The following is a 134890-nucleotide window of genomic DNA, read 5'->3' as shown; positions in this document are numbered from 1 at the left end:
CTAGAATAATACACGTAGGAAGAGGACTGTCCTCAGGAGGAGATCTAGTGCCAGCACAAGGTCTTCCCCCACTTTACAGCTTCATCAGGCTGGTCCCTAGTGGTCCTGTGTAAAATCATCTGAGTAAATACTGTAGGAGTTAAGAAGTAAAGCCCAACAGAGCCTGACTTGTAGATGCCCTATGACAGTCTCTGACTACTTCCTCTTACACAAGGGAGAGGTTTGGTCTTGTATTCTATGAGGATTAGTACCCCTCCCTAGTAGACACACTTAAGAATCTCTGTGTAGTGGAGAGGGGGAACTGTGATTGTTGCCATATTTTCATCCATTTGTATTGAATAGCACTGCTTGTAGAGGCTACCCTGGAGCTAATCAGTTTGCTCCAGCTTTTCCTCTTTACATTTTTACATTTTTATTAGGCTTTAATTCCTTCACGGAAGTCTGTGTTGAGCAGCCTAAACGTAGACAGATGTTTCATTGCCATGGTTCCTCTACATGCTGTGGTCCAGTTAACAACTTGAGCGTTGAAGCAATTACTTTGGAATTGCAACTATGCTTTTCACTCTATCAGAACACCAGGCCTGGCACACCTTCAGGTTAGTGCTGCATAACACTAAATGCCTGGCTGGGGGCAGTCAGCAATGGCTACACAGAACGCTTTGCCTCCTTGCTGCCCTTCAGCTTCCCATGTGCATCTCTTGCAAGCTTCAGCTCAAAGACAGCTGTCTTAGGTACCTAGTTTGGATTGACTTCCTCGGGCATTACTGGGGTACAGCCTCTATTTTTCCAACGGGACTTAGCAATTTCTATTTCTTACAGTGAGATTCTCATCTTTTGCTACAGCTGCTGTTTACTCTCTATCATAAACAGGTATTACATTTGTCTAGTGCTGACCCTGAAAACAGACAGGAATAAGGAGGGGTGCCCTCAAGAGTTTCATTTAGCAAAACTACCAGGCTCTTCATCAACTTGCTTGAGAAAGAAGTGGGCAGCCTCAACCTCTCTGCCATCTCAGAAACTGTCACAAAGATACACAGAAGGAAAAATATTTGAACCAGGAATTTGTGTTGTTTCAAAGCTATTCTGATTTCTTAGACCTGGGGGCCTCTGGAGATTTGTGTCAAGAGATCATGTGATTTGAAAAACAATCCCAATCACAGTACTTGACTCCATATCCTTGTAAAACCATAAGCATTGCTCTGCAGCTTCTTATAGGCTACTTCTAATTCTTTTACCTTACCCCAAATATGCAGTGATCAGCAGTACACTGCAGATCTGTTTGTTTATTAATAAAAACCTCCACTGAACAGCAGTTTGAAATTCAGACTGAAGACAGAAGACTCTGAGTGTCCATGGCTTTCACTTCTGTTCTCTTCAATCTGTCATCTTACTGAACGAGAATTTCAAGAAATAGCTATTGCTTACCATAAAGGAACAGAAAAAACATTCACCCCTTTTTGGGAGGAAAGAGGAGAAAAGAAGAAAGTGTTCTGTGGCTGTGCTGTGTTTTTAAATGATTGTTTATAAATACCTCTAATAAGTCCCTTTCTCAGTTACACTTTCTGGCTTTCTATCCCAGGAATTTAGAAACTGGGGTTCTCTCCTACTAATCAGCTTTCAATCTGCAACAATCTTTTTTTTTTTTTTTTTTTTTTTTAAGTTGCTCTTAGCTGCTGACCTCTGCATTTCTAAAGAATGTACAGTCCTTGGTTGCTAGTCTCCCATTGGCAAAAGCTAATTTGGTTCATACATAAATGAGTTGTTTCATTCTGCTGAAGGTTTGACCAGCTGAAGGAGCTATTTTTACAGTCTGCTATGAGCAAAGTGGTATATTTGCTGCTTTCAGATTACTGTTCCAAAACATCTTCCTAGGTTAAATGTAGTTCAATAGTTCTTTTTAAGGACTGAGTGTTCTGGCATCCAAGTGCTAAAGCAGATCTCTTGCAGACTCAGCAGAGAAGCAAAAGAATACTCTTCTCTAATGAAGCAACCAACTATCAACTCTTTTTAGGGTCAAGCTGAAAATTCTTATCAGAATTGACTGACAGTGTTTGAAATGACATAGTAACACCGAGGTTCACCCAGGCCAAGAACCAATGCTGGGAAAATATACCCTTATTCCCATTCAGTGCTTTGTTCATAGGAGCAGAACTGGACTCTTTAGCATGTAGAGCTTTTCAACCACTGGACCCTTTCTGGACACTAGTAAGGTTGAGTGCACGCTCCCATCCTACTGCCACAGCAAGGACTTGCTTTACTCTGGCCTCTAGAGCAGCCTCCACTTTTGCCTTCTGGCACAACAGGTCTCAAACACAAGCTGTGTAGGCTTAGAACACTTCTCCAGCATTTAACTACACACGTTAGTGTAAACCTGAGAAGCTCATTTTTTTTGCTGGCGCCACCCCAAGAACAGGAAACAAAAGTTAAAGAAAGAGAGAGAGAGCTCCAGCATTAACTCCAGCTGAAGTCACTATGTCTGATCAACACCACCTCCTAAATGCCAACAGGTTCCCTCCCCTTCAGTAGAAGAACACTGCTTTTTGAGTTCCTATTCACCACCTTTTGCTACTGCAGACTGTGCAATTGCATAGTAAAAGATAACCCAGTAATATGTAAAGTATTGAGTAAGTTAAAATTTTAAGGAGCAGCTTGTGCACATGTGTTTTCTGCTCCACATGACAAAGTCACAGATACTGCAGCACTGTGGCAGAGTAAATTTAGATGCTGACTGGTAGAAGATTGCAAGCATCTTCAGCTCTAAAATTAGGAGCCAGAGTCTGGAAACAGCTGGACAGACCACACCAGGGCACCAGAGGGAATGAGTTTGTTTAAGGGTCTTGAAACGTATGAGTCTCACTTGAATGAACAGAGCATGTCAACACAATGTCGGCTTTAGGAAGGTAGCAGTTCAGCAGGGACTGACCCCACAAAATATATTTCCTCTGAAACTCTCCAATAACAATAAAGCAGTTTGGAACAGTGGGGAAGAGCCTGCCTAAGGAAGAGCAATGCATGTGGCATTTGGCTATGGTTATCTGTCAGCCAAGAGGCTGAGAAAAGAACCAAAGAGTTTGTGGATAAAATACTGGGATTAAGGGCTGAAAAACAGCACTGAACATTGATTAAACAGAATTGAACAGAAAAATTATAAGTTTGGTAGGCAAAAGGTGTGGCTGATACAATGAAGACCATGACTCTGAGGAGGTGAATACAGAAGAAGGAAGTGCTAAACAGCTGTTTTAAGGAGCAACAGGCAAATAGGGAGAAGCTGAATCAAATAGAGAGGCTGGTGTTGCTGTGAGAACAGACATGTTATTCAGGGATCATCACACACAGTGTGAGAGACAGACAGTGGCCTGGAAAACACAGTTAAAAAGTAGAGAAGGGACCACTGCAGCTCTCATGGAGATCCCCAATTCAGAGGACTGGGATGGAAACATGAGAAGAGCCAGACCCACGCAAGTCTGTAACAGTAATAATAATGCTGCTAGGAGGGACCTGTTCCCCTCCACCATATGCCCCACTGCAAGAAGAGCTGCATAATATAGGGAGCTAGCCAGAGAAACAAATGACATTTCCAGTTACCAAGACCACTATAAAAACAGACAAAGCTAAGGATGGAGTCCAGCAAAGAACAGAGCAAGTCGCTGTCATAGCAGGCTTCATTCCATAACAGATTAAAGCTACAGCAGATGATGGGTGCCCTAAAAAATGGATACTCAGATTGAGTAGCTGGTTAAACTGGAGGGATGTCCTTGGCTAACAGTGTGGGATTGTACAGATCTAGCTCAAGCGGCAGCCTCAGCGTCAGATTGGGAGTAATATCAGCCACATTAGCTGAAGATTCCCTGGTTAGTTGATGACTCAGATTGATGGATGTGGTGGATCATTAGGGCATTAAGAGGTTTTACTCTGACAGAGGCCAGATGAAAGTCCTGAAGTTTATCTATCCTAAATGACTCCCAGGAGTAGCTCCAGGATCGGTCCTGTCTGGGAATGAGCAAACTGGCTTTAACAAGGATAGGTATCAGTTTCAGGAACAGATAGTTTATTCAGTGTCTTGAAGGTTGTAATAGGAACTGTAGACCCCCTTAGGGCCTGCCATTCAGATAGAATTAGTGGCACAGATTCAGCAAGGAGGGATAACTTTGAGACGAACTCAGACGAACATGGCTGAGAGGATATTGGAACAAGTTCAGGGTGTAACATTTACTAGTGACAACTCCACATCATTACTGGGACCTGAGAAAAAAAAAGAGGTAAGTGCAAAACTCAGTATAAGGAAGGGTATATTTCCCTGAAGTGGTGGAATACAGTGGAAAGCACCTACAATTAGTACCAGATACAGAACCACAGCTGGAGAGGTCTATAAATGTGCACAAACACTGGGGAGGAATGCAGCCAGAAGCAGGGGTTACAGAAAGCCCTTTCCTCAGGCAGAACAGCTTGGGTTTAGATTTGGCTAAGGGGTGCATATGGTATTGGGATCAGGCACAAGAGGAGGTATACATCCATGTATTGCCCTTGAGGTGTACCCCAGGAAATAAAACTTAGGGAACTGACAAATGGGAGTTTTCTGGTAGTATGGGCCAAATTTAAGTTGTCTTGCCAAAAAGTACTGATAGTAGGGCCAGATTTGAAGCCACAATGTCAGCATAAGTTCCTCCAGGGGGCCAAAGAAGAATTAAGCCCCATGATGCAGACCGTGTCTAAGCAAGGGGTAATAGCTTAGTGTGGGTTATCATCCTATGTGGCTGGTGTTAAAGGCAGATGGCAAAAAATACAACAAACCTTACAGACCTGAACCTTACAGACCAATAATTGACTTGCAAGCTCAAAGTCTTGCAATGCCACTTAGCCACAATGCCCAGAGAGGCAGGAGCGAAATAGTTCAATGCCTTCTGGCCAGAGAGAACTGGTACAAATTTAAGTTTAGTTTTAAAAGTCTGTTCCAGCTAATGAGCTAAGGAGTACTTACATGGTTTCACCTGTCCCAGCCAAAGCTGCAGAAACCCATGTACACAAATCTCACTACTCAGTTATGTCAGTGCAGATAGTGGTAACAGCTGCAATGGGTAGATACACTGGTAAAAAAGGACCCACCTCCCAAGCAGGGTGATGAGTATAACCAAAATAGAAATATTAGTAAGACTGGTGCAAAAAGGAGAGCAGGGTAAAAAAGTTACCCAGTGGCAAGGAGAGATTAAAATAAGGAAAGCCAAATCCAGTAGACTTTAAGAGGATTTTTCCTTCTCAGACTGCTAGATGTGAGACTACTGCTACAAGTAGCCTGATACAAGATTTGACAAGGCACTTCCAAAAAACCCCAAATAAACATGAGTATAAGCAATGGGAGATACAATGTGGAGGCTGAACTGCATCCTCATGCTCAGCTACAGGTGGACTAAGTAATGCTATAAGCCAACAGGTCACTGTTCAAATAACACAAGATGTCACAGAAGCAGGCAGCACAGTTGTTAGCAAACTCCACCCAGAGGGCATCATGACAGGTCCTCATATACAATCCTGGCATGCATCTACCTTTGCTACCCTGCAATGGGAAGCACACTGGTTAAAGCACAGACTGCACACCTTATCATTAAAAAGGTGTAAGTAATGGAAAGTTGCGAACTGCAGTAAAAGGGGTCAAACAGGGCATACAGGGGAAAGTGCTCCATATATAACTTCACAGGTATGACAGAAACAAGGAACTGGACCACTGAACACGCCTGGTTTAGAAACAAAGTAAGTGTCCCCCCTGGTTTAGAAACAAAGTAGGTGTCCACCTACAACTACTGACAACACCTCTACTGAAATTTTCAGAAGCCACAGAACAATTTATTTTAAAAATAATTAAGCTGGCTGCTGAAATAGCCCAAACCAAACAAGAAGATACTGAAATACCATCTACAGTTATAAAAAACATACCATACAAACACTTGCTAGCTATTGCACATATGCAGATGCACAAGTGGAGAAACAAAAACACAGCAAGACACATGGGACATGTTGCAGAACAAAAGCTCATAGGACACACAGGGAGGATGCTGGTAAAGCAGCTGGATGACCTCAGAAGTCCAGATAAATGTTAAGAGAAATAGTCCAGGAAACAGAAGTCAAAATACATATCATTTTAATCAGGAATTGGGCTTCAACTTACCCAGTTGTACCTTCATGAAAGTGAGCAAGATGACACTGGTACCCTTTATTAAGGTAACAAGTGTGGAATGTTAACCACTGGGACCTGTCCAACTAGAACACTGTTAACACAAAAGGAAACCATCACAGATAAAAAATTAAACAACACAAACTATTGAGCTATGCATTGATCAATCACTATGCCGTGACTGTCCGTATAGTGTACCCTGAGCTGCATAACCATGCTTTTCAGTAGAGCTAGATCACAATTATTTATGCTTGTGTACACTGTATGATAATGTATTAGTATCAAAACACAGTATGCTCAATGTAGATATACAGTGTCAGCAATATATACACACGTGCAACCAAATATACAGTCACACCTATAATGTATAGAAAATAGATACTGGCAGCTGAAATAGACAACACAGCAAAACTATCAAACTGGTAGACCTTGGGGCAGATCACCTTCAAAAGCTAGTAACACCCACATATCAAACAAACAGCCGTACAGGTTAAAAGACAAGCCAGCAAGATGGTGCTAATTCTTAAGAAAAATAAAGCAGACAAGCAAATTAGGCCAACTCCCCCTTCCTCTTCTCCCTAAACCAGCAGTGTGAACACACATGTGGTGGGACAATTCTCTGTGATGTTCTTCCACTTCAGCATCCCATTGTTGCTTTTTTCGTAAGACAAATTGTAATACTGTTTTCCCGTGTAGTTGCATTCGTGTATGTTAGCACTGTACAAAAAGATTAAACAAATGAAACTTCAGCAACATGACAAGGAGCTCAAGAGGACCCTGCAAGCTTATCCTTGTCCAAACGCCATCATAAGGCAGGTCCACAACCACAGCGAGCCTTGCTGAGGGGAGGAGAACTAGAACCTCTGGGATAACAACCAGCCTTGCACCCACCCAGAGAGCAAAACCTACCAGTTGCCCAGAAAGAGGTGAGAGGGATAGAAACCTGTGGATCCCCTCGTCTCCATAGTAGGGGTCCACCAGAGGACCTGTATAGGACAGGCAAAGCAGGCCCTCTAAGAGATCACAAACCACAAACGGTCAGTGATGGTCACTACCGGAGAGCCACCCTTAGAGCTACGCTAAACTGAGTTTAAGCTGATGTACAAAGAGAACAAAGAACATGTTTCGAGCACATGTAAAACATTCCACAGAGGGTGAAAATGCAAAGAGGGTGCAATGCAAAATAACAAGAAGGTATAAAAGACAGTCACAGCACCTACAGGAGCAAAGGAAGCACAGAAAGAAAAGAATTACACCAGCACTGCCTCCCTCCAAGCAGCTGAGCAGCTCCACTTCTTAACCATCAGCAAGTTCCTCTTCTCCTTCAGGCGGGAAAGAGCAAAGCTTTTTGATTTGTCATTCACCACCTTTTGCTATTCCAGACTTTAGAGATAAAAGAACTCTTGCTACATAATTGTGTGCTAAATTAGAACTGAAGTGCACAGTGTGTGTGCTTTATCTTCCCACTTTCTGCTTCTCATACCCGAGCAATACTTCCAACTGACAACAGATATTGTTATCACAGAATTACCATGTTCCAATACCAGGAAAGCGGGTGGTGTGAGATCCCTCAGTGAGCCAGACAATCAGTTAATCACTGCAATCACTGCATAAGCTACTGGAGTCATTGACTTCATTCTTTGTAAAAGAACCAAATGAGAGAAACACAGTTCACAAATGAACATATGGGACATTAGAGGCCCTAGAACAGATTCTTGTGGGACTCTGCTAGTGACCTCTCTCCAAAGTGAAAATTGTTGACCTGTCTTTGCTCTTTACTTCCTGCCTTCCAGCCAGTTCTTTAACAGCGTGAGGACATTCCCTTTCATGTCATAGCTGCTTAACTTTTTAGGAGCCTGTGGCAAATAAGCTTTCTGAAGGTCCTTTGAAATTCCAGCTATAGATTATCAACCAGATTGTCTTGTCTGCACATTTGTTCTCAAATCTATTAGCAATATTTGATGCAGTGAAGAACACCTTCCCCTTACAAAAATAATCTTGATTCTTCTACTATATGACAGTTATCAATGTTTCCACTAAATCCAGTTTTCATTATGGAGTTAGTCAACTTATGCAGCAGAGTTCTCAAGATGTCCCCAAGAGCTCCTTTAGGATCCTTGGTGTCATGTTACATATTTTTAAGTCCTATGATATTAAAACAGTCTTGCATGGTATAGTTAACTGTTCAGCCACTAAGTTCCCTTAAACTCCCTGGTAAATACCATCTGATCATGGAGACTTACTAATTGTTCATTTTTTTCTTCTCTCTTTATTCAACATCATCATCTGCAGTACTTCAACTTGAGACAGATCACGCTGTGTGCAAAGTTTTGACACACTACCCTCCTCAAGTTCCTTCTGTCATTTCCTCACTATTGCCACTATTGTCCTGGTGTTCCTTCTATACTTTTATATAACACACACCATTTGCATTACAGACCACCTAGCAGGTTTCCCACCTCTGATGTTTGAAAAAGTATATTTATTTTTCTTTTAGCTTCTGAGAGTTATCAAACTGTTCTTACTTTATTAGTTTATTTCTTTTTTTTGATTGAACTTAACTTCAAGTTTCTGAAAGACTCCTTACTAATAGTCTCACTTCTCATGAGAGGTTCCTTTTTGGCCTTTTCAAAAGGAGCTTTGGAAAGAGAGATACATTTACAGTATGCCTGTAAAGCTGTTTTTTTTAATAGCCCTTACTGAGGCTTGACCTAATATAAACCCAGCTGTGTTAAATCAACTAAATGCAGGGACAAGTACATCTTATATGTTTCAAGTAACGTATAACATCTTATTTCCTCTCACTTCACTCTCAGATTGTAAAAATGGCATTTTATTTTTATCACTGCACTATAATCATTTATTCCCAAGGTAACTTCCTTTCACAAATGCTGGTGATAGAGCAGGATGTGAATTAGTGTTCCCTTAAAGGATAAATTTGTTGAGGAGAACTGTGACTTAATTATTCATTCAGGTCTGGACTCCCCAGTACAAGAATGACACAGACATGCTTGAGCAAGTCCAACAAAGGGCCACAAAGATCTTTAAGGGATTGGAGCATCTGACATACGAGGAGATGCTGAGGAAGCTGGGATTGTTCAGCCTCTAGAAGGAAATGCTCAGGGAGATCTTATCAAAATCTATAAATACCTGATGTAAAGAAGACAGACCCAAATTCTTCTCAGTGGTATCCAGTGATAGCACAAGATGCAGTGGGCACAAATTAAAATAAAGGAAATTCCAATTAAACTAAGAAAAAAAAATGTTCACTGTGAGAGTGGTCAAACACAGGAACAAGTCACCCAGAGGGGTTGTGGAGCCTCCATTCTTGGGAATATTCAAAACCCAACTGGACAAGGTCCTGAGCAACTGGCTCTAATTGACCCTGCTTTGAGCAGGGGGCATTGGAGACTTCCAGAGGTCCTTTCCAGCATCAGCTATTCTATGATTCTGTTATTCTATTCTTTTCCGTATTCAGACTCCTAAAAATCAACTTATCCCCCTTTCTATGACACTTCATTTCCCCTCTCCTTCCTGGATTCTCTCCCCAGCTCAGTGGCAGACACACAGAAAAACAGTGGGGTGCCTATGAAAAGAAACAGGAATAAAGAAACCCCCTTAGCCTGGTCACAACAGTCCTCCTCTCTCTTCACATCATTGATGTGGCTGTTGCCACCAAGAAGGCATCAGCAAGAGGCACAGGTAAGGACCTACTTTGGAACTTACCAGCAGTTGGAAGGAAGGGTCCAGGAAAATGAAGACTAAGAGCCCTCCTCAGAAATTTGGCCTACAGCAGCATCTGCAATCCAACCATCTGCCATGAGCATATCACCAGCTTTAAGGACATGGATCTGCCACCCCCAGAGCACAGAGTCAAGTAGTTGCAACCTCACCTGCAACCAGCATGTATATCCTCAGCTGTGGGTTCATCCTTCACTATCACCAAAATCCCATTGCTTCCTTGTGCACTGGTGCTAGGGTTGCACCTCCTAAGAAAGTCCCACTGGCAGAAAGACCTAGACCACTGTCCACCTCTTCAACATGACCTACAGATCAACACCTCACAGATGGCCCTCCTCACCATCCTGTCCTTCGTTTCTCCAGTATCATCCCACTGGCTGCTGGGGAGGAATCTTTTGTTGCAGTCAGGGGTCTGATTGCCATTTTCAAAATTGATGACCCCTTGTCCTTGCCACCAGGCCATGATCTGAGACTAAACTCAACACCCCTTCCTATTCCTCCTCCTCTCTTCCTGAACATGCTCCTCAGAGGAAATGGTTGTTAAAGAATAGTGAACTGAAACTGTCTAGAGGTAGCTGCTTAGCACAACTTATATAGAACTTGCTTAGCATGAGTAGCTAAATTTGCTAAAGCCTTAGGCCGCATTTAGATAAAATAATGAACTTTTACTTAGTCCAGTAAGAAAAGGGCCTCAGAGCTGGTTCCAGCTGGGAAGATAAGGAAGTTACAAGCAGTCTGTGTTCCTGCGTCTCACACTCCGAAAGGGAGGATGTCAAGGCTTTGAAATAAGACCAGTGCATGGCATTAGGACCTTGAGGGACAAAGCCTCAGCTCACTGCTGGGGCAGCGTTAATTGTTATGATTTAGAATCACCTCCTCCTTCTCAGGACCTTGAGGGACAACAGTTAGACCCAACAAGAAACGAAGGTACAACCGTCAGCAGAAACCACAACAGTAAAGATAAGGGAGAAAAAGCCTGCCTAGGAACAACAATGAGAGCCAATAAAGAGCAGGAGACCCCAGACCTAAAAATTACTATTTGTCTGAACTACCGCGTGAGGGGTGGGAAACTTAATTTGAAAAAAGCTATAATTGCCCAGGGATTCCTTTGTTCGGGGTCCCTCTTCAGAGGCACCCAGCTCACGCTATAATTACGGCACGTGCGTAATTAAAATTTAATTATTTAATTTGCTTTGATTTGGCTCTGAACTTTTTCTGTGGGAACCTAGGGTCGGGCCCTGCTATGGTGGCTGACAAGCCTAATTTCCGTAACATGGTAACCCTCTTATCTGCCACATGCCTGGCTTGATTAGACATCATCCTTGGGTTGTACCTTGAGGGTACCATCACGTTTGGAATAACTGGGGTGGGGGAGAGGGGAATACATGCAAAACAGACCCACCAGAGGTCAGATCATGGATATCAGTTGTACTCCCACCTTAGTGCAGCTGCCAGTACAGCTGCTGATACAGCCAACTTCTGTCCTCTTGCCCAAGTCTGCAATGTCTGTGCAATCTCTCCATTGCAGCACTGCTGAGGTCCCTTGAAGCCTTCTCATGTCATCACTCTCCCTCCTTTGGGGGTGCCCATCTGGCGCTTATCTGTGTCTGTGGCATGCAGGCAGTGGTGAATTGGGAGTGACACAGAAATGCCTCAGTCTGAAAGCTATAAAGGAGCCAAGGAGTGGACACCTCAGGCATGATGATGAACAGGGATGAGCTGTTTTGCTCCCTGTAAGAGATAGGTTGCTTTAGAAGGAAGGTACAGCCAGTCCTCGATGAGCAAGAGGATGCTGACCTCACCCTGAGGCCTTTGTGGTCCTCACTTAAGGAAGGGAAGGTACACACTGCTCTGTCTCAGCATGGCCACAGTTTCTATACCTCTATCCCTGCCATTAGAACTATTTGCTGTGTAGCACCACCTGTGGAACAGCACTGTCCCTGGTCACAGGGCCACTAACTTCTCCCTTCACCTAATGAAACACCTAAAAAACAACCTTCACCACACTGGGAGCTGTCAGGTGAGTCCTCCTAAGAGCCAGGTACTCTCCAGGCTTTGGGAAGGGGATAATCCTATCACGTTTCTGCAGGAGATTCACAGCAATCTAGCCAGGAAGCCTAACTAGAAGACAGTCACCTCACCTCTCTAACGTATCTGGTAGACTGCTGATTCTGTCCTGCCTAGACCTTTGCTCAAAGGTGCTGGGTTTGGACTTCCTGAACTTGCACTGCGTGGCCTGCTACCCATCTCTGTCCATGTGGAGGAAGCAGTTGTTGATCTTAGTAACACCTACAGCCCACTGGGCCAGGTGTGCAGCTTTAATAGCAGACATGTGTTGGCAGTCAGAGTCCCAGAGTCTCTTTGCTGTGACTGCCTGGGAGGGATCAGTATGATAGAGTACCTGAAGCAGGAGAGTCGAAAGTGGAGAGAATCTTGGTGATTCATCCCTTTGCAGCATGTTTTGAGAGAAGTGTGATGAACTCTAGGTCTTGGAAGACTGCTGGTCACACATCCAACTGCTTCAGGAGATGGATTGTAGCATGCACCATTTGCCCCTTCCCCACCAAGTAATCCCTTTTCTCTTTTCCAGCCTACCTTGTTATGGCTCATATAGAAGCTGTTCCATACTTTTGGTCTTTTAGCCTTTTCTAACTCTAGTACATCCTTTCTGAGATGCAGAGACCAGAACTGTACAACTGCACTCAAGGTGTGGGCTAACCATGAAATTATGCCATGGCATAACGATCTCCTCTTCGCTGTTCTTTATTCCTTCCCTAATCACTCCTAACACTTGACTTGCTTTCTCGACTGCTGCTGCTGAGCACAAAGCTGATTTTTTCATGGAACTATCATAACCTCAGGGTCTCAATCCTGAGTGGTACTAGTCACCTCAGAGCCCATAATTTTATATATGAAGCTAAGAATGTATTCCACCTCTGTGCCACATTTGACATTTATCAGCATTAAATTTCAACTGCCATGTAATTGCTCAGTCATTCAGTCTTACAATGTTCTGCAATTTTATACTCTGCTTGTGCCCTTGCTACCTTGGATAACTTCACCCATCGGCAAATTTTGCTACTTACTGATGACTTACAGTACTTCTGTGTCACTTATGAAAGTTATACAGTGCAAACTAATGAGGAACTCTAGCGGTGGTTGTCCTCATTGAAAGAACTCACCATTTATTCCTACCTCTGTGTCTTATCTTTCAACCAGTAATATATCCATACCAGCACATTCCTTTCTAATTTTTCCATTTATAACATTTCCTTATAAAGGTTTTTGGAAATTCAAGTAGAATATATCAACTATATCATCATAATCTTCATGTCTTCTCAATGATCTGTAGAACCCAGGAGGTTTTTAAAGCAGAACTTCTTTTTGCAGAAGCCACGTTGACTGAGCAGCTTGTATTTCTCCCAGCATCTACTAATTTTATCTTGTTATTATTTCTACTAATTTGCCTGAAATAAACATCAGCTTTAGAGGCCTGTAGTTCTCCAGAACTCCAATCCACTCCTTTTAACGTCTGGCATCAAGTTTGCCACCATGCAGTCTTCAGGTACCAAAGAAATTTTTGAGTAAGAACAACACTACTCACTACCGTGAGTGATTTGGCTACTTCATTCCTGAATTTGGTGAGAACCTGTCAGTTGGTTATTTGTTAGGGTTTACTCTGCTCATCTGCACCATAACCTCTTCTACGCTTACTTAATTTCAGACAGATCCCCTACTGAGGATGCTCCATCGCGCTGGCTTGCCCCTTCTGCGCACTCGCCCCTCCTTCTGGCTCACTCCCAGCGCCCGGAGGTGCCCCGGCCCCCTCGGGTCACTAGACGGCGCTGGGGGAGATGAGGAGCTGCGGGGCTGGACAGTGGCTTCCCTCCCTCCCTGCCGGCCCGACTCGCCTCGACTCGACTGCCGCTCATCACCTCTGCGCAGCCTCGGAGGCCGCGCGGCACCTGGCCGCAGCAGCTGTGAGGCGGTTTTCTTTCTTCTCTCTCTCTTTTTTTTTTTAGTAATACTTTTTTTTCTTTCTTTCTTTCTTTAAGAAGAGCAGCCTCTCACAGCTTCCTGCGGTGCTTCAGCCGTCGGCTGAGGAGCGTAAAGGCGGCAGGGGAGGAGGTGAGGGGGGGAGGCGCGGGGCCGCCTCAGGTGGCGGCGTGCTCCATCTGCACAACATGGCGGGCGCGGGGCCGTTCGCGGCGGCGCTGACCGCGCTGCAGGGCTGCTACGCCGAGGCCGCCCCGCTGGAGACCTTTATCCAGCGGCTGCGGGAGAGTGGCGCCGGCGAAGCGGAGGTGCTGCAGGCCGACGACGCCCCGTGCTACCGGACCTTCGTGGCGCAGTGCGTGGTGTGCGTCCCCCGCGGAGCCCGCTCCATCCCTCGGCCCTTTACCTTCCAGCAGGTAGGAGGGCGCGGGGGGTGCCCAGCCGCTGCCCGCTTGCACAGCGGCACCTGCGTTGCCGCCCTCCCCGCCGAGGAGCGGCAGCCCACGCGCCCGCGTGGGTGTGTGTGCGCGGCGCGCGCGAGAAGCCTCGCCCGCACTAACGGTCACCGCTGGCCGTTGGTGGCGGTTACCCCCCGCTTGTTTCCCCCCCTCGCTGCCGTGCGGCCTCGGAGAGGGCTGCTGGGGCTGCCGCCCTCCGCGCTGCCGCGGCTCGTAACGCTCTTCCTGTCCTCCATGCGTATGCGGCGGGAGGCTACGCTCGTCTTCTCGTGGCTGTGCCTTCTCGCTTTGTCGTCTCCCATGGCCTCCTTGCTCTTCTTCGTCCCGGAATCAAGTTTGATTTATGGAAGTTAAATTTTTTCTACCCCGCATGGGGGTTCTCCCCCTTTCCCCTCCCTTCTAGGGGGTGAACGAATTCTTGGCGCCTGCTGGCCCGTGGTTGGATAAGCTAAAAGATTTGCATGTCGGGGACTCTCTGACTTTGTGCTTGTTCTGTGGGGTAGAATTTTACCGAAAAAAAACCAACAAACGAAACAAACACCATGGCTGGGGAGCGATTAGAAATGAAAAAATAAGACTTTCCTTCTGTGAGAGGATAAAGAGGAGGAAAAGAATTGCTTTTCGATCAGTGTTTAAGCAGAAAAATTTCTTCAGAGAGGAGTAAGACGGCGCTTTTGTCGGAGCTGTTGTGTGCATGAGCAAAGTTGTGCTACTGCGTGAAACGAATGTTGCAAGCTTATTGAGCAGAGTTTTTTTTTTTTTTTTAATTGTGAGCTGAAATATTTATTAGAGTTTATGTATTTTACATTAGCACCTGGAGGTCCCCAGAAAGGCAGTGTTAGATCCCTGCTGTGGTAGGGCCCGCGCATGTGCATAGCGAGGGGCAGAGTGACCTGAAAACCTTGGAGTCTGCGCTGCTGAGAAAGATGAGGAGTAGCATAGGGTGTTCCCTTGGCATAAAAACCAGGATCAAAGGGGCAGAAGTTAAAAAGATTTCCCTAAAGTCATAATCTCTGGTTCCTGAATGTAAAAAATAAATAATAATAAAAAAATCTAGTGATACATTTGAAAATCTTTTTTTCTAATAGGGCACTCCTGAATCATTTATGTTGGTTTGAAAAGGCTTAATCTAAAGCTCAAAGCTAGGATTGTGTATCTTGCAAGTCTGTCTATTTAAAGGATATGTTGTGGCATTTGGAAGAATCCATAAAAGCTGATTTTCCTATTTTCTTTCTTTTTTTTCAGTTATCTAGTCAGAGTGAAGTCATCACAAGAGTTATTCAGAGACTATGTGAAAAAAGAAAGAAGAATGTCCTTGCATATGGATATTCCTTACTGGATGAAAACAGTTCTCATTTCCGAATCATGCCATCTTCAAATATATGCAGCTACCTACCCAATACTGCAACGGAAACTCTTCGTATCAGCGGCCTCTGGGAAACATTACTGAGCAGGATAGGGGATGATGTGATGATGTATTTATTGGAACACTGTGCAATCTTTATGCTGGTTCCCCCTAGTAGTTGTTATCAAGTTTGTGGGCAACCCATTTATGAACTTATTTCAAATAATGTAGAATCCTCTCCATTGTTTGTTAAACAAAGATATTCAAAGCACAGACGTAATGCCTTGTTTGACTATATGCAAAAAAGGCTTATGTTTCATAAAAAGCATCTTTCAAAATCTCACTGGTGGAAATGCAAACGAAGACCCGAAGCTCAAGTTTCCAGCAGGGGAAATCAGAAAACCAACAAAATGCAATGCTTAGTGTCTGGTTTGGCGTATTCTGCTAAAGATAATTTTAAAGCAAGTGAACAAATTGGAATGGTAACTGAACATCTGGAAAATCAGATTAGCCCAGGTTTATCTTCGTCAGCTACAGCCCTGTCTTTGAAAAGGAAGCTTGGTAGGGAACAACTTAAAATCACAGCTAAGAGAGCAAAAGTAGATGAGAAAGCACTAGAGAAAGAGGCATGGAATCACAGTCCTGGCATAAACCAAAGTAATTCCAAGAGATATGGGTATGTAGCATCGCATTCTGTAAATCTTGCTAAAGAAAAGTACATTTCTAAAGGAAGTGACAGTGATATGTCTGGTCCTTCTTTAGTTCACAAGTCTTATGATGGGAAGGAGAAATTTTCAGTTAAAAAAACATTTCTGCAAGGAGCTCAAAGTAACAAACCTCTTAAGTCTAGCACTGAAATGCAAGCAGAATCCAATAGAAACGGAGTAGAGACGCATACGTATAAATCTCAGGTGGATTCTGTACAGATGAAACCAATGGAAGGTATTTCTTCAAAATACAGAAGGCTGGAAAGTCCCCTGGATCATTTGGGAAAGAAATTGCCAAATACGGTCTTGCATTCTGGAGTGTACATTGAGAGGAAGTCTCTTCTGTATTCTCGCTGGAGTTTCAAAGAATGTTTTCCTAAATGGTTTTTACTGAATCGCTTGAAGGGTTGTCAGGCAAGTGGAAGACGGCTTGTAGAAACTATATTCTTAAGCCAAAATCTGTTGGAGCAAAAACGCAATCAAAGTCTGCCACATCACAACTGGAGAAAGAAACGGTTGCCCAAACGCTACTGGCAGATGAGAAATATATTTCAGAAATTGGTGAAGAACCATGGAAAGTGTCCTTATTCATTTTTACTGAAAAAAAATTGCCCCATTGGGATTTCCGAGGCCAATGTGGGAAAAGCTGACCTGCCTCCTCAGTCAGCGTTACCTGAGGGAGCAGAGGTTCACAAGCAAGTAGAAGAGTTTGGGAAAGAGTCTGCTAAGCGCACGACAAGCAGCAGCCAGAAAGGTGGTCGCGCTGATGTGCCAAATGATTTATGCACTCCTCTTCCAAAATCTCTGTGTGGGAAGTCAAAGATCGAGGAGCAAAATCCTGGAGAGGTGTGCGATTCAGCCATCAGGGAGCTTCTCAAGCAGCACAGCAGCCACTGGCAGGTGTATGTCTTTGTGCGGCAGTGTCTGGAGCGAGTGATCCCTGCAGAGCTGTGGGGTTCAAACCATAACAAATGCCGGTTCTTAAAAAATGTGAGAGCCTTCATTTCCATGGGGAAGTTTGATAAGCTTTCATTGCGAGAGTTGATGTGGAAGATGAGAGTGAATGACTGCGTGTGGCTTCGTCTAGTCAAAGGTACTCTCTACAATAAAATAAGGAACTAAGTAGTGGGGCCAGATGACTGGTATTCAAGTTTAAGCTGGGGAGGGGGAGTTGAAGCTGGGTTCAGGGTTTGTAGGTTTCACTGGTACTAGCGACAGCTTGGAGAGCAAGCCTGGTAGTGTTTGTCATAACTGATGTGGAAGAACACCCTTAAGTCCATCTTCCTCTGTGCTCGAAACTTAAATTTTTCCTCACTTTCATAAATGCTTTTTGTTTAATGGGATGAACTTTTCATAAATGTGAATTCAAACCTGAGGCTCTAAACAAAACTCCTTCCTCTTTCCTTCCAATCCCCCAAATTGCAAGTAACACAAGTACCACCTAAGTGTGTAAGGAACAAATGCAGTCTGCCTTAAGTGGCAGTGGTTACTTGTAGCCTTCAGAAGGAAGGGCAAAGTGAAACACTTGGAGACACCAGTCCCTGTGCTATGAGAGTAAACCTTCATCCCACAGCTTGGGGGGGGGGGGGGTTGTGTTTTTGTTTTTTTTTCTTTTTTTTTTTCTTTTTCCCATCCCTTCCCTCTCTGCCTGCACCCCCAGCTACCTTAGGGAAGAGACCTGTGGGCCCTGGCACCTATGAAGTAGAGGGGGTTGCCCACCATCTCTTTCTCTGAGAATGGGAGACCCTTGCTAATGGGAACTACTTCAGGCCAGATAGTTGTAGATGTGGAGTGGTCTGGAGTACTCAGGGGCTGAAAGCTATCTCTAGGGGGCATAGAAACATCAGCTGGTTGCTCCAAGATCCATATGAATCCCTTCTGTTTAACGATCACTTTAATAAAACTTAATTTTAGGCTGAAGCTGTTCTGTGCTTGATTGCTGTGGGATCTAATGCAAATAGTAATTTTTCTGTGCTTCCATTCACCATTTATAAGACTTAAAATTTACTCGTTTACCTTGTATGTTCGCAGTATTTATTCCCACCTGTTAATATACTTGGTTCCTACAGTAATGTGAGCTGAAACTTGCATTCCTTTTTAAAAGGTGTGGTGGGGTTCTAAAATTACTTTATATTCTGTGTATCATAGGAAGAAAATAAAAAAGCCTGAGATCTGAGAACTGATGTCAAAAATAGGGGAGATGAACCTCCATAAGAAATTGTTAATTCTAGCAAATATAGTGCCTCTTTATTCAGAAACTTTGGCTGAAAAATATGCTTTTCAAAACACTGAGTATTTAAATATTTTTAAATATTGTAAAAAAAATATTTGGTTCACAGTAATTTGAAATTTAAGTGGCATCTTACTCTCTGGACTTATTCTAAGAAAATTGAAACATAGGCTTAATTTTACTTTTCATTAAACTACTCTCTTGTGCTTGAATTCTAAAATGTATTTGATTGCTTTAATGTATTGTAGGATTTGTTGTTTTTTTTTTTTATTCCTCCAAGAGTAGCAGTTGTTTCGTGTGCATCCCCTGAACTCTAGGCAGGATTCCCTTCATTACAATGATGTTTACATCTGTTGTCAATAAAATAGAAAAATAATGACAATGTTCAAGGACAGCTGCTTAATATGCTGTTTTATGTATCTTACTGCCAGTGTATTATGAGTGTTCACTTGCAGAATTTTGTAGTAGTCACTGGATTTTGCATTGGTGGTACTTGGTTTCCGCTGGAATGAAAACTATTTCTTTATGGTAGTTGCTTCCAAGAACAACCCTGCTCCTTTCCCCACATCTTTTTTCTTTCATGCTGTGCATACATGAAATTGTCTGCCTTGAAGAACACGAAAACCAAACAGCAGAGACCTGGAAACTTATTTTCATTTTATAAGTTTCAGTCTTAAGCCTCAATTCTCATGTGTCAAAATTGAGCTGTGTTTAACATGTTTGTGTAATAATTTGTGTAAGACAGCTTATTTAAGATTATCATTTTGTAGAATTTCTTAAATTATCCTATTATATTTTCCTCAATTCTACTTCCAGACTTAATTGGGAGAGTATTTTTGAAAGGTTACAAAAATTCAGTATTGTAGGCAAAGGGGGAACAAACCCTGTCCTATCTGCCATTTTAGACATCGCCAAAAATATATGCAGACTAAAATTTGACAGTAGCTAGAAAAGCTCAGGGTTCATACTTATTTTGAGATCTAAATATTATAAGGGCTGATTGACTTCAACAGAGTGATTTTTTGACTGCAGCAATAAGTTTTATATAGGATGTTTGAAATAAGCTGAGTCTAACCTTGAAATTATTTTTTCTGTGTAAATCAGGAAATCTGAATCATTCTGTTTCTCAAGTCAGTTCAATTCTATTATTATTTTTACAATATACCTAAGAATTTTCATTCTTTGACTTTATTTAAAAGTTTTATATTCTAATAGACTCTTATCTCCCAATTTTGTACAACCCATGGAACATTTTACCTTTACCTTCACAATAATTGTGCCATCACTCATTAAAGATCTTGCACAATAGACTTTGGGAGAAGAAATTAAGTCTTTGGGCCAGTAATTGCATGTATTGGTATTCTGTGTACCAGTTTGTCACTACAACTTTGTTTCCATCTATGTATGTTAAGCTTTGGTAAAATTATTTAATGCCAGTGAAAATTTGAAGTTGCATCTGTGCAATTGTTTGTATTTTCTTTCTTTCTTTTTATAACCTCAAGCTAAGAAAGGAGTATATGTGTGCTTTCTTGTTTGTTCTGTTTTTTTTCCCTAACACAAATAGCTGATATTTACTATAACTACATTTGAATTGTTTATTGAAGGTGATCACTTTGTTCCTGCCTATGAACATTGTTTCCGTGAAGAACTTTTGGCTAAATTCCTATACTGGCTGATGGATACCTATGTTGTTGAGTTGCTCAGATCATTTTTCTATATCACCGAGACCATGTTCCAGAAAAACATGCTTTTCTACTACCGAAAGCTTATTTGGGGCAAGTTACAGAACATTGGAATTAGGTAACAACAGAAAGCTAATCAAACATTAATGAAAATATGGAAATCTCATGTCTTGCAGTGTAAATTTATAATTTTGCTTTCATGTTATTGCCCATTCATCCTCTTTTTTTCATTCACTTAATTTTCCAAAAGAAAAATCAACCTGTGATTGTACTATGCTAGACTTGCAAATTCAGAAATGTTTTGTGTGAGAAAACTGATTCAAATCTTGATTTTTTTTTTTTTTTTTTTTTTGATAATAATCAACCTTTGAGATAACATTCATTATGGAGAGGGTTTTATTTTGATGAGTCAAACTTGCACCTGAAAACATAGTGGCAAAATCCCAAAGTAACCTTGGGAAAGCTAATATTAAAAATTACTCAGCTCTCTTTATCAGTTTTAATTCCAAAAATTTGAACTTTGAGTTCAGACAGTAGTCTTCTATGGCTTTTAGTTACTTTGTGTTTTTTTTTTTTTAAATAAGATTAAGGGATATAAAAGCTGCAGCATTTTTTTTAATGCAGCTGTGAAACTCCATGCTGTTTGTTCAGTCTTAAAAATGCATGTATGAATTTAAGTTAGGGCATTATTTAGGATAAAATTATAAGTGATTTAAGTGAGAAAATGAGAAAAATCTGAAGGGAGTTTTAATGAACAATACTACGCCAACATCTCCTTAGTTTGTCTTTTAGGTTATCAGCATAAATTGTTGGTGTCCAGGAAATTTTTAGAACTGTACAAAATGATCATATTTGTTTTAATTGCCACTTTTATATAGTGAAGTTCTTGCATTTATAGTGGTCTGTTGGTCTACAATGCTGTTGTATATGTGGGTTGTTTTTTTCACTGCCCTGAGCTTAACATTGGTAACGTCTTTAATGCAGCTGTTGTGCGTATGTGTTTGTTAATGGGCCCTTAGTCCAGAATATGCAGTAAAAATAGTAGTGGCATGTTCTGTCTGTCTTGTGTTTAAACTAACAGCCTTAGTGTTGTAATTAGCATTTTATGTAATGTTACTGTATTTCAAGAGCTAACATACTCTTCTTTATTTTGCCTAAAGTATCATGAAGTACTAAATTTTACGTATTAGAGATGGTACTGTTCTTAATGGGGTGTATACTTAAAATAAGTATTTTTGTTCTCAGCCCTTTCCTCCCCTATTCCCAGTTTCTCCCCCCAAAAAACATTTAGGGACAGGGTAGTCTGAGCTTAAAAGGCCCTAATCTGGGCTGATCCCATGTCTTCCTGTTTCCTCCCCACTTATTTTCCCAGTATACAGGAAGCCCCTTCTCACCTTTGGCTCAGGAAGTCCCTGAACAGCAGACAATTGAAAACTGGGGGAGCATCCCAAAGAAGTACTGCTGAGTGCTTTCCCAGGGCACACTAAAAGGATGGGGTGTTAGCTTTTGGCTACAGGATATGTGGCTATATGGATCTTTAGTCTGAGCCGTGTAGCTGCTTTTAAGCTTCATTCATGGGGTTAGAGTTTTCAGCACTTTGTTTTTTACTGTGTGCTGTGTAACATGAGGTCTTCTACTAATCCTGCTCACTACATTCATGCAGGTGGCAAACTGCCTGTTCCACGTGGTAGGAGAGATAGTGGGGCTAGAGGTGGTGACAAACAGCTATTTAGGGTTGCCCGTGCTGCTTTGGCTACTTCTAGACTCTGCAGGCACCATTCCCTCTTCATTTTCAGGCATTGGTGAATCAGTGCCCAGGCAGTTGAACTGCTCCCAGCTTCCCTGTAGGATGAAGTCTCAGGTATTGCCCTAATGGCTGTTCTGTGACTGCCTTGGTTCTCCTCTCTCCCTCCTCAACTGGAGGTGCTCATAGTGATTGCTTTGAACTGGCTCACAGGAAGGCATTTTCAGCCAAGCATAGCCTCTGATGCCTTTCTAGTTTTTTGTTTTTTGTTTTTTTGTTTTTTTTTTTGTTTTTTTTTTTTTTTGCATTTGCCTTTGGGGGTGAGAGAATGTATGAAAGGACTGGACCGAATGGATCTGGACTTTATTTATGCCTTTGCACTACATTGTCCTTAGAAGTAACCATCTATCCTAACGGGCTGTCCATATGAGTAGATCTTCCTGTGCAAAATCCCACTTGTGGACCACAATTCGGAGAGGGGACTTGAATCTGTAGATTTGTCATGCTGTATTTGTGAGAGTGCACTAGTCATTTTGCACACAGACAAAGCTTTCTGACTATTAATTTTTGAAGATATATCAAACTTTATACCCCAAATTAAAAACAGTACTTATTTTCTATTTAGAAAAATTTAGTATTTCATGATCCAGTTGCTTCAAGTTACCTGGCCTGTGGAATGCAAAATTATTTTTTAAAAGCAATGTACCCAACTTCATGGTAACAAGCACCTGGTTTTTTGAGGACCAAACCCTCCCTACCCTTGCTACACACAGTGGCTGCCTAGGGTTGAAAATGCCGTAGGAGTTGTGAGTCTCCTACATTGTAGCTGAATCCCTTACATTGTAGGGCGGCAAGATATCAAAGACAGCCCAACTACGGACTCAAAAAATCTTCCACATTCCAGTATGTAACAGGGCTGTGAGTGTGCAAATGAGAGTAGGGTGGTTCAACAGCTACTAGATCAGTGAGTGTTCAAAGTCATTAGCCCTGCTATAAATGACATGAAAGAAGCAATGATTGTTGCTGCAGGCAAAATGACATCAAATTCCACAACGGGCCTGAGGAAGTAACGATGGTCTGCTGATAGTCAGCCTCTGTCTTCACTTTTAGAGGAAGTCATAGTCTCCCCACCCCATCTCCCCTCTTCTCTCATGTCTTAAATACAAACTCCAGAGGGATGGATGTTGGATCATTTGGTTGTTTCTATTGAACTGGAGTGATTTGTTTAATCTTAAAGATCCAGCTAATACTGTAGTGCATATGGAAGTTTTCTAGGTACTAGAAAGAAGCCAAGTCAGGTAAGTGATCTCTAGCTATGGAAAAAGTCGTCATCTTCTGTCCCTTCTGCTGTACTTTGTGCTACATCTGTAAAGGGAATATAGTGCCTAAGTTTGAATATAAATCTGCAAAATACTTGCTCAGTAATAGCTCAGCTTGCAGAGCCTGGATGCCTAGATGCCTTCCAGTTGGCATGCACTGTGTCACTCAGGTTTTTACAGTTCCAAGATGCTGAATCATTAATTCATACATGAATTGTATGAGCTAAGATAAGTATTTGTGTCTGTTTTGTCTGTAAGCTTGACCTCTTAGATGTGTAAGCATGTTTTAGAACATGCTTATCGGGTTTGTACCATCCATCCTTTTCCTTCTGTGACAGTGGGAACCTCCTTCTGTGAAACCGACCCATTGGTTTGTGTGGGATGTGAAAAATCCAAATGCAGATTTGCATTCAGATCCCCTCTTCTGAGGGGATTTGAATCATCTCATTTCATTTCTCAGAGGAGTATCCCAATCACTAGGCTGTAGGGCTTTTTGGAATAATAGCTTTTGTCATTTTGAACAATACCAGCAGTTCAGAAGATTGGTCCAGTCTGCCATGTTGCAGATGGGGCTCTCTAACAGTAAGATACTAAGTAAAAGCAAAGCCTTTTTGCACCACCTCCTTTCCCCACTTCATTGAATTAATCTGGACTAGGCCAAACTGAACAGTAATCCCAGAGGGGGTGTCTGTGAGGTGGAAACATAGCTCCTGGTAAGATAGACATAGGGAACTTAGAATCTGTGCCTTAGAAGCCATTTGTCTGTTCATTGTTTTCTATTGTTTACTTTAGCTGACTGCTGCTCATCAGGCTGGATCATTTCAGTCACGTTACTGGATACCTAAATGCCCTCCTCATCTCATATACGTACCCTAGTATTTCAGTTCACTGTGATTTCTAATAGGTAGCGGAGCCCCTAAATGTTTGGATGGAGGAGGAACAACCCATTGCTGTATAAATCCTTCCCTGGATCTTTCCTAATGTAGTTTTCAGAAAGTCCTGTCCAACTAAGTCCATATCTTGTAAGCTTCTGAAACCATGAAAAATGTCTTAAGTTCCCACTGGTTTGAATTAAAAATATCTACATTAACACAAATGAAAATTTAACTACAGATTAGCTAAGTACATTTGAAAATTATGAAATGCTTTATCTTAATTTGCACAGCATCAAGCAGAAATATATACTAATTCATTACTGTGTTGCATTGTCATTAAGGTACTGTGGAGTTTTTCTGAAATTCAGATTTCCATTTGGTACTTTGGATTGAACATTGATATGATGTCAGTTTCTGCAGTAGCATTTGTAATTATCTTAGTAAAATATTTGGCTACAGTTATAAAAAAAAAAAAAAATGTAACCTGCTTCATTTTCTATTGTTTACTCTTTATGTATTTGTATTTTAGAAACCATTTTGCCAAAGTACATCTACGTGCTTTATCTTCAGAGGAGTTTGAAGCTATCCATCAAAAAAAAAATGTTCCTATGGCATCAAGGCTCCGGTTCATTCCCAAACCAAATGGGTTAAGACCCATAGTAAAAGTGAGCAGTGTTGTTGAAGCAAGAGCATTCAGCAAGGAAAGCAGAGAAAAGAAGGTCTTTATTTTCTTTATTGTTTTATGGATTTGATGTGGGCAGCTAATATGAGAGTGAGTGGGTTTCTCTTTTTATATGTTACATAATACTGGTTAGAGTGATGAACTGGAATCTTCAAATCAGAATGAATGGGCCATTGTAACTTAGCTTAGTTTCTTCCTTCCCCATGCTTAATTATCATTAGCCTTCAACTACAGAATCACATACTTTTGTTTGCAAGCCTGTCTTAAGAAAATAAATTTAACATGATGACACAGTCATGTTTTCTTCCTCTCCCCTTTCCATCTCCTTCCCTTTGCCTCGCTAATATTTGGCCATCCATGGGGACAGAGGGATGGAAATTTCAAAGGTACTCAGTGTTCAGTACTAATGTGTCATATTTGTTTGGCTCAGCAGAGGGTGAGGGACAGATGAGTCTAGCCCATTGGGATTTACCTGAGTACTTGATTGGCTAGTTGGCTGTTGTGCCAGGTCAGCCCAGGGTGTCCATCTCCGTTAGCAGGCCAAGCAACCGTGAGTTGGGTGTGTTACAGGAGAAGGTCTAGAAAGGACAAGGAAGCTGGGTCAAATACAGTAGAGAGATAGGAAGGAAGCTGGTAATTACTGCAGTGTGGGAACAGACAGAACCACACGGTGCACAGAATAATCAATTTAAAAGGCCAGTTAACCACAAGACATAGTGGGAACCAAATTCCAGTATTTCCCATGACTAAACTAATTGCTTTTCCCTAAGACTGCATCCCATTCAGTAGGCAAGATGAAATGTTCCCCAAATGGGTGATAGTTCAGTGGCTTCATAGTACTCATAGTTCAGTTGATCCCAGGCCCCATTTACCAGACGTCATCCAAAAGCTGCTCTGAAGTGTTAGTTTCTTTGTAGTCTTTCTATGGTGATCATGCTGTTGGATTTGAAAGTATGCACACAGTCATTCTGGAAATAGCTGCAGTGCTTTGAAGGTGTCTTTGCTTCTATAATAGATCTGGCATAAAGTACGAATGCACTGAAAGAGATGGAGGTTCAAAGTCAGCAATGTTAGTGGTTTCAGCTAACCTGCTGCATGGAAGCTGAGAGGGAATATCTGTGCCTGCTTAAAGGTGGGAGCAATGGGCTCCTGTTGGAGAGTGCTGACAAGCAACTAAGGATGCTGAAGTTTTCAGTTATTATGAAAAGACCTCATCTCTCTAAACTAGGAGAGCATCACAAAACATAGCTAATGTTTTTCATAAATTCCACAAAAGACAAGGTAGTAGTGTTACATCTCAGATAGTAGACTGAGACAGAGAAAAGTGTCATGCAAAACAATCACTGTATTCATTATGGAAGTGTTGCTATTTGGCTTGCTTCTGCCATGTCCTTTTATTATCAAGCCTGTTCCAGTTTTTCATCCCGTGCCATATCTAGCTTATCTCTGCTCTTCAATTTCTTCCTAGCATTTAAATCATAGGAGGAAAGCCATCTTACTGTTCTGTGTCTGACAACATTTCAGGTTTTGGAATTTGGAAGCCAATCTGGAATTTTGGGGTAGTTGTGGCTGGCTTCTGTAGCTCTACAGTGGAATGTATCCAGATGAATGGCGAGAGATGAATCTCCCAGAAATCCAGCTAACTGATTTATGATTCATGGACAACTCAAGCTTTGCTCTAAAAAAAAGTGGTGGAATGAATTCAGTTCTGAGTTTATCTTCAAATCAGCATAGATTTTCTTACGTTTTAAAGATCTGTGTATTTGTTTGGCATGCTTCTTATCTTTTCATTTGAACCAGTATTATTTCTGCCTCTCCCTTTTTTTCTCTAGTGCGAAGTCCAAAGCACTGTGAGGGAGGCGGTTCTTAAAAATCTGATTTGTTTGTGCATTTATAGATTTTTGCTACATTCTGCAAAGATTCCAGCAGATTTTAAATTTTGCAAAAATGTTCTTAGTTCTCTGGATTTGATTTGTTCCGAGGAACTAGTAAGAGGCTGGAGGGAATTCCTTCCACCATTAAAACAAGGAGCTATTGTGAATACTGCACATCCAGGTCTCTCTTTTTTTGGCTTAGTTAAAACCAGTCTTTGAGCTCTGAAGCCTCAGTTGCCGTGCTTTTATTGACTCCGCCTGCTAACATCCTTATGGCTATTGGCTTTTGTGAAAAGAAAGAATTTGATATTAAAGGAACCGTCCTGGGATATTTAAGAAGGAAAGAAGGAACTTTTCTGCTGACTGTTACTTTGATCTTACTGCTTCTTTTTATCTTTATGAGCTACATCTTTTCCTTTTGGATTGTGTTTCTTAGGAACTGGGCCTATAACAGCAAGGACCTCACAAGAGTAGTGGTCAGGAAAGTGCCTTAATTTTCATAAATCTTTGTTATATAAACTGGTCAAAAGTGCTCTGCAATATCAACGAATTGATTAACAAAATTTCTTACCTTTTGTAAAATAGTGAGGTTGGATCATGTTTTACAGGTGGTGGTACTCTAAAGTTTTTGATGTACTTGAGTTTTACCAGCTTTTCATGCGAAGCATTCTGGTTCATCTGAGGACATTTGTTTTTGCACTTAAAAATCAATTACAACTTTCAAAGTTAGCAATTTCAGTTCATCGATATGATGATCGCAATACTGCCATTGAGAGTAAGAAATCTTTTATATTCCATGTATACATTTTGGAGGATTTCTTCAAAATTCTAAACTGGTTGATGTATATCTCATGTTTGCCATTTCATCATTCTTTTATAGCCACATCTGGCAATTTTCTCCTTAAGGTATTGACAGAGCAACATCTAGCTAATCAAGCTGCAAGACATCGCTTTTGCTGTACTTTGTTATCCCTGTACCTGAGAGAGTTAAACCTTTACTAAAGTACCTGCATGTGATCTAGAGGCTTAGCTGATGACACATGTGGTTTTAGCCTAAGAAAAGTTACCTTGTAATTGATGATGGTTTTATTTGCTGAAGTCCATCTATTAATGTCCTTAACTATGATTCCTTGACTTCAAAGAGTTAAACACAGAAAAAACATTTTCTCTGGGATTTAAATATACCAAAAAATCTGAGGCTTTCTGTTACTTCCATGCAGTCTTTGGAGCTATACTCAGGCTTTCTGAAAGCTGTAGTTGACCAAAAGATATAGTAAATATAAAAACCACCTCTCAGAGTTCATCCAAATGTAAAATCTTTGTATTGTGCAGAATTTAATGTTCTTCAACATACTTTGGGTGGTTCTCTTTGGTCTCTTCAGGTTCATCACTACAATACTCAACTGAAAAATCTATTTAGTGTCTTAAATTACGAACGGACTATAAACACCAGTTTCCTGGGCTCATCAGTGTTTGGGAAAGATGATATCTTCAAGATATGGAAGAAGTTTGTTACAAAGGTTCTTCAATCAGATGGTGAAATTCCTCATTTCTATTATGTCAAGGTATGCTTGCACCCCTCCATGTTCAAACTAATTCCTCAACTTGTGAGGATATTTTTATAGCATGAGCTAAGTGCCTTTTTTTTAATCAGCTTTTGTACATACCTAATAATAGAATTCTGACTTTTTTTATTTCTGCAATTGTACTTCCCTTCATTATATTTCTCTCCTTTGTTCTCTCATGTGGTAGCTGTTGCTTCTGATCATGCACTGAATTTTTGCAATTACATTCACTTTGGTATAAAGATGGGACAAAAATGTAAATTGAGGTGGAGAAGGGGACAATTTTCCTGAAGAAAAAACATGAAAAACCTGATGTGAATTTGGATAAATACAGCATCTTTTGATAAATAGATGGCTACTATCCTTTTCTGTTGGAAATACATTAAAGTTCAGGTGTTCTATCTTTGTCTGTTGAACAAGTTTCTTCTCCCACTTGAAAAACTTGAGTGCTTGTTACAATCCACAGTTCAAGCAGTTTCTTCTTGAGACTTATTTTTCAGTTAAGTCTAGCAGGCAACCTCTAGTGTTTCAGATCAGTTCATAGGTCTGTGTTGTGGGGCTCCCCTCCTATGCTTTGCATATCAGTTGACATCCTGTCCTGAAGTTGCTTTCAGTGATTGTTTTGTTATCTTTTGAGCCAAAGAATCCTGTGATTGACGCAGTTCTTGTAAAGCTGTTCCTTCTCCAGATGGTTTTGAATTACAGTCAGGAAGAGTAAAAGCAAGGTTAGGATGGTAATGTGAGGATTAGGAAAAGTAAAACATCTTTCTTTTTTTTTCTTTTTTTTTCTTTTTTTTTCTTTTTTTTTCTTTTTTTTTCTTTTTTTTTCTTTTTTTTTCTTTTTTTTTCTTTTTTTTTCTTTTTTTTTCTTTTTTTTCTTTTTCTTTTTTTTTCTTTTTTTTTCTTTTTTTTTTCTTTTTTTTTCTTTTTTTTTTTCTTTTTTTTTTTCTTTCAGCTTTGAAAAAACTTGGGTTTCATCCTCATGATCCTATAGAGAGGAAAGTTTAAAAAAAAAAAAGTCAACATACAAAAACAGTAGCAATAAACTTTAGTTAAATGATTGAAATTTAAATGTTAGATTAAAGGTTGCTTGTTGAGCTTTCAGTATACTACTTTGCATGTTCACTAGTATTCATTAGTATTTAGTCATGAAAATAGGTGCTCTGTAGTACAGATGACAGTAGGGATCACTGTACCCTCATTAATAATAAAAATTATGCTAAAACTGATAGTTTAGAGATCTCTACTTGCAAGGGAACACTGCTGATTGAGTGAGGAAATAGCTTTTGTGCAGATAAAAAATGAGTCTTTCTATTTGGTTATCAAATTGGACCAGATGATGCAGTAATTTATCCTTCAGCTTTGTTTTCATGCTACAGGAGTATTTACAATAATGCTGATGAATACATAATGGCTGTTTCTTCTATTTCAGGCTGATGTGTCCAGGGCTTATGATACCATTCCTCACAATAAACTTGTGGAAGTGATTTCACAGATCTTAAAACCTGAGAAAAGAACAGTCTACTGCATACGTCGCTATGCAGTGATTAAGATTACCGCAAGTGGAAAAGCCAGGAAGTTCTATAAGAGACACGTATGATTTGCTGATTTCTTCTACTTGCTGGTGATATTTTTCTGTCCAGGGAATATATTTGTTTATAGCGCTTTTTTTTTTTTTTTTTTTTTTGGGGGGGGGGGGGTTGGGGTCTCAATTTGAATTCAGTAATTAGTTTAAGACTTTGTCTGTTTTCTGGAGGGGAGAAAGCTTCTTTTTCCTCTGCAGTGTTACTAAGAATAAAAATTAGTCATAAGTATACTGTGGACATAGAAATACATGAAGGAGAATTTTCATTTTAAATATAGCAAAGTTTTTGGATTAAAATAAAAGAGAACCTGACCCTTTGACCTTCACTGAATAAAAGAGTCTGGTACTGAATTTTCTGTTGCTTTTGTCATTTATTTCTTTATACTTATACAGGTTTCTACTTTCAACGACTTTATGCCAGACATGAAACAGTTTGTGTCCCAACTTCAGGAGAGTGACTCGTTGCAAAATGCAATAGTAGTTGAACAGGTAAATATTAGGAGACTTCTTTTCAATTGAAAAAGAAAGATACATAGGAAGTAGAGGAGGATTGGGTTTTTTTAAATGAATGCACATATTATAAGGTGACGTCACTTCTGTCTTAGTTGTCCAACACCTTCCGTAATAAGATTTGTATCATCTCTTCTGTGGTGTTTGTGGCAGCTTTTTAATGTTCAGTGAAAGGAGTGCCCCAGGCAAGACTTCTGACAAAATGTCTTTCTAGACTTTTTACGGATTTTCTCACCGGTGTCTGACTTTCACTTGAACCAGTGTTTCTTTTTGAATATTTACTAATGAATTTTATTATCTGTTGCAACAGTTCTCAAGTGAGAAGTTAACCATATAGTGAGGAAGGGCTTCAGTGCTTGTTATCTCCAAAATGTAAAGTAGTAATGTAAAAAATGTATTCTAAGCTAAGTAACTAAGGAAACAGATAAGGCATCTTGAATAGCAAACTGCACTGAATAGAAAAACTGCTTTTTAAAAATCAGGTTATTTTAATGATTACCTGCCAAGGTTGATAAGAATGAACTCTTCCAAAGAAGAGTTAAAATGCAATGCAAAACTTCACACTCTCTTGTGGTATGCTCTCTCTTGTGGTATGCTCTAAAGAGAGTGCCTACTGTCTAAAATAAAGTATGATTAAAACTGATTATTTTTAAAAAAAATTTCCCAAACAGCACTTTGTTACAAGAAGCAAGCATCCTTTTGTTGTTAGAATTCTTGTGCTTCAGAGAACTATATTAATTCCAAATAATGTTTGTTCTCAAGACTTCCTTCTGTACAAGGAGCATGACAGAGAAAGGTGTGGAAGTAGATGATATACACAGTCAGTTTCTTAATACATCTTATTGCTTGTCATCATGGTCATCCATGCATACCAACCTGTAGGCTTCCTGAGCCACAGATGACCAGAAGCTCTCAGGTATTTTCTCATGGTGTACTTCCTCTTTCAGTTTTTTTTCCTTCCTTCACTTGCAAGTGGAAGATTTTGAAGTAGGATAACTTGTACTTCTAATATACAAGAAAATGATCTTGTACATCTATGGACAAAGGGGTAGAATATAAAGGAGGGATGGTGCACAATTCCAGGGTTCTGCCAAGTGCAGAAAGCCTAATGAGTATGTGGATGAAAGTTAAAACCAGCTGATAATGTGTATGCAGGTTTTTTGTTTTTCTTTTCCAGTGGACATCTGATTTAGATGATTAGGCTAGGTATTCTGTGAACAGCAACATTCTGTTTCACAGTATTTTTAACTTTAATTTTTAGGAATGAATCTGGGTGCCATTTAAAAAATAATAATAATATGTCAGTATGGGCACTTCTGACACAGGGACATCACTTTAGCATTTCAGTGCACATCTCTAACCATGGTATCACATGGCTTTATCAAAAACTAGGTGCATTTTTCTGATGTATAATCGATGTGTATAGGAAGTGATTCTGTTTCAGTGCTGGGTGAGGTCATTGGTAAGGGATTTAAACTACTCTAAATGAAATTTTATCATTCACTTTTAACACAAAAGCCTTGTTAATAAATATTGAGCAGCCAGTCACACAGGCAATCATTGGTAATGTGGGGCAAGGATGTGGAATGTGTTTTGCAGCAGAACTGGCAGGTGAGTATCTCTATACTTGGGAATCATAAAGAACATGACCAGTACAAGAATTGTCCTGTAGGGTAGAAGGTGACCAAAATGAGGAGGTATCATACATTGTAACAATCCAATCTCTCCTTTATAATTTATATATGTTATAATCCAGTCTCTCCAACCTCTCCATCATTCTTCTGTATTTGTTGGGTGTGAGAAACTATTTAGTGTGTGTGTTCAGGTTTTTGGTTTAAGTCTGTTTTGTTTCTTCCCCTAGGGGTTTGAATTATTATACTCCTTTACTTTCCAGAAAGATTTCTATGCATCTTTCAGTTTATTGAAAATGTATTGACACTGAAAATTTACTAAGTACAAACCTTGTTTTGTTTTGTCCTGTTTTTAGAGCTTATCTTTTAATGAGACAAGTTCCAGCCTGTTTACTTTTTTTCTGCAAATGTTACATAACAACATCCTGGAGATTGGACGCAGGTAAAAAAAAAAAAAAAAAAAAAAAATTAGTTTCTCTATATAGAATGGTTTTTTGCTGCATTTAAGCAGAATACTTTGGCTTGGGAAACTTTTGTTAGCTGTCTTTCAAAGATTTTACTTCATGTTAATTTGAAATCTGTTTATTATTTCATTTAGTTTAAGTCTTATAAAAGCATTAGGAATCAAACTTATGATGTGCATAAAATTTCTCTTTCCTACCTGGTTGATACTAATTATATCTGAAAATGAGGATGTAGTTCAAAAGAAAGGTACTTTAAACATGGAGATCCACTGTGGTGATCAAGAGTAAGGTAACATTCAGGCAGTTATGCAAAAGCCTTATTTATGATTTCAGTGTAATACAAAACACTAACCCTTCTTTTTTGCTTGGCCTTTAAAAATATACATACATACATACATACATACATACACACACTGAAAATCAATTAAGTAAATGAATACGCTGTTTAAGTGATGGTTTTCAAAAATCATCATATATAGTTAACCCCAGCTTGATGATTTGAGGGAAAAAATGCTGATTTTCTTGAGCTGGGGACCAAAGGGAATCTTTTAGTACAGTTTGATACCTTTATCAAAAGTCTGGAAGAAGTAATATTACAGCTATAAGAATTTGCAGATGACTCAAAACATTGATAAGACCACTTCTAGAATTTAGTCTGTGGTCTTGGTGTCCACAGTTTTCCGTAACTTCAGTTTCTTTAATTTCACTAAGCCAGTAATAGTAAAATGGACATTGTAATACAATATCTCCTCTTCAAAAGAGTATTGTGAAAATAATTTGCTTGTGTTTTGTGAAGCATTCTCATTCTGTTGCTACTGGCATAGAAAAATCCATGAGATAACTGGGAACTGTCTTCAGCAGCATACGTAGATGTAACGTATTAGTATGTGCAGACTCAGTGGCTTTATACAACTGACAAGATGAAAACGATACTGAGGAATGTCACTCTGGCCATGTCTGTATGAATTCTATGCAGTTATGGGAAACAAATCACGATTTACACTTTTGCAAAGTGACGATTGGCAACTTCAGTGAACTTCTTGGAGGTTTTGAGTGTAAATATTAGTAATAAATAGCAAGTGCCAACAGTTCAGCATTTCAGAGGATGCTAGTGATTTTTCCTAATTAGAAGATGTTTTCATGCCTGAGCTGTTAAATGAGGAAATAAATGTGATTCACAGTAAAGCATACAAAAAATAGCTGAGATGTATAAAACCAGATCACACGCTTTATTAGACTAAGCTGTCAGGGATTTCCTTAAGTGAAGAGTAGTATTTACTGTGGAAAAAAATAAACACAAAAATGTTTCCCCTGGCCAGATAAAGCTATACTAGTGGAAATGAAAAATAAATACTTCAAACAGCCCACTTAAGCTGTTTAACTAATATGAAATGTTACTCCCACTTGTGAACTGAAAGAACCTTTTTAGAAAAATAAGCAGGATATGATAGTAGTAAATATTTATATTTGAATTTAATGTGGAAGTCTGCAGTTTCTGAGAAAAGTTAAAATTATTCCACTTCAAAACCTGCCTGAATTAAATCCCTGATGTAGATATACAGTATGAGCTTCACCCTGTGGATTTTTTAGTGAACACTTTCTTAGAGCATTTTAGATAAACAACATTGTAGTTAGAAAGATTTTTTCCTTTGCATTGTATGTTTCTTCTACAAGATTTTATTTATTTATTTTGAAGCCATGTAAGGTGGGACATAAGGAATTATGGAGCCACATGTCACCTGAGCTTTGGAACTCCTCTATGAAGGAGGAAAGGAATAGTGCTTGAGATCAGTTAAAATTGTTTCTTTTAATGATAGTTGTCTACCGGAGTTTGTTAATGGGAAAATATAGTTTTATTTCATTGATGAACTTAAAACTTTTGGAAACATATCTAGATTCTTAGAGGAAAGCAAAAACATTTAAGTAAAGGTTAATTAGCAAGTTTCTAAGCATATTTCTTATTGAAACATACATGTTATGCTTGAAAAAAAATTAAATGTTTAATGGCTATTGGAATTTTCTTTTTGCCTGTTTTGATTTGTGGTGGGAGTTGTTTGTTTGTTTGTTTTATTCTTTACTAGGTACTACCTACAGTGCTGTGGAATTCCACAAGGCTCCATTTTGTCAACCCTACTTTGCAGCTTATGCTATGGAGACATGGAAAACAAATTGCTCTGTGGCATACAGCAAGATGGGTAGGGCGATTTGGATGTTTTATTTTTCCTGTGCTCTGTTATGTTTTGGATACTGTTTTTCAGATTGCTGATAATTTGTTTAGAAGCAGCAACATAACAAACACTGTGGAGTGCAAGCTATGAACACTTTTTTCATGATGTGGAAGGTTCATCTTTTTCCAGGTTTCTCAAAATACTTTATTCAGAGTCCTCCCTTAATGTTAGCTGCAACTGAAGGTAATAGAGGATTGCTGATTTGGGGCAAAAACTTAAGTTTGCAAGGAGAAGCAGAATGCAACAATCAAAGCATGCTTTTTAATGGACAGAATACAGCATTTCTTTGGCATTTAAATAATTGACTGTTCAGTCCTGTATTTGGTGTTTCAGTCTTGCTATACACCAAGGCTGAAGTTCTACAGAATATTTTCATTCTTCACTTCCTGTGAAAATAAAAATGTGTGTCTAATTGTTGTGTAAGTTGTACAGCACTTAAACAGAACTTCACTTTATTACATACAGACAGAGCTAGATTAATGAAGTAGCACAGCTGGACTGTTAATACTGCAATCATTTTCACTTTTTAGATCACTGGTACAACAGTCATGTGTGGTATTGTCTTGGCTGTCTTCATCATTCTTGCTTTTTGGCAGAATGCAAATAATGTGGGAATCTCAAATTAGTTTCAAAGTCATAGGTTTTATTTATTTTTTCTAACTTTAACTTTGAATTTTAAGAATTTAAAACTCTTCATTAGGAGTGTGGTACACATAGCGACACTGAAGCTTCAGAGGCCTTAATCATTAAGATGGGGGAATTTCCTTAGTTGTCGTAAGATTGGGAAGAAAAGTGCTGAGAGGGAGCTTTCCTACATATGTAGGCGAGAGGCTTCAATAACATATGCCTCCAGGTTTTAGTTGCACTGTTTTGTTTCCTTAGAAAGTTCACAAGCATGGAAGACTTGCCAGGTTCTTATCAAAAGCATAGTATTTAGTGATGTTGTAACATGTCTGACAATATCTTCTTGAACACCTAACGGGTTTCTAGTTCTCCCATGTTCATTCCCACAACACTGTGGTCCTTTGTCCTCAGTCAAGACAGGATGTTCATTGCAGGCTTCCTAAAACTCCAGGCTCCTGCCTGAAGGCCTTCCACTTCACCATCTGCAAATCTTAACACTGTTTTCAAGGTCACATATTTGTTGTGAATTTCTTTACAAGGCACACTGGTTCTTGTTAAAAGCCCTGCATGGTTCTTGATATAGCTTCAAAGTCTTTGGGCCTTGCTTGTGTTTGTTTCTTAGGAGTTCTGCAGAAAGCTAGCCTGGTGGAAGCTCTACTTTTTCATTAGACATAGAAAATTTGGGTCCCCTTTTGCCTCCATGTGAATTGGTCCCCAGTTGAATCCCAGACTGGGATCTTTAGGCATAAGCTGGGCATCGGTGAGCCTCCTAAAGCTTGTCCCTGTTCACATATCTCCCTCCATTACTGTGAATTCTCTCCTAAGAAAGATAAAAGAAACCAAGTGTGTAGGGGCACTCTAGATAAGTGCATCAATCCAGTGTCTCATCTTCGGAGGCTCAGTGGATAATGAGAATCACAATTTTAGATACCATCTTTCTACACAAACAGTATAATTCTCATAGGTCTTAAGATGCTATAAAAGGCATCATTTAATGTTAGGCTAATTTGGAGGGATCTTTTCCTTTTTTCTGGCTCTCTTGGGGCTCTTACTTGTCCCCGTGAGTTACAGTATGAGTTATTGTAAAAGTTATCCTACCAGGTGTTGCCAGGATTGGTGGATCATAGGTTGTCATCTTGCTACATAAATCAACTTCTGGAAAGAGTGAGCCAAGCATATCCTATGGAGCATGTGGGTGTCTGGATTATTTGTTCAATGATACACGTTCTGTTAAAGATATTGGAGATTCCTACCTGGAATTCCCAAGAAAACTTCCATTTTACAGCTCAGTTGCAGGGACTGTGATGATACAGGTCTAAATAGCCATCCGTTTCTTTCAAGGAGTGTTTTTTATACATACTGAAATTGCAAAACTATGATTCAGAAGAGTATTTTTTTGTGTGTGTGTAGCAGCTGGTTTTATAAGAGTTTAGAGCAGATTTTAGGATGTCACTCAGGTGTATATTCCATGATTTTTGTATTTTTGTTTGACCTCTTAAGTCAACCATTCAACTTCCTAAGTGGCTATTGATTTGACTGGACAAAGGTGCAGCTGATTTGGTTGTCGTGAAGGTAATAGTCCTGTTCGGAAGGGGAGGTTGGACTGGATGCCCTATTAGGCAGGACTTTTCAGACAAAGATAGGCAAGCTTGGGGCATGCGTTCTGCGGAAAAAGGAAATTTCAGCCTTTACATTGGTGGACTTCAGTCTGACTGTTTTATATTCAAGTTACAGCTTTACAAACAAGCTACTTCATGATAATCCAAGATACAGAGTTAGAGTATATCAAGTATCTGGTATCTGCCTGTGTACCTGGTATTATACCACCTTTGCTTGCCTTGTGAACAAAAAGATGCTACAAATTCTCCAGGGTAAAATCCTGCCTCCAGAAAGCTACTGTGGAGTAGCTTGTGTTCTGTAAGTTCCTGTATTGCCTCGTGTAGCCAGCCCCTCTGCTTCCTTTTTATTTATTTTTAAGGAAGAAGCAAACCTGGGAATTTCTTCATGAAACCTAAGTTTGAGGTCATGTTGGCCTCTGCCATCTTGCAAATTAAAACAAGTAGTTATGTTATTGGGCACATTGTCACTCTCAGGGGAATAACAAAGATTTGAAAGGATTATGTATCAAGCAATTTAACTTCAATTTCTTCTTGATTCCAGAGTCCTGATACGTCTAATTGATGACTTTTTGCTGGTTACGCCGCACTTAACGCAGGCAAGAACTTTTCTGAGGTATGCTATTAAATGCCCAATCTTTAAAGTAATAAGCATTAACACCTTTTAGGATTTTCTGTTTGATCTCCTGCACGCCTATATGTGTAGGTATGTTTGGTTTATGGATTAATAATCAAGGGCTGGTTTTGGAGTCCTCACTAGTAGCCTGTGACTGGGAAGAATCCTAATAGCTGTGTTCTTGACAACCAACCAACCATCTGTTGTATCTCAGGTGGTGGGGGATTGCTGAGATTTAAAGTAGGGATCTAGCTGCTGAGCTTCTGGCAGCAATTAATAATGCACACTAAGCCAGAGCAGCTGACAGTCGTCTTTTATTATCATTTTCCCTCAAATTTTTAAAATGTTTTACTTAATTCGTAATGTTTTTATCAGGCAGATGTGCTGCTACCTTCCGTTCCTGGCGAAATAATACAGTTTTTCTCTGATCCAGTAATGATCAGAAAATTCTTAGCAGTAATATTCTGAGTTAAATATTTGAAGATGCTGATAACATGGCAGTGTGTAACTCTCAGAACTTTTCAACGAGTAATTTTTCAGAATTGATTTTATTTATTTATTTTTAAATTGGGCACCACAAGAGGTTCCTTGTTACTGTGGAAATGGATGTATGTACAGTCAGCATCCAAGAACAAGAAGGGTTGTGCTGATGCCAAAAGCAGTTTTAAGGATCCAGTGAGAGAGGTCTTGAAGAAAATCTTAGCATCTGCAGTGCAGTCAGTTACATGATGCTTTTCATAGTCAGAAAGATGCAGTTCTGTTGTGACCCTGAAAGGTCATGATAGTCAGTTAAGTACAGTTTCAAGTATAAATTGTACTGAATAGTGGGATAGTGTTTCTTGAAGTTACTTGAACTATTTGCCCTCAGTTTCTTAACAGAACAAGAGGAAATCTCTAAAGATATTTGGAGCTATGGTTCTGGAACTGATGAATCATTTGACTTAAGTCACTGGGGACATCAGTAGACCTGGGATGCCTCACAATATTTATCTCTGTCGCATCTTTTCAATACAATGTCACTTGCAATAGTATTGCAGATATCACCTGCTTGTTGTTCTTTGAAGTTATCAGCATCTTTATGTTCTATATATCAACTTTGTGCCAACTGTGTTCGTTTTCTGTGGACAAGTAGCCTCTTTTGTGCAAGTTATCTAGATCTGCTTAGAGGTCTTACAAACTATCTGCAGTGAATGGAATATAGCAGTTTTTTCTAGTGTGGTGTCAGAATTGAGGGACTCGTAAGATTTATTTCCAGGAAGCACCATTATGACTATCACTCCATTACAACAAAAAAGGTTCCCTTTTCCCCTCCCCCTTTAAAAGCCTGAAACCTGCACAAAAATAAATCACCAAATAAAATCTGCTGTTTGTTCGAGAGATGACACTGCTGATTCAGCATGTGGTAGGTGATTGAAAGGCATACCAGCAATGAAGAGATACTCGGGGTTAACCTTGTGGAGAAAATTCAAGGCTTTTCACCAGATAAATGAGGTTCCTGTTAACTGGAATCTCCCAGCTTTAGTGAATTTTCCAAAACACAAACTTTCATCTGGTTTTGACCTCAGTGGTTTCTGTGAGCATGGTTTATTCAACTTGAGTCTCAAATGTTTCATGGTTTAACTTCTCCTTTTGCCTTAATGTGTAAAAGTTTTTCTTCTCACTTATGATATCCTAAAGCTTTTTATTTATTTATTTTACCTCCAGTATCTTCAGCATTTGGTATTTCTCGCTGTCTACATTTACCTAAAGGGCTAGCCATGTTTTCCTTTATTCTTGGGTTTCTGTCCTTTATTTATGCAAGATCACATGTGTCTTGGGTGGGAGGGGGAGGTTTATTTTTGAGGGAGGGGGTTAGGCTAACTGTTTATATTTGTTTTAGGACTCTAGCAACAGGTATTCCCGAATATGGCTTTTTAATAAACCCTAATAAGACAGTCGTGAATTTTCCTGTTGATGATATCCCAGGATGTTCCAAATTTAAACAGCTACCAGATTGTCGTTTGATCCCGTGGTGTGGTTTATTATTAGATATACAGACACTTGAGGTTTACTGCGATTACTCCAGGTAAATAGAGTTGTATACTCCAGCATAAGCTTTACAGTATGTGATGTACTATGTGAGAAGTATAAGGCTGTCCTGTGAATGGTGTAGTTGAATTCAGTGCAGAACAAACTTTACAATTCTGCCTCTTATGCAGTAATTTAAACACTTTCCTCTGCTGTGCAACCTGCTATTAGCTTCATTCCATCCCAGTGGAACGCACATGCCATTAACCTCATCAAATGTGACATGAGTCACTAGTGACTAGAAGTCACCTACCATATGGTGACTACCTGGTTTCTGAGAAACTCATATGATCACCTCAGTCCAATTTTTTTTTCACTGTTACGCACTGTATCACTGAATCTGGTACCACAATCTCAGAATGATTAATGTGGTTATATACTTTATATACCTTAACAGAGGCAGCAATGATTACATGAACTGCAGATTGGGATTAATTTTGTATAGACTAGGGGAGCTAGTAATCCTGTTAGCCTCAGAGATGGTCCCTTTGGTACATTTTGGATCTGAAATGGAGCAGGGGAATAATCAGCATTGCTAATTTAAAGAGATGTTAAGTACCCAAAGCAATCTAATTGGAGCAGTGTGGATCTCAGGACAGGACAACATACCCTGCTGAGAAGTTCCATAGATCACTTGCATGGAATCCCAGACATGGCCTTAGACATTTCTGAAAAATTAACAAATAAGTGTTTAAACTGAATATTGTTATGATATTGGCCATGCTGAGTATAAACAGTCCATGAATATGCTTAAGTAGGAAATTAGAGGTTTTCTCTCACTGGAGGGGCAAAGTTCTTCAGTAGTTTTCTAAAAGATAAAAGCTTGGTCAGTTTATGAAAAACATTTCCATAACATGATTTTCTGTATTAAAATCAACAGCTAAAGAGATCTAATAAACACTTGCTGTGTTTATAAAACAAACAATTTACATGTATGAGGGAATTGCTGCTACTTGTCTAGGAGACACTCACTGATCCCCAAGGGTGTTTGTTACAAGAGCCTCCTTGCTTTGGATAAGCTAAACTTAAGTAATTGCAATGCGAAGCTTGCTGGACCAAGGTGAACTGAGGTGATTTCCAGTCTAAGCTCCTGTGTTGCATGGATCTCCGAGTATAAGCTGGTCATTGCTGGAATCAGTAATAATGGCCTGGCTAGACCATGTATTTTAGAAATGCATACAGTTTGTTTAAAGTTTTTGACAGGGTGAATACAGTACAGTGAGGTACTGAAGTCCATTCCTGTAGCTAATTGCTTCAATGCTACAATGTCCAGTTGGTTTCTAATTTGTAATTGGTTACAGTCATCTTTTAGCTATTGGCTCATAGGTTTAGCAAGCAATCTCTGTAATATCGGAATTTATATCAGGGTTAATTTACAGATTTTAACTTAGTCTATTAGCCTATGGAGTTTAACTGCTTTTCTTTTCTTTCCAGTTATACTGGTACTTCTATCAGATCAAGTCTTTCCTTCAATTCAAGCAGAACAGCTGGGAAAAACATGAAGTACAAACTGATCACAGTCCTCAAACTGAAATGCCATTGTTTATTTCTTGATTTACAGGTGAGAATAGAGAAAAGGATGTTTGGGAATATCATGATTAGTGATAAAGGGCATTAAAACTGCTTTGAGTTCTAACGTAAAAGTTAATTTTAAAAGATCAAAAATATCTTGGAAATACTGGCATCAACTAAAATATGGGGTACCAGCACCTTCCAGAACCGATCTTTCAAAGTATTGTTTCTTACCTACATAATAGAAGTCTTTGAAGTATAGCATAAAATACAATTTCTCACTTGATCGTCTTACGGTGTTGGACTTGAACAAAGCACAGTTGGTGCTGGTGACAGTAAAATATTTCTATAGCTTTATTTCTGTTCTATTCTAGATCAACAGCCTTAGAACAGTTTTCATTAACATCTATAAGATATTTTTACTTCAGGCTTACAGGTAGGTCACTGTCTTTTGCAATAACTCTGAACGTTTCAGTACTGTTTCTTGACACATGGAGGAGCTATGGATTAGCAAAAAGTATGCCATAAATATGTGCAGTGGTAAATTGTAGTTAGTCACATTACTCTTGTTTCAAGACTATTCTTACATAATATTGTACAATTCAAGATACAGCATTATATTGCTGTTTGTATTTAAGTGACACTTGGCTTAATGGATTTTTAATGTCTTTGGGTATTTACAGCTGACTACAAGAAAAGCAGCGTGTTTTGCTCCAGAAGGATGACTAGAAAGCTAATCACTTATTAACCAATGTATATTTGAAACTTTGTATCTATTAAAATCATGTAGAACTTTGACCTGGATTACTTTGCTTTAAGTGAGGTATCATTCTTCCAAGATAGTTTCTTAACTGCTGATAATTTCTTACTTGCTTCATAGCTGGTGAAGTCTAGATGGTTTTTGTGAGCTTTTTCTTGAAATGAACATTTTGAACAAGAATAAATGGAAAGGAATCAAAACTGATAAGCAGGTTGGGAAGATATTTTAATCTCTGTGCATGAAAAACTTTGCATGAATAAAGATTAGTATAAAGGCTAGGTCTCACAAGTCTAAAACTACTCATTCAAACTTTTTCTGGTGGATGCTTCATGTTATTAGAGCACAATAATCACCAGGTAATAAGCCCTTTTTAGTTCCATCCAATCTGAGTGATGACAACAGGAGATAATAGGCATGCAGTCATACTGTATTCCTAACATTTCCTATTCAGGCTCATGAATCTTGTTATCAGTTATTTCCAAATGCTAGAAAATAGGTCATTTTCTTATTTCCTCTCATTTGTGGCTCAAATCAGAATCCATTAAGAGGGTGTGTTGGTGGGGGGGGGTTATATATACAAAGTTTAAGAGGTGTTTCCCTCTTCACAAAAATCGGGTGCTGTTCTTTTGTAGTCAGGTATTGCTGTTGCTGGAGACCTTCTGTAGTTTTACGCTGCAATTTATTGGCTATGTTGATCCTTTTTATTAGCATTCAAGCTTGCTTTCAAGATTTCTAGAGGCCATGGAGTCTAGTATATCCTTTCTAATGTGTGATTCCATAAAAACTGTGGAGTTGCAGAAAATTCATAAAGGCAGTCAGCTTGGTTCAGATTTGTGTATAGAGTTTGGAGTTGGTTATTGTTGTTTTTTCCTCCACCTCTCCTGTCTATAACACAGTAAGTAATTGTGGAAAATTTCATCTTTCTATATGGTTTAGCTGTTGTGTTTCAGCCGTAGTTGCTATGTTGGTCTTGGTTTCTCTCGTCAATGCTGGTAGGTGATTTAAGGTGAAGCATACTTAAGTTCTGTGATATACTTGTTAGGAAGCAGAGTTTTAGTTCCGTTCTTAAATTCAGCTTGGTCTGCATTTACCCCGTTGGTATCTCTTATGTCTAGTACCTGATGCCTTCAACTCTTTTAAACCTTGTGCTTTGGGTAACTTCTGATTCTCCTTTCCTCCTCACTGTGATATGCATAATTATTTAAAACTATATCTGTTTGCTTTTATGATAACACTTTTCTTACTCTTCCAAAGCTCTTTATTATGTCAAAATAAACATACAAAACTGTTCACTGTGCTAAAAGCAGACAAACCACTAATTCAGTCATTTTTATGATCCAGTGTAGTAATTGTTTATACTTTTAATATTTTAAAGTAACCACTTCAAATTCAGTTTTTGCTGTATTAATTTAACAAACTATGAAAGTATATACATTGAGTAATTACAATAAAAATTAGCTTTCGTGATTATTATGTTCAGCATAAGCAGGGCTGTAATGCCAGAGTCTGAAGCAAACAAAATAGCCAACAGTTTTAAAATATGTCAATAAAGAGATGTAAGGGAGCATACAATATAAATCACTTGCATAGAATAGGTCTCCAGTTAGACAAAAAGAGTGGGGACTCTGGCCTGTGGAACACTAGATCATTTGGAGGTCTGCCCACCCGGTGAACAGAGTTTGTTTCTTTCTTGTAGTCTCTCTTATGTGCGTATTCTCTGGCTTTGCAGTCTGTGACATGGAGCCAGTGAGGGACTGTAACTTTCCCAGAGCATAAGACAATTATTATCTTCAGAAGGGATTTAAAAAGAAAGTTCTTATGCATCTGAGACTCGTTCAGTTTGTATTTAGGAGAGGTGTCATATGCTAACAGTGTTAATACAGCTAAAGGCTGTTTGGTGCTTTTGAATTTCGTGTAGTGCCTACGGTATGAAATTGTACTTTCCCTTTAAATTGCAAATGACTTGTGATTAAATAGGTTCTTTTTATGAACAGGTTCCATGCATGTGTTCTCCAACTTCCATTTAACCAGCAAGTTAGAAACAATCCTTATTTCTTCCTAAGGATTATCTCTGAAACAGCATCATGCTGCTATTCTATCCTGAAAGCCAAAAATGCAGGTATAGTATATTAATGCCAATGAAATAACATAATTTATTTTTCTTTTCTTAAAAAAAACCTTACATGTCTAGTGAGATCATGTTATCCTGAGATAAAGATCCAGAATCAAAAATGTGGAGTGAATAGTAGAGAATCACACTTAGTGGTGTGTGCTTTTTTTTTTTTTTTTTTTTTTCTTTCCTCCTTCTTCTTCCACCCTTAAACTCCATTCCCTGAAAATACTAAAATATTTCAGGGTTTTTTTGTAGTTGCCTGCTGCCCTTACGGACTTCATTGACTGTGTATGTTTTAAGTAAAAATAAATCTTAGAGTGATTTTACAGGAAGTAGGGAGGGGACATGTACACTTCTGAATACACATCTTTTCAGTAACAGCATCTTTCTGCCCTGTCTGTAGGGATTCCTCTAGGTAACAAAGGTGCAACTGGTGTTTTTCCATCTGAGGCAGCAGAATGGCTTTGCTATCATGCCTTCACTGTCAAACTGGCAAACCACAAGGTTGTTTACAAATGCCTACTTAAGCCCCTAAAAATATGTAAGTATTCAATTACTTTTACAGTTTTAAATGTGATCAGTTCCAATAAAACTTATAATTCAAAGAATTTAAGTTTTCTTTTCATAAAGTGTGTTTCTAAAATATGCTGTAATATATTAATCAAATATTAATCAAATCCACATATGCTTAAGTAGACAAACTAAATTAGTGTTTTTCAGCATTACGTGTTCTATAGCTTTGTTCTACGTAAGGGACAGTTATTGTTATTTGGCGCTCAATAAGCTTGTACAGTTCAAAAAGCTTAATATGCTTGGGTTAATCATGTAAACATTCTTAACAGCTTGAATTAAATGAAAAATGAACGTTCAGATTTCTGTTTAATAAATGGAGAGTAATTGGCAATTAAATAATTTCCTCCCACAACATAAACTCTTACCAAAAAAAAAACCAGTGACAGTGAGGACAACTGTCTCTGAGACAGAAGCATTCAGTGTGTGCTGCCTGTTGTATCACAGTCAAATGGAATGTGTTGGCAAATTTCTTTGGCTCTCCACTCAGTGAAGAAAGCTGTCAGTGTACCAGGCTGGCCTCTGGGTTACTCCCTGTCCTGGTCAAGATGTGTAGTCAGATACCAGACCAACAATGGAAATTATAGAAATTTGAATTTCGAGATATTGGAAGTGAACATCAGTAGCTTTTTCTTAAAACAGTACTGCTGTTGAATTTAACTCCAGTGAAGAGCAGATCCAGGAATTGCTCTAAAGTTCCTCTTCGTTGACTGTGTAATTAAGCAGTCTGAATAAGCTATTACTTGGGCTTATTCTGTAACATTGAAAAATTCTTCAGTCTGGTTCCAGAGTAATCCCTGTTGGATCTGTAAAAGTATCACCAGCTTGGTACCAGTGCAAAGCACAGTTCGCCACAGAGAGAGCAGTTCTGTTTCTGAAAATAAGAATTTCCTTCACTTGTGAAAGGCCCACAGAAGTTCAGCCCTTCTTAGAAGCGCAGGGAGAGAAACATGCCAGCCTCCCGGTGGGAAGGAAATGGCTACTTGCTCAATACAGAGAGCTGAAACTGGAGAACTGAGAAGAGACTGCACTAGTTATTCTGTAGGTTAACTGTTTCTGAGAGCAGTGTCGATTCTCTAAGATCCATATGGAGTCTGCACCTGAGCTTCCGTCTCTAGGGCTGAGCATCTTGCTTTGAGGAACTTTGAGGGAGCATGATCCAAATTGAAGCTCCTCCATCCTCTGTGTATGTCCTTCGCTGTTGTGACTGACAGTACATTCAGGGCACAAGTGTAGCCCCAGAAAGCTCTATTGTTCAACAGAATTTTTCATGTATGTGTGTATATACCTTAAAAGCAGGATCTGTGCTGCCCACACCACCGTGGCTACTAGGGGGAATGGACTGGGAAGGGGAGTTGAAATCTTTCCTAATTTGAGTAATGAAATGTCCTCCCTGTGTATGAGGTTCCACTAGGTTCCCTCTATTGTACCAGCCCAGCCATTTGCCTAACTGCAATAGTGACCACAAAACTTGCGTGATCCAGGCCTCATTCTGTACATTCAGTTCCGTACCCAAGAGGGGAAAGTTGGCCTTCTGTCAGCTGGATCCTCCAGCAAGAATGCCCCTTGCAGAAATTGAATAACCCAATGTACTGAATTTTGGGGAAGAACTGTTAGCATCATACTTGTTCTGTATCATGGAGGTGGATCAGGAAAGGTCCAAAGACAAGTTAAAAATGATGAGCTCTTTTCATTGAAAGAAGAATTCCTCTTTGATCATCTGGATTTCAAGAGATGTCTATGCAGCTAAGAAGAGCTGGACACTGTTCTCTTGCACTGTGGCCAAGTGGCACATTATGTGCATCAACTGTGTAGTGCTTGATCTTGAGTTTTCCCTTGGAGTACTTGTGGTGCCCAGTGGCCCTAAGACGTAACTTCATACTATGAAAAGACCACTCTGGGCTGCAGCACAGCCCTTGCAATTTCAGACATGCTATGCTGAGAAAAGGCTCACACCTAAAATGATGTTAAGTGTATGGGTTGTATGCCAAGGATGCAGCATGGAAGGCCTGTGGGTATGTTTGATTGCTACAAAGCTTTCAGGACTAATGCTGAAGAACTATAATATGGAGGCAGCTAAATCTTATGCAGATTTTTTTTTTCTTTATGCTTCCTGTTGAGTGGCCTCTGGCACATTTTAGCTCTTCAACCATACCTGATGATGGTTTTGGAGAGTATTGACTAGCATAATGCAGAGCTCTTGTCATTGTGTGCCCACTGTTAAGCAGTGTGGAGGAGGCAAGCGCTTGCAGGAGCAGCATGGATATAGAGGGAAGGGCGCATTGGAAACCCTCACATCACCCCAGGCCGCAGAGTTCTTTCGAGCAGTTCTCAGCCCCAGTGGGATTTCAGTCCAGTGCTGTACTCTTGTGAGCCTCCCCTTTGAAATAATAGCTGTCTCTTAATTTTTTTCATCTTTCTGTGAAGCTGTTTCTCTTAGTTGATGTTTTCTCCATTAAGAAGGAGGGAAAATTCAAGCCTTTATCTTGTTAAAGACTATTTTTCAGACCCCTGAATGTGCATATTGGTTATATTTGTATTCTCTTCCAAATAAACTTACTAAGATAACATTTAAAATCCATTTTAAAATGCATTTATAGATACTTTTTCTATTCAGTCTGATTGGTTAGTTTTTTAGCCTGCATCACCTTCATTTCCATGTAATGTTAATACTGTAATCGGAACATCGTGCTGTGGAGAAGATAACCACAGAGCTTAAGCGTAATGTAGAGATACCAGAGCTAATTTTAAACACTATTTTAGGCACTATTTTACTTTGGAACTCAGGTTAGCATATATGGATGTCAAAGTAGCTGTGACAGCAGCGTCATTGGTTTTCATGTGTGTTCCTGTAAAGGAAAGCTAGTTCAGTATCTCTATTGCATAGCAATCTGCAGCACAGAGATAACCAAGTCTCGTAAGTCAACGCACGTGCTATTTAAAAACTACACTTTTTGTTGTTTTTTTGGAGATTGTATCAGCTATCATAAAGCCTATTCCTCCTGTAAGATTATGACGTCTGACAGCACTTGATATAAACTTAATTCTTTGTGTCTCTGTATGTGCCTTTCCATTACTCTCCCTTGGAATCAATATCCAGCTCACAGGTTTTGGGGAGGAGGTTCTTTCCAGTATTCCAAAACTTGTTAAATATCAGCATCAGTGGCTCTTTGGTACAAGTTGTTGTCATACTTCAGTGAAGTATTTTAAACATAGTTACTGTTTAACATACTTCCTATTATGACCAGTGGGGAAGGGATCATGAGTCTTTTCTTAAGGTATAAATACATTATCTATCTCTTTTCCAAATATGGAACAAATGTTTATTGAGCACTTCTGTCTTTCTGCATCACTGACAATTTCACCAGCTCTGTTTAGGTAACTGACCTAAACTGTTGCTAGGATTTAAAATGTTCTTCCTAATCTTTAAAAAATCCTTTTTATTGTCTTTAATTCTGTTGACCGTAGACTTGACTGACCTCCTGTATTTCAAAACTGTTACGTCATGTTATAGTTTTCATTCCTGATAAGAGCCTTAAGAGCCTCATTTAGTCTTCAGCATTTTCTACCTTAAGGGTGGCTTTCCAGTTAACTTACAATGAGGAGAATTCCTGTTGCCCATGTTTCAGCAAAATGTGCACGCTTTGTGTGGGGCTTTTTTTTTTTTTTTTTTTTTTTTTTTTTTTTTTTTTTAAATATGCCAGTTCCAAAAATAAGCTACTTTGATGCCATACTGAAAGGAAAGGAGGAAAAAAAAAACAATTTGAGAATAATTTCCTGCTGTAAGTAAGCATTAGCAAATAAGGACCTTTTCCTAAGCACTGTTTAAAATAGGGTCTTTTAAAGTTACTATCCCTTGACAGACAGCCTTTTTGGGGTGCATATAGTTGTTGAGAAAAGCACCTTGGCTTTTACAAAAATCTTTAAAATTTTTAGATACAAACAGAGAAGTGTTAAGAACATAGTAGGAGGAATTTACTTAGTTTGTTAATGTTTTAGCATATGCTTTTAACCCTTTTATTTACTAGCAGTTGTCTGCTTGGTTTAAGGGCAGAATGATAACAGCTTATTTTGCTGTAGTTTTTATTTTTTTAATCCTCATATTCCAGGTGTTGCTAATACCTTTTTTGTTGCGTTGAACTAGTATTAATTTAATGAAAATGTTTCAAACTTTGCTAGTATTTTCCCCATTATGGAGTTGTTACTTGCTCACAATTTATTGTTTGTGATATTTTTGTAGGTAAAATGCAGCTATTCAGGAAGATCCCAAAGGATACTATGGCACTACTGAAGACAGTGACAGAACCATCTCTTTGTCAAGATTTCAAAGCTATCTTGGACTAACTGATTAAGGTTTATGTTGTAATCTTTCCAGGTTTAAAAACAAATGCTACGTATTTAAATGACTGTTCTCTGTAGTTTATTTTGATAGGATGGGCTTAAAGCAACTTTATTCAGAAATTTCCCAGATTTGTTTCTCAGATATCGCACAAGTGATTAAGAACAGTAGATGTTTTTGGTTAATATCATCTTGTCTGTGTTTTTCTGCAATTTCACTGCCTGTTTGTTTGAAGTAATTGACTTTGTTTCTTTCAGCAGTTCCCATATTCTTGATGTCTTCATTAAATTATGTCCTGTGTAACCAGATCAGCTTTCATGTTTCAGTGTATTGTTTCTGCAAAACTGTTCTCTGCTGCTCTGCATTGCATGCCACTTTATAATAAATTGTCTGGATAATTGCAATAATGCATGCTTGACTCAATACCTTTATTTTATAATAATCATCAACATCTCTTCCAGCTGAGCTCTGTCCTCACAGACACTTACCTGCACAGGGCAAATGCATTTCATGGCTCTACCTAACAAGATGTTCAGGTTAGAGATTATATGCCTTGGAGAACACAACAAATATACATCAAAATTGCAACATGAAATCTGGGTATGTTTAAAGTATGTTTAACATATTCTGAGCACTTGCTGATGTTCTTAATAAAAAGTGATACACAGAATGATGGTGCTCCATTTATACCTACAAAACCAAGAGGAATCAGAGTCCTTCATTAGATAGGATGCTGAGTAGATCACTCTTCTTTTGGCATTTGCTGTTCTTTATTTAGGCTTATCTTTGGCCTCATAATGTTACTGAAGTGCTGTCTTAACCCTGGTATTGGCATTGATGTACAGGGCTGAATTTTATCCTATGACTGCTCTGATAAGCCTTCCCATATGTTCTTTTTTCCCCTCCTCCCGACTTGCATGTTGAATTTGCATGGTTCTAATGTAAAACAACTTAATTATGAATTTTGTGTCTCTGTTAGAAGCTAGCAGCTGCTGGGAGGTTTTCTCAAAGCAGATGGAAGACACCTTACTGGCATGAAACACAACATAGGCAGCATTACCCAGCAGATTTTTTTGAAGAGTGACAGAACACCACCACCCAGGCAATTGCCCTGGATAACTGGGATCAGTCATACAGCTCTTAGAAGACAATTTGCAGTATTGTAGTCTGTACGTTAACATCATAGCTCAGTTTAAATTGTCAAATGCATACTGAGTTGTTCATACAGTTTTCCTTGCTGTATAGTGACTCTGTAAAAATGAATTTTAAAAAATGTAAAAAGAATAGCCGTAGAACTGTCACCCCTACAAAAGTAGAGAGCACATGAAAAACAGTCCAATTATACCCCAGCCAGCAGCTCAAACATCTGGCAACCCCCCCCCCCCCCGAATATTTTGCAGTGATACTGGTTTGAGAAAACACTGTAACGGACAGTAGGGCATGAGAGGGGCCTGGGGGGAGAGGAAGGATTCAGGCTTAGTTTACTGGATCATCTTGTGGCAGGAAAAGACAGCCAGGTGTTCCAACAAGGCCTTTGAGCATCTGGAAAACTTGTTACACTTCTGAGGGAGCTGTTCCTACCTCTGGCTGTTCGTTCTTTCCTCGAGCTTCCTTCAGCCGTTCATTCCTTCCAGCCTGCTTCTCTTCCCCTCTCCTGCTGTACTGCATAAGACTTTATGTAGACACAGGTAAAAATTTTGACTGCCACTTACAGTACAGGCCTTGTGCATGTTGTAGGTCATGTTAAAGGTGGTTGTGTTGGTGGGCAGCAGTAAGGAGGGATGAATGTTTATTTTCTTGTGGTCGCTGGATAAGCCTTCTGAAAAGGAGGAGGCTGAGGAGACTAACACTTTCCTGAGAGCAAACAAGCTTGCCAGTTCCGAAGAACCATCTGGAATAGAGGCTGAGCAGCCTGTAAGATACCTCACAAGCCCATAGGCATGTGGAAAGAGTAGAGAGTCTGTCCGCAGTGAAGAGCACTCTCAAGGCAAGCTTCCAGGATATTCAGGACACTCTCTTGATTATCTGGAGTGGAAAACTGGAGCAAGGACTGTGCTGAATTTGTCACTGTTTCGGAAGCCATTGCAAGTAGCTGGACTTGAGAGAATTAGAAGAAAATCTCTGCACTCATCCAGGAACATGTTATGGATAATTTATCTGTAAGCCTTTCAGTTTGATGCAAGTTCAGACTTTCCTGTGTCTGTGCCAAGACGTATCTTGTTCTGTTTAACGTGTTTTAATAAAACATTAGTGTTAGAGACTGGAAGTTTTTAACGTCTTTTAGCATGCTCCCTACTAGAAAAGGGTGGAGCTGTTTCTACCTGAAGGTAAAACAAGGTCCCATTTCCAGCACTTCTCCTTCATCCTGCTTCCACTTACCTATATAGTTTGCAAATCATTTTCTAAATGAAACTAGCACTTTCCTTGACAGCTTTGAAACTGGCATGGTACATAGTTATAGTACACCACTGCTCTTGTGTTCTCGTTGCCTACCTCTAATAAAGAGTCCTGTTCTAGGCAGCGATGTATCTCATCGATAGCTGATGATTTAAATAATCAGTGTTCTGAATTTTGTGTGTGGAAGGGAATCCCCTTTAAAGTAGTAGTGTGCTGAAACACAAGTTTAGGATAGAACTGGTGCTGCAAACTTGGGGTTGTCTGATCAACCATTTCCTCCTAATTTTCAAAATATTTAAATATTTGCATGCCCTGTGAGATGATGTTGAAGTGATTATGTTGTTAGAGGCAAGGAGTGACTACCGGTAGTTTTGGAGTTGAACTCTGAGGTCAGTGGGCACCTTCACACTTCTTACAGCTATTGCCTCCACTGTGTCCTGGTCTACTTTCTCTATTCCTCTGTAAAATTGCAGCAAGTAGTCTTAGGGCATCTTCTACTTAAGGAAGAATCAGTGGGTCTAATTCATGTAGCATTCAGGGCTTTCCTCCTCTTCACTGCAGCTCCAATTGGTAAGTATGTTCTTGATGGTCTACCAGTTTCCTCTTCAGTTCCTCCTCTTGCTTGGCAGATTCTGCTTCTCTGTTAGCACCTTCCTGACTGACAACACTTGCAAACACAGAAATCTTGTTACTGAGAAGCTTTAATGCAAAACTTCAGCTCTGTATCCTTTTTCTTTCTCCTTCCATTTTTCTAGGCTTTAATGTTGGAGATTTTCCTGTTTTCACAATGTTTACTTTTTCTCCCTAATATTTCATCCTGTTCAACTAACATTGGACTCATCTGTCTTTCTAGATACTGCATGTAGATTATTATTGCATTAAGGAATGTAGGGAATGTAAATTTGGATGGTGGGTAGGATAAGCCCTTTTTTACTTTGTACTACAATGGTAGTGGTATATATATATGTATCTCTATACTAGTGGTATAGACTATAAATGCTGTGTCTCAGTTGTAGGTGCAATTTTGTAAAAATGCATTAAGTGTAACCCTTGCAATTGTCTGAGCACATCTTTTTGCCTTTTTTCCCCACAACTACTTGCTAACGCATCAGTTTTAAATAACAACTGGTGTTTCTGAAGGCAACAACTGCAGGAGGTAAACAAGTCCAAATACATGTCTGAAGTCAAGAGATGACTTTCAGTTTAAAATATCTTCCATTTAAGAAGGCAAGTGAAAATAACACCAAAACTGGTATGCGTTTAGCAACTGGAAAAGTTGGAAACTTTTAAGAGAAGCTGATAGTCTCTACAGGCAACTAATGTATAATCTTTCTTGTTGGTATAGCTCAGGACAGTTAGAAAAAAATGCTGTGACCATATGTGTAAGGAATAGAATAAAACACAGCAATAGCAAAGATGTAATGCTCTAAAATGAATAGTATATACTGTAAGGAAGGTAGAAATAATAATTGCTATTTCTGGAGAAAGCTGTTCTTAAATAACAATGCATCATGGTAGTAAAATATTTTCTAGTGCACTGTAACAAGGTGGTATGTTAAACAGCAACTGCTGACATGAAACACTTAGCTGGATTCAATAACTTGAATCTGGAAATAGTAAAAGAATTTGCTGAGGAGCATCTGAACCTTTACTAGGGGTTTTCAGTAATCATTGGGAAGCTGGGAAAGTTGCAAAAGTCTTGGAGGTGTGAAGATTGCCTCAATATTTAAGAAGAGGTAAGTAGAGAGATTGATCAGAGCTAAGCCACTCAGTGTAACTGTGCTGTTTAACCTGTGTTTTGGATCAGCCTGCCATAGGCTTTATTTGGGCCACTTTGGGGGGGGAAAGTGATAGGGCTGATTTTTTTTTTATTATTTTTTTTTAATTTTTTTTGAATCTCTTTGCAGGGCAGGAAGGGAGAAATTTGGCACTAGTCCCTCTAGAGGAAATCATAGCATCCACATGCTTCCAACAAGCCCAACCTTCTCCTCTGCTTCCTTTTGGAAGAGGATTATGGACACTGAATCTCAATTTGAGGTACGTCAAATTCTGCCACGTAGGGAACTACATATGTTCCAGAAAGCATATGCTCTTCTCTCAGTAGCTTTTCTATGTTTTTGTGGTTTGGATAATTTGGATGCTTCCTTATTTAGAGGGTTGTTGCAGTGCTCTTTCTGAGGCTTTTTCCTTTTATCTGTATCTTGGGGCTATGAATTCTGCTTGAGGCTGAACTTCATAATGTCTATACGTATCCCTTATAGATTTACCCCCAAGAATTGACTGTGTGCTTACAGCCTGGAGAATTCTAACACCATGGCAAAGAAAACAGTTTGGAAAAAGATTCGTCTGTCAGAACTATATGAGTTCATGGTAGAGTATTAGGGCAAAGATCATCTGATGTGATCTGCAGATGTAAGACTGGCAGATGTAAGACTGGGAGGATAGTGAGCAGAAATACTGCTTAAAATATAAGACTGTGACAGATTCAGATTTATGCTTGTAGGCACACACTCAAGTAGCAAAGTCTGTTCTGCTGTTCAAGAGAGAAACACCTGTAAGATGCTGTGCTTCATATAAATAGGAAGTAAAGTTTTTGTAGCCTTAATTTTACTGAAATAAGGCTACAGTTCTGGGACAGGAATTTTAGTGGAGGTCACATCAGAAGTGCACTGAGAACAGGGAAGCAATGTTCCTGGAAGAGTTACTTACCACATTTTCTGCATGCCTACTTTGGCTAAACAATAATTTTACCTACTGCATTTCCCTACTGTCTGTTGTAGTTAGTGAAGCTGAAAATGTCTTCCTCCCTCTGACTCCATCCCAGACTGAACTGTGTCTAGTGATCCACGAATTCTCCCGTCTGGTGAATGGAAAGGAGCAGCTCAAAAGTCAAGAAGTTCAAAATTTCCAGTGCCTGTGACTGTTATGACAGTGACTCAAGATAGATTTATGGACTCTGAAAGTCTTGTATATGCAGTTTAATTTCTTTCTCAACAAGCCTATATTAGTTTGGTATGTTTTTCTTTAGAGAGAGATCTCTAACCAAATATTTAAACCTGCTACGTACACTTTGTACATATGACTTTAGTGGACATCTGTCTGTGTTCATAGAGACAAATATATAGTGGGTCTCTATATATCTCTGCAGTTTAAGTTGATTTAAAATTCTTATTTTTGTAGTTATAACTATATATGAATATATGCTCAAAATTGCAATTGTATTGATTCTGTTGTAATTACTTAGTCTTTGTGGAAGCCTTTTTAACTCATCACTGCCACCTTTCAGATTTAATTTACAACAGGTAGTTGTCCACCGTGTGCCTAATTTTCCCATTTGTTACTTGCTTATGCTCCTCAGCTCGCTTGCAGGAATTAACCCTACTAAAACAATCAGCAGGTTTCAGAAGTATTTTAAAAATAGGTCCTCTTGCATTTATGCTTGTATTTTAGTATTATAACAAGAGCTAGGACTTCAGCAGCCAAAGGCAGTAAAACTGTTGTTGATGCAACCAGGAAAAAGAATAATAGAGCAATCTAATTTCTCTTATTAGACTGGACAACACAGTTCAGGGGGCAGGAAAGAGTCAATGCCATGCATACAAAGGTTGTCTGTTCTTTTCTACTGTTTTATTAGAGCAAGTCATTATTTCCTGTTTCTGCACACCTTTCTCACTAAAGAGAGGCTGTGCTTACGGTAGCACTTTGTTCTTTTAGCAGTAACTGAAATGAGTGAGTGGGCTGAAGCAGTTGTCATCAATCTCCTGGCATGTTCAGTGAAAGTTGGTGTGGTTAAGTGAAGGTGTTTTGATTTAAAATGTTGTCTTTCCCAGAGGGTCTGCCTCCACTCACAGTGGTTTAATATTATGTCAGAGAAAAAGCTGTCTCACAAGCCTTCGGTTCCCCACATGGCCTTCTCTATTAGGCTCTGCAGTTTGCCATTGTCTCCCCTCACCAATAATATGAGCAGTCAACACCCATGCCAGCAAACACTGGTGAAGAGTATTTGCAAAAGCTCTCCTTCACTGTTGTTTTCATTTCAGAAATGGCCCTGTCCCCCGTCTTACATCCTCCTGTTCTGTTTGTCTGTGTCATGCCCCCACATGGCCCTCTAACTTGGATCCTCCATTGGTGTAACCCCTCAGGCTGTGGCAAAGGCGGTAGAGCTAAGCCTGTTTCCACAGTACTTGAGGATCAGTAATGAGTTGCTGCTTTTTGTGGAGAGAAGCAGCAGAGCAGATAGCGAGAGGACCTCTTTACGGAACAGGTCCCTGCCATGGGCTGTAGTGAAGAGCAGCTCCCCACAGCTGATGGGACTTTCAGAAAGATGAGAGCAGAGCGCTAGCACTGCAATATCTGACAGACCAGGATAATTAGCAACACACATCAGACTTTCAGATGCAGAGGCTGTGTTTGAAGCTCTGGGGCAGTAGCTTGTACCAACTGCGCAGGATCATCATACCACATCTGGAAACTACTCCTCCAGGTGAAGAGGCATTAAAGAACATTAGACTGGGGCTGTCTAGAGTTAATCGCTTAGCACTTGCTTAGCTTTAGTAGCTAAATTTGCTGAAGTCTTAGGCCACACTCAGATATTATGAACTTTCACCTAGTTCAGTAAAAGAGGGCCCAGAGCCAGTGCAAGCCGGAAAGGTAAGGAAAGAAACAGCCAGCCTAAAGACAACGAAGGGACTTGGCGAAGAACAGGAAGACCCCAGACCTAAGTATTATGATTGGTCCGAACCATCTAATGAGGGGTGGGGAACTTAGATTGTAAAGGTATATATAATTGCCTGGGGTTTTCTTTGTTCGGGGTCCCTCCTTAGAGGCACCCAGCTTAAGCTGTATCTTTATTACGCATAATAAACCTTTTTAGTTTGGAAAAATATTCAAATGTTTAATTAGGAAAATAAGTTCATGATACTCCTCATCTGAGATTGTGCTTCGGGAAACCTAGGGTCAAAGATCTTTTTCTAACAGAGGATGGCTGTCACCACCCCAGTTCCTATCAATTAGTGGCTAGCCATTTGGGGATGCCTCCTGAACAAAGTGGCAGGGGAAGTCTTCAGTGCCATCATCAACAGCTTTTGCAGTGTACATCTGCAGAACATCAGAGAGTTTTCTTGAACTTTTGTAACATCCTAACCTGTGAGGTCACAGGACATTGATTCCTGCAGTTTTTTCCACCACAATAAATTCTGCTAAGGTGAAAATGAAGTAGCTGATCTCTAATTTCACTACATGTGGTTCTGTAATCATGACTGAATGCTATGTTCTAAAATCTGTAACAGCTTGTGGATGGGTTGTCTGTGCTAAGATAATATATTTTTGCAAATCTGATTATTCAGGTTTACTTAATGTACATTCTTTTAATTGCTAATGCTTTATTTTGCTCTTTGCAGTATGTGAGAATATAGAACAATCATAAAATAACTACTGTTTAACTGCATAAAGTGATAGATAGAGTATAGTAAACAAGAGGAGTCCTTACTCTTCAAGAGCTTCCATTCTAAATATCTGAGGTGGTCACTGAATGAAACTGTGGATGTTTGTGTTTTAATCTTTAGTTGATGATCCTTAGGAACAAATTTTTTATTTAGAACAGAAGTGAAGGGAAAGAGAGGGCACTAGTAAGTATTCCAGTATTAAAGTGTGGCTAGAGAGATAAAAATTTGGTAATGTGTGAAAAGGGTTAAAGAAACAGGGCTGATACTTAATATGTAAGATTCAGTACAGGTTGTAGGAGGGACAAGATTAATTCAACTGTTAACTCAGCTGTGTGAAATCAGTTGAAAATGAAGAAAGGAAACAAAGCAGTGCTCTGTATAGAGTACTGGTGACTAAATCTAAGCATAGGAACTGCATAAACCATGTTAGCTAGGTGATACCATACTACAGCTAATCATGTCTAACATAAAGACTGTCTTATTTTAACTTACAGGTAGATATAACATGTATTTATATTTTTGGATGAGAAAAGTTGCTGTTAGCCCTGTGACATGAGAACACTTCTGATGACACAGATCTTGGGTCCTTGCTTCCAAGCATTCGCTTGATCAGATGAAAGAGTGCTACCAGAGGTACAAATATACAAGGGAGGACAGCTAACAGCATACAGATGGCCAGTACCCAAGGTGGATAGACTTTCTCTTCTTTCATAGGGAAATCTTCCTATAGAGATAAAAACCAAGTAAAAAAAATACTTGAGACGAACTTACTTTTTTTGCTACAATTTTCATGTGCGTTTTCTTATGTTGCTGTATTAAAGATAACAGAAGTTTTATTCTTGCTGCATGATAGCATTGAGTGTCAGTGTCCTCTGGATAGCCTTGTCATGAGTCTAAATGTGGCTGTAAATGTTTTACAGTCTCAAAGAATTACACTTGGAAGTGTGAGATATTCCTAGGGACATTGGGACTGTGCAGTTATCAAACTTTCACCCTTCCCTGGTTAAACTGATTGTTTTTGTAAGTACTCAAAGCTTACCTGGTTTCAGCAATTAGGAAGCATGCTCTTTGCCAAGTAAGGAAAGATCTACATGCGTGATTTCAAGGAAATGTTGATAATACCAGAAACTTCAGTTTCTGCAAGTCTATGGCTATGAGTTTTTGGGGGGGGATGACAGATAGATACATAATGGCATTCAGGGCATAAACTGCTACTGTAATTTGTTGGGAGCAGAGTTTTCTCCTGAAGTACTAGTCCACGCATGTATTTGTACTGTGAAGGTTCACCCTCTTCTTTGAGGATGACCCCCAGAAGGTTAGTTTTTGCCCTTGTGCAGTCTATCACCAGAATCAATCTTCATACGCATATACAGGATGTATTTTAACTGTCTTGAGAGGGACCCAAGAAACTGCCACTGACATGAATCAGTACAATCCAGTTCAAATGTTTTCAGCTTTAACATGTCTTCACCACTGAATTAGCCAACACTCTTTTAGGACTGCTGCCCCTCCTGCTGTCTGCCTGTCAAAGTCATGAGTTCATGCATTTATCCAGGTTGCAGTGATATTGATAGTTTTCACTGAGAAACGTCTTCATCCCCAGCATTTGTTGTGCAGCGTTAAAGCTGCACCCGTACATTTGTGCTGCCCCTGAACTCTATGCAAGTGTGTTGTCACTGTGAGACATTTCACTTTAACAGTTCTCTGCATTACACACCATTTTAGTTTGTAAGAAAAGCTGAGTGTGGTATATATATGAAATTTGTCAAGAAGAGGCCCTATTAACAGGAAAGCCATTTTAGCATTTGAAATCCAGTGACCTCTGTGCATGTTGGAACTTCCTCATCCTAAGCGTTTCATCACTTCAGGGTGCATTATGTAGCTAAGCAGTAGATAGCAATAATCTTAAAGGATGTGGTAGTAGAGAAAAATATATAACTCTGGCTTTTACTATACAAGTTGAAAATATTAGGGAACATACGTATTTAGGATTCCAGGCTGCATAGCTTGGCGGCTTCTGTATCTGAATTGCTACAAAGGCCACAAAGACGATTAGCAGGAGCAGAGGGCTAATAAACCTCCATGTGATCTGCCAATAGAGATTTGGTTGTCGTCCAGTCATCCATTTCACATCTTTACTGAACCTTTTAAGAGGAGGCAAGTTTATGATGATGTCAGATCTAAGTGGTAACAATTTCACTTTTCTGATATTTTTAATAAGTTAAACATGATACAGTTCTTTAAATCTTTTCTATTCCATTCCCTTCTTTAATGACTTACCTTAGACTTAATTAAATAATAACATCAATAAAGTAGGACTAAGAGACTAAATCCTTACCAGTGATGAATATAGCTGTCTGGTTTTATCACCTGAGTACCTGGTTTGAGGTTTCTAAGCACAAGTAAGTGAACAAAATAGTTTAGCAGTTCTATGAAACAATTCAAACATTTAAAATCCATGAAATTGCCAAGGGGGCAAACATAGTTTATTAGGAAGAAGTCTAAATTAACTAGCACCAAATGAAAGCAAATCAGTTCAGGTTCTGCAACCTGAGCCAGCTTCCTCTGCAGTCGGTGGCAATTATTTGGAATTTGACATGATCTTTTATTTCTACCTCTTGCAGTTTTGCATATATGAATATACAGTAAATATATCATTCTAGATTTGGTAGTTTGTTACAATATGCATGTATCTTTCAAGTTGGAAAGAGTTTTGTAATCTGGAATAGGAATTACGATTTTTCTGTGTTCAAATGTCAGATTTGTCTTTAATTCTATTAATTTAACTGGAAATATTAGAAATTCTCTTGTGAACTAGGAAAAAGTGATTTGACTATGCTTATATTCCACAGTAGTCAAGAGGAAAAATAGATAGTTATACTAGCACAACAAAGAAAATACAGGTACTGTGGAATCCAGAGTGTGCTGTGGCATGTGAAGTCAGACTTTATTGCTACTCCTGCATCACGTAAGATTGAGCATGGCTGTATGTGCAGCAAGAGAGATGTGTGAAATCATTTATGATGATTTAGCCTGGGAGTTATCACCATCTGAAATGTTCCAAGGATTTTAACAGTATGTTATCTGGAGGATAGTGCAGGAACTTTGACTGTAATTGAGGAATTTTATGTTTGCTTGTTTTTGCTTGTTTGTTTTTTAGTTTATTATTCTTAAAATCACAGCCTCTACTAAGACTTAAGTTGGAGAGATCCTGAAACACCTCAATATGCAACAGCACTGAGCAAACTTAGGTTTGTTCTCTACAGTATACAAACTGATCTGCAAAACATCAGGACCGCCAAGATCCTAGTGCCAGAGTTAAGAGTTGGAAAGGTAAAGGTAAAGTCTCAATATGTTACTGAGAAAATTATGGAGGAAAAAAGATTTGTATTTACTGATAAGTGGGTGAACAACTGGCCTGGAAGAATCCTGAGTAGAGGAGAGAGGTTTAATCTAAATCAAAATGAGATAAGGTGTCTGGAATTTACAACTGAAAAGGATGTAGGAAAGCTTTTAAACTAAAGAGTGAATCAAATTAGTCTCTGTGCCTGAGGCAATTTTCAGCATGCAGCTTGAGTATTTTAATGTTATGGTGAAGCCACTCCATGTTGCTTGCTTTGAAGTTTGAAGGGAAACAAATAATGGTAAACAAAAAAAATACAAGAACATACCACACAAAAGGGCAGTAACAGGAGGATGTTTGAAAGACTGTAACTCCTCTTGGACAGGAAACTACAACGGCTGTTGGGCTTTTGCCATTGGACTTTTGCTTTAAAGTTAGGCTCCCCTTCTGTAAGTGCTAAGCAGAAAGTATCCTTCCTGTCTTACAAATATCAGAGACTTGAAACAGAGAATGGTACCCACATTCACAGAACCGGTAAGTGCTGCAGAAATAAGTTAATGTTATATATCTGTATTTAACATGCATGGGTTGAGAGAAAAAGATATTTACCTCTTCTGAGGAAAAAGCAATCTGTTTCCAACTTACCTCTTAATGTTATAGACATACGCAATCCCAGTCACTTCAAAGAAAGCAAGGACTAGCAGAGGCAAGGAGCCTGCATAGCTGTCAAAAATGTCAATCCAGTAACTCCCGGAACCCAGCGTAAAACAGAGAGCAATAAGGAAGGAAATTAGGCATATTATACCTGAAGAAAAAAAGATATCTTCATTACTAAAGTATCAAACTGAACTTGGTAAGAATATTTTTGTTCTAAATTATTTTTGCTCTTGTTCCAACGATTTTTATTCTGTCTCTGCATATATGGAGCTACAACAAGCTATGTTTCTTTGGGGAGCTAATATCACTTCCCAAACACAGTTCTGCCCTGCGTATTAGCCAAGAGACATCATTTGTTTTAAGAGGCATGCACTTGTGTGACTCAAAGCTTCCTTCATACTTAACAGTTCCAGCAAATAGTTTGAATAGTGCTGTCCTGCCATAGGCTAAACTTTTTTTTGGTCTGTTGCCCATTGACCATGTGGCAAACCTCAAGTGCTCTGATTTCCGCTGAGTCCCTGACCCTAAGTGTAGACAGCCAGGACCAGAGAAGTGCAAGGGGTGTCTGGATTTCTACTCCCCATTTCCTCAAATGGCCCAGAGCTAAGAATGTGAACCCCGTTGTGTCCCTACGTGTAATTGTATGGTTTATTTCACTGTGCTTCCATAGGATCAGTTCTGCCTTAGCCAAGATAGGAGTCTAGAGTAATTCAGATGAAGAGTGCAAAGGAGGGAAAGTATTGCTCAATTCACACATAGGCTGCAAATCCAGTTTGTATGTTCTTGTGCTGCGTTAGCAAGAACTTTCGACTCTGAAAGTCGAAAAGTTGAAAAACAGTTTTGGTTCAGTGCTGCATAAACTGACTCTAGACATGTTTGCATTTTGCTAATAAGCCCTTTGGATCTAGAAATACTGGGGAATTTGGTGCAGAGCCCTTGGTTTGCCCCCGCAGAAAACCAGCTCAGAAAGTTTAGAGCTGAGCTCAAGTCATGTCACACCATGAGCTAACTAGGTCAAGCCAGCCAGATGTCATAGCAATACAGGTCCTCTGCCTAGGAACATGAAAGCCATTTTCAAGTATTGACTAAAGATGTGTTTGACACAAAGGTGTTGTCCCATTTGTGTTCAAAATTCATGCCTTTTTTTTTTTTTTTTTTTTTTTTTTTTGGTACGGAACTCCCTGTGTCTTAGAGATGCATTTAAATGATTCTCCAGTTCTGTACTACTTCAGTGTAGGGTTTTTTTTGTGAGTGAAAATGCACCAGTTGTTAGCCTAAGTTCCAATACTTGTTTTTGAAAAAGCTCGTATTCTATCAAAGATTAATTTCAGAATAGCATGCTTATATAAATATATATATTGTAAATATATTAGTTTCTGTGTAAAAAGTTGCAGAATGAAAAGAACATAATTTTGATGAGACAGGAAGACTGCAAAAGAGGCGCGACAGCAATATACCCCATAATTATTTAAAAGGAGATGTTGCAGAAGTGTTAATCCATTGCTTCAAACTGCCAAAAATTTTTCTAGATGAATTTCGCAGTAGGATTTCTTCTGTTCTTCTCTTCTATATCCAATTGCTAACATAAGCTTTTACATTCAAACAAAGAAAGCCAAAGTGAACATGTTGTGCACCAAGTCTGGTTCCTGAGAAGCAGGCTGGATTCAGTAATTGTTTCTGGTTGAAAAGATTCTAGCTTCAATGCATGAACAGAGTAGCAAATAAACATTTCTCAGTTTCTACATGATAATTTTCTACCTATGTATGTTCCCAATAAATGTGAAGTAATCAGTAGGTGCATAATCCTGAATGAAATAGGAGTGAATGGCCTGTGTTACAATTATGACAATGTGGTGTATGGTAAGCTCACACCTGGATGGTTATGGTAGACCAGCTGAGGTAACTTGTTGCCTTAAAGTGATTTGTTTAGGTGCAAAAGACTTGAGTCCAAGACAAGGCTCTTTGTGATGTTTGCAACAGTTCAGAGTGATCTTCATGCCAGAACTAAAATTTACCAAGCTCTCCCAGACTGACACAGCTCCCGCAAGCTGAGAAAAATAATTGCAAGGACAATATAAAACTGTCATCTGGCAACTTTTGCTGTAACTCTGCTAACTTATCTGTATGTTTATCTTCTGCAAATACAATTCACTGCCCTTACTGATACTCTGAGATAGCTAACTTAATATTACAGATTCCTAATTCCTCTCTGATATTTATTAAGCAGTTATTAAGTTTGTGGATTTATACATAAGCCACCATCTTTGAAAAAAGGAAAGAAAATATCTTACCAGTTATAAGCTCTTTGGGTGTTGATTTAGATATAATTTGAAGCTCCAAAAGAGGAGTGAAGACTCCCTCGATATTTCCAAACATAGAAGAAAGGCCCAAACTGAACAACATTATAAAGAACAGGATGGCCCAGGCCTGCGAGCCTGGCATTAGAATAACTGCTTGAGTGAAAACAATGAAAGCCAAGCCAGTTCCTGATACACTCTGCAAAATTCACAGATTAAAAAGTCACGTTAGGATGACTTAAACAGTAGTTTTTCAGGCATATAGAATTATAGCACACTGCTTTTACGTTCCCATTCTCAACCTCAAGTCCAAAATTTTAGCTTACGTGGTTTTGTGAGAGATTCAGAGTTCAAGCTGGGTGCTGGTGCTGACTGCACCTTCCCCTGAAGCCAAATATGCTTGTCAGTCTGTGGGGCCATATGGAAGCCAACAGTTGGGGATATGGGTAGTGGGGGGGGTGTTTGTTGGGATGGAAATGGAGATCTCCATTTTAACTTTAATTGTTGTGTCAAAGATGAAGTCATAGGCCATAATTTTAGCTTGCACAGAAGGAGCTGGTCTAGAGTAGAGAAGCAGATTGGTGAATTGTTATTGAAATGGCAAGTGTCTGGCTAATGCCATCTCAAACATGTTTTAAAATATTTATAGGGTAATAGCTGTTGGAAAGAGGAAGATGTGAATAAGGGTATGATTGCCACCATAGCACCGTAGCAGTATTTTTCCTCTTCCCCCCAACTCTAGCCATATTCTTTTCTTGTTAGTTGGTAACAACTTGTAACATGGGAATGCAGCTAGATGAAAAGCAAGTGAGTGTTACAGGACTAGACAGGATCACTGGAGCAAGTGGAATGAGGTTAAAAGATGAAACAGAGAAAAAACATTTGTGTTGGTGATAGGGAGAATGTTTCCTGAAGGCTGAGGAGAAGGAAAGGGAGATATTTTTATATTTTGGGGGAAAAAGTGTGGTGAGATCCTGTGCAGAGAGGGAGAGAAATAAAAGGAAGAAGGCAGGAGAACATATGAAGATGGGGAAAGAAAGGCAGAAAAAAGACAGTGATAAGACACTTCCCTGGAGGTTGTGTGTGTTAGCAAAGGCAACCAATACACGTGCATTGTAATAGCTCTTTGATAACTTAACTGCCAAGTATGGATTTAGAAAATTCCTATTAAGCATCACTTTTCTATAATCTTTCAGCTGAATGTTTTTCCTGTTTTGCTTATTCCTCTAAACCAAAGTAGAACTGAATTCAATGTCCATGGCAGGCTCCAAGTAGGAGCAGCTTTGAAAACTAGTTTTATGATTTAAAATTTATAATTTGCATACTGAACCAGATAACTTTGAGTTCAAACTCTTTTACAGCAGTATTGATTCTTGAAATTTAGAAAAAATTGTTTTATTTTGTGGTTAGGTAGCATATATTCATTACAAGTACAGTAAAACTTGTATGAAAAAGGAAGATAACTGGTCCTTCTTCATTTTTTGTTTAAGGGTTGTTTTGTAGGAAGCAATTATGGTACCTGATCAAGAAATTCTTGAAGGTCACAGCTTTTCAGTTTGAGTCCAGCAATTTTTTCTGGATATGACGAATTCAAGAGCCTAATCCAGATTGTGTAGTTCTGTCGCATGATGCTTTGTTCCGGAAGATCAAATTTATTGATAATACTGATAATGTTCCTGCCAGAGAAGCCAATGTATCATTTGTTTAACTGTTTGCAGTCTATATAGCTGGAGATGCTATGCCATGTATTCAGATGTTAATAGACTGTTGTGTTTACTTTCTATGCTGTTATTTGCATTACCAAATATAATATTAAATGAGGATATAAAATAATCTAGGAGAAAGTATCCAGAGACTATTTAATATGTCTTCTTTTTCAGATACAAATGCTGATTACTTTATGCAGATACAATTACCAAAATATGGCCCTATTCTTCTTGTGTCCTCTATCCAGGCCGTTTCCACCATTTGTATTTAGTAAGAAATTTAGTGAATCCTATGGGATAGGAAAAGATTTTTGACTGCTTATTATGCTAGTCTGATTGAGACCTGATCCTTGATTTGTGTGTTATTGTATACACTAATTGTGATGGATTGTTATATAATTTGTTTTCGTTCTTACTAACGCTACTCCTGATCATTGTTGCCTTAGTACCGTATTTGATATTTTTATGTTAGACTTCCTCTCTATATAGATGCTTTTCCTTTGCAGTGAAAATAAATTCTCTAAATAACTGCTTTTCAAGTAACATATTATCTATCTAGGCATTGAAACCACAGTATAGCATTTGATAGGCAAGTGTCTCACCTGTCCAAGCAGTCCCAATAGCCAGTGGTTGCTTTAAACCCCAAAACAGAAAAGACTGGGATGGAAGCATAGAGGGATGTCATGCAGTTCACAATCGCTACCGTCACAGCATCCTTTTCACAGTCATTTCTACAAATAGAATGTAAACAAGCAAAGTGACTTTTTTTTTTAAAAAAAAGGCAGTATTTACTCACCCTTTAACATAGAAAGTAGTTTCCCTTTTGTTATTAGCATACAACACCAGCTGTTAGTCTACACTTGAACATACCTGCTGAAAATGAGAAGCAAATTTCATAATCTTGTAATTGGTAAAATAAAAGATCTTTAAAACGTATGTAACAGTCATTCTCTGCTGGTCGATGGAACGTATATGTTCTAATGGTATTAAGATTCTGATATAATCATTCTTTGTTCTTGTATTGGGGAAGTCCCTGGTTTTGGAAATGTGGGAATGAATTTGTCTTTGTGCAGAATTTCCCCTTGAACTTCAGACTGACCTGTTGCCTGAAATTTCTGCTGTCTTAGTGAAGAGGAATATTTAAGCAGTAATAGGAAGTTGATTGATGTATGATATACAAGTATGTGGCCAATACAATAATTATATCTGCAAGATAGTAGCACCATGCCAGTAAACGCCTAAAAATGTTAAGAGGAAAAAAAATGCCTTTCATATGGTCATGGTCATTAGGGCAGGGTGGGCTTTGTTTCTGAAGTCTCTGGAGTTCTTCATATGGGACATATATATAGCTACTGTATTCCATAGTTTGATTTAATATCGTACTATGGTGTGGTGCAGGTTAGTTGCAACAATTTTGCAAAAACTAAAATAAAACTGAAATGTTAGTTGCTTTCTGTAAGAGATTGTCTTAATTGCATTTCTGAAAAAACATTTTCTCTTTAAAAATTGACCCTTCTAGATTTTTTTTTCCTCTTAGCAAATCTATTTGGCCTTCAGAAAGACAGCAGCTCTTAAGATCCTTTAGAAATATTCCAAGGAAGAAGAGTTTTGAGAATTTTAGAAAATTACATAAAAAGCAGTAGGAATTTAACTGACTTGTAAAGGTTGTAGTTCTACTTACTTTGGTGGATTGTAGCTTGAGAAAGCAATAAGCCCTCCAAAAGCCAAAGAGAGAGAGAAGAAAATCTGGGTAGCTGCATCAAGCCATACACGGGGATTTTTCAAAATGTTCAGCTGAAATAATTGGAACAAATTAATATGTTAAATTTTACTTCAAATTCTTCCTCTCTCCTTGTTCTCATAGCTTATCTTCTATTTCACATGTGAAATTGTGAATTGAGTTTCCATTTAAATACTCTGAAAATGGAAATTATACAAAATATGAGTAAAGCATGTGTTTCTGAAGACAAAATTTTGTCTATTTAAATGTATGTAGCAATTCTAGAATCTGTTTAATTTTTAAATCCCTCACTAAAACAATTGCACATCTCTTCTGTCTGATAAAAATGTTTCTAAATGATAGGCAATAGGCACACAACAGGGACAGTACATTGCATTTTCCCTCAATTTATTTCTTTTCATTAGCATACCTACTGGGTAACTTGGAGTTGAAGAATATTGTCTTCCTAAAACTGTACAGACAAATACTTAACTAACACTGTATAACATACAGATATGTGTGACTATTACTGGCTGAAGTGCTTCAGCATGGCAAACAGACCCTGTTGGCAGTTTCTTTCAGAAGACCTTAACCAAACCCTCCAATGTCACAGTGCTCACTAGTAGGACCTCATGCAGGTGCAGAAGTAGATGGTTACTGCGGTATGGAAACCACCACATTTCTGTGTGCCCTTCACGGTTTGATTAAGTGCTGCCAAGTCAATTGTCAGTGATTATGCAATTGTTACAAATCTGGCTTTCTGATTAGGGACTTTTTCATGTAATTACTTTTCTTGAAAGCCAGTGGCCAACAGGTAATGCTGCAGATAAAGACAGAAGTTCATTAAGCTAATACTTTGGTTCTCCCAGATACAAGGAACAATGCAGATGGACCAAGTACCATTCAGGAGTTTTAAGTGTCCCTGTAAAAAAATTCAAAGTAATGTCAGGTGTAAAACTAAAGTGCAAAATACAGAAAAAAATTACAAATACCCTCCATGATATAGTATCTGGTGCCTCTGCTGTCTTTCTCTTTTTCTTGGCTACTCTCACTGCTCATTAAATAGCTACATGGGCTCAGGCATCAGTTGTCCATCCATGTTCCTGGAATTGTTCATTCCAAAGAACCCTCAAATATTTACAATCCCTGAAGCTCTTTTAGATGTAAACAAGGCTGGAGAAATAGGCACTTGTCTTTGCTTATGCTCCTGAGCTGATACAGATGTCTGTAGAAGCTGAGCCCTGTTCAGACTGTTGCTAATGGTTGAAGGGATCCCTTTTCTGCTGCCTCTGATTTTTCTGTTTTCCAAGAACCTTTCCCAAAGTCTCTGTTCCAGCTCCAGTGCTTGCTTCATCCTTATACAACTTCTGCTTTTCCTTCAAATGCCTGAGAATGTGAGATCAAAAACTTCTGTTTTCCTGTCAGCTTCACTTTCCATGTAGCCAAGGATTGGGAGAGGGTGAGTAAATCTTCAGAAATCTCTGTGCCTGAAAGTCAATGAAAAGAAATATTCATTATTCCATCTAGAACTTGAAGAGTGAAAGTGTATTAGATGGCAAAAAGCCTACTACATGTTTTTCATGAAAGTAAAACCACCAGCTGCCATATTTAATATTTGTACACATGAAGTTCTTATTTGTGAGATTTGCTAATCAGAACTAAAAGCACAAACTTGGAAAGGGAATGAACTCACACAATGGCCATTAAAAAATAAAATATTACAGAAAACTACAATTTCTGCTGCACTACAAAGTTGGAAAAAATCGCCTCCAATGAGTCAAGAAGACTGATAGAATGCTGAAACAGTAGGTGAGCTAATTCATATTTTACTTTGCTAAAGCATCACAAGCTTCCTGCAAAAGGACAGGAAAAGAAAAACAAAGCAGCAAATGCTATGAAATATGCAATAGGATTTTATCAGCTAATATGGTCCAGGATAGGCCAGGAAGAAATGACTAGATCTTTAAAGGAGAAAACAAACAAAAGCCCCACCACCACTTCAGGTCATCCCCTGTAGAGAAAGGTAACAAGAAAAACAGTGCTATTTGCTGATGGCACTGGTGGGAATGGTTCCTCATTAAACAAGCTAACAAAAAGGCAATACCGATACTAGAATTGTTGTGGGCAAGGGGAAGAAGAGAGAAAGGAAATACAGTAGTTCTGTTCTTATTGTCCTTTTGAAATCTTTGGAGTGTCCAAATCTTCCATAACAGTGAGTATGTTAGTGTAACAAAGAAATCTCTCTGTCTTTACATTATAACTTTGAATGCAATAACAACATCCATAGTAAATAGCACTTACCAGGGTCTTGCATCAGTTCTGCTATTTCCGTGTTTGTTGATAAGAACATAGGTTCATCACCAAAAATATCTTCAGATGACTCTTCAAGGATATCCCCAGGAACTGCTTCCTTAAATGAGCTAATCATTAACTGCAGGTTGATTGCAGTCAGATTTTGATTATGACTTCAGGCGCCAGTCTACAAAACCATCCCATTCTTCTTTTACGATGATCCATTTCCCCTCATTACTGTAATACCTCCAAGCTTTGTGTCATACATAAATTGATATACATAAATCTTTCTTATATTAAATTCACTGTATAATGATCGTAAGCCCAGAAGACGTAAGCCTATATGCCTGAGCCTGACAACCAGCCTGAGACCAACAGGCCAAACCCCGTTCTAGTTGTGCAGGCTAGATATACTTTCCTAATTAAGACATTGTATCAAAGAAAATAGGCCTTTGTTTGAGAGCCTGCATATATGGTATGTGTGAACATAGACTGATGGTGTCAGCTTGTCAACTCTGCTCTGCTGTGAGGAACAATTTATTGTCCTGTCTGAGCCCTACTAAAATGCAAGTGAATGTCCTGATCCTGTAAAGACCAAGGTATCCTTTATGAGCAAATGTCCTGATCCTGTAAAGACCAAGGTATCCTTTATGAGCTCTGACAAATTTGAAATGGATGTCTTTGTCCCTGGGCTTGCAAAGGGAGGGAAAACGTCTTGTTTAAGCCCTCTTGCTGTCATCCTCTATGAGGCTGATATGCAATGCATCTTTGGGCTTGCATTTTCCCTTAATCCTGTGTTCCTGTTGTGGGCTAAGTTGATCTGTGTTTTGCAATCTCTAGAGAGACTGTAGATATATAATAATAGTAATACCTGTAGACTGTTAATATTGTGTGCTGTCTCTTGCTTTTCCACGCATTTCTGGAGCTCTTAATTTTTCATTCCCTCCCACCAAACACTTCTGATAGTTCTTTATAAAAGGTCCCCTAGATCAAATAGGCAACATAATGTGCACCCCAGAAAGAGATAAGGGAGAAAAGAGGTTCTAACAAGCAGGAGAGCTGAGGAGGAGGAACCACTATCATATAGGGACTGATACCCTGAAAGAGGGACTTTGGAAAGAAGTCTGAAGATGTTCTTTGCTAGATACCTCAAACCAACAACCTGTAAGAACGCATCCAACAGCTTGTCTTACTTGATAGGTTGAGGGAGTTGGGGGTAAAGAGGAGAATGAGGAAAGGAGAAAAAGTCCCATGGTTGAGGAAGAGCCACTGCATTGATTCCCTGAGGGAAGGGAAAGGGCAATACTCAGTGCTACTGAGGCAGGAAGCATTGCTGTGGCTGTACAGGCTGGGTTACAGATAAGACATCTTTTGCCCTCATACTATGTCACCATGGATTGCCACCTTGATTATTTCTGTGGCATGGGAACCTAGTGGCTCCTTATGTCGGGTTCAGAGCCCACAATAACCTGGATGGCACTCAGGATGCTGATGTTGAGTGATTGTCTTACAGCAAACATGGCAAATGCCTATTCCACTGCTACTTCATGAGAATAGAATTCAGTAATTGGTTAGAGATGTTGTGTGGTTTACTATTGTCCAGGTGGGAATGGGTGACCAAAGCTAGTTGGGGACATGGAGTACTGCAGGTCAGGACCTCCCGCCCACCCTGTGTTCCTGTCATGAGGGGGGAAAAAGCACTGCACTGGTCCCACTCAAACTGTCCATAACTGTAATATGTAGGCTTATATACAGAGTTTGTGGTGTATCCATGAACTACCCTCAAGAGTCAGTAAATGCCTGCAGAACTGGGGACTGATGTTCCTTTCAGTGAAATCAGTATTATCTATAGACCACAATAGGTGGGAAGGCTTGGTGACACCAATTCCCTAGTGACTCTAGGAATATCTTAGATGTTAGTGATCTGGGGGAGGTGTAGACAAGCAAGCTTGATGGCCTCATACCTCTCTGTTACAACTAACCCATCAGTGAATTTCTCCACTGAAAGCCTAATAGTCTGAGCCTTCATTTCCTGGGAAAGTAGAGGATGGCCAAGTTCTGTAAGGCAGCAGCTACCCTCAGGCACTGAGACCATGGAGGAGGCATGCAGTCACTGCAAGAGAGGGTGTGGGGTCCTTGGGAGGTCAGCCCTGAAGCTCTGCCCCACTGATGGTCACAAGTGCAGAGGATGCTCTGAGTCTGCCAGTGGGAGCTGCTTTTCCTCCTCCAAACCCACAGCTTAACAGAGCTTTTTAGCAGTAAGATCAAGCCATGATGGTGCCTACAGTTGATAGTAACTACTTGGCAGGACAATCTGGCTGTGCATTTGGGCAGACCACTAAGGGCAATGTAAAAAGGTCCTTCTGAAATGGCCAGCATAGGGGGAGGGATCAGGGAGTCCTGACCCTATGAAAAGATAAGAAGAAACAAGAGATGTGTATTCTTCAGTAAGTTCTTCCATTTTTCAGGGAAAGCTACAGGGAAAAAAAAGTCAGCTATGGAGAAACTAGGGGAAGAGAGAATGACTCTTTACTTTTAAAAATTTTCTTTGCAGTTTAATTCCTCAGTTGATTTCCTTGTAAATTCTTAAATGATTCTTAACATTCTTAAACATTAATATTTCTTTTCTTTAGCCTTGAAGGGAAAGCCCATCTCTATCATGTGTAAAAGGATGAATCTGTGCTTCAAGTCAAAAACTTACATTAGTTTTACTTACACATTCAAGACTGAGGCATCCATAACATGCTTGTATTCAATTTTCCACTATTTTGTGATATGCTTATTAATAAACTTAAATATTCTGCTGTTTCTTTTCACTTGCTAAAGTATATTAAAATACTAAATTGCTTCATCTGGGGGAAAAAGAGCTCAGCTGAGCTTTTGGATAGGGAACTAGATAGCGAGTTGATGGAAAATGAGTATACAATATGAGATCTGAGGGGGAAAGAAAGGAAAAATAATAGTTCCGAATGTAGCAGTAATACTTACATTAGGGGTGAAGAGATAAGCTAGACCTTCAGTTGCTCCTGGTAGAGTGAGTCCATGAATAAGGAATATAGTTAGGACCAGGTATGGGAATATTGCTGTTACATAAATCGCCTAACCAGAAAGTGAGAATATAAGACAAACAGTTATTAACAATAACATCAATAGATCTGTCTACGTTACTGCAACATATAATCCTAATAATGTTAGGTGAAACAGCAGCAGACGTACATTGTCATCTTTAAAGGAAGTAAAATGTACTTTTGCAGAAAGTATTTGTAATAAGAATAACTTTAAAACTCTGAGAGAGGAGACTGTGGCAGAAACAGTTGCAATGGGAGAGGAAGAGGGAAGGGCATTCGGGGTATCTGTACTGCTGCTACTGCTTCATGGCAGTGAAATGCAGTAGCTTGAGAACAAAATCAAAAGTGTAGATAACATTTTGAGTTGCCTGTTTCTTTCCGTACTTTCCATACCTTTCCTGTGGTTTCAATTCCTCGGATGGTGCAGAGATACACAATTCCCCAGCAAGCTGCTAAGCACAAAACAAGCCACCACTGTAGTGTGCCATTCTCGGTAACATCAGGTGTTATATTCAAAGTTTTCCTGTACCAAAAATAATTTACTGCGGTACTTTCATAACATTCTTCACTGAGTCCTGGAAAAAATGTGGCAAGAATAAATTTTAAAATCTGACAGTATTTTCTCCCACTCACTGTATAGATATGAAGCAAGACTTTATACTAAGGGGTAAGGTGGGGGGAGGGCTATTTTTGACTGCCAAGTCAAAGAAAGAAATGAGCTGAATTTCTCTTTCTGCATTGTCTGTAATGTACAGCAAGACAAACTTTGTCATGGAAGACAGATTGGGAGATTCACAAGTGATAACTTTATATATACAAGTATCAAATGAGAACCTGGTTTATGCCACAGCCACACTCACCCCTCTGCCTACATGCAACGTAAATGCTCAAGAAAAGGATGATAAAGGATCTTCAGCAAACCCACAGAGTTGCTGTCTTTAGCTGGAAACCAGAGTTGTCTAGATGCTGCAGCTTCTGCTTTTAAAAAGATAATCTTGAAGCTACAATAAACAACTTCTGTATATATTTTGCAAATTTTCATTTTATATGAAATGCTAGCATTTTTAACCAAGCTCTAGTCCTTTCATTTATAATCTTTCACTCACTTTCACTCACTGAAACAACCACCATCCGCAATAAAAATCTGAAAGGAAACAAACAAATGAACGTGGCAATCACACTCGTTAAGCAGTGCTCATGGATCCCCTAAATCCCCTTCACCATGGCTACAACAGGGAAGCACAATGCAGCGATCCTGGGTGGCCAGTTCTGTCTTCTTGATGGTAAATCAAATTTGTTTCACTTTTCACTGTAGTAAAGTATTTTTTAACAAACTAAAATGTGTAAGAAGCTAGATATCTGTCACCTAAATACTTTGTTGTGCTTTAGTCAGGAAAAAATCAGTTTCTCATTCATTTATGTACTTTTCTCCTATTAATTTTTGTTTTTATTTTAGGTAGTTGCTTGATATGTAAGATATGTCAGTTCAAGTATCTTCAAGTAAAGAAAGGAAACAAAATCTGTCTGCCTTCTACCCACAGCCCTCCAGCCTCTGAAAGAAAAGGCAGATGCTGTTCGTTCTTCAGTGCTTTGGGAGAAAGGACTGACTGCAGAGCCCAGCTCCAGGAGAGGACCATGGTGTGGTGCCCAGCTGGAAGGAGAGGCCCACCCAGCCTTGAGGTGTACAGCAGTCACCACCAGCCAGTTTAAGGAGAACAGGTAGAACTTTTAAAGGAGCAGAAGAAATCCTGCCCACAGACATGATAAAATTGTTATTCATATGTAAAAAAGATGATCTTGGTCATGCAGACAAGAGTTGAGCATGGTATGCAGGCATCACCCTAGGGACCCACAGTGAAGAGCAGGTGCCAGGGACTGCAGGAGCTCTCCTCAGGCAGCCAGCAGCCTGGTCAAGACCAATACGCTCTGGAGAGCTGAGCAGGGTGGTCACAGGCTACTCTGCAATACCTGTCCTGGAACCCTGAGATCGCGCTCTGGCATAGACAAGGTTGGTACTGGTACTGTCAGTGTTACCATCCGAAACCTCCCCACCTTTCTAAATTTGATTTTTCCTTCTCCAGGGCATTACTCCTTTTCAGGCTCCCAGCCTGACTTCCTTCCTGGCTGTAATATCTTAAGCCTTCCCTTTTCCTGCATGGTCTCGGACTCTGTAGACAGATGAAGGTTAGTGTACTCTTGCTACCAGTGATGGTGCTGAGAATATGTAATGGCTGAGATCTACAGATCTACTGATCTCTCCCAGAATACTGCAGACAGAATTTCTCATTTACCTTTGAAATTGTGGCCGCCACTGAAATTTTATTAGCATATACGACTGACATTTTATTAACAAATATTACAGCTGGGAACAGGGAGGTCAGTATTGCATGCCTGAGGCTTGGTGACCTTGGTATATGAGGGCACTCCTTTTTCCTTTTATCTGCAGAAGCAGGACCTGCAAAAACCCTTAAAGGAGACTTATCGGTGTTCTTTTCTCAACACTGAATTAAAAGAACAGCCACAAGCCTGAACATCCTCCAACCAGCAAAATTCTAGTCTTTCTGTGGTTTTACTCTCAGCCTCAAAGATGCTGCCTTTAAATAGTTTCTCTGCCACCTCAAAAGTTTTTACTTATTTAGCTGCTCCTTTTTGTTTTGTTTTGTTTTAACACACTGTTATTTAGTTTCCCATTTTGAAATCAAGCAAAGAGGTAGTGGACTTTCTGGCTTTTGTTGATCCTGCAATGATGTTGAATTTGAGTAGACATTGGTCACTCTCACAGCTCTTTGACAAAAAAATGAACCAGGCCTCGTGCACAACATAGGGCCAAATCAAGTGTCACTTCTCCTCTTAGGGGTTCATTGGTTAGCTGCTCTAGTAGGCTGATATGCAGGGTATGTAAAAATAAAGGCTCAACATTTAAGCAGGCTACAGGCAGAAGCTGAAGTTTTCCAATACTGTTGTGCTTTCTCCTCTGACAACTTACTTGATCTTTCTCAGCACATGTTAAATGAGGTGAAAGGTTTTTATAAGAGCTAGTAATGAGTCATATCACCACCTAATGAAAACTTGTTTAAAGCAGTTTTGTTTAAAGCAGTTACTGAAAGATGTAGTCATAACCTTGGTTCTTAATTTATGTTCACAGTCTCATGTGTCTTGATATGTGGTCTGTGATAAGTCTCACATGTCTTGATAAAGTGCTATTCTTGTCCTAGTGAGAAAGCTGAAGATGCTCTTTCAAACTGGTACTGCAGAATTTGTACCATACTGCAAGAATAAAAAATGAACAAAGCTTCCTTTTCCTACCACTAGCTCCCAAAGCCTAAAGCAGTAACATTTGTGATCTACCTTTTGCTACTAAAGACATTTGAAATGGTCAGTAGTTACCTGTTCTGTTCTCATTTAGAGGACAAACACTCCAAGGAAGGGGCTCTTGGAAGGAGTTTATGAAATACCACATCACCCAGGTTAAAACAGTGTTGTAGTACAAGCTCACCAGAACTGACACCATCCATGAGCCAACTCCTGCAGAAGGCACAAGATCTCAGGTTAAAAAAGCACTGGAAAAAATTGTCAGTGACAGCACTTGCTCTAAGAAGTTCACATTTCCTAATTTTTCAAGTTATTTTTTCTGGAGATTTTCACAGGAAGGACATGCATCTGCGTCCACATGCTGGTGTTGGCAACCATGCAGGTTGCCAGCCTTGCTCCAGGAAGGCTGGTGCTCTCTGTCTGTCCCTTCGCCTGCACTGTGCTCAGGCTTTTACCTTTTGGGGAACTGTGTGCCAGCAAGCCCTATGACAGTGTGGCCAAGGCAGTGCAGCCAGCTGAGCAAGCTGGTGAGAAATGCTGATGTCAGGAGTTTGGGAGCACCAGAAGCAGGAGAGCTTTTAAGCCCCAGACATCTGGGCTTTTCACGCTTGTCTTAAAACTACCAGCTGAGCACCTCAGGAATATCCTCTTCTCAGGCTACTCAGGCTGGGATCGCTTTCAGGTATGAGGTAAGAATTGAGTTTTCTGCGACCTCATTAACATTGTATAATATGAAAAATGCAAGAGACAGATGCCTTCTTCAGGCGCACTGTCCAGCTGGGATCAGACATTCAGGGTATAGCTGGCTGTAGAGTCCTCTCAGGGCAGAGAACTGGGAGGAAAACTCACTCTGAGTCCCTGGTGCCAGTCCACTTGTAAAGGCAGCTCCATTTTGAGGAAATCATAGGAAAATTCAGGTTCGAAGGGACCTCCTGCTCAAAGCACCTGTAGGGTCAAGCCAGATTACTGAGGGCTTTATTCAGTCTGGCCTTGAAAACTTCCTGATGGAGATTGTGCTTTGCTGAAAAGAAGACAGGGACTGCGCTGCAGGGCACCTGATTACCAGGAGCACATTGTCTAGCGTAGGAAGCAGGGTGACTTAAACACAGAATGCTGCTAATATCTCTCATAAAAGCAAGCTGAATCAGAAATGAGAGCTTCCTGGAAGAGTCTCTCTTGCTAAAGCTCTATTTTTTAAGTTGCTTCAGTTCCTACGAAACACCTAGAGTATTATTTGGCCTAAGGGAGGCCCAGGAGTTCAACAGCTTATGTGGAAGGCTTGCAATCTTTGCTACATTAAATAATTCAGTATTTTCTACAACATGGTACAACTTTGATAGCAGATGCTGAAAGTGACTGAGGTTTTACAGCATGCTATAGCTGCATGAAGGCATTCTTTTGTCCCAAGTTATGCACATATGTTACAAGACAACCCTGAGAAGCTCAGAAAGAATGTTTGAAGTAGGTAGATTTGGATAACTTCTATCTTAGGTAGAATTTGCTTAGCATAAGTAGCTAAATTTGCTGAAGCCTTAGGCCGCGCTCCTAGTTTGTTAAGAAAAGGCCTCAGAGCTGGTGCAGGCTGGAAAGATAAGGGAGTTACAAGCAGTCTGCATTCCTGTGCCCCACTCTCCAGAAGGGAGGATGCCAAGGCTGAGAAATAAGGCCTGTTTGGACGCCAGGACCTTGGGAAGTAAAAAGCTTCCTCTCACTGTTAAAACAGTGATGATTAAGGGGTCTGGATTATGTCTTCTTCCTCAGGGCCTTGGAAGATAACACCTACTGACCCAGCTGGGGCAGTGTTAATTAATTGATCAGGACCTTGAGAAGTAGGGGTGGGACCCAGGGAAATGTGAAGAAATCATTAACCAATCAGTGTGAAAGAGGAAGGAAGTCACAAATATGGCAATAAGAGGAAGGAAGTCACAAATATGGCAAATTTGATTGTATAAATGCTACCTGAAAAGTTGGGGGGGGGGGGGGGTGTGCTCGATTTGTGGGAGACCACCGAGCACCCAGGCTTGCGCAACTCTGAAATAAATAAATAAATGTCTCTCCTGAGTGTGTAATTATTGGCTCATTGCACACCGGGCAACGAATCCGCTTTTCGGACAACAGTTTTCTGGCGACTCTGGTGGGACCCTCGCTGTAAAGCCTTGCCCGGATCGTCTTGCCAGTTCCGGCAGGGAGACGCTGCTCATCAGACTCCAGCGCGCACCGACCGTTTTGTTCGGGGACTCCGTGAGCACCCTCCCTGGTCGGAACAGGTAAGCGACTCAAAGGTGCAACGCAGTAATTATTAAGAGACATTGCATAAAGGGTATGATACAAGGGTAATTGGTTGTGGTAACCAAAGGTAAGCTTTGTACACGTTTGGACAGTGACGACTGGAGTGTACGAAAGCGTAATTGGTAAGAACGTTCTTTTAAGGGTGGTAATATGGGAACAGGACAATCTGTGGGGGTATCCTCCTGTTCTCCTTTAGGATGCATCCTGAAACATTGGAGAAAGTTTGGTGGGAATCCTTTAACAAGGAGAAAATTAAAGGAATACTGTACTCAGTGGTGGCCAATGTATAAACTGGAAGATGAGGAAAAATGGCCAGAAATGGGAACGCTAAACTATAATACAATCTTGCAACTTATGTTGTTTTGCAGAAGACAGAACAAATGGGATGAGGTCCCATATGTAGATTTGTTCTTCTCTCTGAGAAATGATCATGAAACTAGAAAAAAATGTAAGCTGTTGATTTCTGATTCAAATGTGTTAATGATGATGGGAAACAAAGAGAAAATGTCTCGGTGTTGCTCTGCTTGTAGCATTGGGAAAAGATGTTTAAAAGCGGGTGATGAGGAAGAGGATGTACAATTATTGGTCTCTCCTGAAAGAGATCAAGATAGTGTTAATAGCAGAAATAAGGGAAGTGAGGCATGTAGCCCGATTGCAGGCAGAACTCGGGCCACTCGGGCTCAACAAAATCCCGTGATTCAGGCCCCGCTGCGTCAAGCAGTCGGACCAGACGGGATGCCTGTGTATGTGAAGGTCCCTTTTTCAACTACAGATTTAATGAATTGGAAGGAGTCTACCGGGTCGTACCGAGAAAATCCAGAAAAAATGTATCAATCCTTTAAAATGATAATTGAAAATCATAATCCAGATTGGCAGGATTTACAAGGGCTTTTAAATACTTTGCTTTCACCTGAGGAGAAAAGAATGGTATTAGATAAAGCTCAAGAGGAAAATGAAAAGCAAAATGCCAGAGACAGACCAGACCGTTTTATGCCGACCCGGAAACCGGGTTGGGATCAAAACACAGGGGCAGGCAGGTTAATGACTAAACAGTACCAACAGTTAATACTATATGGGGTAAAGCATGGAGTGCCTAGGCCCACAAATATTGCAAAACTATATCAAGTCGCACAGGGTAAGACTGAGGATCCCTCTGCATTTTACGAGCGGTTATGTGAAACTGCCCGAAAATGGACAGACTTGGATCCCGAGGACGAAGCAAATAAAATAACTTTTACTACATTATTTGTAGGACAATCAGCACCAGATATAAGGAGAAAGCTTCAGAAAGTAGATGGTATGTCGGGAATGTCGATATCGCAATTAATAGAAATTGCATATAAGGTGTACAATAATAGGGAAGAAGTAGAGAGAAAGGAAAAACAAAAGGAGAAACTGAAAGATAAGAGGCAAAATGCTGCAATCTTGGCAGCTGCATTTGCCCAAGCACAAACTCCCTCTCAGGGAGGGAGTTTTCCGAAAGGACAAGGACGTAGAAGAGGGTATAGAGTAAGAGGGAATTTAAGAGATAGAATTCCGCTAAGGAGAGATCAGTGTGCAATTTGCAGGGGGAAGGGGCACTGGAAAAATGAGTGCCCGAAGAGACAAACAGATCATTGGAAACCTGAGTCTGCATCTGTTCCAGAGGCAGATTTGCTCATGATTGGTACAGAGGATTCAGACTGACGGGGACCGGGGGTTGAGGAATTGGATTCCCCAGCCGAACCCCTGGTTTCAGTAAAGCTGGGGAACGAAACAGTTAAATTTTTAGTAGACACTGGAGCAGCACACTCAGTACTAAATAGCTGTAAGGGACCAATGAGTAAATTCTCTATGCCAGTAATTGGGGCCACGGGAAAGCGAGAGGTTAAACCTTTCTGTCAACCAATTAAATGTGAAATAGGAAATAAAGTGTTAACACATGAATTCTTATACATGCCAGAATGCCCATTACCCCTAATGGGGAGGGATTTACTGAATAAACTGGGGGCACAGATAACCTTTGATCAAAACAAAGTTAAGGTGCACATTCCACAAAGTAACGCCTGGAAGGCACAAGCATATATGTTGCAGAAAACACTGGATTCCGAACAGGTGGAGGATGGACCAAGTGAAATTCCCTCTGAAGTAATGGACGCAGTAATCCCTTTTGCGTGGGCAACGGAGAAACCTGGAAGAGCCAGATGTGCAGAGCCGGTAAAGGTGGAATTAAAACAAGGAGCTAAACCGGTAAGGCGAAAACAGTATCCCATGAAGTTAGAGGCCCGTGTTGGACTGGAGCCTATGATTAATAATTTCTTAAAGTATGGACTGTTGAGAGAATGTCAATCCGAGTACAATACTCCAATCCTGCCTGTAAGAAAACCACATTCACAAGAATATCGTCTAGTACAGGATTTGCGAGCTATTAACCAGATAGTGACTGATGTGCACCCGGTGGTACCCAATCCATACACTTTGTTAACAACGATAAATGATTCCAACGTCTATTTTACAGTATTGGACTTAAAAGATGCTTTCTTCTGTATCCCTTTGGAGGAACAAAGTCAGCAATTATTCGCCTTTGAGTGGGAAAGTCCTACAACGAAACGCAAAATGCAGTTGTGCTGGACAGTACTCCCTCAAGGATTCAAGAACAGTCCTACAATTTTTGGTAATGTACTTGCAAAAGAATTAGAATTATGGCAAGGTAAGAAAGAGACCACTACCTTATTACAGTATGTGGACGATATCTTACTGGGGGCAGACACTATTGAAGAATGTAGAGAAACAACCATCAGTTTATTAAATTTTCTGGGAACAGCGGGATACAGGGTATCTCGGAAAAAAGTACAGATCATGAAGGAAAGCGTAATCTATCTAGGATTTGAAATATCCCAGGGGGAGAGAAGATTAGGAATCGAAAGAAAAGAAGCGATTTGTCAGATCGCCCCCCCAAAATCAAAAAGAGAACTCAGGGGATTTTTAGGAATGGCTGGGTGGTGTCGCCTGTGGATACCTAATTTTGGATTAATGGCAAAGCCTTTATATGAAGCTGTTAAGGGGCCGGGAGACTTGCTGGAGTGGACTCCAGAGTGCCGAAAAGGATTTGATGAAATCAAGATTGCTCTCATGAGTGCCCCTGCATTAGGACTTCCGAACCTAACAAAGCCATTTGAGCTTTATGTACATGAGAGAGGGCACCAGGCTTTGGGAGTGCTTGTACAGACTTTAGGAAACTGGAAAAGACCTGTGGCTTATTTTTCAAGACAGCTGGATAAAGTAAGTGCAGGGTGGCCAGGATGCCTCAGAGCAGTTGCAGCTGCTGTGCTGTTAATACAAGAGGCACGGAAATTGACATTGGGACAAAAAGTGACTGTTTATGTGCCACATGCTGTTGCAGCAGTTTTAGAACAAAAAGGGCATCACTGGTTATCCCCAAGTAGGATGGTGCAGTACCAGGCAGTGATACTTGAGCAAGAAGATGTAACCATGAAGGTGTCTAATACCCTTAATCCGGCATCTCTATTACCAGTCCATGAAGAGGGGAGGTTGGCTCATGACTGTCTGCAAACTATTGAGCGAGTATATTCCAGCCGTCCAGATTTGAGAGATATTCCGTTGCAGAATCCAGACTGGGAATTATTTACCGATGGGAGCAGTTTTATAGTAAAGGGAGAAAGAAGGGCCGGATACGCTGTTGTCACTTTGGAAGGAGAAATCGAAGCAAGATCGCTACCAGCAAATACATCTGCCCAGAAAGCAGAACTGATTGCTTTAACCCGGGCTCTGGAATTATCAGAGGGAAAACGAACTAATGTGTTTACAGATTCAAAATACGCCTTTGGGGTTATACATGCCCACGGCGCAATTTGGAAAGAAAGAGGATTGCTATCTTCTCAAGGGAATCCTATAAAATACAGTAAGGAGATTATGGGACTACTCAAAGCAGTTAATAAACCCAAAGAAATAGCAGTAATGCATTGCAAAGCGCACCAGTCCGGACAGACTGACATAGTTAAAGGGAACAAAAGGGCCGATGAGGCTGCAAAAAGGGCAGCATTATCCGTGTCGGTGGCAGCCTTAGTTCCAGAAAGAATGTTAAAAATGGAAATTCCAGTATACACTGAAAAAGAAAATAAATTAGCAGAAATACTGAAATGCATAAAAACTCCCGAGGGATGGTGGGTGACATCTACTGGACAATGTGTGGTAACTTTGCCGATAATGAAGAAGCTGATGAAGCAAATACATGATAGCACCCACATGGGAGCCGAGTCACTTGTTGAAACAGTTAAAAGATTTGCTGTGGGAGTCAGTATGCTAATAATTGCAAAAGGTATTACACAAAAATGTGAAATCTGTCTTAGAAATAATCCCAAGATTCAGAAGAAGCCCCCCCCAGGGGAAGTAAAAAGGGGCTTTATGCCCGGGGATTACTGGCAAATTGATTTTTCTGAATTACCAAAATGTAATGGATATAAATATTTGTTGGTAATTGTTGACACCTTTTCAGGATGGCCTGAAGCTTTCCCGTGCCGTACCAATAAGGCCAGGGAGGTAGTAAAAATGTTATTAAAAGAAATTATACCAAGATTTGGGGTACCAGAAGGGTTTTCTTCAGATAGAGGACCTCATTTTATAGCAGAAATAGTACAGCAAATCTCAAAAATACTACAAATTAAATGGGACTTACATACCCCCTGGAGGCCACAATCCAGTGGAAAAGTGGAAAGAATGAATCAAACCATTAAGAGACAGGTAGGAAAATTGTGTCAGGAGACTCAGATGAAATGGACTGATGTTTTACCTCTGGCATTATTAAGAATCAGAATAACCCCAAGGGTTAGGGAGAAAGTTAGTCCATTTGAGATTCTGTATGGTAAACCTTACACTGTAAATTTAACTGGAAATGAAATTCAAATGCACGTTAAGGGCGATCAAATTTTAAGTGATTATCTCTTGTCTATGGCAAAGGTTCTTACTTCTCTCCGTAGGTACATCCAGTTAAGATCTCCTGTACTTTTAGATTCACCTGTACATTCATTCCAGCCAGGAGATCAAGTGCACCTTCGGACCTGGAAGGACGAGCCGTTGGTAGAAAAGTGGAGGGGACCGTATCTTGTACTGCTAACAACAAATACTGCTGTGAAACTGCAGGGAATTGATTCCTGGATCCACTATACCCGAGTGAAAGCAGTACCTCGAGAGACGTGGAAAGCTGAACAAGTTCAACCTTTAAAGTTAAAAATATATAAAGATATATGAGTTGTATTGGAAGCAAATCGGTTTTAAATTTAGATTGTATTCAGGGAAGAATTGCTTTAATCTGTTTGTTAGGAATAGGGTTAATATTGTTGTTATGGTATCTGTGTAAAAATGATGTTGTCCTTAATAACCAGGGGAGAAATGTGGTGGTTAGCTTTTCTAGGTTACCTGAGCCAAACAATTAAAGGGAATCAGGAAGGATTTTGGAATCACAATCTCCATTTGGAAGTAATTATGGAACAGATCGACCTACTAGGTTTCAGTCATTTGTAAGGTGGCTGTTTCCACAATCGGGAGTGAGTGATAAAACCTCTGATGCCATTGCAGCTTTATGTTATTGGCATCTCAGGGAGGCGTATGTACAGTAATAAATACTAGTTGCTGTGTATATGTGGATCAAAGCGGGAGAATTTCTACCGATCTAAATGAAATCTGGAAGCAGACTGAAATCTTACATGAGGTTCAGAAAGATGATACTTCTTTCGGATTGAAGAAATATGGAAATGGTTGACTTCCTGGTTCCCTGATGTGAGCTCATGGGTTAAAAAATGTTTAACAATTCTAGGATTGGTGCTAGTAATTTTTGTATGCGTTTATGTAGTGATTCAATGCATTTCTAAGTGTTATATGAAACTAATATGGGAAAGATTTTAAAAGAGTGAGACTAATATGAAAATGATCATATAAGTCTCAAAGGGGGGAATTGTTACAAGACAACCCTGAGAAGCTCAGAAAGAATGTTTGAAGTAGGTAGATTTGGATAACTTCTATCTTAGGTAGAATTTGCTTAGCATAAGTAGCTAAATTTGCTGAAGCCTTAGGCCGCGCTCCTAGTTTGTTAAGAAAAGGCCTCAGAGCTGGTGCAGGCTGGAAAGATAAGGGAGTTACAAGCAGTCTGCATTCCTGTGCCCCACTCTCCAGAAGGGAGGATGCCAAGGCTGAGAAATAAGGCCTGTTTGGACGCCAGGACCTTGGGAAGTAAAAAGCTTCCTCTCACTGTTAAAACAGTGATGATTAAGGGGTCTGGATTATGTCTTCTTCCTCAGGGCCTTGGAAGATAACACCTACTGACCCAGCTGGGGCAGTGTTAATTAATTGATCAGGACCTTGAGAAGTAGGGGTGGGACCCAGGGAAATGTGAAGAAATCATTAACCAATCAGTGTGAAAGAGGAAGGAAGTCACAAATATGGCAATAAGAGGAAGGAAGTCACAAATATGGCAAATTTGATTGTATAAATGCTACCTGAAAAGTTGGGGGGGGGGGGGGGTGTGCTCGATTTGTGGGAGACCACCGAGCACCCAGGCTTGCGCAACTCTGAAATAAATAAATAAATGTCTCTCCTGAGTGTGTAATTATTGGCTCATTGCACACCGGGCAACGAATCCGCTTTTCGGACAACACATATACCCTGAACTGAGAGCTGCTTTGCTCCTAGAATAAGGAAGGAAGAACAGCAACCAGTGATTGTGCCTGCTTTCATTTTTGTAAAGGGAGAATGGACACACCTAATCCTAGGCGATGGGTTTAGCTGGAGGCACCACCCTGCTGCCAGGTATTTTTCCCTGGCTGCCCTATTGTCCTTAGACAGCTCCTCATCCACCATCTCTCCTCCCATGCACACCCACAGGCCTGCCTCGAAACAGGTAGAGCTGGTCATTCAGCCCTCCAGAAGCCAATCGCTCCCATTCGCTCTGCAGCCTAGTAGTGTCTGCAGGACACAAGGCTTTGCCTGAAGGGGTGTGTGCTTTCAGTATTAAAAAAAAGTGTCAGTACAGCACTGCACACCAGTCTGATGCGCACTATCATGTTAATAATCTCCCTTCACTAGCCCCAGTGCACTCCTCGCTCCTGGAGAGGAGTTTGCCCAGGTGCTGTAGCTCTTTGAGCTTAGGAAGCCCAAGTGCTGGGCTCCTGCTCCCGACTGCCTATCCTCCTGTCCCCCTTCCAGTCCCAGCTGCTCCTGGAGGGACAAGACTGGCTTCTGAATGGGCTCTGAAGATGCTGCACAAGCTCCAAGATATGGTAGGAATGGGGCAGTGCGGGCTCAACACAGCTTGTAGTGGGTCAGCCCCACGTGCCCAAGCCGATTCGCTGCACAGACAGTGTAAGCACCTGGCTTGCCACTTCAGACACCGCTGGGGCACAGTGAGCTCCTCAGCGTTGCAGGAGTCAGCCTAATTCACTTAACTTGCTGATTCATTTCACAATCTAGTGAGTTTTTACTGCACTACAGGAGTGATAATTCTAATTATTAGGCAGGACTCCATAGGAAGTGAGTGCTAAGTGAGAGTGCGGCTGTACTTCTTTCAGTCAGGACCCTGGGAGACCCACCGACTCCTCCAAGGTAAGGCGAGATGGTATTCCAGGCACCAATGCTGCCTCTCCTCAGGCGCTGTCCTAGGGCAAGTTCGAGGTGTAACAGTGGGATTCCTTCGAAGATAAGAGCAATGAAGTATGGGATCAAGAACGCTCCTGAAAACATAATTAAGTGCAATTGAGCGACAGGATTATCTACATCTCGGTTAAACTACTGTTATCTCCTCTATGTTATGACTGTAACAAAGTCCTTGTAAGATGTGTTGAGAGGGGAAGGGCAAGGGCTATTCTGATACCATCTGTTACGGGTAGTTTTGTTAGCGAAGATGCATGGGGAAGAACTCAGATCCTTCTTCTCAGGCATTGTTACAGTTCATTAACAGAAAAGCTCTGTATAGCCTCACGATTTACTCCATTTTTCCTTTCTGGAAACTCTTAAATTTAAAAAGTATAATAGTGCTTGTGAATTATTTTAATTCTAAAAGTTCAGGTGTCATGCTGTTCCTTTTTTTTTTTTTTTTTTTTCTTCTACAGTGTCTTTTCTATCATGTGTGGGTCAAACTGAAGTGGCAGGGTTGCCATTTCTCACTGGGTAGGCAGGTTTTTGCGTTGGAGACCCCTAAGAGACCAGACTATGTTATTACATGAAGTTTTGCTCAGAGTGCAGAACCTGAAAAACTGGAAGTAAGACTAAAGTTGGTCTGTGGGTTGTGGAAGTGATAAAACCTAATTTCCCCTAGATTTGTGTCCTTTACTCATCACATCTTCCTTCTGTCTCTCATGGCTGCCCTGCTGGGCCAGGGACAGCCTGTGCTGTTGGGAACCTGGATGTATATATATGCCTCCTAACAGCTAATGATACAACATCCAGCTCCATGACCCTTCACATGGCCTCTGTGATACAGTAAATTAATTTTGCATCTCATTTCACCTTTGCTTCCCAGTCTCCTGTCTGACCATATATTAAATCCCTAACTTTGATTCTTGGACCCTCTGCTTGGTAGTCCCCTTACTTGGAGGAAGTTCCTAAGTGGCAGCTATAAAAGCTCCCTAAAGAAATAGATTTACAGAGGAAGTTAAGGACCGCAATAGTTTTTTAAGCATTTTACCACCTGAAAAATTCCAGTCTGGAGTGAGGTATCAAAGACTTTGTGTAAATATTGAGGGGAGGGTGCAGGAACATGCCCACCCCTTGCACCAAAGCTCCATGACTGCTCAACATGCTCCATCTTGTACCCCATCCTTCAGATCTGGTGAGCTATGAATAACTGTGATATCCTCTGCCATGGCCCACCCATGCACCTGACAGTCCAAGAGCTGGTGCAAAATATTCATGCATGTAACTGGAGCACGTTGTGCAGAGTACAGTACAGTATCTTGCAGTCAGATACAAACTTATTCTGCTTGCCTGGACACAAACCAACTCTGAATTGGTAGCCGTTTAATTGCAATCCATGTAATGGATTAATCCATGTAAACCATCCCATAAGGTACATGTACTGGCTTATGGCTTTAATGTGTCTAAATAGCTTCGAGGTTGGCTGGTGTCCAGTTAGTTTGCCATGGACAGAAAAACACCGTATCTCACTTGAAATAACTGTGTAGTAATTACTGCAAACTGTTCTTCGTTATCTCTCTCTCTCCTTTTCTGTTTGCTAGCTGAACTGTTGACAGTGGAGCATGTTCACATATGCTGTCAATAAAAGCCTGTTTGCATTATGCCGGTTTGTATGCATCCCAGGTCATATTTGCAACATGACAACATATAATGTCACATTTGAAAAAAATACTAGTTTTCATGAGAACGATGTGGAAAAAAAGTGACCTACAAATCTGAAAGGATGGCAGAAGATTTGGCTAAGAAGAAAGAGCTAATAGAGTTCATCTTTCTAGAACTTAGGTCAAATAAGTGGCTGGTAGTGTGGAAAGATGCTTTTAGTTATTAATTCATTTGTTTGTTTGTTTTATGGCATTTTCAGGCAAATGAAAGAGGAAAAGCGAAGACAGTCTGCTCAAACACTTGAAGCTTACTCTTTTCCAGAACAAACCCCCTTCTCCATAGAAAGAGAAAGGATACTGGAAAAATATCAAATACCTAATGGTGAGTAGGAACTCATCAGCATAATAAAATCAAGGGCTCCATTTAAGAGATAGGAAGGATGTTCCAAAAGATAGAATTTAAATAAAGTTTTTGAAATTTAACTTTAGAAAAGGAAGAAGAAATACAAGAAGCAGAAGGAAAAAGCTTGCTGGTACCTGAAGTAGAGCAGTTATCATAAAACAGAGCTCAAACGTAGGTACAACGAAATATATCAGCAAATGTAAGTACTGTAGTGTAGCACAGGTACAGCAGAAACTCAGTAGATTTGACTTCTATGAGGCACAAGAAAAGGGCGGTCTAGCAGAAACAGTCATGAAGTGGTAGGAAGCAAATTATTTTATATCTACGTGCTCCCCAATGAAGGGGGGGGGGGGGGGGGGGGAAATGACCTAAGAAGCAAGATCCAGCAGAGCCTCCAAAGCAGCAATTTAGCTGCAGTACAGTACCTTATGTTTTCCTCTCAGAAACTGAACAAGAAAAATGATAATGATCAAGCATGTGCTACTTTAGGCTTTAAAAAGCCTAAAGAAATGCCTGTTAAAATCAAATGTATCACCAGGGCACCGTTTAATTGCATTCTTGAGACAAAATAGAAAAACTTTAGTCTGCATCATTCTTTCTGTCAGAAAGAGTCCCAAATGCATAAAGCATCCGCTCTGCAAAGCAGAGGCATGCACTGTTAAAGGAAGGTCAGGAAAAAAATGTCAAAAATCTAACAGCTAAAAGTTGTCTTGTCAGGAGGTTCTGCACAAGGACATCACAAAGCAGAGGAACAAGTCCTGTCACATGCGAAGGCACAGCAAGCATACAAGAGCACTTCAAAATCAGGCTACCACTGTACGGACTAGGAGAAGAAGAAATAAGAGCCAATCATTTCCCCTAAAGCCTGATCAAAGGGAAGTGGAAGCCTTTTGTAAGAGAGACCTCCCCTGTGCTCCCTGGGAAATATTTCTTCCACTTGCTGAGGGTTGTTTGTCATTGACAGCCAGGAAACCTGACAGGGTTACTTTCTTAAGCATGAGCTACATCTCCATTTGCTACGTAGGAGGAGAGAAACATGACAACATGAATATTAGAAATGTAAGAAGCAGAAGCAAGTGAGAGTGTGCCTATGTTAGTGTTTGTGCTCAGATCAGGACCGCTCTGTTGAAGCGAGTCTCAGTTGTCACCAATTACTGCACTTTGGTTCTCATCATAGCATGCAATGGGACCTCAAGCACCAACCTCCCTTCAAGTGACATTAAACTGAAAGTGCACATAAAGCACTCCAGCCACAAACGGACATTCAGTCAGACCAGGGGCTAGACTAGAGCTAGTCTGAAATTAAAAGAAAAAAAATCCTAAACTATGTACAGCATGGATGTCAGGTCCTAAGCACCAACTATTTCACTCTGCAGATCTGTTCTTCTTGACTCAGTCTACTCGCTAACAAAGATGCAACCCAAGACACCCCTTTAACTTCTGGTGATTTCACAATTCTTCACTATAATGATTTGTTCCATTTATTGAACCCAGTAACCCATTTTTTTGCATCCTGGTCAATGCCTTACTGAAGAGCTAGTGCATTTGGTTTTAATCCTTTCATAATTTTCCTTCTTGTAACATAATTCGTTGTTCTGTCAAAGAATGAGCTGTTCCACTCTTCCCAACATACCTTTTTTTTAAGATATTTTCTAGGTATACATGTCATTTCTCTCAGATTTTATTTTCCTTCTGTGAAGACAATTAGCTAGGCAACTGCTAAGTTGTAGTTCAAGTTCTAGTCTTATATTACAAATGCCTATGTTACAAACGTTTGTAAACCATTGCCGGGGAAGTTAATAAGAGCTCTCCCTGTTTAGTAGGATTCTAATGCTCATACGTCTTTGTTTTCCTAGAATAAAACTGTATTTTCTATTAAAGGTATTTTTCATTCATCCTGTAGGATCAGGTGCTATATGCATAATTTTTATGACCCATGTGTTAGGCAGGCATATCTATACTAACGATAATCAGAGGTACAACGTTGCAGTAAGTTCCAGCTAAAATAATTAGGTTTTTTGAAGTATAATCAGATGACTACATATGTGTATATGTATATAATTTATTTGAATCTCAGTTTTAAGTGCCAAAATATATACTAAGCCCCTTAGAAATTTCTTTTACAGTTCCAGTTGCCTGGGAATATTGCTGTTTGTCTCCACTTACTGTGGCAAACAACCTTCATATCCATTAGTCATGCAAAGTAAATAACTAACTTAACTCAGGCAATAAATCTGAATAATCAGTAACGACAGCAGGTGATAGATGTCAGCAAAACTGATATTATATTAGACCCAAGTTACTGAGTAACACTAATGTGCGATGAATAAGGTTCAGAGGTCTGATGAGAAGCAGCTGACATGAAACAAATACACAAGCACTTAATTTTATCTCTTGTTGTTTAAAAGATTTAGAAATGAGGAAAAATACATTGCCTAACTCTGAAACTTGTAAAATTGTGGTTCACACTTCAGAAGCTATTCAGCCTTAGAGTACGTCTATGCCATTTTCACACTAGGTTTTGTTGCACTCCTGGCTATGGCTCAGGCACTGAGTCACATCACTTCCCAGGGCTCCTCAATCATCACAACGCATGTGGTCTATCCCTTGTTCATGTCCTTAGGTGCACACAGGCAGGATTTATGCTCCAGTACCCCTGCACCTCTATTGGGATTTTGCATCTGAGTTGCTTGTTTTCAGAAATGCAACCCCAAATCACATCACTGCCCGAAATTAGCAGAGGAAAATAACAACATTATATACACAAGTAAACCAAATAATAGCTTCGTCTTCTTGGTAGTATTTATGACTCACTCAAATTCTTCTAACACCTGCTTTCCAGGATAAATATTCACAAAACCCAAATAATTTTGTCAGTACTTTGTTATATAGTCCATCATGTTGTTGAGTTCTTTGAACCCTTTCTTAAAATGTGGTGACCAAACATTGGCCATAGATCAGTATGTTGACCTTTATTCACTACTCTCTTGTGCAACTGTTTGCAGCACTGCGAGTAGCTATAAAGCATTACTGAGTCTACTGACTGTTTTATACCATTTTTCCACTGGTAAAATTACTACTCGTAGGGCAGAATAGTGACTCAACCTTTGTCCTTGTAGCATTTCCCCATGTTTAATATCTTTAAAACAACTCTAAAACCTATCTGCTTTGTCCCTAGCAGTTGCTGTGGGATGTATCAGTGATTGAGAAGATCCAGGCTGGATCAGCATACTCTATCTGCCTGGCCAGCTGTGAGCATCTTCCATGTTGTGCATGATACATGAGCAAACAGACTATCTGAGGCACTGTGCTGTCCATAAGGAAGGTCAGCTCTGGTCTCTTTGCACTCAGACTCACACTTTTCCTATGATAGTAGAGGTTTGTTGGGCAAGGATGCAAGGGACCCCTGGAGGGAGGGATAGAGGGGACAGATCAAACCCCAGCAGGAGGAGAATATTGCTGTACTTGTCAGTGAAGCTGGAATCTGAAAAGGTTGGAAAACAGCTAGCTAAGGCTAGTCCCCTTCCTCCAGCACTGAGAAGTGACCCATGGTGCTTCATGGGAAGGTATGAGAACCTTTTAACAGGCCACAGACCAATGTTTCATCTTAATCCTTAATAGAGATTTCTGCAAACCCCAAAGCACAATGTTCTGGGAATCTCCCACAGCTTGTGGCACCAGAAGCACCTCTGTGCAATGAGATTGACAGAGGATCTGCTTGCAGAGGACCTTGTGTTAGTTATTAATTATGTTACATTATGTTAATTATATTATGCTGCTTGTTAATTATACTGAATGTTCCCATGCTCCAAGATAAGAAGAACAGTATAGTTTCTGTTTTAATTCTGTGTCTTTCTTTTTTTTTTCATAACTTTTCTGCCCCTTCTTATCCTTCTCATTCATTTCATTCTCTCTTAAAAATTTCTGTCTGTCCCTAAACATTTGATGGAGATGTATGGGTGTGCCAGACTGGATACACCTTAGCTTGGACAAATAGAAAACGTTGGACCACAGGAACAAGGTGAGTAGAAAAGCTATGATCATTCCAGCTGAGATGAGTGTCTGAAATTGAACACAAAGCAAATTCTGTGACCTCCCTCGGTTTGACAATAGCTATTTGTGAGAGTTGACCAGTAACAGGCATAGCATGCCACCATTTTGTCTGGTGTCATTATAATATTTTTCCATAGTCCTCACCATCTTATGCATTCTTTAGCTCAGTTTAAGTTTTGAACTTTCTGTAGAGCTCCCGAGATTTCTTTCCTGGCTTGATGTAAAGACAGATGCCTAGAAAGTGTAGGATATATGTTTTTGTCTCAATATATGTAGCTTTGCCTGATCTGATTGAACCATACACATATAACTGTATTGTCCATTGACTGAGCTGGATATGCTCCCCCAGAAGTTCCTTACAGATCCCTTTGCATTCCCTTTTGTACCATTCTCTGTTGCTTTGCTCCCTTCAGATCATTCAAAAACGTGCTAGCACAGGGTTTAGCATGGCACCATGCAGCTTTCTTTTTGCTTGCATTCAGCACAGGTAATTTCATCAGTCTTCATTTCCTAGAGCTGAGTGAGCAACAGGACTGTACTTTGTTTTACCCTCAGTAATTGTTTAGAGGAGGGTCAAAAAGCACTTAGGCAGCTAAAGTGGAATAAAACTGGAATTCAGTTCTCCAAAAACAAAATCCTGAAAACTCTGTAGAAGTGCTGGCTGCTCCTGAGAGATCCTATGGTTTATGGCTTTGGCTTTGACATAAAATTTCTCCAGGCACCCAAGGCTGCATCTCTGGGCATGTTGGGCTCCATTCAGTTGCCTAAATTTGAAGGCCATTTGAGATGCTCTAGGGTATTTGTCTGACCTTCAGCTCCTGCTCCAGAAGAACACCTTTGTTGCAGGTCCCATGCCATTTATGCTATGTGGATGTCTCCCTAAAGGCATTTATCCTGTCTCATGGATGCATATATCATTAAATAAAGTGACAGACTTTTTCCAGCCATTCCAATGGGAAAATGCAGAGAAAAAGTGTATGCAGCTATGAGTTTCTAACTACCTGGTTATGGCACTCATCTGAGAGAGTTTCATGAAGTTTCACATCTTGCTGCAAATAAAAGGTGTAAAACATGAAGTCTTCTGGGAGCAAGCTGATCTGTTGCTTCTTGTCCTTTCTTATTTGAATTTGTCTACTTGTAGCTTCCAGCTGTTATATGTTTACTGTTAAAGCGCTCCTTACAATCAAAATCATTTCCATTTTCTTATTTATAGGCTATGATAAACGTATGCTTTAATTTTCAATTTCCTGAGCTAAATGGATTGAATTCTCAAGTCTTTTCTTGTACCATAAGTCTTCCATACCTCGAATAATTCTTGTGCTGTTATGCTTTTTTTCTCATTTTTCAACTTGCTTTTGAAAGGCGGGCACAGAAACAGGCTTACTAATGGTGCAATGCATCCATCTGTTTCCTGTTCCTCTGCTCATATACGCCAGGATTCTTTTTATCCTACAACCTCTTATATTTAATTCAATCAGTCACTCACTAGACTCCCTGTGTGGCTACTTCTTTCTAAAATGCTTCCACCTGTTAAAAATACAGATAGCTTGGTAGAACAGTCTTGGATTTAACCAAGTTTCCTGTCATTTGTAGGTTTCTCCAGGTTTGGATTTTATACTTCTCCAGTTAATTGAAAAATAATGAATCACACTGGGCCAAAACAGTTTGCTATATGATCCTGCTTTAGCCAGTTTATCATAGCAGATCTCAAAAGCTACTGTAAATGGTGACCTATCGATTAATCTTTTCTGATCCATTTACATTGCTAAGTTGCTTCTAAAGCAATTTTTTGCCAGAATATTTTATGATGCTAAGTGAATGGCTTAGGCAGCATCACCTTGCATTTTCATGTTTATATTGTATCAGCTAGGCTTTTAAAATATCTTCACAGTAATAGTAAGGTACGGTTTAGTTTTGTTCAGTGACAGTTCTAGATTATTGGGTAACTTCTAAAAGCATCAGAGAAAGGAGGGAAATGACCTTTCCAGTTTCCTAAAAGGAGATTCAGATTTCATTTATTTGGGGAACTGCTTCACTGAGTCCTTGGCAGGACTTCTCCCTTTTCCGTAAGCTAATAAGCTGTAAGCTCAGTTCCCTCCTCCCACCAGAACTGCAATAGTGCTGTAAGAACTTTAACACTGGTTTTCCTGAAACTTATCATCCATTTGGTCTTATTTCCTAAGCAAAAGTATCATTTTAAAATGGAATATATTCATATAGGAAAAGCTAATCTATCTGGCGAAAAAGTTTTTGCAAAACATTTATGAGAATTCAAAAGTCAAACAATAATGTGATCTAAATGTGCAACTTCCATGCCCATCATAAATTAGTTTAGTTATATTAGAATTGTAGTTCAATATTTTGGCAAAGTCCCATTTCAGTCTTACCGCCTCCATGTATCTGACACAAGTATGGAAATCGCCACACATTCCCCAAACCGACAGCAAATCCGATACAGCTTAAAATGTACTGGAACTTATTGTCCCACTTTGGTCTGCCATCTTCTTTAAGGCTTTCAGGTGACACATCAACTGATAAATCTTTTGACATGCTTATGAAATATCCTTGGCTCTCTGGTCCCTTTCTTTATATACAGGGAGATATGTATGATTCACAACCTGTGTCTTTTATGCAAGGTGACTAAAGGATTCTGGAAAAAGAGGTGGAGCTTTCTTTTTATGTTATGCAAAGGAATGTGTCATTGTAAAAGCTGCAGTTTAAAGACAAAACCAGGAATTATTATTATATGGACAAAGTTACCACTCTCAACTTTTTGCAGTTCCTCCTATAATTAGAGACCTGGGGAATATGTTGTTAATCGGTAACTCAGGTTCAAACAGATTTTTATTTTCTATTTTCTTATGTTTTCAGATACTTTCAAAGATTTGTGCTATGGGTAATAATAATAATAGTAACAATTATAATAAAACCCTTTACAGCAATCATACTTGTTAAAATTGTAAAATGCTTTTTTTAAAAATAGAAAAATCTGCAAATAAAGGAAGTGTTCCCATTTCCTTTGTTACTTAGTTAATAGAGTTAAATGATTGAAGACATCTTCTGTACATTCATAAAATAAAAGAATGCAATAAAAATTCATATTAATCAAATGTATCTGTTACTGCATTAAACTGTCTTCCATGCCTTGTATTGCTTCATAATGGTCATTGGTTATATTAAAGCTTCACTAAGAGCCTGATAAAGGTATATTTTTATAGATGTACTTGCAGTTGCTTTTTGTCAGTCCTGAGGGCAGCCATTTGGACACGTGGGCCACATGCAGCCATCACGTGGACTTGAGCCTGAGCAACCACATGGCTTCTCCTGCATCAAGCTCTCCAGAGCATGTGCAGCACACTAAACACAAAGGAGCTATCTTTCATTATGCTTTTCCATTTCTGAAAATTCACACCCTTAGGTATGACTAATTCAAAATATTTGAAAGGCGCAGCACACATTGACTAGGACAGTTTGAGAATTGTTTTTATCTATATAGCATTTGATAGTTTGAGAAGCACTTTTTCAATATTTCATTTTTATAAATTTTTGAGAGCAATTCTGGTTTGGTCAATTATTAAAGAATCAAAGAAACTATTTAGTTACCTATTTTTTTTCTTAGAAAATAGATAAAAACTTTTAACTTTCAATATGAAAATTCAGACTGATCTCAGTCATGTTCCCAAGCAGACACCAAGCTGAGACTCTGATCTTGGCAAGACCATATAAATTCAGACATTAGAATCTGGTCCACTTTTACCATACCTGTTAGAGGTTAATCACTTCCTGCCTGTCAATGAATCCCAAGTGACTATTTTTATTGTTCATTAAATAGTTACTGAGGAATGTAACAGCTGAGTGCTTTCCTTCAAATGGAAGTGTGTGAGAACCAATTTTTGTTGTCTTTCAGTTATACCAGTGTTTTGCTATTTTGCACTCCAAACCATCTCAGTAATAAAGAGATTAGCCAGTTCGCTTGCTAGCTTCATTAAATCAACACTTTCTGCCTGGATTCCCCTTCTTGAAACGGGAGTAATATCTAACTGAAGATGGACTTTTTTTGCAAAATACTTACAGGGAAATAAAAGTCTTGCTCTGTAGCTAAATGTATAAGGATGCTCAGGTTGCAGGTCATCCAACCAGAAGTCAGCTTCACATTTAGGCCACACAAATCTCCCCAGTAATGGCAGTTTATCTGCTTGGAGCTCTGCAAACATGCAGGTCCTAGGTACAACTCAGCTTCCTGGTGCCTTATCAGGATATCTCACAGGGCACACGCAAGTCGGCACACACAAAGTGGCTGGCAGCACTTAAACACTATCACTGCTGCCAGGGTACTCACCATCACTGCTCTCACTACCATTGCTGAACTGCTTCTGTCCCACTAACTCCTATGTCATCAGCAAGAGCAGGGCTATCCGCTGGCAATTTGGAAGTTAAAGGCAATTAATCAAATATCCAGAATTATAAATGAATCCAAGTGTTATTTTCATACTTAGAAATGTTTTTATTAAATATTTTAAACTTCTGTATGAGACAGTATTTGTAGTTTTGTGCATCAAAGTGGCATGTAAAGTTAAAAACAATTTAATGTGCAAGGGAAGGCAGTATAAAACTACCCTTCGTATTAGTCACCCAACCAGAATGATTGGACATGGAAGAGTCTCATATGTATGTCAAGTGCAGTGCATCCCCCAATAGAGAACTCTCAGCCAGTTTTGAACAGGCTGGCTTCAAAACCAGAAGTAGGATAAATGATTTGGCGTAGCGCTCCATCCACTTGTGAATGTGGCTGTTTTGCTTCCAGGATCCAAGCTATTATCTCTTCACAGCGCAGCAAGTGTTAAACATGCATTTTCCACAAATGTTTACCTGGAAAAAAAAATCATTATCCTTTTATGACAATAAAATTAACTCTTGATTCTTTATAAAAAAAAGAAAATCTTTTTCCTTTCCTCACCAACACGGCATTCTTCCACATTTTTTAAATGGCTTTATGCTGAATTCTTTAAGTTCCCATTTACAGAAGTCTCAGACGTGGCAATCACAAGGCCCACACGATCACTTTTTTTCTGACAGCAATTTCTAATGGCTTTGTAGATGGCAAAGACAGGGATGACCAGACTAGGCACTCCAGCCAAGATTACAATAATAACATACACCCAACTGGGATATCCAACCTTCTCTGATTTGGGGAAGTCTTCCTGCAAGAATAAACAGCCAAGTTGTAGGAAGTCGTGATGAGCAAACACTTGGTAACATTCACACATTCAGTACTTCAACAGAGTAAAAAACAGAATCATAGCAGCAGCTAGCCACAACTGCGCAATGACTTGCCAAATCTACAGCAGTTTCTAGCTAAAGTCATTGCTTCTCAAGGGTGTGCAGTCTCAGCTCTTTTGGATTTATTTGTTCTTAAAAGCAACGGAGAGAGGAAAGATGGTGTGAAAGAAGCAGAAATGGAAAACAGAGACTGGTCGGACTGTTCCTGGTGCACTTCCTAGGCTAAAGGAGTGTAGGAGGGACAGGGCACAGCACATCAGTGCTTGGTGGCAGAATGGCCTTTGGGCAGGAGGGCTGAAACTGAGGGATGCGGGAATGCTGAAACAGGGTACTAAGACCAACAGGAAAAAGAAGGTGAGGGTGCTGAAGGAGGAGAAAAGGAGAAGAAACTGGTCCCATTTGCCCATCTTCTTTCCTCTCCCTTTGCATCTCCCTCTCTGTCTGTAACTGTCTTATGAAAATAAAAACCAGTGGTTACAGATTAAGCGTGCTGTGTGGCTGCTTTTTGCTTTAAGGATGTCAGCAGGTCAGAGGATGAAAAAGCAGAGCTGGACTGGCAGAGAAGAGTTGGGGTCATGGGGAAAATAATGGGACCCACATTTTTTCTAATAGGCCCTTCTCTGTACCACATATAGCTTATTATTCCGGAAGGGGGAGAAAGCAAGTTAGCTTATTGCTGTCATTATAAATACATACATATGCATACAAATATATACATATATGTACAAATACATTTGGAAGAGGAAACAAGAAATTTTGGGTAATATTAACTTCTTTTGTCAGTTTGATGAGCAACCAGCACTACTGCAGTTCTGTGAGTCTAAATGCATACAGAAATAAGTGCAATATCAAAATGGTTTGGCCCATTTGCTCCTTTATCAGTGCAGAAAAGTTGTGACATTTTGAGCTCTCCTATAATCGCTACCATGGACTGACATCTGTATAATCGGTCCTCTTTCAATCCTGCCCAACAACTGGAATAATTCTGATGTTTCAGTTTTCTCCTCTTCAGAAAAAGAAGATTCTCAATTCTGGGCATTACAGTTGAATTTAGGAGTTGTTTTTCTAAGTGGTATTTTTTTATTACAATTTTAGGTATTGTAATAAGTTTTTCATCTGAAAACTGTTGCAGAGGGAAGATTAATGTAATTTAGACTATTACATTAAAGAATACATAAAATAATTCTAAATAAGCACTCTGGCTTTATATACTTACATAATTAGGATCCCAAATGCTGTAGAGCAGTTCTTGGTTGACTTTCACCACAAAATAAAAAAAGAAGATAACTAGCATAATGAGAGGACTGATAACTCTCCAGGTAATCTGCCAGAAAATATTGGGCTTGTGTCCAATCATGAACTCAATATCTTTGTTAAACCTAGAAATAAAAGCAGGAAGTTCAGGACAATAAAAGCTGGACATGATCAAAGAGCATCTGCTTGTAAGTAGGAAAGTCCAAACTAAACCTAACTGTACTTCTCACAACTTTGTTAATGTCATTGTGAACTGAGGATTGATAATAACATCATGAGTTAGACCTAATTACTTTGAATTAAAACAGATATCACTATGACTATCTTATCAATTTCCAATTCATAGTTCCCAAAAGAATGTCACAAAAAGTTTTAGAAAAGTGCTTTCTGTCAAGAATTATGCAAAGCATAAAATAATTTTGGCGACAAGCAGTCGATGCACAAGGGGTTTGTCTATAACATGCTGTAGTATTGCTTCAGGATTTTTTTTTTTCTGTAAGCATCTCAGAACTGCATCAGTTAAAAGGAATGAAACATTATTAAAAGGAGTAAAATTGGAGTAATTTTAAAAATTAGATTGAGCCTAATGTTTACTTAATTTAGATTTCTACCAGTTTTCTCAGGTTGAGTACCGAAGAAATACTTAACTCATGCGTGCTCATTAAGGACACTTAAGAATGTATTATTCTGGCTATGTTTAGAGCACACAGTGGAAAATCTGTCCCTGCATTGAAAGTAATATTGCCTGCATCAGTGCTGACCTAACATGGATCTACTCCTTTCAGATTCACTGTATGTCCTCTAGATATGATACAGCATTATGTGCACACACTACTTCAATAAGAACTAGTCTGGGCTTTCTTTTGTGCACCCTCTCTTCTGGCTTTCCAGCATGGCGACTAAGTCTGAGGGGACTATTCAGTTGGTTCCGCAGCTATAAATAACATGCAGAATTCAGCTGAGTCTCAACTACCGTATAAATTTGTTTTTTGTCCCTAATTCCTGAGATCTAGGTATCATTTTAAAGCCACACTAAAGATAAAAAAGCACATAATTTCAAAAACAGGCTATGCATGAAGTGAAATCGTTTACTATGTGATGTTTAGTTTACTATGTTTCTTTCTGCAATTTCTTTCAGGTGTTGGGAGATGATCTGAACAGAAAATACACATAAAATGTTGGAGTCAGTCAGAGGTAAATGTGGCCTGAGTTTTCACATTCTGAATTTCTGTTTAACAGGAGCTGGGGGTGGGGCTTTTTCTGAAAATCCACCCAAATGTGTCACAGTTTAGGTTCCAAATTTTGAAGCAGCAAAATTGTGACCATTCTAGACTGAATCCAAGATTGATTTGGATGCATAAAATTGGATTTTAACAGGATTAGTCTAAATCCAAAGCTAAGCACCTGAAAATCCTTGCCTGCTTTACCTATGGATGTCGCTCTCTCCTTTTCTAGCTTACAGTTCCCTAGGTTCTCCTGCGGGCACACATAAAAACACATCAATCTTGACACACCTAACTAACTAAATGAACTTCAATTTGGATCAAATTAGGAATCTAGAATTAGATGTTTTAGGTTAGAGCTTTCTAAATTGCCAGCCAGATGCATGCTCTAAGAAGGCATACAGCCACTGCATTTCCACGTAAAATTCACCCAACAGTCAAGGGGGGCAGTGAGGTTGTGGTGGTGGGAACCCTGGCCACACAACACAGTGCCAGAGGACATTCAGATTCATCTCCTTCCTTTCCCTGAGTAAATTCCATCTGTCCCTCCTTGGAGTGTGCTCTGCTCTATCTATCAGTAGTGGGAGAGGCAGACGGAGCATCCTCCACAGCTCCTGCTGAGGCTGGGCCACATCCTAAGAAAGTCTCAAGACTTCGGAGGTGGGAGAGAGCCTGGGAGAGTGAGCAGGTCCCTGCGGCCTGGGAGCTGAGGCAGGAGGAAAGAGGAGTCCCATGTCCCAGTCTCTACTGCAGAGCATGTCCAGTGGATAAAATGCAGATTTTTTTCAAGCAGGAAGAGACATCTTTTTATCGGTGACCTTTTCTCAGCTTTTGAGAAAAAGGTCACAGAATCTCATCTGGGGCAGGTATCACCACCTTTAGGCATCTGTGAAGAAGCCCTGTACTGAGAGAAGGTGGAAAATATCTCCAGTCCTCACTCTTCCCTCCTGGCTGTTGTTCAGCAGCTTTTCATGGAGCCTGCTGGCTTGTGATGGCTCCTGTCTTGCACTGACTTCCCAAGGGCCCTGCTGTCTCCAAGCTCTCTGCCAGAAACCTAGGTGCCAGCTACAGGGACCTGTACAAGTACTGGCCAGGAACATTAACGTTAGGTCTTGAAGTTCTTTTCTGAATCAGTCCCTACCCCTCTACAGCCTCAACTTGTATTTGTATTCTGGAATAGTTTTAGTTTGACTTTGTAAAGTGTTCTGACATTTTAAAAGGCAGCAAAAGCAATCACCGTGGGCTCCTCTGTTCTCAACACCAGAAAACAAGCCTTCTTTCACTAGGGCTCTTCCTATGTTGTGCTAATCTAATTTACCTAAGTTGATTCATACCGCCTCACGTAATATAAAACTCTAAGTATGACAATACCTGCCACAGGGGCATTCACCCTATCGCCAGCAGCAGCACAGCTGGAGGGCTAACACAGAATCAAGGAAAACTTGAGGGTGATTAAAGTTCCTAAAGTTCCCTCATATCTCTTAAAGATTAATTATGAACGGAAAGATGGAGCGAATTGATTTATTACATGTCTCTAGGAAGTTAATAGGATAATAACTCACTGCTAGAATTGATAAAGTCCTGAATCTATCAAGTAAGACAGAACATCTCTCAGTAGCCTTGGATTTGCATCCTGCTGTAAAACAATGTCTGCAATCTGCATGGGGCTGTTCTCTGTTTGGGACAATATCATTTAGCACTCATTTTAAATATTTGTGGAATATACCTCTGTTTTAAACTTTCAGCTCAGTGCCAATGTGCTTGTACTTTGCTTCTGCTAATTAAATACTTCATGCAACTATTCTGAAGAGGTTTTATTGTAAATTCCACCATGTTTAAAATGTAAATGAGCTATAGTAGCATTTATCTAACCATTGCAAATGTGTATGTTGTGATACATACTTTAAAAATAAAATATCTACATTCAGATTATTCTATTTTAGGGCACTTGCTAATGTTTAATGTTCTCTCGCAATCCCTTGGAGAGGTGTTTATTTTAGCTGATTGTTATGGAGCATTATCTATTATAATGTATTAGCAGAAAGGTGGACAGCTTTCATGTACCAAATAACCTCCCCACCAAACTCTTAACAAAGTATCTTTTCTATTTGTTAAGAACTATTTTAGAAGACTGAATCATGTAAGCAACACAAAATTACATAAATTGCATAAATCCAGTGATTCATATGACAGAAATGATGTGCATGGAGATGTAACAAGATTCCAGCTATAGGACTAATCAATTTATGCATTAGTTTATAGTGATGCTTAACTTGTATTTCATACCTGTCTATTCCATAAATGTAGACGACGGAAAACATCTCACAAAATGCAATTATCAGCAAGGGAATAGAGCCAGCAAAACTGTCAAATAGAGCCAGCCAGTAATTACCAGACTCCAGCACAAAAATAAAAGCTAACAAGTAAGACCCCAAGCAAATCAGACCTGTACAAAAAAAAAAAAAAAAAAAAAAAAAAAAAAGTAACAGATGCACAGCAAAGATAGATAAATATGTCATTTCAGGCACAGAAAGAACAAAACTAGTAAGAAAGTTCCTCTCAATGAATCTTTTCAGTATTTTACCTTCATTTTCCTTTAGCCAAAACTGTTCATCAATTTCAGGACAAATTCACCCATAGTTCTTTGTGATTAATAGCGCATTTTTAGCATATAAGCTATTCTTTGGTGGGGAGAATCACTTGTTTCAAATGCAGCACCTACCTGTAACAAGTTCCTTAGGCCATTTTGGGGGTATAAGATTAAGATCTTGTAAAGGTACAAGCACACCTTCCATATTTCCAAACATAGATGACAAACCCAAGCAGAAGAGCATGATGAAGAAGAGGATGGACCACAAAGGTGAGACAGGCATTTTGGTGATAGCTTCAGTGAAGACAATAAAGGCTAAGCCAGTTCCTTCAACTCCCTATAGAAGATTTAAGAAATTCCAAAAATTAGGCTCACTAACATGCAGCATTCATATTTACATATACGTACATTACCATTGCTGTACACTACACTCTGCAACAGTAATTATGCTCTTTGTTTCCACAAAGACCTCCTAGTACAGCAATATATTCACTGTAAATATAATATAAATTCAATTTAATGGAACAGGGGAAAAAAAAGCTATATGGAACCATTTTATACTTGATTACCTTTTTGTCCTAATGTTATAGTTCTGCCATCCATAAACTAATACTCTGGTGGAAAATGGTCCTAATGATAAGCTATTTGCCAGAGAACAATATAAACGCAAAAAAGGTTTTACTACTGCTGGGGAAGCACTTAAGCATCACACATAAAAAAGACTGTTAGAGTTATGATTTCAGTAAAGCAGTTGCATATACATGCACATTGTATTCAATAGAAATTATGCAAAAATACTATTTAGCATGTAAAATCAAAGTTTCAAGATTTCTGATTGATGAGTGCCAACACAGTGGTAAGTCTCCCAGTTTGTGTATCTGTTGCCCCAACAGATGCACTAAAAATAACAGTTGTTGTGTGTAAAACATTTTGTGTGGTTACACAGAACAGACTCTGTCCCTGTGCATCTACCTAAAGTGCTTGAGCTAAAGTTGCACATTCTCTAAACTTTATAAACACATCTTTTCATATGTAATTTCCCATCCTTTTAATCAAAAAAAAATTAAAAAGATTACACATTTTTATCACAAATTCTTTATTGTCAAGGTTCATTCTTTTGGTGACACCCAGATACTGACTGGGAAAGGGCTTGCTCCAATTGCTTCCTCACTCTGGGAGTTTCTTCCCTAATTTTTGTGTCTTTCTCTCCCACCACAGCTGCAACCAGCTGTTTCCAGAGGAATACCTGCTGCTGTTTTGCCAGCTACATGAGGCCAGCCTAGAACACATGAGTGCTTAGTTAATATTCTGACAGGTTACCAATACTTTTCAGAGAAATTTAACTGTTTTCCTCTTCAAAAGCTAAATGGTTTCCCAGGGGAAAAACAAAAGTAATCCTTTGATCCAAGGGCATTCCAAACAAACAGCAAAGAATCAATGGAAATATCACAAAACCCCTTCTTATGGGAGAATACTAAGCAACTTAAAATGTAAATATTGCTACGGGTTCCTGCCATAATAATTGTATGGATATGTGTTAAACTTACATCATTCAAGAAACTTTCAAGACTACAGGTTTCAAAATTAAGACTTGCAAAACTTATCGGATCAGTCATGTTATACAGCTTCTGCATTTGTTCAAAGTTCTCTTGGGTTACATTGCCTTCAGGCAAGTCAAACGCATTCATCAGCGTAAGAATATTTCTGCAAAAATGAAATACAAATAATTTGAAATTATTTATTTATAAGCAACCACAGTATTCATTTTCCTCATCAATCAAGTCATTAAAAGCACAATGTCTTTTATAAAGAAGATACAAAGGAAACAATGTTTCTGCTGCTTCAGCTCAGACTTGGAAGTGAGGAAGTGCAGTAGTTTTGTGCATGTACAGCTCGCTTTTTTGTCTTCCAAGCTGAGTGTAAAGCCGTGTACAGACTACAGCTAATGGATGAGATGCTGCAGGGACCAAGGCAGAAGTTGGGTGCCCATCTTTGCACTGCAAAGTTAGGCACTTCGCAGCTTGGATAGGGACACTTCTGGGAATGTGCACAGTGTCTGCAGTGATGTGTCTACAGCTGAATATGGAAGAACTAGACAGGCATCTGCAGGGTCTGGCAGCCCAGGTTAGATGAGAGTCTGAATTGCTCTATTAAGGTAGACACCTAAACACTGAAGCTCTGCAGGAGGCAGCCTTAACACAGGGCTGACACAGGGAGCAGGGTGTGCCGCATTCAAGCTATAGCTCAGCTCAGCAGGCAGTGATTTTTGTGAATTCTGCAATTTGTTGCAACATTTCTAGAGCATGTTCCAGTGGCTGGTAGAGCATCAATGAGGGCATTAGCATCTACGCTGTAATCCAGATGTGGCCAACACTCTGCAGGATTTTCAGAACTGCCTGGTTTTGTCAAGCATTGCTTCTTTTTCACAGAGAGCTTTGTTAAAATGGGCATCACTCTATTGTGAGAGAACTCCAAAGGAGGACTACATAGTCTGGCCAAGAATGGCAAGAGGCCTCTGAAGGTTTCACATCAGCCCTAGCAGGTGTAGCAGCAGCAGTAGCAGCCTACTATCTTTTTTTTTTTTTTAAATATGTGACATAAAATCCAATTTCCCACAGAATTGAAATTTTTGCCCTGTCAAAGTAAGTACACACATTTCTACAGAACATGGTACCTCTATAAATATTATAGCATGTTCTATTAAGTTAATGTATCAAGAACTGAATCTACCTTTATGTAAATAGGCATCATTACATTAACTGCAGATGTATTTAAAAGAGCAGTTTCAAAAAAAGCACTCAGAAATTGAATATTTGCCTTCCCCCTTGTTACTATTTGGAAGCATCAGGAAATAATGTAAAATATGGGTATTTATGCATCATCTATGTAGAAAATAAGGTGGTTCAAACAATAATCATCCTCTATGGGGTTGATACTACCAAATCAGTCCATCCCGTGTGTATCTAGAACAATATAGTTACACCTCAGAAATGCACATGATCAAAAGCCATTCATCTTGAATGTGATTCAGATTTTTTAAAGTAATGGATGGTGTGACACCCTATGGATCAGGACCTGTAATTGTTTGTGAATGACTGAGCCATTATCATCAAACTAACAGAACTAGCCTGGCCAAAAAAACATCTCTATATTCTGTTTTTTCAATGGCTTACTTGTCGAAACAGTCATCATATCTTTCTGTGGCTCTGAATCCAATGATGGAGTATATGACGGTGGCTGCATAAATGGATGTGAAACCATTGATCACTGAGATAATCAGAGCATCTTTCTCACAGTTATTGCTGCAATTCAAAGAGAAGAAAGTGAACTTTTTCAGAATAAATGTTAAAAATTGGCCATCAAGATCAACAAAAGAAGAGTCCACAGATACATAGGTACATTTCTATGTTCTCTATGAGTGCACAAGTAGAGCTGATAGTGAATGAATACTCGTGCCTTAAGAAATTTAATAGCTATCCTCTTTTCTTTTCCTTAAATGATCCTATTCATAAGAAACAATTTCCACTGTTCTTTTTTAGTCTGGTTCATGGCAGGTAAAACAGGAAGGGCAAAAACAATGTTTCCATACTCTAGATGAGTGTGATAATTGCTATACCGTTACCATCAGTTTCTATTGACTAGTAAACATTTCCCTCTCTGTCTGTTGAAGTTAATTAATTCCATGCTCATCTTGCTACTTTTGGATCAGGATTGGCTGCATGACAGAGCTATATTGCTGGAGGAGGCAATATAGCCTCAAGTTTTGGTCTTTTTTTCCTGTAAGAACTTCCCTTGTCTTTGTAATATTATTGAGCAGGAAGAAGGCTGTCTTCCTGGTGGGAAAGGAGAGTGAGCATATAGAAGATTGCATTAGTTTGGGAGAAATGTGATTGAAACCGCATCGACTGGAAGGCAATCTCAAAAAATGTTTCAAAGCTATACTTGCATATGAAGCTGTAGTAGCCAAAAGTGCTTTGAAATAGTTTTGTTTGATTGTTAGATGAAAAATATTTCAAAATATCCTGAAGTTTGGAAAATACTATGGGAATCTTTGCTGACTGAATAGGTAATCTATTCTATTGTGAAATATAGACTGTTTAGGGGAGACTTTTCTGCTGTAGAGACTTTTTGCCAAAGTATCTGTGCTAAGATGGAAAATTTGCAGATCCAGAAAGAGACCTTCATCTGACAGAGAAGATTAGGAATCAATATTAAACTAGTACATGGCTTTATGAGAAGGCTGTGAAGCTCTAGATAGCATATTTCTCTTGGGCACAACTGGACTACTTAGATGAATTTGATGTTGTCATATCTAATTTTCCGGTCTGCTTTAAGAGGAGAGGAAAGGAAAGCATATCCAGCAAAGACCTCTGACACTGTGACCTTTTCTGATTTATGATGTTGCAGAAAGGTCCATCCTAGGGGGAGCGCATTAAATTGAAATCCTTCAGTGAACTCTGTTGTCAGTTTTTTCACTATAACATAAGATTCTCACAGGCAGTCTTTATAAAAAAACTACTTCCTTTCACAGAAAGTAAAAGGCTCAAGTTTCTCTTTGTTATGAATGGGTGGATCTCTGATGGCCTTGAAACCTCACAGTATTTAATGAGATGGTTACATTCCCAAACCATCTGAAAGCAGAGTCACTTACACCTTGTAGCTGATACTGACTGCCAACAGATCATTTGCAGCTGATGGTCTCAGTATTGGCATAACTCAAGCAAATTTTTTTAGGACTGCAAGTGGTCCAACCACAGTGTAACATTACGGAATTTGCATGTTTTTTCTTATATCTCCTTCTTGGGAATTTCATGAGGTTCTGTCAGCTCCCTCATTAAATCATTAACTCCTGGGAACTGAAGGAGAGTGGTCCTTCACAGTCCTAGTGTGCTGGAAAGGCAGGAATACACTGCTCCTTCTCGTGTGTCTATTGGAAAGATGCTGAAAATTCTTATCTCTGCTCCTCACGGTTGCAGGACCATTGACTTAGACCTAAAGCATTGCATGTCATCAGGCACTGAGACTTGCAGGCACCAAAAGTTCCAGATGAACTTTTGAAAAACACCTGAAAATAAGAGTTGTGGCAGAGAACTACATCAGTGACTGAAACGTCAGTAAACTGTTGTTGGACCAGAGCTGAAACTGAAACATACTCATATAAAAACTTGGCTCTTGCCTGGCTACTTACTGTACAGAGTTGTAACTGGAGAAAGAGATGAGACCTCCAAAGGCCAGGGAGAAAGAATAAAACACCTGAGCACCCGCATCCAGCCACGTCACTGGATTAGCCAGCTCAGCAACCTGAGGCATCAGACATATGGCTTTAAGCATATATAATATCATTATTTAGATTGAATATGCGGAATTTAAAATAGTAATTAAAACAAGATCATTAACCTTGCAGAACTCACCACTTTTTAAGACTGTTAACAAATAGGTCACTACTGTTGTCTAACTTAATTTCTTTCAAAAAGAAAATGTATCAGTATGACAATATTATGCAGTGTAGAAAACTAATATTTTGAAAATTAATTAAAACATGACTTTCCATAGCTGACACTTACAACACCTGTTTCTAGAAAACGTGTTTATTATTTAACGTTAATAGGAAGCATACATAGGTCTTCTCATGGAAAAGGAAACCCCTTTTAATTTTGCTAAGAAATTGTTCTATAATTAAACCATTTTAGTAGGTTCCATGTAGCTATACTGATTAAATGGGGGGCATTCCCAACCATACCATTTGCGCTTGAAAGTTAGGCTAGCCCTTTACCAGAATATGGGACATTCTAGAAGAAGAATGCAAGCTCCTTTATAACAACTCCATAGCATTGCTCTGCAAGGGTCCATTTTTTGTAACAAATTTTGATGGTAGAGATAGAGAAAGAGTGTGTGTGTGTGTGTGTATACGTGTGTTTTTTGCATATGATGCAAAAAAGGACTCACCCATCAGAATCAAGGTTTTAAAGATCTGAAGTATAGTTAGAAAAGTATTGATGGAGGGGATTCATTTCCACTAAACTGTCAATTGAAGAAAGAACTATATAGTAGTTTCATTAAGGGATAAAGTACCTAGTGACTTACATTAGGGGTGAAGAGATACACAATTCCATTGACAGATCCTTTCAGTGTCAAGCCACGGATTAGAAAAATGGTAAGTACGAGGTAAGGAAGAGTTGATGTTATGTACACGGCCTGCACAAGGAACAGGTAAATAAAACACTTAAATAAAATGGAATGATTCAAGAAAAATAGCACAGAAGGAAATGAAGGGAGGAAACAACGAATTAACAGATAAACAATAACGGCAAGTTTCAAATAAGTCACAATTAACATATTACAGAAAACTAAGTTCAAAAGAAACAGTATGTGCAGTACATTTTGATAAAATACAGTTTTACAGTTAGTGCTCTATTTAAGACAAATTGTCACCGTTGAAATTCAACTCATCATTCAATCACTGTCACTAGGAACATAAGAAATAATGTACATCCTAAGATCACAATGATGCTGCTGATGCAAGTACTGGATCTAACTGGCATCTCTGGACTGCAGAACATGGGTTACATGGTCAGAGAGATAATATTAAGGATTAGCACAAATCCAAACAAATCTGTGCATGTATGTTCTGAAGAGAACGGCCATAGCAAAAAGGCTGAGCACCTTGATCTTTCATTAAAGACTACCGTTAGTGGTAAGGTGGTAATACCTAAACAAGGTTCTACTAAGGTCTATAAGGATGAGGAATCTGAATTGCTCACACAAATCTGCACATAAATCAAATCAGAGCAAATCAAATTCCTGTGCATTCAGCTGGCCATGCTTTCACTGAAGAAACAGGTGGTTTCTATAGTATGATTACATCTATATAATAAGGAATCACAACAGCATAATAAATATTCTTTCTCTCTTGTATAAAACAAATTACCTTTCCTGTTGTTTCAATGCCTCTGATTGTGCACACATACAATACACCCCATGCACATGTTAAACATAGCAAAAGCCACCACTGTACAGTGCCTGAATCATCAATACATGTGGAGGTATTTAACGTTTCTCGGTACCAGAAATAATCTACAGGAGAGCTCTTGGCACACTCTTCTATATAATCTGTAACACAAAATTATTGTCATGCTGTATATCTTTTATTTACTGGAAAAAAACATGTTAAATAATTAACACTAGTGTTCCAAATTATGCTATGTAACCCCAATGAATTTGCTGTTGGAAAAATTTCAGATTCCTAGAGGCTGGTTTCATGGAAAAATGCAAGTTTTTAAAGAGATTTGTTTAACAGGGATTTCCCTGTAGATTTTATTTGTATTTCTATCAATTCAACCATCTTTGAAGCTCACCCAAAACTCTTTTCCATCTGTTTCATTTTTCTTTTTCCTACAAAAATGTGAAGATAGAAGCATCTTGTGCAAAGGGAAGGGTGGAGAGGATTTCTGAGCATGGATGAAATTAAATGGATTTTTTTTTTAAGTAGAAGCATCTTTCATTGATACAGACAAAAAATTTACATTTCCTTTCATATTTTATATAAATATTTTCCATTATTTTCCACTCAGATTGACTGGAGTGCTCAAAGCACAATATTGAGATACCCTGTCAAGTCCCAGATAGCTCTGAAACTCTCAGTACCATTTTAAACTGACCTAAATAAAATTGTTGATGAATTTATTTTGCCATTTCACACTATGTACTTGAGAAAACATGACTCTTTAAAACTAACACTGATAACTATCACAGGAAACATGGAAGTGCTTTTCAACAATGCCTCACTCAGTGTGACATGCTAGTTATGAAGAAACATATTGTCTAAATCTGGCAAGTGTTAATGTGTACACTGAAACTTGCACTTTGAGAATATTCTATAGGTGAAGAAACACATCTGCCAGAATTGTTCTTATGGCTTCAATTCTGAAGTTTAATTAAAATGTCCAAATTTGTCTCAAAGATTAAGTATTGATCACGCTTTTTATAATGCACATTTTTATAAAACTCAAGTAGTACAATAGCACAACGGTCCTGGCATGCTTTACTGCTGTTTTACAGAAAGAGTCGCAATTAGGCTAACTACTAGCAATAAAAAATGTGCTTTGCAACGAAATGTTTTTTTAAAATATACCTGTTCTGTTGGCATTGAGAGGACAGCTACTCCAAGGCAGGGGCTCTTGGAAGGAGTTGAAGAAATACCACATTACCCAGGCAATAATAGTGTTATAATATAAACCCACAAGGAAGGATACCAACATTGCTGCTATGCCTAAATAGAAATGAAATTCAGAATGTGATGTAAGTTTCCAATCACTTCAAGACATATTAAAATACATGAAGAAAAAAAAAACAGAGGAAATTATAAAACTAAAATCAGCCCAACTAAGTCCAACCAGATATATGAATACTAAAGCAGCCATGGGAAATTTGATTTTAAGGATCTGAAAATACATGCCATCCTTGTACTGTCAAGACAAAGTAACATGCTTTTACGCCTCTCCCTCTCCAAAACATTAAAAAAAGAAAGCTAACACTTCAAAGGAAGGAACTGCAAGGCCAAAATTAACACTCTCTCTTTTAGTGCCTGCAGTGGGGCACAGTCACTACGCAGGGACCCTATGCTAAAGTCCCAGTTTTGGGTAGGACTGTGCATCGTGGTACGAGCTCCATGCTATCAGTCCCCAGCCTTTCCCGGCCATCCTCACTATCCTACTTCCATCGTTTTGCCTTTCTCCCTCTTCTCCTCCCTGCCCTTATTTGTTTCAGGCTGTGTCCTGTTCCACGCTGCCTGGGCTGATGTCCCTGGAAGCCAATGTGACTGGAAAAATATCTCATCAACACTTTCATGAATGTTTTCAGCCTAACTGGGAGAGCGACTCTGTCATTAGGCATTAGGGTTTGGAACAGAGGGCTGAGCTGCAATTCCCAGCTATTTCATGTGATCATAATACAGAAGTGGCCCACTCAGCTTCTTTACTACTTGCAAGCCAGATGGAAAATCACTGAGTTTCTTTTCAGGGTAGGCTTTATCCCTATGAATTCGTTATCTAAAGATTAGACTAGTGAGTTCTACATAGGCATACAGTCTAAAACTACTCTGAGACTGAAGATGACAGCAGGTGTAGGAGCCAAAATTACGGATGTAATAACTCCCTATGGACACTACACATCCTGTTCACAGTCTTGCTCATTGGTTATAGGGAGTTTGGGTGCATGTAGCATTCAGCTGACTTGGGATTTTGCCTAAATGGGACTAAGCCTGTCTCCCCTTTCCATAAGGTCACTGCAGAGGTTAGCAGAGGTGCTTGGCTATTCTTTGCAATATGGGAGGGGCAGCTGCTAGGAGGCAGGGTGTGAGAAGAGCTATAGGATGCAGGCTGATACTTCTCCTTCTCCACTTGCTCCAAAGTAGTAAACCTCTGGTGACTTCTGTGGCAGACAGTAGATGCTAATGATTAGCTCCTGAGGGCTCTTAGGTTCAGAAGTCTGAAAAAATCCAGATGCAATGGAAGGATATCTTTTCTGAGTGATTTATAGACGCAGTTGATGCCATCAGCAAGCAGACTGCATTTCTCCTCTTTCAAATGTGTGGTAGTGAGGCATCTGTGGGAGTTTTAATGCTATGTGTGTGATGCTGCTTTTATTACGTCGTCAGATTGAATAACTGAGAACCCTTAAGTCTTACACAGATGCTAACAAGCATTTTCCGCAAAATATTCTATCTCTATGACTTTTAACCTAGCACCTCTCTCAGAGGTAAGAAAGTAATACTACATGGAACTGAAGTCTGATAGACCAACATAGAGAAAGAAGCAACTCATGTATTTATCCACAGAACAGGTACAGAACAAATTACGGTTACACTTAAACGTGTACCCATAATTTACCTAATGGTAAAGACAGCAATGTTGATAATACAGGCAGTATCTCTGAAGCCTGAAAGCACTCTCAAATTAGAAAGGTGCTTTAAGGGTACCAACAGTACCTGGGGATTCAGACATAACATTGTCATAGTTTCGTATCATGATAAGTCTGAGCTATAAATGGACAGTTAATGAGAAGGTAAAAGTGATAGATCCTGGAATTTTTTATGGTACACCAGAATAAAATATTGAAACTTTGCTCTTAAGGTTATCATTTCGGAGACTCGTGCTTTCTGATTTGGATTTTTATATCCTCTTCAGACTTACCAACACCTTTCAGAGTAGGATGGATCGAACTCCAAACTCCCACACTGCCTTTCCTCAGCCTTTGACCAATGGCAAACTCAAGATGAAGTAGCGGGATACCCTCCAGAACTAGCAAAATCAGGAAAGGGATCATGAAGGCTCCTGAAATGAATAAGAAAAAAATATTTCCTGTCAGTGAAATATTACAATAAAGTACAAACTTCAGTTACGTGGGCTTTTCAAATCGCAATTAATGGTGAGCATACTTGTGGAGACTTTGTTCTATTTTCTGAACAATGCTTTTGACTAATCTTATACATACACAGAGTGCCCAAGAGGCAAACCATATTGCATCTCTGATTCCAGGTAAGAATTCTAACTCTTTCCAAGTAGGAAAATAAACGCAAATTATACATTCCCAAGGTTAAACTTTGAAGGGGCCACCTTTGGATTCCAAATGAAGGACAGATAGCTACTTTGTTGGAATTACTTCCTCCCCCCCCAAAAAAAAGAAAAAAGATTATGGTTTTATAATTGTGAATCAGGCAAATTATATGGAGTAGTTAAGTGAACTAAGCAAGATGCCTAGAAAGATCAGGCAGGAGCATGGGCAGGGGTGGCTGCCAGCTGTTCAGCTTTGGATATGTGCTGACTTCTTCCCCATGTATGCAACAAAATAAAATAGAATGATAGAGGAAATTTGAAGAATGGAAACTGTAGTTTTGAATTCAAGGCAACTGAATGTTGTTTGGAAGCACTGAACTGCATGCTTGTCAGCTCCATGGGGTATCTTCATGATATCATATACACTACAGTTTTAGAAAGAATCATCATTGCAAACTCCTCATTTTCTCTGTGCTTCATTGAAGTCTGATAAAACAATATCATTGTTTTAAGCGGTCAATATTATAACGAAATCAGCTAGCCATGCTGTTTTACTTTCCACTGTAATAGAATTCAAATACTGCTAGTTCCTCATTTGTCTCTCACTGACATTTTGAAGAAATGCTAATCAAGATCTATACTAACCTGCAAACACATAAAATACAATTCAAAATGCTGAGCACTTTGGAAATGCACACGCCACTTATCTGGCTGAATGACTAATCTCTGATGCACCAGAAAACATATTTTTTTGTTGAGTCCAGTTGCCAAAGGTAGTTGTGTTGACATGATAGCCTCAGACTTCTGTAGACCAACCATCTCATTTAGCTCTACAAAAATTTCTTACTAAAAAATTAACACTTTTCAAAATCAGTGTAGCTTATCTCACATGGATTAAAAATTGGCTATCACTCTAAAAAAGGAAACTGACAGACTGAAGAGGTTTCAAAAGAGAGTCAGAAGAAAAATTCTGACTCAGGACATGCTTTTTATTAGTGAAAAACCGAAGGACTCAGCATTAATTATTATTTGTAGAGAAGATTGCCACGCTTCATCTGATTTTACATGCATTTTACATTTACATTTACCTTGGCTTCAGCAAGTTTGTACTCTACTGATACTCCACCCTATTTCTGTGCAAACAACATTTCTCCCAACCTTTTTATTCTTGCTTTCATAGATAACAGGATTTCTGCAGAGATGAGTGCTGACATCCGTTCCCCTACATCTTTATGGCTTCCATCCTATGTGGGAGGGTCAATGGAACAATTTCCTCACAGTCAGTCTCTGGCCTTTCACAGAGATTAATTTATTTATCAAAATATGGCATCACAAGGAGTCAGAAATGTGCCGTGTTCTATCTCACATGAGGCTGGCATACACTTTCCCTCTTGTTGCACTCCTTCCAGGAGTTCTCATGAGGGTAAGATGAGATATGGACAAAGTAGATGTGATTATACTGGCATGACTAAGGCAATTTTAGTTCCAGAGTATTTTCTCTGTTTCGAGCTAGAAGCCCAGGACATCTCCTTAGAGTCTGAAACCTGATCCCACAGAATCCATATGCCCCTACCATTTGCATCTTTTCTTTTCATCTCCTAGTTTGAATGTTGGCTAGGTCTCTGTTGTACAGCAGTCTCACTTCTCTCTGGTAGTAATATGGTAGTAATAAGTCCATAAGATGTATCTGTACAGCTACCTGATCCAATTATTACTCATGTGCACTCAGGGTAAGTCCTTGTCACTCTTTGAAACTCAACTTCCAGTGGTTTTAATATGTGCCTTGAACCTTAAGAATGGATGGACTGGCAATTAGTTCTGCTAATGTGCATTTGTTAACCATCTTTGCTGCTAATGGAGAGAGATCAGCTTTTTTTCTCATCAGGCAACAGTGAGATTTCTTAAGGACTTGATTAGAAATTCTCCCCCAGACAAGGATGTTGTAGCTTAAGGAAATATATGAACTTTATAATCCTTTCAACCTATGGCCACTTGTTTCTCATCATACCTGTCATGGAAAATAATCTTCTCTGGTAGCTATTATCTCTACTAGCAGAAGATAGGAAGATCAGGTAACTTCCTATGAAGCATTAGAAGTATTTATTTTAGAAAGCATTCAAAGGTAGTATCAACTTTTCACTTTAAATAGAAAACATGTTGATTGATGTTTTGTTTTGAACTCAATTTTTCCATGGTTGAGGCATGCTATCATCTATCTTACCTAAATGCAAAATGCACCTCTACTCACTGCAGTCTAGCAGTCTCATAGACATTATGCCTCAGTCTCCAGGATGGAGAGGTTCGGGAATAGCGATGTCTCTACATAATCTACCTCTCCCTGTGGACAGCAGTGTATCAAATATTGCTGCAAGACTCTAAAAATGGAACTGTCTTCTGTGGTGACAGGAGGCACCATGAGAGTTCTGTCAGCCTCCATGGCTTTCCTGAGTGCTCCAGACATTTACAGAAGTGTCATAAAAGAAGACTTTAAACATGACAAAACTTCTGATAGAGCAATCAGGTGAAGGAACTCCATGGCCTTCCTCATGTAGCCATAAAAAGGGGAAAGGATGCCTTGCAAGGAGTCATCTATCATACGAAAAAGATGTGCGATCCAGCTGCATACTCACAGCCTACTCAGCTTCCCTCCTACCTTGGGATCCCCAGGAAATAAATTGGGGGTTCTGGGGTTGACACAAATGAAGAAAGTAAGGCTCTGCCCACCCCTTTCATTATCATGGACATACATACTTGCAGTGCACAATCTATATCCATATGGAAACTAATACAACCGAAACACTTCTAGTTTGAAGAACTAGCCATGTATACCATCGTAGCAACAGTGATCAAAAAATGTAAAGTGTGCTGTGTCAGAAATGGAAAAATAAGTAACATTACTTATATTTAGCTATAGGAATGTTGGTATGAGCGTATTTTCAAGAGCAACAAAATGCCAATTCTCAGTTATGCACATCGCTTTTTTCTCTTTTCGTTGAATTGGCATTCAATTGTAACAGCCAACTCAGAAATACAACTCTAGCATACTTTCCATTTCTCTCAGTTTTTTCTCAATCTTTCTGAAATAACCTGTCTGAGAAAAAAGGGACAAGGACTTTGCAGAGCAGCTACACGGGAGATACAAAAAAAATCAGTGCTTTTTGAGCTGTCATATTTTTATGAACTTGACAAACAACCTAGTAATCTGATAATAAATCTCGTATAAATGTATATAAACTATAACTAATCTTTCCTGTTTGAAACCATTACAGCTGAGATATTGGATTCTAATCCTGGTTTAGTATCATACTTCAAAACACCTAATATTTGAGTTGAACATCTGTAGTGCTATTACTCATTTTTTGCTTAAATAAGACGTGTAATCTAAGATTTTCTAGTGTAAAATAGAAAACATTATTATTGCTTTCACATATTTTCTCGTAAGGGGAACACAGCTAAACTTCAGGCTAAGTTGTTTTCTATACTGCCATCTTCTTCGAGTTCAGCTGCAGTGGTAGTATCAGTTCCAGAGAGGAAACTCCACTGTTCAGCCTGCTGAGGTCATTATTGGCTCTTCATTCAGTGTCTCATGCATGGAGGTGAAAAAGTTCTCCCTGACACAGTAGAAATGTTTATGGCAGACATATGCTAACTGTATACTTAAAGACATTTTTTTGTATTGATGGTTTAAACATTAAAGTTACATCCTCTTTTTTATAATACTCACCAGGGATGAAACAAAAATGTTTGACAGTTGATTAAATGACATGTTGCTCAATAAAGATTAAACAAAAGCCATGTGTAATGTCAGAGATAGCTATCAAATGAAAGGAAAATTCGATTTCATTATGCTGGTGAAAGCACTGAGGCAAACACTTGCCTGTATGTTGTGTGTATATTGAAATCAAGTTTGCCTGTGGTAATGATATATTTTACAACTTTTAAGCCAAGAATTATTTTTAAAAGGAGAAAATATGCTTCACTCTACTATTTTCTACCATGCTAAATAGTCCATTTTTTAAAAATACAAATGTGTAGTCTATGACAATAAAAGTAAATAAACTATGTAGCCACCAATTTGTTTTTGTATATTTGGGTATCACAGTGTTAAAACACTCCATCATAATGTTGTGTGTAGGAAAATGAAGCCCTCAAATATTTATAGGTTTAAGTCCAAATATCTGAAAATAAGGGCTGTCTCTACAACTCAGACAGTGTTCTTAACTACCTTCAGCATAGTCAGTTTGGAGAAAAAATAATCTTCATCAAACTCAAACTACCACCTGGGTAAATTCTCTACTTCACTATGCTCCATTTATGTTTCCTGAGGGTTATAAAATGCACAAACACTGACTGACGTACTAGGTGGGCATACAACCTAATCTGGGAGAAGTCCTTGCTGAAATAAATACTATCTACACTCTTGCTACTGGACCCTACAGGTGCTAAATAGCTCTGAACTTTAAATACTGTAACTCACATATTAAAAAGAAAAAAGTTAAGATTGCAAAGCCAACCACTCAGAAAATATTTTCATTACAGTTGTCTATGCAGCCTTGATTCTGCACATACCTTACGAGATGGCCTTTAATTATGTGATCACATATAAATTTTTTTCATCCTCTGCAGACTGTGGATGCTATTTACTCAATATATTTTTTATTTATTTATCTCTCCTCTTAATGCATGGCCAGAAGCCTTCCACAGTCATATCCAAGGTGCTCTTTAGGGTTCTGATGAAGTAACTGGCATGCATGCTTCACATTAGTTAACATGGAAGAAGGTGCATAACATTGCTGTTTTCCTCTACCCTGCTAGAGACTCATTTGTGGCGTATCTAAGGGTTACATAAATGCAGAGATGAATGAATCTTCTTAACCTCACCCCTTTGGCGTAGAAAGTGATATCCACATTCTAAATGTTGAGTGACAAAGATTAGGGCAAAATTTGCCTAAAATGCCTAGGATATGCTGATTTCCAACCGGAGGCAGCTGAAGCCAGACTTTATGAGTATGTGTTCATTCAAAGATGATGCAGAGAGCTGCATCTATTGGTTATTTCCTATGCTGTGAACACGGCTGAATGGCAGTTGGAGACATACAAACCAGAATATCTTGCTAGGCAAAAAATTTCTCAACACCAAAATATCTTCAAAAATGAGAACTTCAAGATCTGTTTTTACAATACAGATAGTTTAACGTGTTCTAATTCAGAGCCAATTCAGAGCCATGCCTCCAAAAGACAGCAAAGAGCCATTCTTCTCTGACTGCAGGGGAAAAGTGGGGAAGAGGAGGCCACTGGTCACCCAGACTGTGAGGAGCAGTAGTGAGAAGGTGGCAGCGGTGGCAGGAGGTAGACTTAGACCTCCTGGAAGAGCCTGAGGAGCACTATACAGCACAGAGAGAGGAGGGATTACGCAGTAGATCTCCATCCTCATGTGTGATGAGGATGAGGAATCCTTTCTAAGCAGCCATGGGAAAGACATTGTTGCTCACTATTATGTATTGATATGAGTTACAGCATATTTCAGACGTTCTGCAGAAGAATTGATAGAGAAAGCTCTTCTAGCCTTTGATTTTCAAGTCTGGCCGTATGGACAGATGTCTGTACAGTAACTTTGATCCCAGAGTCAGCTTTCTTGCTGCATGCTGCCTTATGACTTCTGCCTCAAATTTGAGTGAGAAAGTCCCAGGGAAGCAAGGAGCAGGGAGATTTGATAACTGCTGTTAATGTTCCTGACCAAGGACAAGCCACAAAATAGTGAAAGGGAAAAATCATCTCTGTCAAAGGATGAATTAAAATACAGTACTAATACACACACAGAACATTCATAAATCTTCACTGACATCAACCGGAAGACTATAATCCATACAAAGTTCTTTGCATGTGTTGGATGTTTATTTTTCAGCTGCATTTTATAGTGCTAGAGTGAGAGGCAAAGGAAGGATAGGTGGAAAAGTAGAAAGCATCTATAAATCAATATTGCAAAATACTGCACTTTTTAAAAATAAACAGAAGGAGAGTGAAAGTCCCACCTGAGAAGCCAGTGAGTGCCATGAATTTTTGACATATTTATTCACTTTTTGAAATCAGAATTGTCACACATGGAAAGGGAGTTACAATTTTTTTGGCTGACTTGTGACTTTTTGTCACAAGAGTTTTCAGTGCTGCAGATGACCTTCAGTTTACACTGCCAACCCTAAGCACCAGCCCATGTTATAAAAATCTTAATATTAAAAGCATCCGTTTCTGCAGATGAGCTGAGTAATCTGCAGTTAAGTGCCCCTAAATTTGTATCAATAACTCTCCAGCCAGCCCTCTTTACTCCCCATTTTAACTAGGAATAGCAATTTTTAAAAATCTCATTATGTATATTTAACACCAAAGTGCTTCAAAATACCAATCCTTAAGCCCAAAACCCTTTTAAGATCAAACCATTTTCAAGATCAAGCATCCCAAAGGAACAAACACCATTTATACATATACTAGAGTGAAATGCAGATGAAAAGTAGATAGTGAACAGAACAGATTGTCAGAAAACTGCCTGGGGTGTGGCAAAGTCCCAGTAAATAAGCTTGGGTTGCATGCAACAGCCCCGGTTTGTCAACAGGACTCAGCATGCAACCCACTCCTGGACTGCCTGAAAACACTCGCTATCATTGCAACTGTGAGGAACATGCACAGATGAATTTCTCTGTCAATCCATCCAATTCCAGTCTGTATTCAGCTTTTACCCTGGAATATGTTAGATAGTTCTTCCTAAAAGAAGTATCAGGTACAAGACAAACTTAAACAAGTAATACTGGTTTGAGGATGATAACAGACATAGCGTAATATTTATGGTGTCACATAATTTTTAAGCAATGGTTTAGCTCAAAATCTTGCTTTAAAAACAAAGAGTAAACCAAAGAAAGAAAACATTTAATATGGCCTTTCAGTCCTAAACTGAACCCTAAGAAGTCATAGCAAATCTTATGGTAAATAGTTCACACATAGATCTTAAAGGACTTAATACCACAACTGCTAAAAAAAATCAGGTACTCTTAATAGCAACCATTTTTGTGCTGTTACTTCTGCTGTCATAAATCACATGCACACTGACACTACAGCTGACACACAGATCAGTCCAAAACCAATAAAAAAACAAAGAAAAGATCATTTGAGATCATGATCAGAATCATACTTCCAAGCAGTTTATTGATACATTAAAATATACATATATAGAGATGTATCTGTAAAGTAACATCGGGTTTAAATTGATAAAATATACTGTTTAGATAACTGCAAGACTGCTTAGATCAACCATGTGTCCCGATTCTTATATGACTAATAAATCTCAATGCATGTACCTAACCTGTGAAATAACCTTCTCCATTAAACAGTCTTCTAGAGATAAACATCATTATTTTTATAGGAACTGACAGGTTATAAACAAAGTATGCATTCCTTGTACCCCCAAAGAGAGATTAAAGATAGATTATAGCCAAATTAATCAAGATATATTAAAGACATACCTCCTCCATGGCTCTGACAGAGATATGGAAATCGCCATACATTTCCTAAGCCCACACAAAACCCTACACAGGTCAGCATATACTGAGCCTTGTTATCCCATTTTGGTCTTGAATCTGCCTCTTCTTTTTCAAGGACCTCCAGTTCTGCATGGGAAGGTATTCTGTCATCCAGGTCAGGATTGGGTAACTGTAACTTCACCATATTTCAAATTTCCTGTCTGGAAAAGCTGCCCTAGCAAGATGTTTATGAAACAGGCAGCTAGTTAGAAATTTGCACAAAAAGGGACCATCTAATTGCTGTCTTCAGCTATATATAGTGAACCTTTGGCACTAAACTTGAAAGTGCAGACTTGTGGTAAAAAGAAGTGTCAGCAAATCATTCAATTAACCAAGTCAGCTCTGACACTTATTAATGCTTTATCTGTCAAGGTTTTATGGAACATTCTGTTCATCTGCTACAAGACATCGATTTCAGTTAATGTAATTTAGGAGATAATTTGGCTATAAACTGTAGTCACCCTATAAGGTTATGAAACACCCCTAGCCACTCCCTTGTTTAAGCTCACTTGAAATGTATATATAACCCTAACAGATATGGAGTAAAGAGATTTCACTGGCCTCAGACCTAACATAGAGGTTTCAGACTACTTTTTGTCAGGAAGGCAAGCTGCGTGTGAATCCCTATCACATTCCGTTTCCCATGGTGTATGCTTACAAAACTGTATTTTTTGTCATAATCACTGAAACATGTTCCTCCTTCTCTGTCAGATATCTTATTCTATTAAATGCTGTGACCAAAAGGGAGGGAGAATAAAAGTGATTACAAAATCTGACCTTTACATTCATAAATGTAATCTATTTACACTAATACCTCTAACCATTACAGGACATGGACTGAAGAAGGCAGATATCTTCCTTATACATAGGCTTGAAACAAAAGATCCCTTCACCTTCCTAATGACTTTATGATATGTTAGTCAAAAATGAAGAAGAAACACCTGCTAATAAGTACACAGGTACTACCTGTGCTCCTCATTCTTTCAGTATGATCCAGTTCTGTTTGTACCTCACTGTTACCAAAAGGTAAGTACTTGCCACTGAAAACTGTATATAAAATCTAATACAGTATACTTAAGAAGCAGGAATTTTATTTCAGCTAAGCCCTAGAGGTTCATTAGATAGGATGATACAGGGTGATCAAAATAAAGAACTAAAAGGGACCTTGTAAGCCACTGAGTCTTGCCCCTGCCAAAGAAGACAACACATCATGGCATCCCTTTGTAACCTTATCATGCTGATTCTAAATAGACATTTTTGTGCTCCCTATTACTGAAAGGCTGGTCTAGAAGTTTGTGCCTGCTTTCTGTTTTTAAGAAATTAGCTTTGTTTCTACTTCTTATATCTGAGAAATTTGATTTCTAACCATAATACATGCATGGCCAGCTCATAGTCAGTTGTATTTATGACAGCCACAGGTTAGTGCAAATGTGACCCTTAAGTTTAAACAGTTTTGCAGCTGTATTTCATCTCAGCCTTAGTTTTGATAGGCTAAACAAAGCAAGGTATTTTAGTTTCTTCCCTAAAAAAGGCTCTCCATTCTCTCTTGAATAGGTAAGTTACAAAAAAAAGAGTCTTCATCCTTGACACAGGCATCTAGAACTGTACGCAATAAAGCAGATGGATTTTCCCTGTGCCTTGTAATCAGGTGTTAACATTTCCCTAACTTTACCTGAAATGCCTCTATTAATCTACCTAGTAATAGCACTTGCTTTTTTCACGACCCATGAGTTCTGTGAATTAATTGCCTCCTGATTAACCACTAGACCAAAGCCTTTCTTCTCCTTAGGCAGTTCCAAACAAAGATTTCCTAAATGCAGCAGAATATCTTTTTCTAAGTTACCAATTTCTAAATTTCATCCAATTTCTATCACTGCAGTACACTGACCTACTTAGTTCTTCCTGAATGATACTCTACTTCTCAGCATTCACAATGCTGCTGAGATTGTGTCATGAGTCTCTCATTAGCATGCTATTACTATTTGTCCTTAGTTATTAGTGGAAGAATGACAAAAGATCCATTCTTAAACTGATCCTTCAGGAACTGCATTAGTAACTTTCCTCAGGATCATCATTTCTACTTTCAGCACATCTTATCATTATCAGATTTTTACCTAGTTCCTTATCCATTTTGTAACTCTTACGTAGCTCAACTAATATATTCCATTGTGATAAAGTGACAACTGCTTTACTGGTCCAAAAAGACTAGATATATTGTACTTTCTTTGTCTAGAAGAAGCAATTTTCACCTATAAGTGGTAACAGAGAACTTTCAAATTGCAGCTCTTCAACTTTCATTTCTAAGACATTGACCTATTGGCTGTTAGCAATACAAGAAACTGTATGCTCCAGGAACTCAAAACTCACCTGAGTTATTATTCTGCCTCCTGAGTCAAAGGAAGATAATCCTAGCAGTCATGTTGTAGGGAACACCCTCCTCTAATTTATTTCTTGATATCTCTATATTCCCTGACCTGTGGGCAAGCTTTAGTTCTATAGCTTTGCAAAGCCATATATAAACCTCTTTCAAAAACTGAAATGGATCATGATTTCATGGTGTCTTATAGCAAGGACATCTTACAGCAAAGACAAAAACATCTTATAGCTGTGAACTAATGAGTCTATGTAATCATAAATCCTTGACAATAAAGACTCCATATAGAATTTATTAATGCTAAAATAGCATGCTTCTGTTTAAACAACACAAGTTGACACAGAAGGAATGAATGTAACTTCCTTTGGAAATCAAAATATATGAGGACACTTCAATAGAGTATGAAAGAAAATTGCACTTGTGTTGGGATGCTACGAAAATTTATCTGTGCTAAGAGTTTCATGTGTAAGCAATTTATATCAGGATCCAAAACACACTTCATATTGTGTTCTACGGAATTAATTCAAAGTGTAAATCTGGAGGAGCTTATCTTACTTTGGGTAATGCTAGGTTCCAGTGATTGTTAGCTATCTAGCAGTTGTTAAATATTTGCACAAGCAAATATGCTGGTATAGCATCTAGCTCCAATTTCTTTATCAGTGTAATTGCATGGCTAACAATCTTGAAAGGCACAGCGTCTTTTTCTGGAGGATTTGAAGTAACAATGACACCAGCTCTAACATGATCTGTAATTGCACGGAGGGGTTGTCTATATTGCCACCCTGTGGATTGGACCGAAGAAGTTACCACACACAGACTGTTCTGCAGGACCTGCTTATGCATGCTTTTTCCCTCTAATGTAGCATGACATATCTGAGATTTCAACTTTCATTTCTGGAGAAAGACATTGAGCTATTGGCCATTAGCAAGAAACTGTACGCTCCAGGAACTCAAAATTCACATGGATTATTATTCTGCCTTGTGTATGAGAGGAAGGTAATCCTAGTAGTAATGTTGCAGGGAACATGAGATAGTCATCTCAGATTTTACACAGATTTTCTCAGATAACCTCAGATTTACTCAATAACATCTCAGATTGTACTGAGGGAAAAGCATCATCGGATTAATTCACACTTATTGTAGTGCAAGACTGTGCAGTCAAACACAGAACCATTGCTACACAGTCACTTGCATACTCACCAGAGCCTTTTGCTTTGCTCTAAAATATACTCCTCCTTCAGGTTATGCAAGGCTTAAATTCGTCGTGTTTCGCAGAGTTTGTTATGCCTAATGAACCTCTATGAAATGAATCCTTTCACAATATAAGCTGCTAAACAAGGCATATTTTGCAAATTGCAAATTGTAAATGCAGGAGAAAATGGATCTTACATTTAGATTGGACTATTATTGGTAAAACATTTCTAATGACATCTTTATGTTCTTGCCTACTACTCCCATATTTTTAGCACACTAATTTTTCACAAGTTAAAAGAGGGTATACAAAAAAGTAAGCCAACTTGTCTATAAGTAACTCATAATTTTATAGAAACATGGTTAAAAAGGAGGCTTCTCCCACATACATTTTATTGGAATATGCATATATAGATATGTACAGATATTTGGAAGAGTATGGGTATATTACTTTGTTAGATGAAAATGATTCAAGATATTATCTCCACATTAGCAATTGTAGTCTACCACAAAAAGAGGCTGCTGTTCAGGATTTAGAAGGAGGGGTCTTTCTTTTGACCATGTGTCTCAAAACTGACTATTTCATGATGCTATTTAAATTAATTTGATACCACTACTTTGCAATGATCGAGATACTGTGTATAAAAATTAAAGTCTCACGAAAGGACTGAAATTCCAAATGGGCCAGGGAACATTGAACCTGTGTGTTTTCAGAACCTGCCTGAACAAACAGTCAAATTCTTGACTGGATAATAGCATTGATAAATCACTATCAGTATGTCACCTCACAAGGTGATGAAGATACAAGTAAAGAGTATGAAAGGGAGGCAGAAGCAAAGAAAAAAGTTGCAGTAGAAGGATACCACAGACATTAATCAAAATAAAAAGAAGGGGGGAAATAAAACAGGTTACACATCAGCACTAAGCTTCTTAAAGACTTCTTTTTCCCTCTATGTTTAAATAGCTGGGCTCCCAACAGGAGCATAGCTTCCCTTTGAGTAAAAATAGGCATGTCCAGGCCATGCTTTTACCTGCCCTTTAGAGGCGGAGGCAGCAGCCGGCACTCCACGACCAGCTCCCATTTTGGCATTCAGGAGACCTCCAAGCCTGCCTTTGGTGATGGCCTGAGCTCCATGGAGACCTGACCCTGGTTTAGCAGCAGTGCTTGGCAGCGCCGTCGTTGTTCCCATTAGCGCGGTGCCAAGATGGGCCCCGGAAGCCCCTGTTCCCACCAGTCTGTCCCCGGAGAAACCAGACACTCCCTACCCCTGTCCAGCTGGGAGCCGGGAAGCTCCTTCATTTTAAGGAGTAAGAGCTGATACTTTTGAGGGTGATCGCTTTCCAGGGGCCTTGAAGCAGCGTCACAGAGCCGGGGGGAAAACTTTGACCCAGCCGCCTGCAGTCTGGCAAACTTACTGCCAACAACACACTCGGCAACCTCAGTCACGGGGACGCTGCTGACGCCTCCTTACGGCCTTCACAGGAGCCACAGCCAGCGCCTGGGACAAGGGGAAGACAAGGAGTGGGACAAGCAGGGCAGAAAAGGGGCTGGCCCCGCAGGGCCCCCCTGGAGGGGAGGCAACAATGAGGAGCCAGCCAGGCGCCAGGCCCTGGCTGGGGAGGCGGGGGAGTGCAGGGACCCCCAGGACAGGCCCAGGACCGGGCCTGGCGTGAATGCTGGCCCGGCAGGCGGCAAGGGGGAGGGAGACGGCAGCAGGCAGGAGGGGGCTGGGGGTGGCGTTGCCAGAGCACGAGGAGAGCGGCTGAGGGAAGCGAGTCAGAGAGCTGCTGCGCAGTGGAAAAGTGTATAGCTGAGGCTCTTTTCCGCAGGCCCAACCTGACTGACACTAACAGCCGCCCCAGGAGAGGGTGGGGCAGGGGCAGGGGCCAGACCTGCCTCACCCTCCGGGGGGTCTTCACGGCCAGCAGGGCTGATGGGCAGCTGGCAGCAGCAGGTCCCCAGCAGTTTTGGCTCAGAAAAGAGGTGCGACGACAGGCCACCTCCCTTCCTCCCCTGGAGGTGTAGGGGGGCCTGCCACCCAGCCGGAGACCCACCACCCAACTCCTGACCTTGCGTTGGGCCTCTTCGGGCTGGCCCTGGCACCTGCAAGCCAGCACAGCTCATTAACCCTGCAGAAAACTACTCCCGCACAGAGAAGGCCGTGTTTCTCTCTGAGGTGGAGGAATTGAATCGACCGACTGAAGCACCTGACTGGGCCATCTGTCATCTTCTGGCCTCCTTCAACGGCCAAAGGGCACCGCAGTGGGTAACCTCTTCCACTGGATGCTGTGAAGGGGAGGACAAGGAGAAGGTGTGAAGGAAGGCAGGGAAGGTGTCTTCTTTAGAAAAAAAATAATAATTTCTTTAGTTTAAAGTCACAGAGAGAAGCAGCGAGCAGAAGCAATGTGTGGTTTTCATCCAGTCCTAGTTTCAGGAATGAAATGCAATATGGTCCTTTCTTTTTGATCCCATCGTCTCTGGTACGACATAGGACAAGTCTGTAATTCTTCAAATATTTTGGGAGTGACATTCATGGAGCATTAGAGCTAAAGGCAGTATAATCATAAATGCCAAGTTTGTTCTGTGATCTTGCTCAGCGGCGTCCCAAACTGTTCCAATTAACTACATTATTTTCCAACTTTTTTAGTTTTGTAGCAGATACTTGTATGAAATCTCTTGTTCTAGGGATTCTATAGCATTGTCTCACCAGAGTTAATTATACTTTTTACAGTCAGCTTGTACTGCTCAAAACAACATATACAGTAAGCAGAATTAGTCTTTGTCTAGTTTTAGTCATTTAACCTTTTTTGCACCTATACTTCACATGGAAAGAACATGGAGGTCTGCATGTGTCTGTGAAGAGTTGAAAACAGTGCATGGACAGCTAGTGTAGAAGCACATACCCTTGCTTCTGTGATAGAAATGGCAGAATAAACAAGTTGCCTACTTCCACATTTCCAGGTTGGCTGGTGTGTCTGTGTACCTGGGTGAAATGATTTCCAGGCATCAGTTTAGGTAAGAGCACTACATTCTTTCCTTCGTTTTCCTCTACCATGTTTAGCTGATACTCACTTTCTCATCTCTATGCAATAAAATATACAGCATTATTGGGATGGGAGCCAGGTTGTTCCTGGTTACTACTTGGAACATGTGAATTTCCTCTAGAAATAAAAGTTTTATGTAATATACTTACCTTAGACTGTGACAGAACTGGTTATGTTTAAGAGTTTTAATAATCAGAGTATTATTATAACCATGGAATAATTCAGGTTGGAAGGGGCTTCAGGAGGTCTCTAGTCCAACCTCCTGCTTAAAGCAGGGTCAGTTATGACATCTGACCAGACTGCTTATCCAGTCAGGTCTTGAAAACCTCCAGGAATGGGGACTGCACAAACTCTCTGGGCTACACGTTATAGAATCACAGACTCACAGAATAGCTGATGTTGGAAAGGACTTATGGAGATCATGTAGTGCAACCCCACTGCTCGAAGCAGGGTCAACTAGAGCAATTTGCTCAGGGCTGTGTTGTGTTAGGTTTTGAGTATCTCCAAGAATTCACAACCTGTCTAGACAACCTCTTCCAGCGATCAATCACCCTTATAGTAAACAATTTTTCTTATGTTTAAACAGAATTTCTTATATTTCAATTTGTACCCATTCCTTCTTGTCTTGTCACTGGGCACCACTGAGAAGAGTCTGGCTCTGTCATCTTTACTCTCTCCCATCAGGTATTTGCACACATTGATAAGATTCCATGAGCCTCCTCTTCTCCAGGCTAAACAATCCCAGCTCCCTCAGTGTGTCATTGTATGACAAATGTTCCAATCCCTTGATCATCTTTGCAGCCCTTTGGTGGACTCACTCCAGTATGTCCATGTCTTTCCTGTGCTGCAGAGCTAAAAACTAGACACAGTACTCCAGATGTGCTCTTGCAAGTGCTGAGTAGAGGGGAATAATCACCTCTCTCGAACTACTGGCGATGCTCTTCCTAATGCAGCCCAGGATGATGTTGGTCTCTTTTGCTGCAAGGGTGCATTGCTGGCTCATGTTCAATTTGTTGTCCACCAGAACTCCCAGGTCCTTCTCTGCAAAGCTGCTTTCCAGCAGGTCAGCCTCCAGCCTGTACTCGTGTGTGGGATTATTCAGCCCCAGGTGCATGACTTTTCATTTCCATTTGATGATCTTCATGAGATTCCTGTTTGCCCATTTTTCCAGCCTCTGGAGGTCCTACTGAATGGCAGCACAACCATCTCCTGTATCAATAACTCCTACCAATTTTGTATCATCAGCAACCTTGTTGAGGGTCACTCTGCCATCACCCAGGTCTTTAATGAAGATAGTAAACAGTATTGGTCCCAGTATCAACCCTGTTCTCCAGATGGACATCATTCTGCTGATCACAACCCTTTGAGCCCCAGCCATTCAGCCAGTCTGCAGTTCACCTCGCTGTCCATTTAACTAGTCCACATTTCATCAGTTTTTCTGTGAGGATATAATGGGAGACAGTGTTGAAAGCATTACTGAAGTCAAGATAAACAACGCTCACTGCTGTCCCTCATCCACCGAGCCAGTCATATCATCACAGAAGGCTATCAGGCTGGTCCCTTCTTAAATCCATGCTGACTTCTCCCAATCACCTTCCTGTCCTTAGTATGTCTGGAAACAGTTTCCAAGATTATTTGCTCCATCACCTTTCCAAAGGCCAAGGTGAGGCTGACTAGCCTGTGGTTGCTTGGATTCTTCTTGCCTTTCTTAAAGATAGGAGTGACATTTGCTATCTTCCACTCCTCAGGAACCTCCCCCAGTCTCCATGATCTTTCAAAGGCTGTCAAGAGTCGCCTCACAAGGACATCAGCCAGCTCCCCCAGCACTCATGGGTGCATCTCATTGGGTCCCATGGACTTCTGTATGTCCAGTTTGTTTAAATGTTCCCTAACCTGATCCTCCTCCACCAAGGTTTGCTGCCAGCGCCCTAGGCCAAAAAAGAGAAACAACCTTGCTCATATACAGAGAGGGTATTGAAGTGGAGGCCTGTGGGAAGCAAAGGTTGTATGATGGGCCTTGTGTGATGAGTAAGGTGGGGAAGATATAATAGAAGTGAGGCGGAAGAACATTTAGAGGTCCTTTCCCTGACAGCTTGTCCCTGGCAAAATCTGCTTGGACATAGCCCACAAAAGCAAATCCTTTTGTGGGCTACCAATGCACAAAATCCTTGACCAGCTCCACCAAGAAGGAGCTCTGAACCCCAGGTTCTGGAAAAGACTCAGAATCCCCAGCCCAGGGGGCTCTAATAGTCATATTTGAATAAGAGATAAGCTGGCAAAATGATCCAGAGTCACTTAGGTTTAGGGCTAATATTCAACAGCAGGTGGTTACAGAGTTTACCCTGCCAAAAAACATTCTGTCGATCTTTAACTGGGTCTGAAGTTTTATGCTCTGTTGTTCTCAAACTCTACCTGATAAATAATCAAAAGAGGCAGCTCCTCAGCTGGCATGATTTGGTTTCCTCTGTGTGCTTCAAGGCTGCAGTCATCAGCACCACAGCAGTTCACGTAGGGTTACCTGGAAGGCTTTGGGGAAGTCCAATAAACTTTTGAGGTTAAATCTCTTTCCATACAATTGTAAACTTCTCTAGATAAGACAGAGATCCTCTTGCGTTGGCAAGTATCACTGCAAGGTACAAACAGAACAGCACTGAGCTGTGATTGGAACTCTGTTTTAGGCCACTGAGAAAGCAATAGAGATAGGATGTCATATACAATGACTTCCACATGCATTTCATTCTGGAATTGTTTTATGGTGTCAGGAAATTTTCTTGAGCAATCTGGCATACCTGGAAATAGCCAGAGTCTATTGTGGAAGTAACAGTCCTTAGCTGCAAAATAATTAAAGGGAACAAGCTATGAACATCACGTCTGTTATAGTGCATCCAGACCAGAACTGACATTGATTCTCATGCAGTACTTTTCTCCTTTTTCTCTTCTAGGAACAGACATGATCCTTATTTTTTGTTATATATTAAAAGTTTGTGTAATACTTCCTTCAGCTTTGTATATAAAAATTTCAGTGGAACAATATCAGCTCCAACAGCATCACCTTCTTTGTTTTGTTCTTGTTGATGTGGTGTTTGTTCCTTACTGTTGCGCTGCATACATTTGGGAGATCTCAGAAATGTTGCTGTCATGTTCGAAGAATGTTTTTCATCTTTGCGCTTTGGTGGAAATTTCAAGTAGGGTGCACAGGTCTAGAAATATTTCTGTGAACATCATGAAATTATTTGGTCTCATGATGGCCAACACAGATCTGTATTTCTTAGCCAGTAAGGTGCTATTGCTTGGATCTTTCTCACCACATGCATCTCTTCTCCAGAAGGCAACACACCATGTTGACAGTTGTAGATTGTTGCTGTGATGTTCATTAAGCAATGAACAGTGTTCTTTAATCAAGGTTTCTACTGTTTTCTTTTCCAATACTGTTGTATACATGGAAATGCTGCTAGGTTCCTGAGCTACATCCGATTCCTACATACGGTCTTTGTATAGAGGTCTACTACAACATCCAGTTTGATGCAGATAAATTCATTCTGTCTTAGTAACTGAAAAAGATATTATTTCTTGTCTTTCTTATTATTACAGTCCAGTCATGTCTGGACCAGAAAGCCCTGACTGCGTGGCATAATAGTTGTGTGCCAAAGGCGGTTACAACAACCTAAAATGGCCAGTTAGGCTGCTGGCTCGCCAAGCGACCAGCCACAAGGGGGAGGTAGTATTTTATAATATGAAGCACCAGCCAGTTTTGCTGAGGGTTTTGTTCTGTGTAAATCAATCTTAGAAGTGAGATGTCTAAGAAATACAAACCTGCAGGAGCAGTTATGAAGGGAAGGGTGAAGAGGTGTTTTTCCAAAAGTTGGACACTTGTCCTGACTGAAATGAAGTTGGAACACCTGCCCAAGAGCACATGACAGTGAATGACAATCACAGATGGCTCACAGTCCCTCTGCACTCTTGAAACTTTTCCCCAGCCACTTTGTTTTTGGAGGTGGCATTTCCCTTCAGTTGTTTGTTCCCATTAATATATACAGTAGCTAGCACTTTTAGGGCTAATTTACCAGTAATGTTTGGTCTTTTTACTTTCTCCTGTGGCTATCCTGTGGCCACTTTCTCCAGTAGCTAATCTGTAATTAGTATTACTGCACACCTTCTTCTACAGCAGCTTCTCTGATGGTGATACCTTGCAAGTGGGATTATATGTAATCACTGCACTTGTCCTTTAAGAATAAAGTTGTAGGCCACCACCTTTAGTGCTGTTGTACAACAGCCTATCACACTTACAGGCTGGGAGGTGTAACCATTTTTTTAACTGCCCTTCTGTATGCATCCTTTACATTTGCATACTCTGCCAAGTATAGGAGTCTCAGCACTGTGTAGGTGTTCAGAGTTGCAAGCTTTTTGTAAAGGTTTTGACAGAGCTTTTCTTGTGTTAGAAAGCCAAGACTCAAGTTTCAGTGTTAACTCAGATTTAGATGTTGCTATTCAGGGGTCGATTTTCAGTACAGGATATTTTTCAGAGTAGGAGGCCTTGGCCAGCTCTGAGTCCCAGGAGATTGTATTTTTTTCCTAGGATGCTGAATGATGAGTTGTAGTGATTTTATATTCTCAGAGCAACCAGGTATAGCTATAAAGCCTCTTTGTCACCAATTAATAGGCCAAACTTTTGTTACCCTGGCAGTCAATATCTGTGAAAAGAGTATTAAGATGATTGATAGGATTCTGATGGATCTTTCAGTTTCTCCAAGTGAGTTGATTTCAGTATTAAGATCGTTGTGTGTTCTTTGATACCATCCAGTACCCCTTTTGCCAGCCATAATTTATAGAGTTCTGCTAATACCAAGCCTCTGAGGGTCTTTTAAACTTGTTTGATCTAAGACAGGTGCTGAGTTTTTACTTATTTCCTTCATCTTCTTCAAAATACATTTACATGTTATCAGTTTCAAAGGCCAAGCTGTCCACTTTTCCAATATTTAGAAACTCCCTCATGCTGACAAATGGTTTCTCATTCTCCCACTTAGACTTTATTGCTTGAATATACTGTTGCACAGACTTGTGCATAGAGTGTTTGTTATTTTATTGGGATCTTTTGCATACAGTAATGCTCACGTGGGGAATAGGATCAATGTTGCAGACTTCCTTGTAGTGGTGTCTTCAGCGAGATGGAATGAGACTCCCCAAGCTGTTGTCCCGGTGAATTCTTACAATCCAGCTGAGCTCAGCACTTATGTTACCACTACAGTTTATGCATGATCAGATTTTATTGATTATCTATATATGAAATGTAGCCTGACTATGAACAAAAGACTGTCCTATATGCCCATTCTTGCATAGGCAGGAATATTTTCCACTGACTACTTAATATTATCTGTGTATGGTTTGGTCAGTCCCTTCAGCCTGGGGGATTCCCTGGGCCCGCTCTGGATTCCTCTGTCCTAGAGGGTTAATCATTACATCTACAAACATACAGATAGTGTCTATCAATTGGTCTGTGAAAAGCAGGAGCTCCCTGGAGCGATCTCTGGGACTGCCCCAGTCTTCTGGGAGAGCTCCTGTACCAATTAGTGAGTTGTTTTGTTGTGAAGTGGCTAGCAGATCTGCCGATCACCTTGCTGTCAAGCTGCCCAGTTCAGTGAGTTACTTCTTTGCAGATCAGTCCCTTGTCTCATCTATGCAGTGATTAGCTGGGGGGCTCCTGGACCACCTCATGAATTAATGACTAAATGTGCTGGGTAGTGGCAGCAGTTTGCTCAGCAGTGTCTGGGCTCTGCTTAGAACTTCTGAGAACCTTGTCGAAGGTTGTGGGGGGCTTTCTAGGCAACCCTCTGAGGGACTAGAGGGTGTTTGCTGCCCACAGGTAAGGAGAGCTAGGAGAGCTGGTTAAGGACTTCTCCTGGGAAGCTCTAGCAAGATGTAGCTGCTGCTAACGAGGTCTCTTGGGTGCTCCTGGTCAGAGGCAGGTGGAGCCTTTGTTCTGAGCCAAGAGTCAGCTGACTCTTCATTAGAGTGGGTCAAGCACCCTGTTAGTTGGTGCTAGGGAGGCCTATATAAGTGCCAGGCCTAGAGCACAGCTCACAGATGCAGCAGTTTGGGCAGCAGGTGCCCTCCTCTTCAGTCACAGTAGCATATACTTCCTCAGGTATGGCTATGACATGCTGCTGAATGCAGTCCCCAGTAGCCACTGGGGTTTCTGCATCTGCCATGTCAGAGGGTTCTGCTCAAGTTGACCTTCTGAACAGCATATGCAGCTCTATAAGTCTTGGGCTGTAGGGAGTGCCTGGGGCCTCTCTGTGAGGCTAGGGCGGCTGACAGTCAACTCTTCTGCAGAAGCTGTGCTGTTGTTGATGAGTTGTGTTGCCAGGTAAAGGAGTCACAAGAAGAAGTAAGCAGGCTGTGTAGCATCTGAGAAGATGAACAAGAGATAGGAGATTCTCAGAGATCATACAGTTTCAAGAATCTCAACTACCCACAGCAGTGGAGGTGCAGGTGGGTTCTGTGCCATGTGGAACAGTAAGTCATAACTCTGTAGAAGATGAAGGCTGGAAACTGGTCACTATTCATATGAGGAGAAAGGCTCTTGCTCTTCCTGAAGACCTGCAGTTGATGAAGAGGCTCAGTGCCCTCCAAGCTGAGGAAGAGCTAGGCATGGCTTCAACTGTGCTGATGGATGCACACAGGAACACCTGGAAGAAGTGATGAGCGATTGTTGTAAGTAACTCTCTGCTGTGGGGACAGCAGCAGCCATCTGCCAACCTGACCTCTTGTCTAGAGAGGTTTGCTGCCTGCTGGAGGCTTGGATCCAAGATGTCAGGGAAAGATTGCCGAGGCTTGTCTACCCCTCTGACTATTACTCCCTGCTGCTCTTCCATTGGGCACCAATGATATTGCTAAGGGCAACTTGGAAAGTGTCAAATGAGATTGCAGAGCTCTGGGGACAGTGGTCAGGGGTGTGGGGGCCCACATCATTTTCTCCTCGATCCTGTCCTTCTCCCTCACTGACAGGAGGAGTCGAAGACAGATACTGCAAGTAAACAACTGGCTGCGCAGCTGGTGTTGGCAACAGTTTTGATTTCTATGACCATGGGATCCTGTTTGAAGATTCCCAACTGATTAGGAGAGATGGGATCTACCTCACTAAATGGGACACATGCGTCTTTGCCAACAGGCTGGCCAACCTGGTAACAGGGCTCTAAACTAGGAAATGGGGGAAGGGGAGAGTTGTGGGGACCATGAAGTCAGCAAAACAGAGCTTGAGTTGGGATACCTCCAGCAATTGCATGCAGCTAAGGAAGTACCTATAAGACAAGGCTATGGGGAAACTTCTTGCACCCCTTCAGGAAAATCAGCATGCTCTAATACCTCTCTGAAGTGCCTGTACAAAAATGCATGCAGCATAAGGGAATAAACAGAAGGAATTAGAGATCTGTTTGCAGTCACAGGGCTATGATCTCATTGCAATTAGAGATGTAGTGGGATAGCTCACATGACTGAAATACTGCCATGGATGGCAACAGGCTCTTTAGGAAGGACAGGCCAGGAAGGCAAGGAGCAGGAGTTGCCCTTTATGTGAGAGAGCAACTGAAATGTATTGAGCTCTGCCTAGGGGTGGCCGATGAGCAGGTGGAGAGCTTATGGGTAAGGACTGAAGGGTAGACTAACATGGGTGACACTATGGGTGTTTGCTACAGCCCACCTGATCAGCAAGAGGAAGTAGATGAGAGCTTTACAGACAGCTGGAAGTAGCGTCTCAATCACAGGCCCTGGTTCTCGTGGGGGACTTCAGCCACCCTGACATCTGCTGGAGGGACAACACAGTAAGGCACAAGCAATCCAGGAGGTTCCTGGAGAACACTGATGATAACTTCCTGACACAGGTGAGGGAGGAACCAATGAGGAGAGGTGCTCTGCTGGACCTTGTACTAACAAATAAGGAAGGGCTGGTTGGAGAGGTGAAGGTTGGAGGCAGCCTTGGCTGCAGTGACCATGAGATGGTGAAGCTGAGGATCCTGAGAAGAGGATGCAGGACAAAAAGTAGGATCACAACCCTGGACTTCAGGAGAGCAAACTTTGGCCTCTTCAGGGACCTGCCTGGAAGAATCCCATGGGAGAGGGTCCTAGAAGGAAGAAGAGTTCAAGAGAGTTGATTAATATTCAAGGATCACCTCCTTCAAGCTCAAGAGCGGTGCATCCCAATGAGCAGGATGTTGAACAACGGGGGCAGGAGACCTGCACGGAGGAGCTCCTTTGCTCATGGCAAAACTCAAGGAGAACAAGGAAGTGTACACAAGGTGGAAGCAGGGACTTGCAACTTGGACATCATCCAAGTATGCAGGGATGGGACCGGGCAGGCCAAGGCCCATTTGGAAAATAATCTGGCAAGGGATGTCAAGTCCAGCAAGAAGGGCTTCTTTAAATACATCAGTAACAAAAGAGAGACTAGGGAAAATATGAGCCTACTGCTGAATGGGGCAGGGGCCCTGGTGACAAAAGATACAGGGAAGGCAGAGGTACTGAATGCCTTCTTT

The 134890-nt window shown here is 39.9% G+C and overlaps 3 protein-coding genes across 12 annotated transcripts; 1 reads left to right on the top strand and 2 right to left on the bottom strand.

Annotated features, from left to right (window-relative positions):
• Positions 1-13741: 13741 nt before the first annotated feature.
• Positions 13742-94499, top strand: TERT (telomerase reverse transcriptase). Of its 7 annotated transcripts, XR_010387724.1 has the most exons (21): positions 13786-14319; positions 15607-17506; positions 20248-20443; positions 24793-24982; positions 28202-28384; positions 29817-29978; positions 30363-30458; positions 32467-32552; positions 34656-34769; positions 37587-37658; positions 39538-39723; positions 41160-41286; positions 41612-41673; positions 43992-44116; positions 44514-44651; positions 48921-49033; positions 53324-53453; positions 73485-73951; positions 74025-74127; positions 87089-87210; positions 87949-94499. XR_010387724.1 is itself a non-coding variant. In XM_064506740.1 (17 exons), the coding sequence occupies exons 1-16, from the start codon at positions 14092-14094 to the stop codon at positions 49022-49024; spliced, it is 3969 nt and encodes a 1322-aa protein (XP_064362810.1). In that variant the 5' UTR covers positions 13786-14091; the 3' UTR covers positions 49025-49033; positions 49481-51277. The 7 variants fall into 7 exon arrangements, 4 of the variants coding, with proteins under 4 accessions (XP_064362811.1, XP_064362810.1, XP_064362809.1 ...); XR_010387723.1 differs by lacking the exons at positions 53324-53453; positions 73485-73951; positions 74025-74127; positions 87089-87210; positions 87949-94499 and adding an exon at positions 49999-51277 and having other exon boundaries at positions 48921-49619; XM_064506740.1 differs by lacking the exons at positions 53324-53453; positions 73485-73951; positions 74025-74127; positions 87089-87210; positions 87949-94499 and adding an exon at positions 49481-51277.
• Positions 54789-93834, bottom strand: LOC112983040 (sodium-dependent neutral amino acid transporter B(0)AT3-like). Of its 3 annotated transcripts, XM_026099882.2 has the most exons (12): positions 93672-93834; positions 85125-85265; positions 75331-75468; positions 72337-72518; positions 71864-71974; positions 66545-66657; positions 65466-65594; positions 64677-64833; positions 63152-63356; positions 60849-61008; positions 58842-59004; positions 54789-57584 (listed from the first exon to the last, which is right to left on the bottom strand). In XM_026099882.2, exons 1-12 carry the CDS (start codon positions 93832-93834, stop codon positions 57372-57374), a joined length of 1875 nt encoding a protein of 624 aa, XP_025955667.1. In that variant the 3' UTR covers positions 54789-57371. The 3 variants fall into 3 exon arrangements, with proteins under 3 accessions (XP_025955667.1, XP_064362813.1, XP_064362814.1); XM_064506744.1 differs by lacking the exons at positions 54789-57584; positions 58842-59004 and adding an exon at positions 60598-60744; XM_064506743.1 differs by lacking the exons at positions 75331-75468; positions 85125-85265.
• A 1265-nt stretch (positions 94500-95764) lies between the features above and the next one.
• Positions 95765-119984, bottom strand: SLC6A19 (solute carrier family 6 member 19). 2 transcript variants are annotated; one of them, XM_026099881.2, is made up of 13 exons: positions 119696-119984; positions 111822-111962; positions 109763-109900; positions 108560-108741; positions 107716-107826; positions 106820-106932; positions 104805-104933; positions 103179-103335; positions 101764-101968; positions 101328-101487; positions 97781-97943; positions 96242-96485; positions 95765-96174 (listed from the first exon to the last, which is right to left on the bottom strand). In XM_026099881.2, the coding sequence occupies exons 1-12, from the start codon at positions 119895-119897 to the stop codon at positions 96276-96278; spliced, it is 1911 nt and encodes a 636-aa protein (XP_025955666.1). In that variant the 5' UTR covers positions 119898-119984; the 3' UTR covers positions 95765-96174; positions 96242-96275. The 2 variants fall into 2 exon arrangements, with proteins under 2 accessions (XP_025955666.1, XP_025955665.1); XM_026099880.2 differs by having other exon boundaries at positions 95765-96153.
• Between the last annotated feature and the right edge of the window lie 14906 nt (positions 119985-134890).

This window comes from Dromaius novaehollandiae, chromosome 2, assembly GCF_036370855.1.
Source record: "Dromaius novaehollandiae isolate bDroNov1 chromosome 2, bDroNov1.hap1, whole genome shotgun sequence".
NCBI classification, from domain to species: domain Eukaryota; kingdom Metazoa; phylum Chordata; class Aves; order Casuariiformes; family Dromaiidae; genus Dromaius; species Dromaius novaehollandiae.
The sequence above is the reverse complement of the archived record's forward strand: the minus strand, read 5'-3'. Positions and strand labels throughout refer to the sequence as shown.

Coding starts and splice junctions, on each gene's coding strand:
- TERT (XM_064506740.1), top strand. CDS start 14,092: ATGGCGGGCGCGGGGCCGTTCGCGGCGGCGCTGACCGCGCTGCAGGGC. Junction 14,320..15,606: donor GGCCCTTTACCTTCCAGCAG/GTAGGAGGGCGC, acceptor CTTTTTTTTCAG/TTATCTAGTCAGAGTGAAGT. Junction 41,674..43,991: donor TTTTTACTTCAGGCTTACAG/GTAGGTCACTGT, acceptor TTTTATGAACAG/GTTCCATGCATGTGTTCTCC.
- LOC112983040 (XM_026099882.2), bottom strand. CDS start 93,834: ATGTCAAAAGATTTATCAGTTGATGTGTCACCTGAAAGCCTTAAAGAA. Junction 72,519..75,330: donor TCTAAATGAGAACAGAACAG/GTAACTACTGAC, acceptor CATTTTTTCCAG/GACTCAGTGAAGAATGTTAT. Junction 71,975..72,336: donor GAATTGAAACCACAGGAAAG/GTATGGAAAGTA, acceptor CTTTCTGGTTAG/GCGATTTATGTAACAGCAAT.
- SLC6A19 (XM_026099881.2), bottom strand. CDS start 119,897: ATGGTGAAGTTACAGTTACCCAATCCTGACCTGGATGACAGAATACCT. Junction 109,901..111,821: donor TCCTACTCTGAAAGGTGTTG/GTAAGTCTGAAG, acceptor ATTTCTATTTAG/GCATAGCAGCAATGTTGGTA. Junction 103,336..104,804: donor TATGATGACTGTTTCGACAA/GTAAGCCATTGA, acceptor TCATTTTTGCAG/AAATATTCTTACGCTGATGA.